The sequence below is a fragment of the Amblyomma maculatum genome, chromosome 7 (assembly GCF_055883805.1).
Source record: "Amblyomma maculatum isolate TAMU_Amacu chromosome 7, ASM5588380v1, whole genome shotgun sequence".
Lineage (NCBI taxonomy): Eukaryota > Metazoa > Arthropoda > Arachnida > Ixodida > Ixodidae > Amblyomma > Amblyomma maculatum.
The window spans coordinates 64,893,061-65,036,948 of record NC_139350.1 but is presented as its reverse complement, the minus strand read 5'-3'; the positions used below and the strand labels follow the sequence as shown (position 1 = coordinate 65,036,948).

Here is a 143,888-nt window from a genome sequence, read left to right as displayed (position 1 = left end):
GGCTTCTGCAGCGCGCGGCTACGGTGGGAGACTAGTGACTAAGTTAAATGAAAACTAGAAAGCGCAATGTATATGAAAAACTAACAGCCAACGTTGTTCAAGTCCCGTGCCTACTGCTAGCGCATGCAAAGACGATGAATGAATGACTAGAGTGTGTTTTTCATATGACAACTCTTAATTGGCTTTCTGATGCTCACCTTCGCTCTAAAGAACAATATATTACCGACAACTATAGTGAACTAGAAATCATATTTCTAGCTCACTGTACCGGCAACCTAAGTCAGGATTTCACAGAATAAGAACTCAATCTTTAAGTTATTTGTAACATATTCGCCTTTAGTGCGCGCTGCCAATGTTTTATCCTGCTCGATAAAAAGACGTTTGACGTCTGTTTCATCGTACATACGTAGCCACGGTCATTCAAAGGTTAATAGATACATGAAGGCCCGTAAGAATGTTCTACTTTTTTTTTTGGAGGGGGGGGGGGGGTCTTTAGGAGAGGTGCACGAACGGAAATGCAACGTTCTCCACGATCGCTTGCAGCGAACTTTGCACGATCTGTTAAGCTTTTTTTTTTTAATATACTTTGAAACTGTTTATTCAAAAGTGCGTCCTCTTATCTGCTTATTTTGCACCCCACATTGCCGATTACTCTTTAGGACATTAAATTGCATGTACCATATATGCCATACTTAAATATATCCTGCTTGATCAGAGCTACGTTGTACGTGGATATTTAATTCGTTCGTCAAAATCTTAATGACCTTAAGAAAGAAAGTTTTGAGAAATGACGCTGCGTGACTTTGCCCGGATCCTAACAATGTTTACTTGCTTTCTATAGGGCCGGTGATGAAGTCACATCGTAGAAACTCGCGAAAGTGATATAAGAGAAAAGCTGCTTCACAAGTTCGGGTCTGTTTTGGCAATATCGCGCTGGAGTGACCGGTCAAACTAACAGCAGTTACCTTCGCAGCAACTTTTGTGTCCTTTTCTGTAGGAATATATGCACGGGCACAAGTGAATGGAATTCCTCGCAGGGCGGGAGGTGTCTTAACTTGATATATTATGTAGAACAAAACGTGCACGAGCTGCAGTCATTTGCTATTGCGCTATTCATCGTGCGGCCGAGAAGCAGTCACGACAATAGAGAGTTGCAAACGAACTGATGGAGTTTCAGTGCAGAATTGTGCAACGCACGTTAGCCGCAAAGGCAATCCGTCTACTTGTCGCTGCCCATCGCTCTCATATTTGTCCGACCGCAAGAAACATGTGAAAACAGGTGCTATTTTCCTTTTTGTACCTCGTGGCGAAACCAACTACACCACAGCTTGCAGGAATATTGGGAATTATGCCCGAAAACACAGCAAGCGCCGCGCATCCAATGCAGACGACCCGAGCTTTTGCCTACACCACGAAAGTCACTGCTGTCGCCAGCGCCGCCGCATCTCCACTGACGTCACGGGCTGATGCTTGTCTATACACTCTTGCCGGGTCCGGCATATATTACCGTCAAACATGTGAAGCCAAGGCTGGATGTGGGCAATATTGATGTTGCAGAGAGTTGTGCTCAGTGCAGATTTTTGCTATTGAGCCTGTGGCACCAAACGATAGCCGACATATTTTATACCGCGTGTCCAAGCTAACTTCAACCAAGGGCTAAAAATAAACCATTTGAGATAGGCCAGAGAAACCACTTGCTGACAGCCACCTGGTGCACCAGGTCTGTCAGACTCCGGGGAAGAAAGCTTTGACTGTTTGCGTGATCTCGAATACTACCACTGGCTCAATAAAGCAGACAGCTGAGATTAAATTAAATTCAATTCTGCGTAGCCATGGTATGTCTTTGGATCTCTAGCTAGCACATTTATTTAATCATTTATTCATCCTTCATATTATACCCTACTGATGCCCTAAGACAACAAATATCGATAAAAAAACGGTGCAGGCAATTTTTCATTTGGCAATTCTAATTTACTAAGTATTGCTTTCAAATAAATGTGATTTGCAAAGTTGGGGAGGACCTTCTGAAACCCCAATTTCATTTATTCTCGATAAAGAAAACATCACGTGCATAGTTTTCCCATCTCTATAGAAAGCCTGCGAAATAAAAAAAAAACATACCACGTGACTGACGCATTCATGTGCTACGATATTGTGGTGCTCTCAACCGTGCATGGTTTCAGTGACAGAAATTAGCTGCGGCCGTGACTCAACAGCCCAGTCTCAGCGCTATACTGGCTATACAGGCCGATAATTTTTGTATTTCGCGGGCTTTCTTTAGTGCTTGGAAAAACGATGAGGCTTTCTTTATCGGAAATAAATGGAGATTTTAGAAGGCGCTCTCAAATTCTGCAAACCCAGTTATTGTCTAAAGGCAATAGTTCTGCAAACCCAGTTATTGTCTAAAGGCAATAGTTAGTAAATTAGAAAAAATAATTACTAATTATTAACTTCAAAATAAAAAATTACCTGGAGTGAACCTGTTGGCTGGCAGCTGTATACAGTTGTGGTCTCTCTATCCTACCTCAAATACTACCTCAAACTAACTGTGAGAAAGCCTTTAATCTTTTTTTTTTGAAAAGAAAAAGATGTCACATGTATTAAACTTGGCTAATTTTACTAATCTTAAGGACAGCAGAGGCCTTTTGTGCCCTTCAAGTGATACCAGTTTGTGGCTGACTTTGAGAATGTGTTTATAACCTGCTCCAGCCTAAATTCAAGCAGACAGCTTGTACTCAGTATGCTACTGGCCAAGCAAACCTGCTAACTTGGGTGCTCTGACCACTGTCAAATTGGTGCAGCTACCCTCATGCACTTTTTCACAAAATGCATTAACCAGCGCAATGTCAAGCTTCAATTAAAGCAGCTAAAGATGAGCAGATGGATGCTCTTAGGACTTTTTGTGTAGTCAATAATTTCACGAAACAATTCATTGTTGATGGCTTTTGTCCCATGCACTCAAATAAAATAAAACAGCAGTGGAGAAGCCTTGCGAAGTACCTAAACAAAACTGCTCTGCCCTCCTCATGCATTTTTGGCATATATGCTATGCATATGAGATGATGAAATTATTTTAGCAACTGGCTTACAGCGATGATTTATAACAGATATTGTTGCTGTGAACAGAGAATAATGGTGACGCCACAGAATATCGCCGGATGATTCGTTTCAAAGCGTAGGATTTTTTTTTTTTTTTTTTCACGACCACTTTGTCAAAAAAAAAATTTAACAGCCTGAAGCTGCTCCTCACTTTACCAGTTGGCAAATTTCCTAACGCTAAGCAGATATCACGCTAAAATGAGCATTCCTGGTTACCAGTGGATACCGATCAGCGCAGTGTAATATAATAAGGAAAGTTACTGCGGCGTGGTTGGAGAGATGCGAGAACCCGTGCGTGCACACGATGCCTGGCCACTCTGCTACCAATCTGCTGCTGACAGTTGAGTTGGCTATGTAATAAAGCTGGCTCTGCAGGGGTCAGAAAAATACCTGTCCCGTACAAATGAATGTGCCGTAATGATTTACAGTGCGCGATAACTCGTTCCGCATGAGCTGTAGCAGACGCCAGCGAAATAAGAGCGCTTTCACCTCAGTGCAACGGCGAAAACCCGAATATGTCGAATGAAACACCTTCTATGATGGGTGGAGGTCCTCATACGTCGGCATGGGGAAAAAATCCCCACTTTTATTGAGTAGGCGCACAAAAGCATCGGTACTATTTCGCACTATTGCAAGAAAGCATTGAAAAGTCCACTAGTAGATGTTGCAGTGGCGCCATCTGGCAGCGTCAATAAAAATCTGCTTGCCCGAGGTATAGTGTTCTAGAATTGGGAAGTGTGCCGTCTTCGGCGCGCGGCAAAGGGAGCGACGTGGTCGCCGGAGCGATGAAAAGCGTAGGTGGCGCTGTCAGCCGTAGGAGCGCATCACAAGCGCGCGCGCCGCAGAGGAAACGCTTGGGGCGTCTGCTTCTGCGGCTCGTTTCCTGCGTGAATTTTGTTGCATCGCGTTGCTTCTCTGGCTGTTGTACTATGGCGCATTGTTGAGCGAAGAGCGATGATTGGTGAAGCAGGAAAACACATGTTTGCAGAGAGCACAGTGACAGTTCCGTCCGTCTCGTATGACTTTCGCCCCCACCCCCCTTCTTTTACTGAATGCTCTTTTCCTTCCTTTCGTTCTTTCTTCTTGCTCATTGCGCGCTCTTTCTGCTGCCTTCCCTACTCGAACCCTTCCCTTCTCGAAATACACTCAAGGCATGGTTGACTCAAAGCATGGTTTCCTAAGCAACAGCACCGCGGAAGGCTTTCGGGTAACTTTGCAGTCCACAGTCGACCTCGTTGACTACTTATCTGCAAAATGCGGTTGTACATACATTATTACATCGAGACTAAGCCAAGACAAACAAGAAAACCTCTTCGGCATCGTGAGGCAATTTAATGGCTGCAACGATCATCCCACGCCGGCTCAATTTTTAGTGACAGTTAATGCCCTGGCATTTTACAACTTAGCGAAACCCCCAAGGACAGGAAATTGTAATGCTGAAATTGTAAATGCCTTACTTGGAATTAGCCGTACAAGCGAGAATCCTACGCAGCTTCTTTCAAATCTTATTGATGAGCTTGACCGTTTGGTTGACGAGGGAAGGCTCGAGGACGTCGAAGCTACTTTGAATTCCCTTCCTTCAGATGACCACAGATACGTCACTAGGCACAGTTCTAGCCGTCTCATAGCTTATATTGCAGGATATGTCGCTAGAAAGTTCATGAAGAAATCAAAATGCAGTACTTGCTCCGCTTATCTCATTTCAAGCAAATCGTGCGCGGCACAAAACGAAGAAAATCAATTTATCTCAAACTTCGACCACGGAGGTCTTCTTTATCCGTCCTCGGAGCTTGCAAAGCTCGGGCACACGCTGGAAGAGTCTTTCACGGTTTTTTTTTTTTTTAGTTCAAGAAAGATTAACGCAAATAGCATGCATGAATTTGCTTTTTTTTTGCAAAGCGCAGAGGTTTCCAAGTTTGGTTGCCCTACTCATGACAAAGAAATGACACTTAACATAGTGAAGTTCTACGTCCTCATGCGATTGCGTTTTTATGCCAAGTCGCTAAACCAAGAGCAGACCTCTAAAGCAGAGCAGGTAAAGCACCTAAAGCTGAGGAGGTGCAAGTAATCGTGTTTGAGGACTTTAATCATTCTGCCTTTCTCTTGTGTGTTTTCAAATTTAGCAGCTTAATTTATTCACGCCCTAGTACAGTTCATTAATATTCTCATATAGTTCTGTACAGTTTTATACGTTTGTACCATATTCTTGCACTAAGGCGCGATTTTTTTTTCACGTCGTCCATTATGTGGTTTCGTTCATTGCTATGTGCTCTCATTTATTCATTTCGTTTTGAGTAGGACTGCCAGTTCATATGTATTCGCCCACATTTAAATAAAGTCATCAGTAAGCGCTGGCATAAATTCTGTCTTCAAGCAATCTTCGCATACCTCTATTTACATGTGGCGCAAAACGTACGCTAGCCTAGACTAAAACACCATTCACTGCGTTTTAAGTACGTGCGAGCGTCGATGGAAGACTTCAGTCTAGCCCGCATAAACCGGTGCATCCAATATTAAAAATTTACACGATCATAGAAATACGTTAGACATTCGTCATTGAACCTCCCGCTAGTGTTCGAGAAATAAAGCACCCAATACGTTCAGGAAATATATCTTGCCGTTGCTTGTCAGTTCGTCGGCAATCTGTATCTTACATTGCCTGTACGTATATTGCCGTTCCCTGACGACGGCCGCTTATTTTATAAGGAACTAGTTGTATTGTTAAAGACATAACCGTATTAATAAATTTGGACAAGCGTGTGGGAGCTAAAGCGCCTTCGGAGTCCGAGTGAACTAGCGGTGACGGTTCACCCAGCTGTCTGCTCCGCGCTCACTGCGCTCCTCCTGCACACAGCGCCCTCTCTCCTGTCATCGCTGAAACGACCAGCTCGCCGGCGGTAGACGGCACACTTCTCAATTCTATACTCCGTTTCATACATCAGGTGCAACGCAGCGAAAGCTACGCAAGTAGTCCACAAGAAAAAAAACAGGAGGCGTATCGCTACGTGCTCGTTCTGTAGGCGAGTGGTTCCTGCCGAAACGGGCTCTATTCCGAGCATACACGTTTGCAATAACATGCTTCGCATGCTTAGACATCTTCACAGAGCGGATCTTATAGAAAAAATGCGTACCAAAGAACCATTTTCTCAAAAAGAGATGCGCAGCGCTATAGTGCCTAGAATATACTGGCTAGTGTGCCGTGCGGAGGGCTCTCTCAATGGGAGGAGGTGTCCGCGCCGGCGATGCCTTCCAACTTTGGCCGCCAGGGGCGCTGCTCATCGTAAAGGTGCCGTCGACGCCGTCGGCCGCCGGCGCGCCCTTGATTTGCCGCAGCTGCGCTGGCCGAGCCATCAGTGGGTTCGAGCGCTTTGGACGCGTCTACGCTGTTCTTTTGTTTTAGTCGTTCTGTTTCTTGCATTCATATGAGATAATTAAATTTGCAACGACTAATGATGCTAAAAATAAAGCATCAGAGCAGGGAAAAGACATGTTTCGTGTCGCTTTGTCGGAGTGGCTACCGCTCGAATCAGGACTAGGTTTCTATGTTCGGTGTGCCATCGGACCCTGCGCAGCTTGCGTAGTGAAAGCGGCTGATTAAAAGACAGGACCGCAAGTTGACTTCAACGTGTGTTGTCTGCGAAAAATATTTTGAGGAGAGCTACATCAAGAGAACGTTCAAAGTGACAGTAAACGGCATCGTCAACGAGCTCGCTATAGAGATAGACCACGAATTAATCCTGAAACCGTGCCAATGCTATTCGACCATTATCCGAACTATCTTCTGCCTAAGAAGACATCTAAAAGAAAGTTGAGGAACCTCTGTGACCAACCGGCCGCTAAACGACAAAAAACGCAGTGCCGTAATGCCAGTGGTGCAGACGACAGCCATGCACGCACCGTCAAGGATGTTTGACAATGCTTCCAAGGAGCTGGCAGCAGCTAGAAGAGCCGAGCGAGAACTCATGCCCGCAGCAGCAGACGTGCAGCTTTGAGCATCGGGATCCGTTTGACTCAGTTTACATACCTGCAACTTGGACCAAATTAACCGAAGCACCTGCTGGATCTGTAGCCTACGCGCGTTATCGAGCCTTAAAAAAAAAAAAAAAAAAAAAAAAAAAAAAAAAAAAGAACTTTGTCACTTTGTACATAGAAAAAGTGATAACTTTTGGAAGCCTGAACGCAGTTCTGTGGACACTACAGTGTATACTCTCGGAAAAGAAAAAAACAAGCGCGTACAATACAACAATATCTAAAGCTGAAGATAGATCTATAGGCAGAGTGCACTGGAGGGTCTTTGTTCCGAATGTGGCCTGCAACCAGCTGATTCAGGAAGCACATATCATTCATGGGAATATATTTTGCAGAAAAAGTGTCGCTTGACCGTCAACTCTGAAGGGGTTAGCTGCGCTTAATGCAAATACCAGCGGAGGCTTACACAAGATGCGCAGAAAGAAGGAAAAAGCATGCAACTAGCCAAATAAATGCTGCAACATTTCTCGCGCTCTGAGAAGAGCTAAGAGAAAACTGGCATGGAGCGCAGAACAAGTGGCTGTATTGAAAGCGCAAAATGAGGAGCTAATAAGTGAGTCTGTGGTTAAAGCTTTTTTTTTTTTTTTTTTTTTTAAATCCCGCGCGTGACCTAGACAATTGTGACCGTACAACAACCGCTCGGCTGCTGAAACCGCGAAGCCGAAACTGGTGAAGAAAGTAAAATTAATTATAAATTACTTAGCGGTGGTAAGCGAGAAACCACGTGGAGAATTACAGGAATATCTAGCGCATCATTAGCAAGTGAAAAAAAAAAAATACCACCAAAAATTGGTATCAGACTACTTTAAAATTATTGCGGTGTCATATGTGCGGCCTTTCTCCAAAACCTTTAGCGGTTCATTTCTATATTTTTACTTGTTTATTGTTGCTGCGACTTTTTGCTCAAATTTTACTATATTGTAGACTTTGTAAAAAAAAAAGAATCAGTGATACAATCACCACTTTTGTTTCTTGTCTTTCCTTCTGTTACAAAAAAAAAGCGCACCGCATAATAATCATTTATGTATGAAGCAACAATTAAGTGACTTCCTAATAAAACAAATGAATAAAGAGTAAGAACAGATTCAGACTGCTTGTGTTTATTGTCGAATGCGATCTTTGAAAACATAAAAAGCGCCCTTCTTTTCTGTAGCATATATGTGACGCTATAAAACGTCACTAACCTATCACCTATATCACCTTAGCAATAAGCATGACTGAATTGCAGAAACGTCGACGTAAACTACCCGAAAGCATGAGGCCCGTATTGACGTTCGTAGCACTTGACTGCGGCATCGCGATATACCATGGACCATAAGAAAAGACCGAAGAGTAAATAAAATTCAAAGTTGGATTAATGAACAGTGTAAAATATTAAGGGCATTTTCTGATACCTGTGTCACACGGACAATAACAGTCGTCGTCGATCCGTTCCGGGTTAGATCGCGATTGAGAATATAGTTGCCATAATTCGGGACAACCACCTGGATATGAGCTGACTGAGCGCTCACTCAGAAGGAAGATAGATACGATACGCAACATCCGCGATCGCGATGCGTGGATCGCAATCGAGTGGCTCTAGATCAAATAAAATCGTCATCGGAATATTTCATAGCAATATATTGAATCCGGCCCGGACTCGATCGTTTAATCAAAGACTAACAAACTATTGCAACCAACGTGTCAACTTTAGGTGGTTTTCTCAAATTTCTTCTCTCGCTGGATATCAGGAAGTCAATATGTGTTCTGCTTAAGACCTTATCCGGTTCAGCTGAATAAATAAAACAGATATATAGCAGACATGGACCAGACAGTATTTGTTAAACGCTTCCTCGAGCGCTATTTGAGCGTATAATTTTCTCCGCACAGTACTAGGACGGTATGAATGTCTTCCACCAAGACTGTTTTTAGACACAAAGTGCGCTTAAACGGTCGAGAGACAGGTTTCATAGTGAAAAGCGCAGCGCGCTATCCGGACCTATATGCCGCCTATGCTGCCGAGGCCGCGAACGCGGAGCGATAGCACCTTAGCTATTGGTAGCGCCGCCCCGCGGTGGTAGCGGGAAGGCATCACCGCGGCGGACACGCCAGCGCGCGCCCTCGGCACACTAACCAGTATATTCTAGGCACTATAGCAGCGCGGAGGGCACAGCCAGCGCCATCTGGTGGCACAGCTGGCAAGGTTGCGGAGCAGCAAAACGCGGCACGAACAAAAACGACATAAAAAAACATACAAATTAGCCGAATCCGACCTTTTCTCCCTAAACAAGGTGCTTTTTATGAAGTTGATGGCAAATGTAAAATGTATTAAGCTTGCAGACAAAGCAACTATTATTTTCTGTCGTCAAGAGCAGGCACTATTTTTTTATCGCGGATGCGGAGAGCGCTGCACTTGATGTATGAAACGGAGTATAGAACACTATACCCGAGGGTCGTCGTTCGCGCCACTCGGGCGCGCCATGTTCGGAGGCGTGCTGGTGCTTCATGCCGCCGCGGGGCGGCGCGCACATCGCTACCGAGATCCCTCGACAGCACCCGCCGACCGCTGTCGCCGCACGTTTCGTCCCCTAGAGACAGGTACTGGCACGTGTTTTCGCAACGTCTGCGGTGTGCTGACTTAAATTTGTTTGGGATCGCTACGTATCGACGAGGCCATGCCACAGTGATGTCTAAACAGCAAAGACACTGTTTTGCACCTGGATGCAAAGCGGAGCGGGCTATGTTTCGGCCCGCAAAACAAGGGAAGAAGGCGTCTCTCTTCGCTGTTCCCGTCGACGATGAACGACGTAGTGCCTGGGAGCGCGCGATTCCTCGTGCTGACAAGCCATTGGAGAAGAACTGCATTGTGTGCGAGGCTCATTTCGACGGGAGATTCATCGTCCGTAGCTACAAGCATGTTATCAACGGCGAGTCTGTGGAAATCCCTCGTGATCGTCCTACACTGACAGATGACGCGATTCCGACGATATTTCCAAATGTGCCTGCTTACCTCTCAAAAAAGCTGCCTCCAAAAATAAAGACGGTTTCGTCCACTGGAGGTGCGACTTCCAAGCGAAGAAAGGTTGACACCGTTAACGAGGAACCGCAGAGTGCTGAAACCGATGTTCCATCAAGTTCGAACTGTAGCGGCGGCTACAATATCTTGGAGGGTATGACTCAAGACGACCTTCCAAGTAAGTACTGGACGAAACACGTAATTCCAAACGACACGGACGTTGTGGCATTCTCAGTGTGTGCTTCAAGTGGTGAAACTCTGTGGGTTGAAAAGTTAATTTTGTGCTCAAGTAATGCATCAACCTTTCATTGCACGGCATATGTACAGGGTGTTCTTGTAAAAACAGTGGTTGCAAACAGAATTACTGATGTTAAGGACCTCGTATTCGAAATGGATGCCATGATTCCTTGCGAGGGGTTTTAAATGGAAACAGGAATGCAAAGTGCGCAAATAAAAACAAAGCACAGACTCCATGGAGGGAAACTGCACAGCCTCACATGTTGTGGGACAGTCCAAAATAGAATCCAATGCTTGCAGTGCAAGTACCTTCGTAAGCTGTTGATAAATCAGGCATACTATAAGCGTACAAGAGCGAAACAGGCACGAGCTAACCTCACACAGAAGTTAACGAGAAAAAATGCGCAACTGCGACTACAAAAGCGCAGCATTGCAAAGTTGAGTGAGACCATAGAAAAGATGAAACAGGGTAACGAAGCTATAAGTAGCTCTTGTTTCGAAGAGAGGTTGCAAAGCCTGCCAAAAAAGCAGCAAGTGCAGGTACGTGAATCTTTGAAGCATCAAAAAGGAGAAAAACAAATGGAATAATATTTCAGCAAGAGTGGATTCTTGAATGCATTGCGATGAATATAAAAAGCCAGCGTCTTTACGAGCACATTCGCAAGCACAAGATTATGGTTGTACCGAGCCCTTCTTGCCTGCGTACTTATGTCCGTAAATATAAAAGTGCTTTTGGCTTTAATGAAGACGTGCTCCAGCTATTGCAGAGAAAGCACGCACTATTGATCCGTATCACAGACACGGCGGCATACTCGTGGATGAAATGAAACTGTCCGAAAATTTGGCTCTAAACAGCAATGGGCAAGTTCAAGGTTTCGTTGACCTCGGCAAGTACAGCTCACAGGGGCAAGAAGGTGCTCAATGTGACCATGGCCTTGTAATTTTGTTTCAGCCATTCACAGGCAGATGGCAACACATTCTCGGTGTGTTTGGTGCGCGAAACAATGTAAAGGCAGATGTTCTGGCCGAAATCATTGTTGATGCTGTGATTTGTGCCGAGAAATCGGGGCTGTTTGTGGATTTGTAACATGCGACGGGGCTGTGTGGAACCGCAGCATGTGGAAAATTTTCGGTGTAAGTGGGAAGCTCGAAAATACAGCGTGCAAAGTAAAGCACGCAGTGGATCCAAGCCGGTATTTGCATTTTTGTCAGATTTCCCCCACTTGGTGAAATGTGTGCGTAACGCTGTAAGCTCCAAAGGGCTCTCAACACCAGATGGTCGAGTTAGCACCGAATATGTAAAGGAGGCCTGCAAATGCGACACTTCAAGTTCAGTGACACTCAGGGCAATGCCGCGCGTCACCATGGCTGTTTGCCAGCCTAATGCCAGATACTCAAAGCGAGGTTTAAGACCAGAGAGTAAAGAAGTAGCAAACATCAAACGCTTTCTGGAGTTTTTAGCGACCTGGGAAAAATCTGTGCCTAAGCAGGGTGGGTTTCTGAGTGAATCAACAGCCGAAGGACTCCGTGTTACTCTTACTAGCACACTTTCTATACTGCTCTATGTCACGAAAACCCTGGGGTTTAAGTACTTAATGGCTTCTCGTTTGTGCCAAGACACGCTTAAAAACCTCTTCGGGATACTGAAGCAAATGTCTGGGTCCAACGATCACCCCACACCGACACAATTTTTGATATTTGTGAATTGCCTCAGTTTTTATAGCTTAGCGCAGTCACCCTGTAGTGGCAACATTTCTTCAACAGTCCTGAGCAGCCTTCTAAATCCAAGCTCTCACACTAATCCCGGGAAACTGCAGAATAAGCTGGATGAGCTCCTAGATGTGAAGCATCTCAATGAAGTGCATGAAATGATTGTGGCACATGAAGCACTCCCTGACCACACTGAAATCGTTGGACGCAAAAGTGACTCCCGGATCACTTATTACGTCAATGGCTATGTGGCCCGGAAGATGCTAAAAAAAACTAAGTGAAACGAATGTAGCAGGCTGTTGCTCCACTCAGAGGACTCGAGCTTGCTTCCAGCAGAGTCATGTCTCACACGTTACACAGATAGAGGTACAAGTCTGAGTCCGTAGCAGACCTGGTCAAAGCTATGGAGGATGCTTTTACCTATTACTTCAGTTTCAATAAGTTGAAAATGGATAGCATCATGGACCTCATCTCTTGCCTGTCTGTGAAGAGATAAAATATGGTCGGCTGTGAGCAACACAAAGTGGAAGTGACAAATCCAATCATTCGCTTCTTCACACTGACACGGATGCATTTTCTTGTTGCTGGAGAAAATGCATCCAATCAAAAAAGAGAGAAAAGATGAAGTTCTTGAATTTGAGACGTACTACTTATTCATAATGTTAACACAGCCAACAAGTTTTTTTTTCATGTTATTGTACATTAACCACATTGTGTCGTCTGTTGTGAATTTTTTGTAATGTCTTCTTCACATTGTTACAAAGGTCCCAATATCTGACTGTTTCGTAAATCGGTTTATAATTGCACCTGTGTTTGCCAGTCAAACCTCAATGCCTTGTGTGTATGCCCATTTTAGCATTGCATATTAACTTCTTTTTACTTGCCTTATTTACTTCCTCGAGCACAGTTTTTGTATAGCTTGCAGTTCTACCCTACATTGATGCATATTTTCTGTTCATTTTCTTTTTATGGTGTTTTTTATGTTCAGTTGTAAAAGTGTGTCAAATAAAAAAATTGTATTTCTTATTAAAGCTTGTACGATATAAACCTAGCTTTCTGATGTGCAAGTCATCAAAACAAAGCATTCAGGTATGGTTGCTGATGCTTCTACCTGAACTAAGACGTCATGAAGAACACTGCGGCATCAAAGCAAAAACTGCATGGGCGTTGTTTTGGCGACAAGCTCACGGCAAGGCATTTCATTCGATTCACCATTTTCCAGCGCTTCGGGGTGCCAGCGGCCCACGCAGCTAATATGCAGGGAAGCAAATTCAAACATAGTTTTCAGTACCAATACATACTTTGCTGCGAGCCGAGAGAAAAGTGTGCCAACTAGCCTTTGTTGTAATCCGCACGGTATCGTGAAATAGCTGCAACGGAAAGCGGCTGTTACGGCTGCTACGCGCGCGCGCGGCTGGCGTCTCGGAGCCGACGGCAGCATCGCCGCATCGGGATGAATTCTCGCTCCCTTTCCTGCGCACCGATGCTGACACCTCTCTTTCTAGCCACCATAACACTGAACTACAATGCGCTGTTGGGATTCAGACTCATTTATCTATAGAGGACACAATGTTAAGGATTAAGCATGAAATGATGAACAGGCTAAGACTCTTGACCTCACAAAAGCATTCGATAATGTGAACCACAAAGCTATCATGAATGCCCTATCCGAGCTGCAGGTAGGTGTCGGAATGTATAACTACATCCAAGGCCTTCTTAACAGACAGGACAGGAAAAATTCAATAAGGATCTATTTATTCTGACAAAATCCCACTAAGGGACAGGGGCACGCTCCAAGGCTCAGTACTATCCCCAATTTCTCTTTTCAAAATTGAATTACTCTTCTAAAAAACCGCAACTTTAAATTAATAAACCAAAAAGATATACAAAGGACATCACAAACATCAATATATACGTGGATGATTTCATGGTCCTGAGAGTAGAAAATTTACGCATACTGGGTATGTACATTCAGTCAAATAGCAAAAACACCGATTTAAATCAAAATCTCCGAACGATGCGTAATTGGATATCTTGCCTTATATGGAGGATATAAAGAAAGGAAGAAGAATGAACAAAAAGGAGACACTGGAAATGGTGCAAGCCTTTTTTCTCAGTCGCATTATATATTCCACACCCGACTTATCCCTACCTTGTATCTTGTCCCTTGTCTTCGTGTTCGCGCTGTTTATATTAATAATGAATAAGTACCGACTTATCCCTACAGGCCATGGAAAGAGAACAGTCAACTCTATCATTTGGCAGTACTTGAAAACGGAACTAGGTCTCCCCATTAGCACGCCTACCAAGAGACTCATGCAACTGGGAATGCAAATACATAATACACTATAACAAATCCCGCCAATATGGTGCAGTGGTTAGGGCAATCAACTACTGTTCCCAAGGATGCAAGATCGAATCCCGGCCTCGATGGCCCAGGTTTTCGATATTTCCAGAGCCCTCCACTATCATCTCTCATAGCCTGAGTTGCTTTGGGACGTTATACACCATGAACCAAACCAAACCAGAGGGCCTGCATATTCCCAATTCAGAACAGTGGGAGGCTGCATTGCTTGGCTCTAATCCAGGCCGGCAACACGCCATCACGGCCTGGGCCAAGGAGGTCGTTGAGCGCCACTGAGCAACAACTACCCCCGGGGCAGCTAAGGAGAAGCAGACGAAGAAAGAATAGCCGATGGATGGATGGATGGATGGAAAAACTTTATTTTCGTCAGAGAGCATGTGTGGACGATTCCGTATTAGATGGCCATCAACCCATGGCTGACAGCGACCTGGGTGGCCCACTCTACGGCCCTGGTCTGGACGACCGGGTCTGAGCTGGCCAACACGGCCTCCCACTGCTCGAGGGAAGGATCACGCATAATATCCGCCGGTGGAGGTGCTAAGCTGCAGCTCCCATAATATGCTCCATAATAAGAATAGCCGAATTTCTGCTCAATAAAGTTTCCTCCTCCTCCACATTGAATGTCACAGAATTAGCTGAGTACATGCTGAAAACCTGTGCTTGTTTCAGGAGCCATATTGTCCTTAGGAGTATCTTTGCGTGGTACTCATTGTGAGAGATGAGGTTGTTTCTTTGCAACCGGAAGTGCTATAGGTGTGAATCTGGACAACATCCTCTCACAAATCGTCAATATGGTAGTATGAAAGCCTAGATAGTGAAAGAGGAAGGCGAAGCTAGTACCGATGAGGCAAGGGTTGTGTAAGCAGGACGTGAATGGAACTGTGTTCGTCCCCCTTCCACGGAAGAAGCCAGCACAAACTCTGGATACAAAAGGTGTGCAGCATATCAAATTGAGTGCAATGCACTCTGCAATATTTACGAGTAATGCCACCTGCAGCAAATTAGGCATTCTGGTCTTGAATTTTCGTGAGCACATCAGCCAGCCAGCAGACCACAGACGCAATTAAATCCCAACTACAACACGACTCCCACATAAAAGGATGAAAACCTCCCGGGCTACGCGCTGTAGATTGTGGGGCCCTGCACCACATATCTGTAGGGCCCGTGGCGCGCCGCGCATTCGAAGGCCGCGCCACTTCCCAATGCTCCCAGCGCGCTGCCTGCTTCCCTACTTTCCCCGCTCGTTCGGGGATAACCGGTCCCGCGCGAGGGGGCTATAAAAGAAGGCACGCGCCGCCGTCTCGCCTCTTCATTCCTGGTTCTTCGCTCCTGGCGCTTCTCCACGGAGACGACCCGCAGCCCCCCGTACGACGACCCCGCACAGCCTTGGACGACCCCCACGCTGACGTGAGATTAAAGATGTTTGTTATACGGCCCGCTGTGTATTTGTTGTGCGCATCCCTCGGGCAGAGGAATCGCCAACTGGCACTCAACTGGGGCTGAATTAGCACCCATGTGGACGATTTCTCTGCCGACGTGGCAGCGCACGGCAATACGACGGGCCGGTCTTTGTATGATGGGCGCGACGCCATTTTGAGTTTAGGGCTAGCGTGTGTGCATATGAGGCGGAGTGTAGCATAGTGGTACTTGTACAGTGTTTTAATTTTGTTTTGGGTTATGTGTGCGTTTTTTAGCGTCGGGCGGTTTGTTTTAATTTTTGTGCATATGTTAGTTTTATGAAGCGTTTAGCCTTTGTGAATAGCCTCCTTACGCGGGCTAAGTTGTAGTCGTGCGCGTGCAGCCGTTCTTCGGCTCCCGGCCGGCCTTAGTTGTTGAGTGCAATGCCTCCGAGAAAAGACGTGCCAGATAGGGCCGCCGCTTCGGACGCCAGTGCGTCCGGAAGTGAGGTGAGAGACGCGGTAGAGTCTGCGCAGGTTACCGATGCGGCCGCCCTGATGAGGCAGATGAACGAAATGTTGTCGGTGTTCACCCGTCAGCTCGGTTCGGTGGCTAGCGCCAACCAAGCCACAGCTGCGGCAACAGTCTCGCGTCCGCGGATAAATGTAGAGGTTCCCTCCTTTTCCGGCTACACGGACGTGAAGTCAGTCCACGAGTTCTTGCAAGAACTCGAGGATTATCAGACGGCACTGGGTTCCGCAGACGACGTGGTGCTAGCGCAGGTAATCCCCGTGGCACTTATTGAGAGCGCGGCGCGATGGAGACACTGTCAGCCGGCCTTCCAGTCGATGGCAGACTTCACAGATCGCTTCCGCACCGAGTTCTTGCCGCCCGATTACGAGCGCCGGATGCTTGAGGAGCTAGCGTTGCGCACACAGCACCCAGAGGAGAGCTTCCTCGAGTATGTACGCGCAATGCAGGAGCTCTACAAAAGGGCAGATCCCATGGCAACCGATCGTGAACAGGTCTCGCACGTGATCAGGCAATGCCATCCGCGCTTCAAGCCGTATTTGCGGGGACGTGGTTTTGCAAACCTTGAGGCCCTAGCACAGGAAGCGAAGGTAGTACAGGCGGATTTACTCGCTGAATTGCGCTACCAGCCACCCCCCAGGCCAGCCGAATCGCTAGAGCCGCGATGCGCCTGGGCCGGAGGCCAAGACTCCGCGCCGCGCGCCAGAGGCGCAGCGGTAATGACGGTAGGTGAGGAAAGGCCAGCGGAAGGCTCCGCGATTCCTCGCGCTCTTGGCCCGTACGCGTTCGAGCAGCGGCATCGAGCTGGGCTCGCCAGCGACGTCCACATAGGCGCGGAGAGAGGGGAAAAACGTCCCCAACCGCTTCGTGGAACGCGGCATCCCCCGACCGGGTGGCAGGTGAATGATCGGCTTTGCTGGAATTGCAACCAGCCGGGCCACGTGGCACGAGAGTGTCAAGCAAGGCGTATGCAGGGAAACGCGGACCGCCGGCGGCCATAATCGGTTACACCAGCCTGTCGCCGTCGGCGGGAGAATTGCGTGGTAGCCACGGTGGAAAATGGGAAATGTACTCCCACTCCGCGTCACCGGGCGACCGCCCCGGGGGCGCACAGGCTTTTGTCCCCCTCGCCTGTAGAGTGCAAGGAATTTTGTCGCGCTCGAGCCCTTTTATGCTAGTGCGGTTAGCTGGTCAAAGCTACTCGGCACTCGTTGACACGGGCTCAACTCTGTCACTGGTCGGTAATGATGTGTTCGAGGCCTGCCGGAGATGTAACATCCGTGTCAGGCCAGCCGAAACCCCTTTGAGCTTAGCAGCAGGGACGACAAAAGCGGAGGGATCGGTACCTCTGGTCCTGCGTTTTGACGGCAGGAAGCGGAGGCATCCCTTCGTCTATCTGCCCCGGCTTAGCCATACCAGTTATTCTGGGAAGAGATTTTCTTTCGAGCGAAGGCATTGTGCTTGACATGGGGGAGAACGGCTATCGCTACAGCCCCTTCACCCCCTCATTCCCTTTGTTAGCACACCCAAACAGGAACTCGTCGCCCAGCGGGCCAGCGTCCACGTTTGTGTGGCAGACGGCTCCCCAGCGACACTGAATGGTAGCCCATTAGAAGCAATTATCGCGTCCTTCTCAGGAACCGGTAGTCAGCGCCGAAGGCTCGTGAAAACTTTACTCCCGTTTTCGGATTGCTTCACAGAGAAACCAGGCAGAACCGACTTGCTTCAGCGCGAGATCGAAACGGGTGATGCGCGCCCTTTCAGATCTAACCCGCGGCCGTTAAGCGAGCATAAGAGACAGCTTCTCGACAGTGCTCTTGACGAGATGATTGATACAGGCGCGGTGAGATCCTCACAAAGTCCCTGGGCATCACCAGTGGTTCTAGCGCCAAAGAAAGATGGTTCGGTCAGGCTGTGTGTTGATTATCGAAAGCTCAACTCACTGACGCCTACAGTTGCGTACCCTTTCCAGTCGATCCAGGCTGTGACGTACGCATTAGGGAACGCAAGGTTCTTCACAGCCCTGGATGCAAGCAGAGGGTGCTTGCAGATTGAGGTGGCGGAAGGTGACAATCAGAAAACCGCATTCACCTGTAACCGCGGGCTCTTCGAATTCACTCGACTCCCGTTTGGTTGATCTAATGCACCGAGCACGTTCATGCGATTGATGGACATTGTGCTGGGCGATGCAAGGTACAACTACGCGATGGCGTACCTCGACGACGTCGTGATATTCTCACAGTCATTCGAAGAGCATCTCATTCACCTGAATTCCGTTCTTGAAAGAATGAGACGTGCGGGTATAACGATCAACCCGATGAAAGTGCAGTTGGCATCAGAGAGTGAACCTCTTGGGATTTGTGGTCGATGATGGCACTTTGAGACCGAACGATGACAAACTGCAGGCAATTCTGAACTACCCCTGCCCGACGGACGTGAAAAGCTTGCAGAGGTTTTTGGGAATGGTTGCCTTCTACAGACAGTTCATCCCTAGTTGTTCAGAGCTCGCTAGGCCGTTGAACCAGCTGTTGCGGAAAGGCTCGAAGTGGGTCTGGTGCAAGAAACAGAACGACGCTTTTGTTGCCTTGGCTCGCGCGATAGCGAACACCGCTAGTTTGCGCCTCCCCAACCTGAACAAGCCGTTTGTCTTGCAGACAGATGCTAGTGATGCCGGTGTAGGAGCTGTTTTGTTGCAGGGTCACGAGGGCAAGCTGCGCCCTGTCGCGTTTGCTAGCCGCACGCTCACATCGGCGGAGCGGAATTACTCCGTGACCGAAAAGGAATGCCTGGCGATAATGTTCGCATTGTCAAAGTTCGACATGTACCTAGACGGAGCGGTTTTCACCATGCAGACAGATCACCAGGCACTTTCATGGTTAAAGAGGCTGAAAAACCCCGCAGGCAGACTCGCGAGATGGGCGCTGAGTTGCAACGTTACGCGTACGCCATTGAGTACCGCCGGGGCAGCATGAATAAGGTGGCCGATGCTTTATCGCGCGCACCGTTGAAGGCTGGCAGAAGCGCAGAAGACCAGCATTGCTGAAAGCGGCGTCGCCGCTAGTGGAGAGGAGGAGGGAGGACGCGAGAGTCGCGCCCTGCGTAGTTAAAGAGATAAAGGAGGCGGACAGAGTTGCCGCGCTGTGCTGCGAGAGAGAGAAGGCGCAGCAGCTGGTGGCGGCGACTACTCGCCTGCCAAGCGAGGCAGAGAGAAATCTGCCTTGGCGAGTAGCGGTCAGTAGGGAAGAGCTTATTGAGGCCCAGAAAGCAGACGGTCTATGCCAGCGGGTGCTGACAGAGCTTGAGAGTAGTGCAGCTTGCACCGGAAATTCTGAGAGCAAGTATGACGCGTATCTGCTGGGCGATGATGGCTTACTGCTCCGCTACATCCCCAACTTCGCGAGGAAGAGGCGATTGCATCCCCTTTCCGAGTCGTGGTCCCGAGGAAGTTGCGGAAACGATTCCTCCAGTACTTCCATAACTCAGCGCTGGCAGGTCATGGCAGCAGCAGTAAGACTTATGACAAGTTATGCCGTGTCGCGACCTGGCCAGGTATGAGAAAGGATGTGCTGGGTTACGCCCGTACATTCCCTGTTTGCCAGGTAGCCAAGCCTCGGGCGAGGAAACCCGCTGGCATGATGAAGCCGGTAGTTAGCAACTATCCGTGGGTCGCGTGCGATATCATGGGACCCCTCCCTCGCTCCGCGCGCGGACATCAATATATCCTGGTAATAACGGACCACTATTCCAAGTCGGTTGATGTTTTCCCTCTTAGGAAGCTTGTGTCGGAACGGATTTGGCAGAAACTGTTGGAGACATTCACTCGTTTCGGTTTCCCTTCCGACCGGATTACAGACAATGCTTCGTATTTCACAAGTAAAGTCTTTGTTGATTCCTGTCGAGCGCTTCAAATCCGCCACAGGAAAACGAGTCCCTACCACGCTCAGAGCAACATAACCGAGAGAGTTAATCGGAATGTTAAAAGTATGCTGGTCACGACGACCGAGCAGCACAGAGATTGGGACGCACAGCTGTCCGAACTGGCGTTCGCCACTAGAACAACCGTGAACAGGTCGGTGGGTATGACACCTGCTTACTTGAATTTTGGGAAAGAGATCGCTTTTCCGCTAGAGAATGCCTTACTTGACGCGGCGGGGTCCGCGCCCCCTCCGCTTACGCAGTACGCGGCAAAGCTCCGCGACCGCTTTGAGGCAGCGCAGCGCGCGGCTCGTAAAAACCTCGATGTCGCGCGCATGGAGCAAGCGGATCAGTACAACAAAGGTTGTCGTCACTTCGTTTTCAACACGGGCGACTTGGTACTGAAAAGAACGCACCCGCTTAGTAACGCAGCGCGTGGTTTCGCCGCGTCGCACAAGTGGGTTGGACCGTTCGAAGTTAAGGCACGGACTACGCCACTCACCTACCAGCTGCGGTTTTTGGCGAGCGGTGAAACCGCTGGCCCGGTGCACGTCGCAGACTTGAAAGCTTACCACCTTCGCAAGGACGATAACTGCGAAGCGAGGGAAGCTCAAAGCGATGCAGCGATCTCCCCCAAAGTAAGGCGTACAGGTAGCAACCCGATTCGCAACCGACGCTATAACCTAAGGCCAAGGTAGTGCACTACTTTGTCTAACGTCTTTGCTTCTTTCAGAAAGCATTCTGATAAGATTTTGCAGCAGCCAGATGAACCACCGTCGCTGGGGCGAGAAACCGCACCCAGCGCATGGTTCAAGGAGGGGCCACTTAAACAGGGGGCACCCCCCTAGTTTGTAGTGGTTTGTGGCCCATCATCGTGACCAGCGCGGCCATGCTGGCCGTCTTCAACGAGTCTAGATTGGAGCCCGCTGCCCAGGCCTGGAGTACAGGCCCCAGGAAGCCAGGTGTGCCCGGGGCGGAAACGCCTGCTGCAAGGGGTCCCAGTGCATCCAGCACGGAGCCACGTGGAAAGGGGTCAGCGATGTAAAGTAGCAGCTCAGGGCCGCTGCCAGGCATATCCGTGGCCGAGCCCAGCTGCGCTGTGACCCCGAGGATGTGGCCGCTGCCGGAGAGGGACCAGCCAGAACAGTCCCGCCATGCCTGCTGCTTCTTCCGTCCCACGGACCAGCTGAGATAGCATCCCGCCAGTGCCAAGCGACAAGCCTTCATATTTTACGCCGACCCGGGCTCGGACACGGACATGTCCCGGCTGTTGGCGGAGCCCGGGTCGGACGCTGAGGGGGGGAAGATGTGGGGCCCTGCACCACATATCTGTAGGGCCCGTGGCGCACCGCGCATTCGAAGGCCGCGCCACTTCCCAATTGCTCCCTGCGCGCTGTCTGTTTCCCCCTCCCCGCTCGTTCGGGGATAACTGGTGCCGCGCGAGGGGGCTATAAAGGAAGGCACGCGCCGCCGTCTCGCCTCTTCATTCCTGCTTCTTCGCTCCTGGCGCTTCTCCACGGAGACGACCCGCAGCCCCTCGGACGACGACCCCGCACAGCCTTGGACGATCCCCGCGCTGACGTGAGATTAAAGATGTTTGTTATACGGCCCGCTGTGTATTTGTCGTGCGCATCCCTCGGGCAGAGGAATCGCCCACAAGATATGAGCAGGTGCAATGAATGGACGAGGGTAAACATATCAGAAGAGGCAGCCTTGTTGTACAGCAAACTCGTCCGGCAAGTTTGCTCACCAGATATCAGTGCAGCAGGTGTGGTTGATTGGTTCAACAACCAATGATTCAATAAACGTTTAAAATCTCTCCTCAACAAAAAAATGCCTTTACTGAGCAGCCAAACTAAGCAATGTCAGCAGTACTCATCATGGGAAAAATATTGTCATTGCCCTGAACTCAACACAGCAGAACTAGCCAATGCCAAACACAAGTTTTGCTCACAAGATTGATTATCATCAATCCCTCAGTCAGACTAAATCAAATTCTACTACACGCTTTCTTCTATGGCACAAAAGAGCCGCTTGGAACTCACGGACACTACAGGTGTGTTCATTAAAAGTGAGGAATGCACAACTGCTCTGCCAGTTTTCTCTGCAGCTAATATTTCAGCCAGCGAACATATTCCTGAGGCTCACATCCCCTAAAATGCCTGAAATCAAAGTGCACCCTGATGGTATTCGTAAGCTGGTTTCATCTCTCAAACTATCAACACCTGCGATCAAATTTATAGCAAATTACTAAAAGATACCACCTCACTGTCTAGCCAGATGCAGCATTTAATCTTTACACAATGTTTAGATACCGGAGTTGTACCTGAAGATTAGAAAACAGCACAAATTACTCCCATATCTAAAGCAGATGATCGTACCAGCCTCTCAAACTATCGATCTATTTCTCTCACCAGCATACCCTCTAAACTGCTTGAGCACATTATTTTCTATTATCTAACGACTCATTTAGAATCCATTATTGTTTGTCCCCCCCCCCCCCGAAAAAAAACAACTTCCAGAAGCAACTATCATGCGAGACCCAGCTCACTGAATTCACCCATGATACTTTGCAGCACTTGGATGACCTTGATCAGACTGACGCTATATTTTTAGATTTTGCTAAAGCATTTGATCGTGTTTTCGAAAACACTAACATCTTAGAATTCCACACTTGCTCACTTGGCTTGATCACTTCCTTAAAGGATACAAGCAGTTTATAGCTTACTCACATCAATAACTACTGCTCAGCTCTTAGTAAAGTAACCTATGGTCTTCCACAAGGAACAGGCTAAATACTGCATAATCCACCATATCCTGCCTGTGTTCTACATAATACACCACAATACACCCTAATTAACCTGGTGTCTGATGTAAGCATTGATGATGATGATACCACCCGCTTTTTTTTGTACTATCTCCACAAGCATAGATCCCGCTGGCTTTCCTTGTAACGGGGCAAGTGAGGCTGTTGCCTGAAAGCAGAAAGAAAAAAGTTTTAAACTACACTGCGAAGCATCATATCTGATTGCTAATGCTGCAGAGAGTTCATTTGGTGCGTTAAAAGTCAGCAAGAGGGCAAAGTATGTCCCTAGGGGCATTCTTGCAGCAAACACCCGATGAAAGTAGCAGTGCCATGATACGGCTCCGTAGTCGCTTCACGCACTGAAGGCGTGGGTCGTGCATCTGTGAAAACGGCTGTACATGCACGGTGCCTTACTTTGCAGAATGTGTACTGTATTCAATGCTACACTTCAGTGAGGCTCGTTTTTGTGATCCAGTTGACAGTCTCCCTGAGGGTGCATGCTTTCAGCTCCTGTTGAGATCAGGCCACCTCCTCACAATACAGGTTGGTTGTACGCCGATTCTCCCTCGTGCTCTTGTTGTTTGGGACTGCAGCAGTTATGGTCATCATGACGTCCCTAAGTACTCCCTTGCTAGCAACCTTTTCAAGTTTCTAGGCACGTTTATCTGCATAGTTTAGGCATGTTGGATCATCACCAGCCAGGCTGTCGAGGTATTCAAATGAGGCCTTTATCATGAAAAACAGATATCCGATTCCTTCCTGAAAACATAATAAAAGCAACATGGTATTTTACAACTTGCAATTCAGTCATTGCTGTGTAGCAAACGGCACGTAATCTGTCTGACCATCAAAAAGTTATATATTGAGAGATCAAGATAATGCCTGTTTTGATGCATCCGATGCATCCGGATGGTTTCTTGGTGTAGTCTTCAACGCGGAAGCGCTGAAACCGCGTTCTCGGGTGGCGGGGAGCACGATTGGGGTGGCCCATCCATTTTCGGGAGCCTAGCCCAAAAACGTCCGGGCCAAAAAGCTTCAAAGAGTCGGAGCGATGTGAACGTGCGTCTGCTCGAGACGGCTGCTTGCAGCGCCCCCCCCCCCCCCCCCCCGATCATTTGCGTATGTTTCCACAATGTTCCAGGGTGTACTGGTAGCAGTTTGCGACGTTATCTAGATTGTTCTGAGCAGCCTTTAAATTGAGCGTTGACGAGTGTGACGGGCATTATTTGTTCGACTATCGATGAGCACGTTTGTTGCTATCGCCGCCGATTTGCTTAGTTCTTTTACGGGCGCAAGTCAGTCCAATAGAGATAATTTCAGTACCATCAAGCCTGTGTCTTCTTTTGGTGTCAACGGCCTTGTCATCACTACGTGACAATATGTGTTACAATCACACACCCGAGTATGTATTTGTCTAAGGGCACCTATGCATGCAAGGAGGGGACCGTTACTTTCCATTTGTCAGAACTGAAATGCATGATCCACATCATTCCTGTAATTCAACTGCCTGCTATTTGAACTGTCCAGCATTCATGCAAGTTTCAAAGAACTGCAATTAGCAAATTAATCCAAGCAGGAAACCATGCAAAGAACTACTTCGGTTTCATCTTTAACAAGTGTTTGAAAACAAAAATTAGGCAAATATTGCACAACATAGATGAGAGGTTACAAAATCTAAAAAACAACACATCCTATCTGTGGCATGTAGGCATGTAGGGTTTCACATCCTAAAGTGACATATGTAGCTATAAAGAATACTGTAGTGGAGAGCTCCAGAATAATTTGACTGCCCGGGCTTTGTATTTTGCGTTGAGATCTTACAGGAAACAGATGCATTTGAATCTCACCTGCACCAAAGTGCGACTGCCATCACTGGCGTTAAACATCACGACCTTGGGGCGAGTAGCCGAACGTGCCGCTGAGATGTCGCAGCGTGTACGTACATGCTATACACGTCAACCTTTCTAGCATTAAAACTGTCACATGCATGGCAGATATTCATGTTCAGCTTTGGACTGACAAGTTTAAAAGTGTACCATTTGTTTGTCTAGCAAGAAAAACAAAGGAAACTAAGGAAAAACGAAAAAAAATGAACATATTATATTGAAAAAGCACTAGTCAACACTTAAAGCATATTCGTTCCTTTATTAATGATAAAGTGGCCTTCAACAATAGTACAAAGCCTGAACATTTAGGAAGGTGCTGTGCCTGGCAGCTATTTTACAGAAACCTGAACCATTTTACCTGTAGTAATGCGCATCTCGGCGGTGTGGGCTGGGCACTTATTTTTCGGTCCACTCCAACATGCGAAAACTGCATCATGTGCGTTCCCATTTTCCAAGTTTTGAGCTTTTCAGTTCAGTCTAACAAATTGTCGATGACTTATTTTCGTTTGACTGCTGCACAGCGCGTGTAAATAAATTACCACTGCACCTAATAAACACTCACATGCACGTGGAACATCGCTGATCATAAACGGACACACTGATGTCCGTCCAGATATCGGCGCACTCATCACAGCACTCTCGTAGTCTCACTAGCACTCTCGCAGGACGTAATTCGTACATCACAGCATCTCACTGTAAGCACAAACCGCACCTCCAGTTGTACATACAACAACCACGAATGACGCGATGCTTGGGCTAGAGACACGCCGGCGGTACCCAGCTTTTTCAGCGCCGCTAGTTATGTAAAACTTGCAGCACCAAACCTCAATGCGAGCAGAAAGCGATGCGTTACGTGACGCATCTCATCACAGATGGAAGTGAGGAAACTTTGAAGAATTAAAACTACATAACTACATAACGACCGTCGTAGACGTTAATCCACATGATAACGAGGGCCAAATGAGCGGGCGTGCGGGCTGGCTAACATCGCGATTACATGCGCTTACGCTCTGGTCGTGCTTGCCACCCTGCCGCGGTCCAACTCATTAAACCTATCATCATACCATCACGTAGTATATCATCCATTCTAGGCACTATTCTTGCCACTGTACTATTCTTTGTAATTTCACATTTCACGCATGCAGTATGTAGTACATACTTCTTGCAGCTCGCACACCTCCTAACAACTTCGATTTGGCTACATATGGCTACCACGTTGTTGCTACAATCACATCTGGGGATCTCGGACATGTCTCGGATCCGTCTGGCTTTCCCGACGGATCCCAAGCCCATATCGGAGAAAAATTACGCATTACGTTTACCGGAGACGTACGGACGTAAAGGTATCAGACACGTACTGCGCATGCGTGCGAACTGATGTAGACGGGATAAAGTTTTTGCAGATCGTCCACGCGCAATCACGTGACACATGGGAGACTTAGCCTACACGTCACGTACGCGTATCTCGCGGAGTCCTTTTTTTTTCTTGTAAGAGGAAGCGCTCGCGGCAGTTAGTTTTGTCCACGCCATGGCTCCTCCTCCACACAGTCTTCTCCCCTCCCCCATGGCTCCAAGCAGTAAACAGAATTTTCCTCCCCCGGGGAAATGAGTGAACGAAGATTTTGTGCGTTCGCAGTCTTTTGCTTTCGTTCTCTTTCTTCCGGTGGTCCGGCGGGGTTAGAGCTGGTATTCGAATTGCGACGCAGGGACTTCGAGTCGCGAGTCTGCTTCTTCGCAGCGCGCTGCAGGGATTGTGAGTTTGCTTCCTTACTACAATGAAAATGTGCAAGAGTACTGACCTTATGCGGGGCCTCAAATATATTGAGTACCTGCGCATCAGTTATTTGCACACACGCGCGCCCACACACATGCAGTTTTTTAGTGGCAAACAGCAAATAACTTTACAGCATCTTGCGCGTAAACGTTGATGTTTGGAATTAATCTGTGAAATTAGACAAGATGTTACTTAGCTTACGGATACGTCATTACACACACACACACACACACACACACACACACACACACACACACACACACACACATATATATATATATATATATATATATATATATATATATATATATATATATAGTTGTATGTACAGAATTGAGGCGTACATTTTAAGGTGTAAAAGCGGCTGAAAAACGACACAGCAAATCTTCATCACTCCCTCCGCTGCCTCTCAAGCCAAACCAGCCCATACCTCACAGCTACCGAAAAAGAAGAAAGGAAGCCAGTGTGCATACTGCTTTACCGAGGGCAGCTCCAAGCCGTTACTCGTTTGAAACCACGCTGTCTACGTTGGCTAGCCTGCCCGCCCCTAAAGCCCCTTTATTGAGGGGCTTTAAACGCCCCTCCTTTCAGCCTCTCCCCACTAATAGGAAAAAAAAATACAGAAGAAAGCGTGCGTGCTGTTTAGTGCGGGCGGCTAGATGTTCTCCCTCCGCCAGCTCGAAGCCCCGCTCCGACGGCCAAGCGCTTTTCTCACTGTCCCAGTAGAATAAAAAAAAAACGTCGACAGGACACGCGGAAGTGACGTAGAAACCCCACGTCACTTTCGTGTCACGTGATTGCGCGTTCACAATCTGCAAAAATACCCTCCCGTGCAAAATAAGCAAATCGTTATGGCGCCGTCTGCTGCGACCCGGTTGCAGCGGGAGGATATTTTTGCAGATCCTGAACGCGCAATCACGTGACACAAAAGTGACGTAAAGTACGTCACTTCTGCGTGTCATGTCAAAGTGTTTTTTATTTATTTTTATTCTACTGGGGTACTGAGAAAAGCACTTGGCCTTTGGAGCGCTGCTTCGAGCGTGAGGAGGGAGAGCATCTAGCCGTGCGCACGCTTTCTTCTGTATTCTTTTCCCTATTAGTGGGGAAAGGTTGAAAGGAGGGGCGGGCAGGCTAGCCAAAGTAGACAGCGTGGTTTCAAACGAGTGATGGCAGCTGCCCTCCGCAAAGCAGTGTGCACGCTTTCTTTCTTCTTATTTTTCCCCCAGCTGTAAGGTATGGGCTGGTTCGGCCTGAGCGGCAGCGGAGGGAGTGGTGAAGATTTGCTGTGCGCGTGTACTTGGCTCAGTCGGCCGCTTTTACACCTTAAACGTTACGCCTCAATTATGTGATGTAGTGACGTAAAATTGTTTGTCCATAAGCTGAGCAACATCTTGTATATTTTCACAGCCATCGCCTCCTGATGTCACAGCTTAATGCCAACATCAATGTTTACGCGCAAGATGCTCCCATGCCGTTAAAGCTATTTGCTTTTTGCAACTACAAAAATGCATGTTTGTGGGCGCGCTTGTGTGCAAATAACTCATGCGCAGGTACTCAATATATCTGCGGCCCCGCATAAGGTCAGTACTCTGGAAGCAAACTGACAATCCCTGCAACGCGCTGCAAAGAAGCAGACTCGCGACTCGAAGTCCCTGCGTCGCAATTCGAATACCAGCTCTAACCCCGCCAGACCACCGGAAGAAAAAGAACAAAAGCAAAAGACTGCGACCACACAGAATCTGCGCTCACTTATTCCACCGGGGGACCAAATTCTATTTTTCTGCAGCCCATAGTCATGTCAGCACTGCTTGGAGCCACGGGGGAGGAGAGAAAACTGTGTTGGAGGAGGAGCCATGGCGTGGACAAACCAAACTGCCGCGAGCAGCGAGCGCTTCCTCTTACAAGGAAAAAAAGGACTCCACGAGATACGCGTACGTGACGTCAAGGCTACGTCACCCATATGTCACGTGATTGCGCATCGACGATCTGCAAAAACATTCTGTAGACGCGGGAATATTTTTGCAGATTTTGAACTCGCAATCACGTGACACAAAAGTGACGTAGAGTTACGTCACTTCTGCGTGTCTGTCGACGTGTTTTTTTTTTATTCTACTGGGAAGCGCTTGGCCGTGGGAGCGCGGCTTCGAGCTGGCGGAGCGAGAGCATCTAGCCGTCCGCACTCAACAGTACGCACGCTTTCTTCTGTATTTTTTTCCTATTAGTGGGGAGAAGTTGAAAGGAGGGGCGGGTAAAGCCCCTCAATACAGGGGCTTTAGGGGAGCCAACGTGTTTTCAAACAGCGTGGTTTCAAACGAGTGACGGCTTGGAGCTGCCTGCTTCCTTTCTTCGTTTTCCCTAGCTGTGAGGTATGGGCTGGTTTGGCTTGAGCGGCAGCGGAGGGAGTGCTGAAGATTTATTGTGCCGTTTACTTGGCTCAATCAGCCGCTTTTGCACCTTAAAGGTTATGCCTCAATTATGTACATACAACAACTATAGGTCTGTTCGATTCAGCTGCACCCTTTGCACCAGTTCCGTAAAGTTCTGCGGCGTTGCCGCAAGCGTGCAGCACCAGTTCCAGCAGTTCAGGTGCAGCATCGGCACCAGCTACTTACAAACGAATGGTAGAGTGCAGGCCGAGCCGTCTGCTAGCCCTGGCGTCGCCAACAAGGCGCGGCCGGCTGTGTGCAACATCGCGTCAGCCGACGCCAACGTTCCGGTTAACTTGATGAATTTTCAAATAGCACATGAAAATGAAGTTTTGACATTATCGCCTGGGCTTTGTAATAAACGGCACTTGTCAACGAGAACGCGATCGAATTTGCCAAGGTATCAGCTACGCATACTCAAGAAGTAGACACAAGCATGCGGTGTGATGCATGCTGATTATATATTTCAATCATGACCATGTGCGCTTCGATCGCCGGCTACCGCAAAAGGTGCACATATATGCATTTGCACAAGACGTGCGATGTGGTATACTTGAAAATTTTCATGTTTCTTTATTCATTCATGAATATGCGATGCAATATGTACAAAAGCGACCGCATATGTGGTCGGCTATTTGTGAATTATATTGCCACTCACATCAACCGGCGCCAAAATGCCGAATAAGATCAGTTTTGAAACAGCACATCGCAATGAAGCGTTGACACGAACCAGCCTCGATCGAGGTATGTGTATGCGCACCATGCGGCAGCTGGCACGAAGCGCAAACTTCGATCATGATTCAAGTCAGCATGAACCATAACGCATGCACGTGCTTACTTGGTAGACATGGTTTGAAGTACGCGTCGTCGTTTCTTTGGCAAGCACAGGCACCGTTCTCGTTGACGAGTGGAATAAGGGTCGCTTCACTGTTTATCACAACACGCAAGCCATCGTCGCGCAAGCTGTCGTCTGCTTTCATGCGGCGGCTGCAGCTGCACCAGTTCGGCACTGACCGCTGAAGAGGTGCACAGTTTTGCTGGACTTTTCGTGAACTCGACCTGCACGACGTCTGCACTTTTTGAAACGAACGGCGTGGTGCAGAGCGCGCCATCTTGCATCGCTGAAAGGAATGGTGAAGTGCAGCACCACGTGAACCAGTCCACGTAGTGCAGGTGAAACGGACGGGCCTTATATATATATACTTAGTGACGTATCCGTATGCTAAGTAACATGTATAATTTCACGGCTAAAAACATCAACGTTTGCGTGCAAGATGCTGTAAAGTTATTTGCTTTTTTGCCTCCCGATGTGGCTTTTTTGTAGGTCGTGAACGCGCAATCACGTGACACAAACGTGACGTGGAGCTATACGTCACTTCTGCGTGTGCTGTCGACGTTGGATTTGTTTTTGTTTGTTTTTTTATTCTACTGGGGCAGTGAGATAAGCGCTTGGCCGTCGGGGCGCGACTTCGAGCTGACGGTGGGAGAGCATTTAGCCGTCCGCACTTACCAGCACGCATGCTTTAATCGGCATTTTATTTTCCTATTAGTGGAAAGAGGTTGAAAGGAGGGGCGGGTAAAGCCCCTCAATAAAGGGGCTTTAGGGGCGGGCAGGCTAGCCAACGTAGACAGCGTGGTTTCAAACGAGTAACGGCTTGGAGCTGCCCTCGGTAAAGCAGTATGCACACTGGCTTCCTTTCTTCTTTTTCGGTAGCTGTGAGGTATGGGCTGGTTTGGCTTGAGAGGCAGCAGAGGGAGTGATGAAGATTTGCTGTGTCGTTTTTCAGCCGCTTTTGCACCTTAAAATGTACGCCTCAATTCTGTACATACAACTATATATATATATATATATGTGTGTGTGTGTGTGTGTGTGTGTGTGTGTGTGTGTGTGTGTGTGTGTGTGTGTGTGTGTGTGTGTGTGTGTGTGTGTGTGTGTGTGTGTGTGTGTGTGTGTGTGTGTGTGTGTGTGTGTGTGTGTGTGTGTGTGTGTGTGTGTGTGTGTGTGTGTGTGTGCGTGTGCGCGCGTGCGTGCGTGCGTGCGTGCGTGTGTAGTGACGTATCCGTAAGCTAAGTAACATCTTGTCTAATTTCACAGATTAATTCCAAACATCAACGTTTACGCGGCGCGAGATGCTGTAAAGTTATTTGCTTTTTGCCACTAAAAAGCTGCGTGTGTGTGGGCGCGCGTGTGTGCAAATAACTGATGCGCAGGTACTCAATATATTTGAGGCCCCGCATAAGGTCAGTACTCTGGAAGCAAACTCACAATCCCTGCAGCGCGCTGCGAAGAAGCAGACTCGCGACTCGAAGTCCCTGCGTCGCAATTCGAATACCAGCTCTAACCCCGCCGGACCACCGGAAGAAAGAGAACGAAAGCAAAAGACTGCGAACGCACAAAATCTTCGTTCACTCATTTCCCCGGGAGAGGAAAATTCTGTTTACTGCTTGGAGCCATGGAGGAGGGGAGAAAACTATTGGAGAAGGAGCGATGGCGTGGACAAAACTGCCGCGAGCGCTTCCTCTTACAAGGAAAAAAAAAAAAAGACTCCGCGAGATAGGCGTACGTGTAGGCTACGTTACCCATCTGTATACTGATTATGCATGAGCGAAATGCAAAAACATTCTCCCATCGGCCTATCGCTAGAAACGGCGACGAGAAGCTGCAGACATTTTACAAACAAAACATAAAACATGGTTCCCAATGCATTGGAGAAAGTGTGGCGGAAGTGACGTCAAAATTTAAGGTTAGCCAAGTCGGGCCATTAGCGACAGCGTCGCCGTTGCTATGAAAACTTGGGCCACTAGCAACAGCGTTGCTAAGGGCCCTAGGTATGTGAGCGTCGCGGAGAAAGAGAATGCGGAGGGTAAAGAAGGAGAGACGTTGCAGCGTCGGCTTCAAAAAAAATGACGTCAGGGCCTCTCCTAAGTTCTTTCCTTCCTCCATGACATAAAACAAGTTTTACGTCATGTCCCGCAAGTTATTCCTCCTCCCTTCTTTCAGCTAGCGCATGCGCAGAAGCGACGAAGCATTCCAATAAAGAAGGTCTCGTTATGCTGGCATGCCTATGGAGCACCGGCACGCGCGCTGATCATTTCTCACTTAAATCAGCATTAAGAGGCCCCACCCCTTATATTTTTTTTTTCGATATTTACACCCCGACGTCTGAGCAGGTAGAAACTTTCGTAATCCTGACTAAACAAATAACTCAATTTCCGAGCAAACATGGACGCGTCGTCTGCTCGAGCAGACGACACGCTGCGTTCGCCGCTCCGGAGCGCGCACCGGGCACGCTTCTAGCGGATTGTTGCCACGTCTGGCCAATTAAAAGAGCAGCTTCATGACATCATGCCGCTGGTGTAATGCCTCTTGGGTAGCTGTTCAACGCATGTGCAATGGAGCAATTCTATCTGCCCCTTGTTCGCACCTCAACCAGACGCCTATAACACGGCGGTGAAGGAAGCAAGATCAAAGCGCTGTCGGGGAGGTTTGAGCGCCCGCTTCACCCTCGCGGGCGCGACAACCGTTGCCACATGAGAAACTGCGCTGCGCCAATGGAATCAAAATGAACGTGGCGTTCCAGTGGCAAAGCGCAGTATCAAACACAAAAAAAGCAGAGCTATCTGTAGTCGGATGCGCGTGTCTATCTCAGACGACGGCATCCACGGTCAGACTGGGTATTTTGCCGCGCGTTCGATCTGCGGTTCACACTTCATGCCGGCACGCATAGCCTGGACGGCATGAAAGAAACATAGAAACTGTGCACAGGAATGAATGTAATATGCGTCGTCGAATTATCTGTGCGATGGCAGTGCACGTTGAAGAACCCCAGGTGGTCGATATTTCCGGAGTCCTCCACTACGGCGTTTCTCATAGTCTGAGTAGCTTTGGGACGTTAAACCCCACAATGATTAAAATAAACTATTGCAGCCAAGAAACATTCCGTTTTCATGAGGCAGTTCTCCGTGAACTTCAAAATTTCTTCATTTCGCTAATAATATTTGGAATACGTTGCTTGCTCATTGAACTTTATCGTATGTTTGTGCAATCCGTGTTTTGGTGAAGGTAAAATTCGAGAAAAAAAAAATCTCTGTCCTGCCCGATGCCACAAGCGCAATCAGGAACACCACGCGTACAAATTTCCGAATTGTTCACTACGGTCTCTGCCAACTAATGTTCAACGTCGAGACATAAATGACTAATACAATATTATGCCACAGTTGAAAAACTGTGTGCGATTCACAAATGTCAAAGACTATTGAAACCTGCATCGTGCGCTGAGACTTGCGCAAGGGCGTTATTGGAGTGTCCGTAATTAATAGCGCAACGAAATCATGCAATATGTTTTCAATGAATGTGAAAGCTGAAGTAAAGGAGAATAGGGGGACAAAGTTTGAGAAATATACAAAAATTTGTTGCCTTCAGAAATTTTCAGTTTTCAGTTTTCTTAAAGGGGCCCAAACAGCCTTAGCGATACAGTTTCCCTATGCCTAGTATGTGAAAGAATGTCGATGTAAAATAACCTTCCCGCAAAAAGTTTTTAAATGCGGCATTTGGAAGCAGAGTTATTTGCAATCAAATTTTGAATATCTGCGCCTTCGCGGCTTTCCTCCTCTTTTCAACTTTTTAGCGCGCGCAAAGGCTGGCCCTCCTCCAAGGCCTCGCCCACTGACACGTCACAACTGACGCATCTGCGCTTTTACTTTTTTTGCTTAGCGCCGCACGCCGCAACTTCCGTTTTGTCGCGCTTGCTTGCCGACGCGCCGCCGGGGGCCTCTTGTCGTCTGCTTCATCGTCATCGCCCTTCGGCACGAACTCGCAAGTTTTGTTGCCACGCTATACATCCCTGGCGTTGACCTCACCTTCGATTTTGTGTTACGTCGTGTGCGCGACGGGAGCAGGACAGTTCTGGGCTAGACTGGTCACTCTCTTGAGTTCGCGAAGGCAGTTATCAAAGCGCTGAATTGTTGTTGTTGACGGGACATGAGCGGGAGGTTGTTACAGTGTGCAGTCCCTGGCTGCGAAAGTATTGCTAGTGACGGCAGGTAAAACATTCTGCATCAAGTGCTTCAAAACGCCAACCTCCGGAAACAGTGGCTACAGATCATCGGATAGCCAGCATCGGTGAAGACAGCGTTTATCTACGTTTGCTTTACCAGGATATGTGGTTCGCGATTTGGGCATCCCAACAAGACTGAGTCTGCGTGAAGGAGCGGTACTAACGCTGTTTCTTCCAACCCTGCCGGTAAGTGTAACATGAAAAGATTCTGATAATATTAGCTTTAGACGCGTTATCACAGTACAGTGTGGATTGTTTTGTTGTTTTTTTTTTAACTCAGGCGATCTTGCTCGGCGTTGTGGCATGCATATAGCAAGATTTGTCATGATCTGTGAACTACACTGCTCAAAATAAACCAGTGGCGAGCTTACGATGGGATTTTATTATTTTTTAATGTTATGCTAGTCGACCCCACGCACCAATGCACCCATATAAGCCGTATACTATCATTGTCGGGGTTCATCAGCGGATTCTTCAACGGCGTGTACTTATGGGGGTCGAGTCCCATCCCGGTACTCATTCGCCAAAGTCGCTTTTCGAGCTCGGGGTCCATAATATCCGTACCGCAGCAAGGGCATGAGATGTTAGTGAAAGACTAGAAATTCAGAATCGAGATCGCAGAGAGCGGTCTTCTGGGCGTTGCGGAGTGAAACTCTCTCGTGTACCTTGTCCGAACCTTGAAACCTTCGTGTTTAGGCTCCTCTTGCTTTTGACTATACGATGCCCCTTCGTGAAAGATAACGATCGATTGTAAAGAAAAAAAAAGGAAGGGGATGAGAAGGAGGGGACTGCGTAGTTGTGCGTACTTTGCTTATCCATGAGAGTTTTTTGTGAATAAAACTGCAATTGTTCCTTCTGTACTTAAATATCGTTTCACATCGCGTGTTGCACGTTCTGGCAATCATCTGGATAAAAATTGCACTTTCCCACTTTAGACGCACCGGAAATTTGCAGACAACAAAGAATACAAATTAGCCTGGTGCCTGCGTACTGTGCGACGTAACCGCACGTTAAATAATCGGATGTCATCTGCATTCTCTGTAATCATCGACTGCAACGCCCCTCAGCCCGAGTCGCTTTGGCTTTTTAAAACTCACAATACCAAACCAAAATAATTAGCTTTATAACTGCGAACACTGTGCACATCGGGAAAGGGTATGTAATGCATCTTCAGACCAAAACTTCGTCATTTAAGCAGCATTTAGTAGCGCGACAAGCAAAACAACCGGCACAACTGCATCGCCCGCTTTCACGGTGCCAAAACACATATTAGCAGTCGACGTCACTCCTGACTTGCCTATTTTGCTTACCTGGTTAAAATATTTAAAGTGGTAACAATAATTTTAACATTTTGTTTGTATGACTGCATTGCAACCGCAGCAACGTTTACCCCAGCGCGAGCCGAACACGCATCGAAGTGCTGAGAGCAGCGCCACCTACGCGAGGCATGAAACGTAGGAGCGCCGCTCTCGGCCCGCTCGCGTCACCTCACCATACCCATAAGGGAGGCGCGGGCGCTCGTCACACTAGCCAGTATATTCTAGGCACTGTAGTTGTTCCAAAGTAAAAAAAAAACTGATTTATTTATAGGAAGGGAAAGGCGCGGTAACTGTCTCACTTGTTTTCTGTGGACACCGCAACAGCGCCGTAAGGGAAGGGAGGAAGGTGGGAGTGAAAGTGGAAAGAGAGAAAGAGGAGCCGTAGTGGAGGGCTACGGAGTAATTTCGACCACCTGGGGATCTTTAACGTGCGCTGACATCGCACAGCACACGGACGCCTCTTCGTTCGTTGAGTTGTTCTACAGTGTTCTGGAAGGTTTTGTAGTGGCACGGCCGCTCGATGGAAGCGCACTGGGTGCGGCCTGCTGCGTCGCGCCGCCGTCAATGGGCAAGCGCGTCTTTTGGAAGTTTACAGTTGCGCCCGCTATTTCTGCTGAGGGCGCCACTGTTCAGGGACACGTCGCCGCCGGGGTCGCCGGCTCTGAGCGCGCGGTTTGCTTCCGTTCTGAGCGCGTTCGCCCCGCGTCTGCGTGGTACACGCAAACGTTTTTGCGTGCGCGTGTGCAAGCATGTTAATGTTGAGACTGGATGCGTTTGTTTTTTAAGGCGAAAGCCGTTCTAGGCTCATGGAGCGAAAATCTATGCGCAGAAGCTGTGCCTGCTATCTGAGCGTCGCATCTGTGGACTGCTGTGCCAGTCGCAAAAGCGGACGTGCAAGGAGGGAGATTAAGAATGAAAATGATTGATGGTGATAGGCAATTTAATAAAAGTTATAGACATTGATAGAGGTAATGACTAATGCTAATGACTAATAATGGTTAATAATGACTAAAATGATTTGTAATGACCAGTATATCAAATTACGACATGTAATGACCGCAATTTATTAGAAATGAGTAAAAGTGCTTAGCGATGTGTGGTAATGACTATAATAGCTAGGCATGACTCATCATTACTGTTAATGACTACAAAATGACCAATATGTGAAAGGACATGTAATGACCACTGCTGATTCTAAATGAGTAACCTGCTTAGTTATGAGTGATAAGGGCTACAATTGTTGTTGTTGTTGAAAACTTTTATTGTCCAACAGAGAAGGACCACACCGCCTGGACCGCTCTGTCTCACCCCCCTTTAAGGGGGAGGGGACTTAGCGGCCCAGCCGCACGGGATGGTCGCATTAGATGCTGGCCGGTTTGGTTTCGCCGGCGGCCTCTGCTGCCAGTTGGACGGCGGTGAGTTGGAGCTCAGGGTCCGAGCTTCGCAATAAGGTTTCCCAGGCTTCCCTACTGCTAACGTTTTGCGCCCTGCCTGGGGAGTAAGCGCACTCCCAAATTATATGGTCGAGGGTTCCTCTCGCCCCACACTTTTTACATTTATCGTCCTCGCAGTCCGATCGGATATGTTTATTTAGTACTGGGTTTGGGTATACTCCAGTCTGCAGGCGTCTCAACGCCATTGCCTGACCTCTATTTAACGCCGTGTTTGGTGAGGGAAAACGCCTCCGGCATTGCCTGTAGTGTTCTGTAATATCTTGATACGAGATTAATCGCCCTTCTCTATTATGTTCTGCCTGAGCCGAGCCATCCTGTACAGCTCGGAGGTAGAAATCTCGAGCTGCACTGTGGGCCGCCTCGTTACCGCTGACAGATTCGTGCGCCGGGGTACAGATGATGTTGATGGTCCTATCAATCACTCCTTGTGTTAAAATTTTGATGGTGAGGGGGTTTACCCTCCCCCTACTGAAATTTTGGATTGCAGTTTTACTGTCGCTAATAATATATCTAGCTTTGGTGCCAACTCAAGCGATCGCTATCGCAGCTTCCTCCGCTATCTCGGTTTCTTTCCCTAGTATGGTAGCCACCGTGATGAGGGTGCCTCCCCCATCTACCGCCGCTATGGTCATGTATCGACTGTGTCTGTTTCCTGCCGCATCTACGTAGGCAACTTCATTTGGGGGTTTGCTCCGATATATTTTGTATCGCTTCCGCCCTTTTCTGTCGCCTTTCCCTATTAAACCCAGGGTGCATGTTTTGGGTAGGGAAGGGATTCTGAGGTGCGCCCTGATTTTCCTGTCAATGTCAACCCTTTCCTTTTGCCCCCTGTCTGTGGCTATTCCAAGGTTACTTAGCGTAGCTCTTCCCACTCGCGTCGTGCAATGACTACGCAGGCAGACTCATCATGACTGAGAAACGACCAATATATCAAACTACGACTTGAGATGACGAACTGGGGCAAACGATGAGAGGCAAATGATAGGAGAAGGGTAGGCTTTCGCCGTCGTGCGCTTAAGAGACATCTAAGAGACCCTCTAATTTTATCTGCTGAGCTCGCTCCAGGCAAAGACAGCAGCGAGGAGTAGAAATGCACTCGCTTCCTCTGAAATGAAAGCGGCGCTGAGGTTAAAAAGTGCAGATGCTGAAGCATAATGCCCTATCAGCTGCCATTGAATTTGCTACAAGGGAGAGCAGATTGGACTTGTTGGTGATTAATTATAGGTTAACCGTGCAAACGACGTGACGGGAACACAGGAGAAGAAGACGGCCCAACCGCGCTAGTTGTGTCGTCCTCTTTTCCTGTGTTCCTGCCACGTTGTTTACCCTATTTAGTTACCAGGGAGCTGGCCAGTGAACTAGGATTTTTAACGATGTGTTGTGAAGCAAATGAACACGTTGAGGTAGCACCAGAAGCTTTTCTCGCAGGTTATGTTGCGAGGACATATCAGAAAAAGCTACGAAGGGTTTTTTTTATATAAGCATGCAATTTGTTCTAAATTTTGCCGCGCTAGTCTGAGTGGCCTTGCAAGTAAAGGAGCCTGTGCATAAAACATTTGTTTATACTGCTGAGACTGAGCCGATGCGATAAAATGAAAAGCCACGTTCCACAGAAAATCCGGCGCCTGATCTGTCGGCGGACAGTCGGAAAAAAACCTCTCTGGTAAGAGGCACTTTAGTTGGTGATATGGCCAGACGCCTTTGTTACAATGAGAACACGTGACATGTTTAATGTAGCAGGAGCTGCCAAACCAGAGAGAGTCAATAAGGTGTAAGGGTGAAAGGGGAATTATTGAAAGCAGGACCCTTAGATCCCAAGTAAGGCACACTATACTCCTATAGGGCACGTTCGTACGGCTTCGGCAAAGAGGGGCTTTATATAGCTATGTGTAGGGTGCTATTTCATATAATGCAGTGGCTTAAGGCTGCATTCTAACGATATGCGACAGAGGCAGCAATTACGGGATACGTTGAATAAGCACGTAGCAAAGTGCAGGCACTCTAACAAGGCTCCTCAAGGAGACTTAAAGGTCCACGGAAACGGCCCCCAAGAAACCACTGATAAACGTGTTCAGTGTGTAGAACACATCCTTTTGAGCATTAACGCAAAGTATAACTCCTTGGCACAAAGCCAGCGATTTATTATTAATTTTTAAAAACAGCGTTTTTTTGAAATTCGCGGGCAGAGAGAATGTCGCTTGGCGGTGTCGCATGGAATTATTTCCAAGTCCCGTGACGTCACGGGTCGGTTGACTGGCAAGGCTTGCTAGAAGCTGCCATTCGCTGCGGTCACTGCAACCATGACGTCACGGACACACTTCCGGTAGCTGCGAAAGTCATCTGCTCGTGCGCTGCTCGAACTCTATGCGGGCTGTTACACAGCTCGCCGCCCTTATCGGTTAGGTGGCCATTGCCCATTAAGTGCAACAACCGAAGCGACGCAGGGATCGGCAGAACGAAGCTGCATTTACAAATATCTTATTTATATAACGTGGTTTCAGGAGTATCGGAGTGTCGTCCGACGAGGCGTCAACAGCACGGTCAAGCACCGCACGATGGCAGCACCTCCTCGACCGCCGTAAACACCGCCGCTCTGGCCCCTCCTCCCGCATACCGTTCGCGAACGACACGGCGGATCGTTAGCACCGATGTCCGAAATAAAGCGTGCTAAACTTTGTTGGCGTCTGGAATACTGAGCCGAATATCAAGTATGAAGCCCTCGTGAGGATCGCTGACCAGCAGCAAATTGCTGGTAAGAGCGATAGCCGTGATACAAGCTAGTTTCTGCTCAAGCCAGCTGCCGCTGGTGCATTTCGGCTGATCCGATCTGCTCGTACTATATAGCTCTGCGATTATTGCGTCGGCAGAGTTAATCCTATAATTATTTTACTATGGCAGGATAGGAATCACTATAAGGCAGTTTCATAAGTAGACGATTTACGACAGCGTTGATCATGTTCCAAAGCGTCGACCACCGCGGCTTCGAAGCGAAACAATGTAGGCCTAGCGACGACTAGGGACGGTCACGCACGGCGCCGTCGTTCGCCGCGCTCGCACGTTCCACCCCCGCAGTAATTGTGTAACGTACCTCAGCCTGCTCGCGGCATCCCGTGCTGCAAGCGTTGCAAACTCGTGTACTTTCATAGCTAAGGCCGCGTATTTTTTGACGTTCTGCTCAGCAACAAGCCGTTCAAACGATACTGTAGGCAAGACAAGGCTTCAGTACGCAGTCGCTGCGCTGTCGGCCGTAATCGAAGACGTCGGGCGGCACCATAATCTATACAACGATCTTTAAACGTGATACAGTGGGCAAATGAATAACTTTGTGAAGCAGACCCGCTCGTACGTTTCGCGCACTCGGGCGCCGGCGAGTAGCTTCCGTCAACAGACGCCGTCATAACCTCGGTTAACGCCGCAAACCGAGGTCGTCAAGCTCGGTTTGCGGTAACCGCGGTTAGTGGTGCAACCATGGTTTGGTCCGCCGTGTAACATAGGATAACCAAGGGTTCGCGGTTACACTAACCGTCGCTGCGCGAACTGGCGAACTCATCAGGCGTGTGCGAGCGAGAACGGGTTGGCGCGAGTACGCCAGCGAGCGAGCGCGCGGCAACCGGAAGTTCGTCGAAGTGACGTATGTCTGGGCGGAGCTTTGAATTTGCTTGTATTCTTTGTTTTTTTATGGCTCCTTTCGGCGTACGAGTTGAGAGGGAAAATTGGAAGGGTCATTTTTAATCGCCGATATCTCTGGTGTTGCAAAAGCTAGATCGAAAATTTTTGCGGGAGAATGATGGGTGGCCCAATAACTATCAGTGTTATGGCGTTGTTTACCCTTCTTTGTGACCCCTTTCAGGGGACCTTTAAGAACCCCAAGTTTTGTTTATCACTACCAGGTTGTTGCTTAATTTATGCCATATTTGGTAATGGTTTTGAGGCGACATGTCAGTCGGGCAAGAGTCTGTTGCAGGAAATATCGTCAACTGGACCAGTTACAGGTTAATGAAAACCAAGGACAATGGAAGCTTGATATACCCCGCAAAGGAAGTAATCAAGCTTTGTCAGCATACGAGCTCCTTCATTAACAGGATGATGAAGTCTGAAGAGGTCCGGTGAAGTAGCAAGCTGTGTAAACTTTTGATTTCATCATTGTTTTCTCACTGTACACAGTACCTGCAGCTAACCTATAAGAACAATGATCGTGCCCATGCTAAGGCGCTATGCAAGATATCGTTAAGTTGCTGCACCCACTGATAGCGAGCTGGGCTGGAAATAACTCAACAGTGGAGCGATCTGTATGGCTATGGCATAAACCTCTCTCAAGAAAAGTTTTCCGTCTGCGATTGGTAATTTTCTTCCTTTTTTTGTATGGCCATTAAATAAGCGTACTTGGCTGCTCACTGAATCTCGGCTGCAGTTGCGCTCTGACGCGTGAACATTCTTGTGATCACAGCTAAGAGTTTCACAACAGCAACACTCGATGCGCGTTCTTCCACTGAAGATTACGAACCAGCAAAATTGTATGGGTTTGCGAGCAGCCAATAAAAATTGTAATAAAAACTTTCGGCGCATATACGTAGCACCTTGAGGCAGACCAGCTCTATCAAGCCCGCTTACTTTGTCCGGTCATGCAAAATGCGGGAAGCCATGACGGAAAGCGTTCTGGTGTACAAAGTCTCCAACTGAGTAAAAGATCCAAGGTTATCCTATAGATTTAACCTAACAAACATCTTGATATTTCCACCGTAAAATTTGTCACAATGAGATTTAGAAAGGTATGGTTACATGTCGCATTTTCACAGAGGTTGCTCATAGTAGGACATTTTTTTATTGGATAGCGCTGGCAGCTTAGAACAGGTCGACATCAATTTGTGTATAAAAGCTGTATGCAGGAATGAGTAAATGGTATGAAAATGACACATGGAATTCGCGACATAGTTAAGTGGTTATGCATTAGGCTATCATGGCAGCTGAATAGCTTCGAATTGTTCACAGCCGGGTCACTTTTTAATGTGACGAACAACTGGATCCGATGCAACATCACGGTAATGCAAGCTCTCCAATCGAGTGGCCTTGAACCACCATGACTATATGTTTTTCGGGGTACACTCCTGTATACATTCTTGCCGAGCAAGCGCTAAGTGCTGACATGGTCACACTAGACATGACAGTATATACTAATTCTTGTTGCCAAATTGTATGAAGCGGAGCTCTCATATCCTTAAAATAAAATGCTTCTACCACGCCGATGCCTCCCTCAAAGCGCAGCCAGGCGCAGCTCTCCGCGCGCGGCTGTCCCCGAACGGTGGCGCCGCGGCGGTGGCGGCTGGAAGTAGGCGCCTCCCGCCGGTTTCGGGCGACGTAGCAGGCCGCACCTAGTGCGCTTCCATCGAGCGGCCGTGGTAGTGGCAAGAGCGGGGCGCGTTTCGCTGGGAGGCGCTGAGGCAAAAAAAGCGGTTGGCCGCGCATGGCGCTGCCATCGAATACTGGAGGAGAAAAATTGGCCGTCTGCTTCACTGAGTGGCGTAGGAGTGAGGCGCATCGCAGTGAGTTCGAGCGCTGCCGTTGGAAAAAAACGACGAATTCGGCTGGTAGCCGTGTTGAGGTGCAAAAAAAAAAAATAGGAATATGCATGGGGGCGAGAACACGGGACAATTTCCTCGCACATGTGGCACCACTCAATAGAAGGGAAGCCGCAAACACGCAGCCTGAACTGCACACCGCGCGGAAGCTTTTCTATCGCCGAAGCTTAGGGTGCGTCACTGAAACGTATGAAAAGTGAAAAACACCTGAATCAGTGACACTATGCAACAGAGCGTTTGGTTTTGCTTTTTTTATGCCCGCTTTCATTTCTTATTTTGCCTAAATTGGTTGGTTCCTACGGTAGAATGAAGTTCAAGAACGAACTATATATATACATGACCCCCAAAGGAGGCCTCTCAGGATAGCTTTTCCCATTTCTCGTACTCCGCTACTGGAAAATAAGAGTTGAAAATCAGAGCTCGTACGTGCGATCGACGGCCTTGTTTCGGCTCATCCTGCGCCATTTTCCCATTGCTGAAACTGGCTATAGATTGCTTTACATTGTGTATTTCTGTAAAATACTGGGCTCATAAGTGCGTTTCCTTTTTTTTTTATTTGTTCACATTAGCGCTTCCTGTGATAGAAAACAAGAAAAGAGCATAAGGAGAGTATTGGCTATGATCACTCTAAATCCTGAGTACTGAGAGGATGAAATTTAATGTCATGCCATTGTACATTTAAGCTTAGTCGTTAAAGGGGCCCACAAACACCTCCCGAGCACTCCTCACAAACTATCTCAGTCGCTAGATTATGCTGCGATACACATTTGAACGCAATAATACACGTCTACGCGCAGTGCAGGTCCCACAATCCCATTCGAAAGTTGGCGCATTCTTTCCTCCGACTTTTGCCAGTCCTCCTCCTCCTCTGTGCAACGCTGCTACGTGCATGCGTTTTCGAATGACTATTGGTCTGCTTCTTTGCGACGTCACACAGCCATTAAACTATCGCTTATGCCAGAAAAATTGAAATACGCTTAACTTTTAATTATCAGAAAAGAAAATTAGGATGTTTTGTAGACAGAAACATTTTTTCAAAGCTTTTTTTTTCCTGCACTTCCGGTCTCGCGCGCGCACGCGCGCATCTTTGCCCTTCGCGCAGGCACCACGGCAATCGCGGCGCGGTCGCAAGCGGCGATCTCGTTTCAGTTCCTTGCAGTGTACTTGCGGGGCACTTTCCGCCTGTGAATGTTCTCGTTTCTTGTGTCGCCCATGCGAAATGAACTTCGCAGTCGGCTTACAGGTTTACAGCATTAAGTCGGTGCTTTAAATGTCGGGCCCCAATCCACTGCGCCTTACGTAGTGCAGCAAAATTTCGGAGGCAACCGCTGCTCCGTTCCTGTGTCCACCAAACCAAAATACGCACCTCGGATCAAGTCAAGGCGACAACATACGCTGGTAAGTAATGTGTTTACTAGCTTGAACATAGCGCACAGATAAGCGACGGTTTCACAGGTGCAATGAGTTAGTCATTGTTGTGATGCATCATTACTGTGGCGGCTATTAAAATCCTACCGTCTTAACCGTTGACTTGATTGCGTGAAACTACTCACGGAGGTTGCATTTTGTCTCGTAGTAAGTTTGTAGGTTATAAACTTTTGCCTTATAGTAAATTACCTAAGACAACTGCGCCTACCTGGCTCGGCCGTGCGCGAACCCGCGGAATCGTGCGCCGACGTTGGCGGCTTTCGGCCCCGATCCCGGTAGAGACTGCGGGTTTGCATTGTACGCAGCAGCAACGAATTAAGCACCCTTACCTAACTTCCTACGAGCAAATAAAGTTTACCGTAATATCAAAGCTCCGTGCGCAGTTTCACCACAAACGACTGAGCGGTAGAGCCGGAGAGGTACAAGCCGCCGCGGTAAACATGTAGTATTAGGATACGCATGCTGTATCTGGCCCTTGCAAGGTTTCACATGACGTGCAGTGATGAGGACGCACCGAAGAAACAAAGAAAACGACTTTATTTCGAGATTATTCCTAGAGAATTGCTCTCCTCGGCGAAAAACTGTGCTTTCTTAGTTTTATAACCTTGTTGTTTCTTATGCTTGAGCCGGTGTACATTCGAATGTATGTGACACTTTAATATTTTTTTTGTCACCATGTCTTTCTTTTATGTTCTGCGCGTTAACGATACTTAAAGTGTGTACAAGAGTCAGTGGCAAGTGAATGTAAATACATGTACATTTCTCACACTTTGTTTCCGACACAGTCCATATTGCACATTTCTTTTACTTGCTGATATTTTTTTTTCGCTAGCAGATCACTGTAAAAATATGACTGTCTGTCGTCCATGTCAAACAGGGCTAAAAACCTCGTCAAGCTACTGTATTAGTAGCCTTTTGTTCCTACCTTAGCATTTGTTTTTCTGTCGACAGGAGGAAAAAAATCTGAATGAAGTTGATTGAGTCGCTCAGCAGTTTAAATTGCCGCTAAGAACACTATTATTTCGCGCACATAATAATAATCAGCATAATTACACTGTTGTCTTGTAAACTGTGTAGCTTAACGGATGGGGAACAGCAAGCCCATGAAAAGAGAGATGTTACATGGTCACTTGTGAAGCCGGCTCACTTGAAATTTCCATTTACTTCTAGTTTGGCCTCAAAAACTCTGACTGGCATAATTATTCGCAATCTAGCCTTACACACCTTGAACCCACAGTTGCTCTGCCTTTTTTACTTTTGTTTCAAGCGGCAGCTTTGATATAATACTTGAAAGGCCTGCGAGCGGTCGCACACCATGTGTAGTTGCCGCGATAAGCAAACAGCAACATGTTTTGTGTGCACTTTTGCTTAGCCGCAGCCACAAGGAAAACGCGGAGATATGGGTACAAGATTGCACTCACTCAGACAACAAACGTCATATGAAACTGCGCTCCAGCTATTGTCAGCCGCAGCAAACATATTGAAACAATTTTCTTGGCTCCAGTGGCCAATTCTTTGCGGCGCTGATGCCAGTCTCAAAAGAACTGTGAGTTGAGCTAGTTGGTGCTGTGTATAACTCCTGTCTATGCTCCTGTCAAAACCAACTCTTACACTTCCGATCGGCAGCTGATCGCTTAGGGATTAAGAGGCACAACTTTGAGCGACTAAGCCAGTTCACGCGAGTGATAACGTTTATTTTGCGATCCCCCCCTCCCCCCTTTTTGCTGAAGGGTAAAGCCTCTTGGCACTTTTTTTTCTGTTTCCATCTCTTCATTCCTGACAGTGTCCCTCCTTTCTTCTCTTTCTTCTTATCAACGCCCATCTCGGTTTCACGTGTTTCTTTCCTGGCTGCCTCGGTTGGTGAACTTGGACGCGGCTCCATTCGCGCGACATTTCAGAGTGCGCTCTGTACAAACACCACATGGCGTAAAAAAAAAAAAAAAAATGCTACAGGGCGGGGGTCATGCTGCGATAATAATCGGGCACCGAACAGAGTTTGTTTACTTCCTGTCGGCGCGCGCGTTCTCCGTTGCAGTCAGCTGACGCCGAACCGCGACTGACAAACTACACCACAGCGCACAACTACGCAGTCCCCTTCTCCTCATCCCCTTCCTTTGTTTTTTTTTTTTCTTTACAATCGATCGTTATCTTTCACGAAGGGGCATCGTATAGTCAAACGCGAGAGGTGCCTAAACACGAAGGTTTCAAGGTTCGGGCGGCTCGGGCAAGGTGCACGAGAGAGTTCCCCCGCAACGCCCGGAAGACCGTTCTCTGCGATCTCGATTCTGAACTTCTAGTCTTTCGCTAACAGCTCATGCCCTTGCTGCGGTACGGATATTATGGACCCCGAGCTCGAAAAGCGACTTCAGCGAATGAGTACCGAGAAGGGATTCGACCCCCATAAGTACACGCCGTTGAAGAATCCGCTGCTGAACCCCGACGATGATAGTATACGGCTTATATGGGTGCATTGGTGCGTGGGGTCGACTAGCGTAACATTAAAAAATAAAATCCCATCGTAAGCTCGCCACTGGTTTATTTTGAGCAGTGTAGTTCATAGTGATCATGACAAATCTTGCTATATGCATGCCACAACGCCGAGCAAGATCGCCTGAGTTAAAAAAAAAATCCACACTACTGTGATATCGCGTCTAAAGCTAATATTATCACCATCTTTTCATTTTACACTTACCGGCAGGGTTGGAAGAAACAGCGTTGGTACCGCTCCTTCACGCAGACTCAGTCTTGTTGGGATCCCCCAATCGCGAACCACATATCCTGGTAAAGCAAACGTAGATAAACGCTTTGTTCACCGATGCTGGCTATCCGATGAGCTGTAGCCACTGTTTCCGGAGGTTGGCGTTTTGAAGCACTTGGTGCAGAATGTTTTTCCTGCCGTCACTAGCAATACCTTCGCAGCCAGGGACTGCACACTGTAACAACCTCCCGCTCATGTCCCGTCAACAACAACAATTCAGCGCTTCGATAACTGCCTTCGCGAACTCAAGAGAGCGACCAGTCTAGCCCAGAACTGTCCTGCACCCGTCGCGCACACGACGTAACACAAAATCGAAGGTGAGGTCAACGCCAGGGATGTATAGCGTGGCAACAAAACTTGCGAGTTCGTGCCGAAGGGCGATGACGATGAAGCAGACGACAAGAGGCCCCCGGCGGCGCGTCGGCAAGCAAGCGCGACAAAACGGAAGTTGCGGCGTGCGGCGCTAAGCAAAAAAAGTAAAAGCGCAGATGCGTCAGTTGTGACGTGTCAGTGGGCGAGGCATTGGAGGAGGGCCAGCCTTTGCGCGCGCTAAAAAGTTGAAAAGAGGAGGAGAGCCGCGAAGGCGCAGATATTCAAAATTTGATTGCAAATAACTCTGCTTCCAAATGCCGCATTTAAAAAATTTTTGCGCTAAGGTTATCTTACATCGACATTCTTTTATGTACTAGGCATAGGGAAACTGTATTGCTATGGCTGTTTTGGGCCCCTTTAATAAGTGATATGGTAGCCAGGATGTTGTCGGGTGTATGCGACAGCGAGGCCGCGGGAGTCATTGCCTCAAGCTCTTGGTGGACAATGCGTGTCAAAGTGCTGTCGTTCGCAGGCGGTCGAGGAGTCGGGATATCGATACAGGAGGAGCTAGCAGCCGTGTTCAGCAGCCGGTCCAAACGGTGATATATGCGCCTCTGTTTCGCCTGCTCGAAACGTCGGCACACCTGTAGCACAGAGTCCACGGTGGAGCAATCCCTGCATGACAGGAGGTTGAAGGCATCGTCGGCAATGCCTTTTACTATATGGCCGACTTTATCCTCCTCCGGCATGCCTTGGTCGACTTTGCGGCATAGAGACAGGACATCTTGGATGTAAGTGAGATAAGACTCCGTAGACGTTTGGGCCCGAGAGGCGAGCGCTTTTTTGGCGGCAATGTGGCGGCCAATAGGCTTTCCGAATAGGTCGTGCAGCTTCTCTTTGCAAATATCCCAAGATGTTAGCTCGTCTTCGTGGGTTTCAAACCACACCCGCGCGGTCCCAACCAAGTAAAATATTACATTTGCGAGCATGAGTGTGCCATTCCACCTGTTGTGCTTGCTCACGCGCTCGTATAGGGCTAGCCAGTCGTCTACGTCGACGTCGTCAGTGCCGCAGAAGGTTCCAGGGTCACGGGGGTGGGCCATTACAACAGCAGGGGCGGCGGCTGTAGAGGTAGAGGCGTCTGTAGTCATCGTGGTGGTTCCGATGTGGCGGCCGCTGCGGAGATCCAGCTTGTGACAGGGGATCGAATAGATTCACCTCTACCAAGAGATGTTACGTGGAAGATTTACAGTCCCAAAGCTGTCCGCACAACTAACGTTGATGAGGGCACCGATTTTCACACAACACTCAGCGTCGTCGTCTTCTCGGAGTCTGTTGCACTTCTTCATCCTCACCAGCGAATACAGCTAAGTAACAATATGCAGCCGAGATGAAAAGAGATGTTCAACCACCTGGGCTCTTTGTTGACCTTGAGTATGGATTCGTGGCAGCTTCTCCTGATGGTGTAGTTGGCGACGAACAAATCGTGGTGGCTAAATTTTCGTTCGTTCACTGCAAAGGATGGCCACCAACCCCTGGAAGCAGCACGAAAGTTCTCAGACAAGAAGCAAAAAGACGGTGATCCAGTGCTACCAAGTGCAAGGCCCGCTTCATGTCACGATGTCTGTGACTTTGTGGTTTACACAATGAAATTAATACATGTACAAAAAGTACACAGAGACGACACTTTCCGGACAAAGAAAATGGAGCCATTTCTGGTAAGTTTCTATAAGGACTGCATTCTTTCAGAAATTGTAGGCTCCTGCCTCACTCGCTCCAAGGACGTGTGCCGCTGGAATGGAGCAGGAATGCCATTGAGGCCAGGGAAAAAGCGAGCAAGAGAGGAAGAAGTGCGATGTCGCATGAAGAGCCCAAAGCGGATGACAAGGCCTGAACATTATGCATTGGCGTGTCGACTACCGTGTTCATGGGAAGCCGAAACATAGAGTCCGCGGGCAACATATATACTTGAAGAATAAGGACTCTCTATGTTTCCATCATTTTAGAGCGCAGCTCTTTGGCGCCCATTCCTGCGTTCGCGTCACCTTTGGCGTCCTTTAGGAGCACATTTCCTGGATAAAATCGCGACACATGCTAACTGTTGCAAGCATATGCTTTAGCGAACTTGGCAGAGTGCCCGGGATGGCTTGATTGTGCAAGCTGTTTGAAGCGAAAAATGCTAAAAGCCAATGTTATGATCGCAGCTTACCGCGTGCTTTCGTTGATTCATACATGCAAGGATGGACAACTCCCGCAAAAAAAAAAACCTGCCACTTCTTAACGTCGGCCTGCAGCTGCCATATCTATGCTACGCCGCGCATACAGCACAAGGATAAGAATAAACGGCTCTCAAAAAAAAGAAAGAGAGAGAGAGAGATCTGCCGCTTCTTAAAGTCCGCAGGCGCCACATCCACGTCAGCAGAGGGTTCGCAACACATGCTGGAGAAAGCATCCGACGTTCTGTCTGAAAACGGGCTGAGCTTGCTTGGCGCATGCGTAGCGCGTGCTACTGCGAACGAAGGCCGGGAGAGAGCGAGAGATAGCTAGGCAAAAGAATGGGCACACCCTTGCACTTCGCTCTATTGCGTTTTTCCCCTCTCGTTCCCACCGGTTCACTCTGGTTCATCCACGCACATGGCTTGCAAACGTCACATGCTGGCGCATGGGAAAAGATAACCGCAGATGCACGTGCCTTTGAGGAATACGCGCGGCGCTGCCCTAGACCAACCGTCGCCGAACTGTCCCCTCTCATTCCTTCCATGCGTGGCTTGAAAACATCACGTGGCAAACAGCCAAGGGTGATGCGATCGTCTTTGGGGAAAGCGCAATATATCGAACGACCGGCGAAATTGAGTTCAATATACGACGCAGCTTTCCTATACTTTTACATGGGATTTTCAAGGGGGTATTCCGTGAGCTCGATATAACCAAAATTCGATATATCTGGGTTCGATATATCCGGGTTCGACTGTACATATCAGCGCAACAAACCTTGAGCTTTATCAGACTCAACAGCACCCTTTTGTTATTGCAAAATCTTAACTGCCTGTCATTATGGCATAAGCAAGGAATACTGGTGCATACATTATATAGCCTTTGAGTGTTCTCTTGAAAAATACTTGTATTCTGTCCTCTTCATAGTAAATGACAGAGGCACTATGCAAAAACTGTTGGACGGATGGTGTGTGGTAGAGAAATTCGCAACAGCTGTGCACTGGTCATTTTCTCACCACGAGATTTTTTTATTAGTACGCACATAAACAAGTGATCAGAATCAATATACATTACATGAAACACATCTTAGCACATGCTTGTTGAAAATATGCATAAATTAAGCAAGATTATTAAACCGTACACAAATTAAAAAGGAAAGAACGAATGAATGAAAATTTTACAATAAAAAATATAAATTCCCGAGATTAGTCAGCTTGGAAAATACTAGACACTGTGCTGCAGCCACATGCTGAAGTGCTATAGTTCTCCCTTCTTCAGCAACCACCTTTGTTCAATAGACAGCTGCTGCCTGCTAACCTTAGTCATCTCAATACGGCTGACAAAATGCTCAGGCACAGCATAGAAAATGAGTCGTGCGCCTCTTCCTGGTTGGAGCTTGCTGCTGTGGCAGGGTGCTGTTGTGGGAATGGGCCAGAGGGCTGTAGGCCCCTGCAGTGGTGCGTGCCCCTGCGTATGCTTGGCCGCAAGCTGCCAGGAAGCAGCTCATCACAGCTTCTCTTGCCCTGCAGAAGGTAGGTTGAGGCCTAGCCTCAGATTCAGCCCGCTGCTAGTGGCGAAATAATTCAATGCATTACAGCACTAAATAGAAATTGTAGTGCATGTGTAATCCCTACAGAAGGCACTGTCATCTGTTTAGACATTTATTTATAAAATCATCAAAGGCCCCACGCTCTAGAAAACCTGACATCAGCATTGCCAGCATTGATGTTGTGAGCAAAAACTCCCGGGCATAGCTCCGGCAGCTGGTAGCAGGCAGCAGACACGTGCGGGCACTGACTGGTCATAGGCTGGTTTGTTTGGTTTAACGTCCCAAACCAACGCAGCAGCAGAGGACTCTGGAAATTTCGACCACCTGGGGTTCTTTAACACGGGCGCCTTGCTTTTCGCCACAATCGAAAAGTGGCCACCGCAGTCAGGATTGGACCCCGCATCCTTGGGCACAGTCGTCGAGCGCCCTAAACCACCACAGCTGGTAATTTGATTGGTCAAAGGGATGCACAGCATGACGCAACCATGTGAGATGCCCAATTTGGCAGGAGTCGCCATTTTGGGCTTCTCAATTGAGAAGGAAAGTTGAAAGCTGCCAAACATTCCTGAACCCTTGCATTCCGAGTGAGACATGTGCTTCTCCTATGCCATGCAGGCATGTTTGGAAGTCTTCGTTAAGCGGGGCTTTATAGCTATGCTGGGTGCTTTCACAAAATAAGGTAAATAAAAACTGTGCGAGATAGCAGGCAGAAATTGAGAGATTAGCGACTGAGCAGCAAATTGCACGCATGCTAACGATCTGTAATGGGAGCCATGAATGGGTCCATTATTAAGCCTGTCGCATCACAGCTTAAAGGGACACTGAAGACACCGAAAGATGCTATGAAAATCTAATAAACTATATTTGGTGACACTATCGCCGCATACCCGGCCGCAAAAAATCGAATAATTGCTGAGATATTCCGATAAGAAGTTGAGGTTTTTTCTTGTTCCTGCCAGTCGAATTCAAACTGTTCCCTCCGACTACGTAGTCGGAGTAGAGTGACGCACACTATGACGTAAGCGGAGACTCCGTGATTGCTAGCGAGCCGGCGCGGCCCGCGGCATCGAGCATTTTTCAGGGGGCCAACATGGCAACAGTATACTTGCAATGACGGCCACAGCCGGAATAAATAAAACGATGAAGAGAGTAATTTAACAAGCTATGGGCCATAAAGGAAGAAAAAAAAAAAAACAGAGCGCTTGTAATGCACAATACTTTACATGTTTCTCAAGCTTTTGCCCTCCTTCTTGTACTGCGTATAAACAAACCGAGCCCTCGGTCATCGCAACGCTTCCCGAAATGTTTACATACAAATAAGATTTAGTTACCAGCAAAATAGTGTCCTCGTTACTGCGCTTGCCAGTTTTAAAGCTTTGTCGAACTTTTTTCCTTAAAGGTTCGTGCTACAGCTCCGTGTTCAGCGAAAATTATGTCTACGCAGAGCACGACCGAAGAGCCGGCGCCACTAAATTTACCAGCGCTGTGAAATTCCACATGTTAAAATGGATCCAGTGCACAATATAGTGTGCATAGGCATCCAGAACATTAGTTACAAGTCGTGAGAGCAGGCAGCATGCTTCGATGGTCAAGAAGTTGTAATTTTTAGACCGGTGGCAGAAACATATTCTATTGTAAATGCGGCCATGATCTAAAATGCAGCAATATTTCTGGGGTTCCAGTCGCGCTGTAGCCGAGCGGTTAACGCAGAACGTTACGAAGCAAGCAGTGGCAAGTTCAAATCCTACCTCTACCGGCGTTTTTTTTCTCTACAATTCAATTTTTTTTTTACCTTTTATAATGTATTTGTGGTGCTTCATTATTTAAAATTTTTACTTTTTACCCGAGGCCCTTTTTTTTCGCAAGGCGACCTGAGCAATATATCAATGCTCTCCTTGGTAGAGCGGCAAGTATGCCCCTTTTGTTTACGATGCCTGCAAATAGCACGTTGAAGGTTTTGTTGCCGCAGTATGTTGGTCAGATGTGCCCTGATTTAGTGAACAATAGAATGATAATGCATTTTTCCTTCGGTACTTAGCATATGTATGCTTTTCATGAGTACGTAGCTGCAGTCGAGCGGTACGGTCAGGGTTAACGGGAGCTCGCAGTCGAAGCGGCGACGGCAGCGATATGTTGGCGCAGAAGTGTGAACGAAGAAGCCTGTCGGCGGCAGCGGATTTCACTCGCTTGCACCTCCGAATGCTCAAATGGGAATGAGCCAGGCACATCTGCTGCTCCAAGCTCATAATTCAGGCACTGCAAGTCCAAGCAAACTATCCGAGTGCGCATGAAATGCCTGAGCCGAAACATAACCGAAACTGAAGTGGGCGCCTGTGGCGCCTCCAAGTATATTTTTGTATTTGTCTCGCAACGTTTATGTGGTCTTTTCGCCGTCGTTTACGTATGATAAAAGCGTATTATTATATTCGAGACAAAACCTGCGACCGCATTCAAACGGGCAACGTAATTCGCATTTGTCAGCCTCCGGGATCCCTAGCGCGTCACGTGATTTGTAGTTGAGAGTTTCGGCTGTGGCGGCGATACATGTATTTCTGTTCTCCCTCTTTACTACCTTATAACCGCTCTGTTTTCAGTAAGAGTGGATTTTTTGTAATCAGGAATTTGCATTCAATCGATGCAAGCCCACTTCAGTTTTCTCTTTAGTGTCCCTTTAAAAGGCAGGGGTAAATGGCAACTCATTTTTTTTCGGCCTCAGTTTTCACCACAGCATTCACTGTAGTTTTCCTTAGTTTGCTGGTTGTTTGTGACAAACTTCACAGCAGTCCGATGTATTGCTGGAGCATCAAAGAATTTTAATTATTACGATTTCATGGCCTTAACCGAGAAGGATTTTAAGGGCAACCTTGGGTGCGTGATGTCACTGGATGCACGACAGTCTATGCTTGCTCTGTATATACTTGTTACAGGATAAAAGTTTGAGCTTCCTTTTTGATATTTCAGAAAAAAGTGACACCAGCATTAACTCCCAACGTTTAGCTAATCAATGCACACACGATAGGATTTGTGACTAATATGCGGGATGTCACACAATGATCAGCATTGACATCACAGGCTGGTCAAAACCTACCAGAAAAACCTGCACGTGATGCAAGGTTGTTTGTAACACAAGCCAGAATGCGGATGCTGCATTTCCAAGGAGCTTGGCAGTTGTACTTTTAAGAAACTGAACGTGTTTAGAGGTTCTGAAAAGGAGTTTCTGCCAATGAAACGATATTGCATGGGAATCTCAGCAAACATTTACGGACAACAATCCCTAAAGCCCTGAATCTGAGAACAGTCACTTGGTGCATATACTGTCCACCGGCATGTGCTGCTAGGTAAGCGCAGGCGCATGCTAGCTGGCAACTCATGTGCTGCCATTACATTATAACGAAATTGTAAAATGTATGCAATTTTTTGTTACATCTCATTATATGCAGTTTTTGCATGAAGGCTCAAAAGGACAATACAGAACAAAAGCCAGATTAAGAATTGATTGTAATGAAAACCACCTTAAAAGTGTTTACAGTAAATCCTAATTATTAGAGGTTATAGAAGTGGCGAAATATTTCGTGATCGTGCCAAGGATGCAGCACGACTGCAGCAACCTCCGCCACAGCTTGTGCGCACTGTCTACAAGGGAGTGCAGAAGGGGGTGAAGGAGGAATCCGACTGGGGGACAGTGTGTACATCTGCGCAGCCGCCAAACAAGAAGGAGATGCCAGTGTCTTCAAGCATGTTCCTGCTCGCCCACTATCATTGCCCCAGGAAACCGACTGCATCGCATCGCTGGCAGGCTCCACTGTTACCGCTTCCAATGCGCGGGAGCTTGCCAGCAACCATGTGGCAGTGATGGATGCACACAACTCGCCCCACGTCTTTTGTCTGCTACTTTTCGTTGCTTTTAAGCATGAATTATTCTGTGAATGCTGTAAAGAAAGGGGGAAGCCTTAAAGCGGTAAATAACAAATTGGGCATAGGCAAAAACCAGATGTATGCGATAAGGGACAAGGCGGGCAACGTCATCACTAATATGGAAAAGATAGGCAAAGTAGCCGAGGAGTTCTATACAGATCTATACAGTAGCCAAAGTAGTCAGGACCGTAATGAGATTGGCGATAGGGAAAAAGTCAGGCGTTCCACCAGTGACGAAGGACGAGGTCAAGAAAGCACTAGAAACTATGAAAAGGGGGAAATCAGCTGGAGAGGATCAGATAACTACAGATTTGCTGAAGGACGGGGGGGATATCGTGCTAGAAAAACTGGCCACCCTGTATACGCAGTGCCTGGTGTCATCGACGGTACCGGAGGCATGGAAGAATGCAAACATTATGCTCATTCACAAGAAAGGGGACTCTAAGGACCTTAAAAATTACAGACCGATCAGCTTACTGTCTGTTACGTATAAGGTATTTACTAAGGTAATCACTAATAGAATCAGGACAACCTTAGACTGCAATCAAGCAAAGGATCAAGCAGGGTTTCGGAAATGGTACTCTACTATCGATCATATCCATACCATCAATCAGGTGATAGAAAAATACTCGGAATATAACCAGCCCTTATACATAGCATTCATTGATTACGAAAAAGCATTTGACTCAGTTGAAACCTCGGCGGTGATGCAGGCATTGCGAAATCAGGGGGTAGACGAGCAGTACGTGAAAGTGCTGGAAGATATATATAGTGGCTGCACAGCAACCATAGTTCTGCATAAAGAAAGTAACAAAATTCCCATAAAGAAAGGTGTTAGGCAAGGAAACACAATCTCCCTAGTACTATTCACAGCTTGTTTAGAGGAAGTATTCAGAGACTTGGAATGGGAGCAGTTAGGGATAAGGGTAGATGGAGAATACCTCAGTAATCTGCGATTTGCTGATGACATTGCCTTGCTAAGCAACTCGGGGGATGAACTGCAAATAATGATTGATGACCTAGACAGAAAAAGTAGAAAGGTAGGCTTGAAAATCAATATGCAGAAGACTAAGGTAATGTTCAACAGCCTCGGGAAGGAACAGCAGTTTACATTAGGTAGCGAAATACTGGAGGTAGTAGGCGAATATGTCTACTTAGGACAGATAGTAACCGCAGATCCGGACCATGAAAAGGAAATAAGAAGAATAAGATTGGGATGGAGCGCATTTGGCAAGCACTCGCAGATTATGACTAGCAGCTTACCGGTATCGCTCAAGAGGAAAGTATACAACAGTTGCATATTGCCTGTACTCACCTATGGGGCTGAAACGTGGAGGCTAACCAAGAGAGTTCTACTTAAGTTGAGGACAACCCAGAGGGCTATGGAACGAAAAATGGTAGGGGTAACATTAAGAGATAGAAAGCATGCAGAGTGGGTCAGAGAAATAACTCAAGTTACCGACATTCTAGTGGAAATTAAGAAGAAGAAATGGACATGGGCAGGACATGTAGTGCGAAGAGGATAACCGATGGTTGCAGAGGGTAACAAACTGGATTCCAAGGGAAGGAAAGCGTAGCAGGGGGCGGCAGAAAGTTAGGTGGGCGGATGAGATTAAGAAGTTCGCAGGGGTCAAGTGGATGCAGCTAGCACAGAACCGGGTTAAGTGGAGAAATATGGGAGAGGCCTTCGCCCTGCAGTGGGTATAATCAGGCTGATGATGATGATGATGATGATTTTCAAGCCATGCGCGGAAGGAGAGAGGGCACAGTTCAGTTACAGCTGGTCTCGGGTAAAGCCCCTCGATAAATTTTTCCAGGGCAGTGCCACGCTCTTTCTCCAAAAGCGCGCTAGCACGTGACGTTTGCAAGCCATGTGCGTGAAGGAACGAGAGGGAATCAATGCCGCCGTGGTGTTTGGGAGAGGAGAAAAATGCGATAGAGCGAAGTGCAAGGGTGTGCCCACTCTTCTGCAGAGCTTTATCTCTCCCATTCCTCTCTTTTTCCAAGTCTTCGTTCGCAGCAGCATGCACTACACATGTGCGGACAAGCCAGCTCAGCCCGTGGTAGGCGCTTTCTCCAGTGTGTGTTGTGAACGCTCTGCGCGCGGCAGCTGACTGACGTGCGATGCGCGTCTCGTGTCGTCGTGCTGCGGCTGCGAATGCTAAGCACTGGCAGTTTTTTTTTTTTTTTTCGGGAGTCGTTCATTCTTGCCATCAAGCTGAACGTGCGGCGTAGCATATGTTATGGCAGCTGCAGACGTTAAGAAGCAGCAGTTCTTTCTTTTTTTTTTTGTTGGGAGAGTTGTTCTTGTGCTGAACGTGAGGCGCAGCATAAGCTATGGCGGCTGCGGACGTTAATGGGAGGTAGTGGTTTTTGTTTTTTTTTGCAAGAGCCGTCCATTCTTCTATAAATTAATGGAAAAATGGACGATCATGACACCGTCTTTTGGCACTGTTCGTTTCAAACGGCATTTGCAGCTATCACGCTTTTCAATGATTTTGTGGCAGTGGACTCCACGCAGCGTGATAAATCGAACCAGGCTTGTGCAATCAAGCTATCACGGGCACCCTGCCAAGTTCGCTCCCTAGCACCGCATGATCTAAATAGTCAAAAGATAAACACGCCGAGACACTATCCCTGCGTAGCATCTTGGCGCGCTGCCAGTAAATGAACTGTGGATGTGATGGTCAGAATGGAGGGACGCGCCTTCAAACGCTTTTTTTTTTTTTCTTTTTAAATTCTCGGCGGTAAAAGTGGGGAGTGGGTTCACCATGCGAGTATGTTGATTACACGGCAAATGCAGCATTTTTCATGATCACAGGCAGCGTCTCAAGCCGATTTCTGTATATCAAATTATCTACCGTATACACGCGTGTAATGGCCGCACGCATGTAATGGCCGCACCCTGAACTTTAGAAAGAAAATTGGGAAAAAGAATTTTAAAAAATTTCCCGAGTAAAAGCCGCACCATGAGTTTCAGGAAGTTGGGCAGTGCCGTCTACTGTGCAGTGCAAGAAATACGGAACGTTTTGTGGTTACTGCCACCAGGTGGGGCCCAAAAATCAAGTGAAAGCCAAAATGAAGCGTAAGGTTAGAAGTAGAATTGCCAATAAGAATTAAGAACAAAATATTTGAGGAAAAAAAAAAAGTCGAGCATGGGGGCAGCGGCCACCACCTCCCTTACAAAGGGGGCGCTCCTAGCCGCAGCGATGCCCGCCCATTACAAAGGGTGAGACCAGCAAATCCAATCCAATCCAATCCAAGTCTGCTCGCTCTTCCGTTTTACAGCCATTTCCTCGATCGCCCGAAGCATATCATGTGCGATCTCGCAATCGGAACGCATCGCTGCCCTGATTTGTTCTGCGCTCGTGGACTGAAGATTTTCTTTTTCCTCGATGGGAAAATATGTTAGTTATACCACTCATTTTAAGCTGAAAGTGATTCACTACGCGAAAGAAGAAGGAAACAGAGCGGCTGGACGAAAGTTTGGCGTTGACGAAAAATGTATACGGCGATGGTGCTCCCAAGAAGATGCCCTCAGGAAAACAAATGTTCAGAGGCGCTCTTTCCGAGGGAAGTAGAGCATGTTTCCGGAAGTTGAAGACATTTCTCGAGTACGTGACGGAGACGCGGCGCAACGGCTTTGCTGTTTCGACTGAGATGTTGCACATGAAAGCGCTAGACATTGCACGCAGCAAGGGGATTGCGGCTACCATGTTTAAAGCCAGCAATGGATGGATTTCGCGCTTCATGAAGCGAAAAAACCTGCCCATTCGCCGTCGCACGACGATGTGTCAACGTCCACCCGAGGAGAATGGTGAAAAGCTTCTGCAGTTCCACAAGTTTGTTATCAACAAGCGCAGAGAACATGAGCACCTTCTCTCTCAGATTGGTAACACCGATCAAACCCCGGTTTGGTTTGACGCACCCCAGAATGTGACAGTCGAGGCGAAGGGGAAGAAGAGCGTGCGTGTGCTTACATCGGGGAGCGAAAGGCAGCGATGCACGATCATGCTTTGCATCACAGCGGATGGACGAAAACTACCGCCTTACGTAGTTTTTAAGCGAAAACGTCTACCTGCGGAGAAATTCCCTGATGGCATCTTTGTTCGTGCGCAGGACAAAAGATGGATGACGGATGAGCTGGTGACAGACTGGTTGAAGTGTGTTTGGGAGAAGCGACCAGGGGCGAATCTTGCAAAGCGTTCTCTACTCGCCCTAGACAGCTTCAGGGGGCACCTGACAGAGAGCGTGCGGCAACAGCTCCGCGCATCTAACACGGACTTGGCCGTCATACCTGGAGGCATGACCGGCATGCTTCAGCTGCTGGACGTCTCCGTAAACCGCCCTTTTAAGTGTGGATTTCGCCGCGCATACAGTGAGTGGATGGCAACGGCCCTCCACCAGAAGACTCCAACCGGCCGACTGAAACGGGCATCGCTTGTGGCCGTTTACCACTGAATACTCGAAGCGTGGGCCACGGTTTCGTTCGAGACTGTGGAAAAAAGTTTCAAGGTGACAGGGATATCAAACAAGCTGGACGATACGGAGGATGACCTCATCTGGGACAAGGACAAGCCTGAAGTCCCGATGAGTTCGGAGGAGGACGACGACGAGGAGTGATGTTTTGGACACGGGACGAGCCTGAAATCCTGACGAGTTCAGCAGAGGAGGACGAGGAGTTTTTTGACAATAATAAAGGCAGGTACCACTGCAAATAATTTTTTTCGCTGTCTTTTTTCTCATGCAATCGCCACACCCCCTGATTTTCACCCCAATCTCGGAAAAAAAGTGCGGCCATTACACGCGTGTATACAATATATATCGAACTATTTTGCAATCCCCTTCGAGTTTGATATATCCGGGTTCGACTGTATTAATGTCAACTGCTATGACATGCTCATTACATGGAGTTTTCAAATATGTGCACTTCAATGGGGTGGCATTGAGGAATTGAATAGCTTTGTAATATAAAAGTATTCACTACATGGAGGTTTTTTACATAGAGGTTTAACTCAAATCAGGACTTTTGGTATACAGTCGACCCCGGATATATAGAACTCGAAGGGAATCTCAAAATAGTTCCGATATATCGATAATTCGATATATACAAATCGGCTTGAGACGCCACTTGCCCCGCAGCCGTGACCCAATGGTTTGATCGCCCGTCTCGGCTACTGGAGGTGCGAGGTTTGATCCGCACCGCCGGCCACACAACCGGTAAAAAATGGGTACAGGCTTCCCCTGACCTGGCAACTGGTTTTCTAAGGGGCAAAGCCTGGGAGGAGGCTCGTAGGCGCCACTTGCGATTGTGAAAAATGATACGGTATTTGTCGCATTCAGTTCAGTTCAGTTCAGTCGTTCAGTCGTAGACCATGTCATGCCACTCTTTCCGGTCTCTCACTATCTTCCTAACATCAAATAACTTCATCTGCAGTGTCTCGAGGATGCCATCTAACCATCGCGTTCGCTGCCTAACCCTTCTCCGACGAACCTTGACCTTTCCCAACATCAAGTTAACCCATTCCCCATTTTTGCCCTTGAGAATTTGAAAAAAAAAAAAAAAGCGTTCACTGGTGCGTTCCTCCATTTCGACCGCCGCATCCACAGCTCATTCCCTGACAGCGTGCCAAGATGCTGTGCAGCGATAACGCCACAATGTGTTTGTCTTTTAACTACACTTTTCATAGATCCTGCAGTGGCAGGGAGCGAACTTGGCAGAGTGCCCGCGTGATGGCTTGATTGCACAAGCCTGGTTCGATTTATCGCGCCGCGCTTGGGGTGGGGCGGGCGTAGTTCACTGCTACAAAATCATTGGCAAACGTGATAGCTGCAAATGCCATTTTGGAGCGAACAATGCTAAAAGCCGGTGGCAGGACCACAGCTGACCGTGTGCTTTCATTGGTTCATAGATGCAAGAATGACCGACTCTCACAAAAAAAAAAAAAAAACTGCCGCTTTTTAACGCCCGCAGGCCGCTATAGCTTACGCTGCGCCACACGTTCAGCCCGACCCCCCCCCCCCCCCAAGAACAACTCTCGCAAAAGAAAAAACAATTGCCGCTTCTTAACCTTCGCAGCCGGCCTAGCATACATTCAGCGCGACGGCAAGAATAAACGACTCTCGCAAAAATATATATATATCTCTGCCGTTTTTTAGCGTTCGCTGCCGCCATAGTTTTGATGACACGAGACGCTCATCGCATGCCAGCCGCCGCGCGCAGAGCATTCGCAACACTCACTGGAGAAGTGTCTGCCATGGACTGAGCTGGCTTGTCCGTGCATGCGTAGTACGTGCTGCTGCGAACGAGACCGGGAAAGAGAGAGGAAGGGGAGAGATAAAGCTCAGCAGAAGAGTGGGCACACCCTTGCACTTCACTCTATCGTGTTTTTCCCCTTTCCCGAACACCACGGCTGCATTGGTTCCCTCTCGTTCTTTTACACACGACTTGCAAACGTCACGTGCTAGTGCGGCAGCGATCACCGCAGATGCGCGCGCCTTTGAAGGAGGGGTGTGGCGCTGCCCTAGACCAGCCGTTGCCGATCTGTGTCCTCTCATTCCCTCCGCGCGTGGCTTGAAAACGACATGTGGCAAACAGCTGAGGTGATGCGATCGTCTTTGAGGGAGGCGCACCGTCCAATGCGTGGTGCAGAGTTCAATATATCGAACGACCGGTGAAATTGAGTTTGATATACGACGCAGCTTTCTATACTTTTACATGGGATTTTCAAGGGGATATTCCGCGAGTTCGATATAACCAAAATTCGAAATATCCGGATTCGATATATCTGGGTTCGACTGTATATAATGTGGAACGGGGCTAACAGATATGATATCATTTATACATATAAGTAAATAGGAGGGGACCAAGAATGCTTCCTTGAGGTATGCCGGTGGTTACAGGTCTGTATGATGACATGTTGTTATCTATTATGTTATGTGATTAAGACGATCAAAAGCATAGGAAAAATCTATGTAGATACCAACTACTGCTTCCTTTTCTTCAAATGCTTTTAGTATTATTTCTTTTTGTGTGAGCAATGCTAGCTCTGTGGATTTGCCTTTGCGAAAGCCAAATTCTATCGGTGTTAACAAATTGTGTTTTTCAAAAAAGTTGGTGATGCGGATATGGATTACTTTTTCAAGTCCTTTTGAAAAGATAGGTAGCAAGGATATTGGGCGATAGTTTGATAAATCGTTGAAATCGCCGCGTTTGAAAATTGTTATTACTTTAGATATTTGCATCTTTGCTGGGAAAACGCCTGTAGAGATAGCTGAATTGTAGATATGAGTGAGGTGTGGTGTTAGCAACTCAAGTGCGCCTTTGATAGGCCTTAGTTGAAGATCGTTTATGTCCCACACCGAACTGTTACGAAGAGAACTAAATACATCTTGGACTTCACTTTCACTTGTGGGAACAAAAAAAGATACTGTCTAAATTTCTAGCAATATTTGCCGTTCCTTCTACACAGAGAGCACTAGTCATCTGGTTGGCTAGATGGTTGTTAAATTCTTCAGCAAGCTGTTGTCCACAAATAACTTTGTCATTTATAATTATTTCATGTGTATCCTGAGTATGAGAATTTCGATTAAGTCACTCATTTAACTTCTTCCACATAACGTCAGATTTTATGCTATGACCTGTTTCAAAGAATACGCAAAGATACCGCTGTTTCTTTTTCTGCAGTACGACATTTGTTTTGTTTCTATATTTTTTTAAGGCTTTCCAATCTTCTGTACCGCGCGTGCTTAGAAATCTATTTAGGAGTTTGTCGTTCTTTTTTATCATTTTTAGGGTCTCCTTGGTAATCCAAGGTTTACGTGATTTCTTGAATATTTTTGCAGTAATGAAGGGGAATGACTGCGAATATGCATCTATTAATTTATTTAAAAAGCTATTATATGCATCATAAGCTGACGTTGTGCTATACATCGCTCCAATTTGTCTGTATAAGTTTACTATGAAAAGTGGCTAATGTAGACTCAATGAAAATTTTTCTGCTTGGAAGTGATACAGTATTCATACGTTTAGGTGTTGTTTTACAGAGTAAAACTACTGCCAAGTGGTCGCTGATATTTCATGAAAGTGTACCTGCTGTTGTTCCGTGCTTAGGCAGGTTTGTTATGAATACAGTGAAATCCCGTTACTACGAACACCACATTAACGAACTTTTCAAATTAACGAATTTTTTAAGAATCCAAGGCAGATTTGCCATGTTTTCAATGTAAAACTATTTCAGTATTACGAATTTCAAATTAGCGTATATTTCAGAATAACGAACGTGTTTTATTTCTTGTTCTATAATTTTGGAACATCAGTATTACGAATTTGGCTAAAATTAACAGCACCGCAGCTTGCAACACTCGCGTGAAACGAAACAGAAACCGCCGTTTCTGTGTGTATGGTCCGTAGGCTGTAGCTATCATAATCAGGACATCTAGGACCAGCTCCTAGCGCCACCATGAAGCTATGGTTTATTACGCAGTAGCCAGCAGGCCTAGCTGCCTGCGTTTTTTTTCTTCCTGTGTTGTGTGCCGTACACGACTCGGTCGTTCGTGCGTTCGCACGTGTGGGACAGTATTTTTTTTTTTTGCCGCTGATTATCTTATTGCGAAGTTTGTGCGAGATTGACGATGATATTAGCCAGCGAAGTGCCAAGAAGATATGAACGCAGCTGCTTTCACTGCAAGAAATCGACGCAGGGAAAAAGCGATTCGGCCTCTACAGACAGCTAGCATTGCCCCATCGACTGCCGCGATCATTATGAAAGACCGAGACAAGATTTTCAAAGCTCAGGGAGCATTGAAGATGGGGTCATAAAAAACTCCGGGTTTTCTTTTTTTTTTGCACATGGACAAAGTCCGTACTTTTATCTCTCGGTGCAATCACGCACGCGATGAGGTGTTCCGGAAAGCGAAAGGTGTATGTGCTGTAGTGGTGTAATGTAGTGCGCGGTCGTGTTTGCTGCACGCGGCAGAAGAAAATAATGAATTTCTTCAAATAAATCAGCTTTGGAGTCAGTGCAACCTTTTCACTTGAGGTTTTGATAGTCTACACACGTGCCTACTGCCAAGGTACGTCATTTTCATACCTAGGTTTGACCACTGGCTTATAATCGCAGATTTTTCATTACAACGATATTTCAAAATAACGAATGATTTTTCGCGGTCCCGCGGGATTCGTTATATCGAGATTTGACTGTAGATCTATCAGTGTGGATGGTTTGGTGGTTATCCTTGAGGGAGTCTGAATCCTATTGCTGTAGCCTTGCGAGAAGAGTGTTGTCTGTAAGAACTGTTCAGAGGTGGACGAGGTAAGCAGGTCTATGTTAAAAACACCTCCCAGAATTGTTGTGTAGTCATTCTTATTTGAAAAATCAAGTAAGGTTTCAAGAAACTCAAAGAAACTGTTCATGCATTTATCTGGCGGCCTGAACATCACAGCAAAAATGTAGGGTTCACTAACTACGGTAAGACATTCAATGCAGTCATTGACTGCAGCGAAGTGGTCAAGTAAGTCACACTGAAAGCACTTTCTAATATTCAATTGAACTCCGCAACCCCGCTTTTTCGGTCGGTTCAAAGAGAAGGTTTAATAATTTGCATCAGTTATGGCATCACATTCTGCTGTAGACCACGTTTCAGTTAACATGACTACATCAAAAGGGAAGGTAAAGTTTTCAAAAAAAAGTTATGTCTTCTTTATTATGACTTGTTCTTATGTTTAGATGGAAGCAGTTAAGACCTCTCATGCTTCCAGATGTGATAAGATTGTTAACTTCAGCAGGCTGTAATGCCATTCTGAATAACAAGATGGGATACTAAATAAGTTGCGCTCACTGACTCTTTCCAATGTCTTTTTCACATTGTATACGAAGAACTTTTGACGTTTCATGTTTGCGAGCAAAGATTTTTCTGCCATGAACTCACACGAACTTCCAGTTTTGTTGTTTTTTCTATTGTTTGGTTAAGCTCGGAAGATTCTTCAGGAAGGGGCAAAGGTATTCATTTATGTATATGGGATCGGAGCTATCAAATCCTATATCTCAGTTTGCAAGGAGAGTCTTTTTGGCCTTTTCAAGAGCGCTGTCGAGTGTTGCGTGGGACTTGAATTGAATAACAATATTCTTTGCTTAGCTGTCATTACGGGTGGTAACATGGTGAAATTTCTTGATATCACTGTCTGTGATTGGTTCTTGGATAGCATTTCCAATTTTGATAAGGATTTCTCGTATGTTTTCCTCTTCTTCCTCCACAACTCCCTGAATTTCCAACTACTTGCTTTTCAAACTCCTCATTCTGTTGTTCTAGAGTTGCACATTTCGCTTCAGCATTGTCTTTTTCAGTGCTTAGCTTTGTGTTTTTTTCAACCTCACTAGTAAGTTGCTTTTTCAGTGTTTCAATTTCCAGCATGAGCAAATTCAAGACTTTTGGTCAAACTCTTTTGCTCGTTGCGTAGTTCGCAAATTTCACTTCATGCATCCCTTTCCATAGATGCCTGAGCAGTTTTGATTGCCAGCTGAAGCTCTGCCTTTAACTGGGTCAACTCTTGTCTCATCTCTTCATTTAACTTTGCTAGTTCTTTCGCCATCAGCGCAGGAAGCCCTCCGGCAGGCAAGCGTACACACAACTGTAAACAACTTGGCAATGGCGACGACCGAAGCAACAATATTAGGTTTAAAAAATATTTCCAAGCACTAACCTGCAGAAAAGCAAGCTGTGCTCAGGCGATGCTCGTTCCGTGTCGTCGCCAATGCCAAGTGAGGCACCCGGCAGTCGCAGGTGGCTTTTGTAGGTTCTGTTGCAGTGATGTCAGAACCAATGTCCAATGCTGCAGATTACGGTTTTCAGCGATTTGACGCACCCCCGGATCTTTGATGTTCTTTATCCGTCACTGGTGCAGACCCGTTCGGGACGTTCATACAGCGGAAGGCGCTTGAGGCTGGTATCCAGGGCTCGACCTGCAGAATACCAAGCTGTGCTCAGGCGATGCTCGTTCCACGTCGTCGCCAATGCCAATGCCAAGACATGCTACTGCTAAGCTACGCAGGCATGTCCATGTGACTTGGTTACAGCCACCTATGCTGGAAGGTCTTTCACATAACTGGGTAGCTTGCAACTGCATGCAAAGAATATGACCAAGCTAATAAAAGCCCAAACTAAGCAGTTAATGACTGAGTGAGCAGCACAGTAAAGTGGATGTATGCAAACCATTATTTGCAAGAGGACCCACAGATGGCAGCCATGAAAGGCAGAGTTTAAGTGCCTGCCTTAAATTTAACTACCGCCGCAATACCTTTGCTTCACATCAAAACAAAATTTATTTAGCAATTTAGGGTCAGGGATCAAAGCCAGGGAAAAAGTTACTGCCATTCAGTTTTCATAGCAAACTATGTCTATCTGTTAAAGGTGAGCAACTCATGTAGTTCATGTAGTTTTGTACTGTACAAGTACAATGCACTGCATACTAAAAGTATGTCTCTTTCTTTGTACCGACGATGTTTTTTTTTTTTCCTCACATCTTCTTTGATGTATTGTACTCCGCCGCCGTCAATGCTGCTCTGTAAGAGGAAGCCAGGACCTCTCAAGCTGTCTATACAGCTTTTTCCCTGGCTGTCCTCGCAACACCAGTTGCGGAAATAAACCTTCAACTTTCAACTTTCAACTGGCACATGAGAAAATAAAACAGCTCTTGATAATAATTGCGTAAATTTATAAGCAAACTTTTCCACAAGGCTTATTTTCTAACTGGAACAAAAGGCCTCCTCCGCAGACCATACTCAATTTTTTGCAGAAAAGAAAAGTGGCATGTGCCCTCTTCAACATAAAGCCCGAATGGTCGCCACTTACTTCAGAATGGCTCCGCGACAGTTTCTGCACGGCCATAATGTTTAATACCAGCACTACCTATCCTCAAAAAAGAAGAAAAAACAACCTACAGATGAAGAGGAAGGTTTTGTTCGGTGCCTTTCTCTATGTACGCTGTTGAAGGCAGGTGACCATCCCGGGACGGGACCTCGGACCTTTAGGCTGATTTCAAATAAAAAGTCTGGTGAAAAACTGATGCATGAAATTTGCACAGGCTTCTGGAACAAGGGCTGGAATTTGGAGGCCTGCGGGGTGCAAGCCATGCTTCACATGCCATGTATCTCAGGACCCTGCACAAGAATCTTGGTTTTAATAACATTAGTAAAGTCGTTTGTACTTACTTATTGCAATACTCGCAGCATTATATGGTGGAGAAAAAGTCATTTAAGTGAAAACAGGCAGCAAACTACTAACTACTAGGGGGGAGGGGCCTAGGCACACTAAATATTCCAACTTACTGGGCAGGGGGGGGGGGGGGGGGGGCTTTCAGGCAATGTTCAATTAGTCCAACTCTAAACAAACTAAGCATACACACAAGCAGCTACACTGCAAACATGACATGTGCGAGTCCTAGAGACATCTGCACACCGCTGCCAAGTGTTCTTGCTATGTCTCCCTTCTCTGTCGGTGCCATCAGCACACCATTTTAGTTGCTTATATGTGAAACCGTTACTATTACCTTTACATGCAACTCTGTCCATGACCACTGTTGCCCACAATGGTTCCAAAAGATGACCTACAACATAAGGCATGCAGCCGGTCGCAATACAAGAGGATCAGATGGCGTGACGTTTGGGCAAAGCGACGGCAATGACCCTTTAATGATACCAAGCGCGATGAGAGGTTGCCCTTTTACAAAGATTGAAAGCGAAACTTATAACGTCATGGCATATTTTTTATGTGGTCAGCCACAGTTACTTTGGCTTGGCTTAAATTTCCCTTGCTGCTCAGCTGATAATGCCAATCATGTTAGTGCGACCTGTGATGGTGACGCTGGTAATTAAGATGCGGCTACAAATTCCTCAGTGCCAATTTCTTAAAAATGTTCTTAAGTGGGCAGAGGAAACTTACCAATATATTTTGGAATCAGCAGGACCCAGGAAATGGTCCAAACAATCGGACAGTCCGAACAATTCGGAACAATAAAAACAATTTATTTTCTGCGAAAAATCAGCTTCAAGGAAAGAGACTGCTTCTGGGAGCGAAAAATATTTTTCGAAACTACAATTTTTGAAATCTGCAGCTCTTTTTCTACTTCTACTATTTTCAGAAATCTAGAGCCAATATTTCAGCAAGAAGATTAAAAAATATAGACCGATGCACATTCAGGGCAGATTCTGATATAAAAACCGTGCTCTTTTCGCAACACGTAGTCGTCGTTCTCCAGTAGTGATCTTCATTTTGGTCTCATTCGAAAGAGCAGCTTTAAAAACAGTCTCGACACACGCTGCAATTCGCTAGTCTGTGCACGTGACTAAACCTTTCGCCCGATTGGCTGCGCGATTGTTGCGGGCCACAAGCATGAGCGGGCACCATCTTGTTGGAGTGTCGTCACTTGCGCGTCTCGCAATGTCAGCACAAAAGTTCCGAATGATGCACAAGTTCGGAAAAGAGAAGAAAAAAACCCTCATTAACAACTTGCAGAAGAACACCGCAGAAACAGCAAGCATCACAGACACCACCACCTGCGTCTACTTGCGATGTGCTGACCGGGTTAGGCCTGACAGCAACAACGGCTGCGAATGGGCAAACTTCGAACACAGACGCATTTGGCAAGACAACCCGATGCTACAACCTTCCGCGATCGAAGAAATTGGAAGCAAAGCGCATGCAAAACTTCGACAAGTGGCACCGAGCCCTGCAACAGAGTGCAAGGCAGTATTCTTCAGTGGAACCGAAGACGCCACAGCTACCACTGCCAAACCACTCGACAACACGACCTACACTGTTAACAATTTGAAGTAGGTGAATGAGCTTCTAGCGTATGTGAAGTTCAAAGTGTGCAGTGGTAATGTCAACATCGGTAAACCTGGCAGTGAGAACGACCTTGCTGTGAAATTGACTATTTCTTTCGTGAATTCCGGCAACATTTCTTCGGGATGGAGTTCGCCGCGTGGGATTGGCAGACAAAAAAAAATATGTTCATTGTGAGCATTTTCGTTGCTTGCGCAATCCACACAACTGGAAATCAGCGTGATACACAGTATGATATATTACTAGAAATGAACATTTCACATTAAGATTTGCACACCGAAACTTGGCAAAAATATTGTTACGGAGCACAGTATATCGAGACGACAACGACGTGCTGATGTGAAGTAGTGAAGAAGACGACGCTCAAGCCTAGCTAACTTCGTTCTGTGGTGTGCGGTGTGTGCTGTGCGTCTAAGAGTGAACTAGCGTTTACCACTGTGTTCTTTTCTTAACATTTGGTGGAGGATTGCTGGAAGTACGTAAGTCGCCAAACCTGGATCTCCGTAGTGGCCGCCAGATTGGTACAATCACTATGCAATCCGACGCGACACCTTCTTCAGCGGCACCATCAGCTCCCACCGTCGTCATGACGCAGCCTCGCGATCCAGGCGCCTTTTGCGGCACCGACCACATCGACGTAGAAGACTGGCTCGCCATGTACGAGCGGGTCAGCAAGCACAGCCGTTGGGACGCGACCCTCATGCTCGCCAACGTAATCTTCTATCTGGCAGGTACGGCGCGCGTCTGGTTCGAGACGCATGAAGACGATATCACATCGTGGGAGATGTGCAAGGAGAAGCTTCGAGACCTATTTGGCAAGCCGATCGGACGCAAGCTTGGCGCACAAAAAGACCTCGCATCCCGTGCCCAGTCTTCGACGGAATCGTACTTGTCTTATATCCAAGACATTCTAGCACTATGCCGAAAGGTGGACAGCGCCATGTCCGAAATAGACAAGGTGGGCCACATATTAAAGGGAATTGCAGACAATGTTTATAATTTGCTGCTTTGCAAAGATTGTCCGACGGTCGAATCAGTTATCCAAGTTTGCCGCCAGTTTGAACAAGCAAAACACCGCCGTATTACTCACCGCTTCGAACGCTTGCCAAACACAGCTGCTACGTCCTCGTGCGAAGATAGTCCAACCTTGCAGCAGCCATCTCATCCCTCCAACTTGACCAGGATTGTTCGTCGAGAGATAGAGGCTATGACACCCGTTGCATTCGCTCCTCAACCAGCGGATGCTACTATAGCCTTAATCCAATCTGTCATTCGCCAGGAGTTCGCAAATGTGGGCCTCAACGCGAACGTGGGCTTCAACTTCGGCCAACCTTCCGCACAGCCCTCGCTCCAACCTAATGTTCCTGTCGTAGCTGCTGCGGCTCCTACCAATCCCTTTCAGACTCGGTACCGCTACCGCTACCGCAACACGGAAGAATGGCGAACCTCGGATGACCGACCAATCTGCTTCACCTGCTCACGTGTCGGCCACATTTCCCGCCATTGCCGCAGCCGTTGGGTTCCGCCACCTCGACCTCGCTACTATTCTGATCGCAGCGCCGAATATGTTCCACACCCAACCTATGTCCGTGATACGCGCACTCGTGACTTTAACTCGCCAGCCCCGTGCATGCCCAGCCGCTCACCGTCTCCTCAGACCCGGAGGTCCCGCTCGCCCAATTCTCGTCGTTCCACATCTCCCCACTTCTCCGGCTCTCATCCGGAAAACTAACCAATGCAGCTCCCGGAGGTGACGCTGCATTGACGACCCGGCCCGAAAATCCTCTGCTGACCCTCGCTCATCGCCGCAACCTTCTAGACATCTATGTGGACGGTGCCCCTGTTACTGCCCTCATTGACACTGGTGCCCAAATTTCAGTCCTCAGCTCATCCTTTCGCGGCCGTCTCAAAAAGGTTGTCACACCCGCCGCTTCATCCGCCGTTCGTGTTGCCGATGGAAGCGTCGCTGCCGTCGTGGGACTGTGCACTGCACGCGTGAGTATTTCCGGTCGCACTACCCCCGTCCTCTTCACTGTTATCGACCGCTGCCCTCACGATGTGATCCTCGGCATCGACTTTTTAACGGCCCATTCTGCCCTGATCGATTGTTCAACTGGTCTTCTTCGCTTAGACCTGCCCTACTGCTCCGAAAACACCGATGTCAAGCCCCGCCTCCGATCCGCCGAATTTGTTCGCCTACCACCCGAAGCTGCTATTTATGTCCCGCTGGCCCCGATCCCCGCAGTTCCTGATGGCACATACGTCACTTGCCCAATTACCGATGTTGTTCTCCGTCACAACGTCATACTTCCCCATACCGTCGTGACTGTCACTGCTAACCGCACCTATCTTCCCGTACTGAACTTCAGCCGTTCGACTCAAGTTTTACCCCATGGTATCGCACTCGCTGATCTGTTTCCTTTGGCGGACTGCGAAGTTGCGGCTCTAACCCCTCAGTATATGTCGGAGCAGCATATATCGCCTTCTTCTCATTCGAACCTCTTTTCAGGCATGATAGCCGCGGATCTGCCAAATGACCAAGCCAAAGCTCTCTCCGACCTTTTGCTGTCGTACAGCAATATATTTGATTTCGGTGACCGACCATTGGGCCAAACATCCGCTGTGACCCATCGAATCAATACGGGTGACGCCAACCCCATCCACAGACGGCCTTATCGTGTTTCCCTTACTGAGCGGCATGTTACACAGAAAGAAGTGGACAAGATGCTGGCGCAAAATATTATTGAGCCTTCCTGCAGTCCCTGGGCGTCTCCTGTTGTATTGGTCAAAAAGAAAGACCAAAGTTGGAGATTTTGTGTCGACTATCACCACCTTAATCAAATAACAAAGAAGGATGTTTACCCTCTTCCGCGAATTGATGACGCGCTTGACTGCTTGCATGGTGCCAGCTATTTTTCTTCTATCGACATGCGTTCAGGCTACTGGCAAATTGCTGTCGACGAACGGGATCGCGAGAAAACCGCATTTGTCACCCCCAACGGACTCTATCAATTCAAGGTGATGCCATTTGGACTCTGTAACACTCCTGCGACATTCGAGCGCATGATGGACTCACTCCTCCGTGGCTTTAAATGGACAACATGTTTATGCTACCTGGATGACGTCGTCGTTTTCTCTTCCACGTTCGCAACCCACCTTGACCGCCTTTCTACGGTCCCGGACGTTTTCCGCCGCGCCGGTCTTCAATTGAACGCCAAAAAATGCAGCTTCGGCCGGCGCCAAATCAAAGTCTTGGGTCATTTGGTTGACGCAAATGGTGTGCAGCCCGACCCTGACAAAGTTCGAGCTGTGCGCGACTTCCCTACCCCACGTAGCTCAAGTGACGTGCGAAGCTTCCTTGGCCTTTGTTCTTACTTCCGCCGCTTCATTCGGAACTTCGCAGACATCGCTCGCCCACTTACCTCTCTTCTGCAAAAAAACGTACCTTTCACATGGGGTTCTGACCAAGCCTATGCCTTCACGACACTTATTTCCGCCCTCACCACCCCACCTGTTCTGGCGCACTTTGATCCTTCTGCACCTACCGAACTGCGCACCGACGCTAGCGGACATGGTATTGGTGCTATCCTTGCCCAGTCCCAGCATGGTTCCTCCCGCGTCATTGCTTATGCTAGCCGCCTGCTTTCGTCCTCTGAGCGCAATTATTCAATCACAGAGCGGGAGTGCCTTGCACTTGTTTGGGCGCTGACCAAATTCCGCCCTTATTTGTTTGGGCGGTCCTTCTGTGTAGTGACTGATCATCATGCTTTGTGTTGGCTGTCCTCACTTAAGGACCCCACTGGCCGCTTAGGTCGCTGGGCCTTACGAATACAAGAGTATGAATTTACTGTGGTGTACAAGTCCGGCCACTTACACCAAGACGCTGACTGCTTGTCCCGCCATCCCGTAGATCCTCCCGATTTGTCCGACCATACTGCTGACGACTATGTTTTGTCCATCTCGGACTTTATCAATATCGGCTCCGAACAGCGTCGTGATCCTGCCCTGCAACCAATTATTGACCAGCTGCGCAACATCCCCGATTCTTCCGCCAGCATGTTTGTACTCCATAACGAGATATTATACAGACGCAATATGCGTCCAGATGGCGCGGACCTTTTACTGGTCGTTCCGGCTCATCTGCGCTCTAGTGTCCTCGCCCAACTTCACGACGTTCCTACAGCAGGACACTTGGGAGTCACACGCACTTATGACAGTGTGCGACGCAGATTTTTCTGGCCTGGTCTCTACCGTTCTGTCCGTCGCTACGTCGCCGCTTGTGAGCTGTGTCAGCGCCGTAAGATACCCTCGCTTCAACCTAGTGGGCCCTTGCAACCAATTCCAGTGCCGACAGAGCCGTTTTCTCGTGTGGGCCTCGATCTTCTTGGGCCTTTTCTGACATCGACTTTTGGAAACAAGTGGATTGCTGTGGCGACTGATTATACCACCCGATATGCTGTAACCAGGGCTATCCCTACCAGCTGCGCCTCCGACGTTGCCGACTTTCTTCTGCATGATGTCATCTTGATTCATGGCGCTCCACGTCAACTGCTCACAGATCGTGGCCGCTGTTTCCTCTCTCAAGTGTTTCATGACCTTCTCCGCTCATGCGCTACTCGTCACCAGTTCACCACGGCCTACCATCCGCAAACGAATGGTCTTACTGAGCGCCTCAATCGCACTCTGACCAACATGCTGTCTATGTATGTTTCCGATCACCATCGTGACTGGGATGTCTCCTTACCTTTCGTCACGTTCGCCTATAACTCCTCACGCCATGACACCGCCGGCTACTCTCCCTTTTACCTACTCTTCGGCCGTGACCCTTTACTCCCATTCGACACCTTGCTGCCTCTTGACGACTCTTCCTGCAGCTACGCTTCGGATGCCATCGCCCGCGCTGATGCTGCCCGCCACATAGCTCGAGAGCGTCTTGGAGCGTCTCAGCGCTCTCAAAAACGTCGTTACGACCTTCATCACCGAGACGTTCACTACACTCCTGGTTCCCTCGTACTTCTTTGGCACCCGGCTCGCCGTGTCGGTATGTGTGAAAAACTTTTGCCTCGTTACGTGGGCCCCTACTCCGTCTTGCGGCAAGTCACCGATGTGACCTATGAGATCGCCCCTTTACAGCCCAAGAATCCTTCCACAGCCCCTCATCCAGAACTCGTGCATGTCGCCCGTCTAAAACCATATCATTCGAGTTCTCCTGTGTAGGATGCACCGGGACGGTGCTTCTTCGGCGCGGGGAAAACTGTTACGGAGCACAGTATATCGAGACGACGACGACGTGCTGATGTGAAGTAGTGAAGAAGACGACGCTCAAGCCTAGCTAACTTTGTTCTGTGGTGTGCGGTGTGTGCTGTGCGTCTAAGAGTGAACTAGCGTTTACCACTGTGTTCTTTTCTTAACAATATGTTAAGGGGGGGCACGGCTTTTTGCGTCTGAAAATCAGTCTAAATATTGGATTTTCAACTTCTTCATTTTTGCTGTCCCGAGACATTTCCGCAGCTATATGCAAATTGTGGTTAAAAAATACCACCCATTTCGCATGTTACAGCATTCCGAAGTTGTGACTCTGAACGCTTGGCCCTTTAAATTGAGGTCAAATCGCACCGAGTTTTGATTGGCCGCAGATCGAGAAATACGCGCTCCGCCGTCATCATTTTGAGTCTCGTTCGAAAGATTGAGATTCAGGCTATTCCCATGTCACGACTGGCGTCTGTGAGTGAACACCCGAAGCAGAAAACAAAGGGACAAAATTAAAATGCCGGCATCGACTGCTTGCGGCCTGGTGCCATTTTGAAAAGGTCACATAGTCAGACCTAGCTCGTTTAGCGACGCTTTTTCGACACGACCATGGCGTAAAACAGAGAAAATTTAGGCTCGATCCCCATAGGCCTAAAAAGCGCAGAAAGGTTGAGATAAGAGGCGCACCAGTGACGCGACAATGCGGCATCGAGTTATCCGCATTCAGTGACAAAGCAACGACACATAGGAGAGCGAATGATTTACTTGAAGCGATTTCTGTCGTGTATGAGCATCGTAATCTTGATTATGCAGATGAAAAAGTAATACCTAAGCAGTTTTCATGGGCGCGACAGATCGGGCACTCAGAAAAGTGGTGCGGCGATCGTGAAACGGCATCACGCGCGGCATGTGAAATCGCAAACCTTGTCAAAATAAATTGACTTCTGAGTTGCAGAAGCAATTATCTCGGAGGGAAACGGTGATTTCACACCAAAAACCAGTCATAACTCATTTTATTGACTTGCTGTTAGTCTTGGTAATTCAAAAATGTGCCAAAAACATATTTTCACCGGTTTCACAAAACTGAATTTTGTATACAGTCACCATTTTGGAGCAGCAATATCTCAGCTTCTTTCTTCCAAATCACCCTAGAAGGCTCATTTATGCATTACTGCCATCCGTTGATGATTCTAGACCATTTAAGGATCGAAATCTTCTCCTCAAGATCGATTGTTTACTAACTATGCTTCCTCCAAACAAAAGACCAGTTTGCCTTATTATACATAAAACTACCTGCATTAAGTAAAAACAGTTTGCAGTTCTGGAATGAGCACGATAAAACGCACAAATGGTGCAAATCTGGTGCAAATCCGCCCATAAATAAAGAAAAAATTCTTTTTTCTCGTTTTCTCAAAACACCCATTCTTGACTTCTTGCTCATTTGTGGAAGTGATATCTCTGCCTTCAATGGAGGCAGAACCATAATTTTTGTGGTGGCATATAGCAAAATATGCAAAGCACACAATGTAAGGAACAGAGTTTGCAATTTATGTTTCAAAAGATTTTCAGTTTTGTTTTGCTCTACATCAGACAGTAAGGCACCTACATTTGGAACAGTGAACTTTGAACCGCTATAACATCACTAAGATTTGTTATATCAGAAGAGTGCTCCAAATATTGTATTTCTTATGCTTTCTAGTACCTAGCAAAGTGTCCATGTGAATTTTCTGTAGTGTGGGTATTTTTGCATTGTTTCCGCAAATTATGCACAAATAATTTTATTTATCTTTTGATAACTGATCAATTGGAAAAATAGTTACATATTTGAAATCAATGCTAGAAGTTGAATCATAATACAAAGTTTTAATAAGTTTAGTAAGGTAAGAAAAATGGCTTTAAGAGCCGTGTCTTCAATAAGGAAAAGTTGATGCCAACGGTGGACCGTGCAGGCCAGGTGACAGCTGACTATGTGCGATACATTTGGCAGGTGTACACACAGAGATGAACCTTGGGAAACCCTGAAATATTGCAGTCTCATTTAACGGCTCGTGCTTGGCACGAGGACATTCTTCACACAATGGAATTGGCTCATTTATTGAACTTTTGCTCGATTATGTTGTGCTCAGCATTTTTTAATCAGGCCCCCTGTGGCGTGAGGGGCGGGGGGCTGTGATGAAGTTTAGTGCATGAATTGAAAGAACTGCTACATGCACTCTGAAAAAGCTGAACCTGACCTCCAGCCCCCAGACAACTAAATGCATTCAGGAGAAGAACAAGCAGAGGAAAGGTGCATGTGCCAAGAAGCACAAAACTGCAGGAAATGTGCAGTGCACCACCACTTAAATGCTAGTATGCAATCGGACAAAATTTCAGGAGGCTATTAGCAACTTCCCAAGGCCACTGGATGGATCATTTTTGTTTTTTTTTTATTGCGAAAGCAATACTACTTGCACTTTCAAGCCTTTGCCGTACCGTGGCGGTGCCACCATTGACCTTTCGCGTGACCTCTGTGTGACGCCACGCCGAAGAGCTGGACGACCATCTCGCGCCATCTGCAAGCAGTGGCGGTGCCACCCTCGGCGACCTAACTCCCGCGCTGTCCGCCAGGAGCGCAACAGGTGTTATGACGTCACGCCGAAGAGCTGGGCGACCATCTTGCGCTGTCTGCGAGTAGTGGTGGTGCCTCCGCCGGCGGTTTAACACCTGCTTCGACGATGCCACCTACCGCTAGGGAAGCTCATCACAATGAGCGTAAGAGACAGCAGCGAGCTACAGAGACGGAGGAACCGCGTATCCATGTCGTATTCAGAGTGAATCATTGTATAACCACCACAGTCTAATCATAACAACATATCCATAAGCACCACCACCAGCCGAACATTAGCTGAACCTGGGCGTAGCCATGGGTATTGTTTTCACAATCTACCGGGCTTAACCAAGCTAAGCCTCTGCCAATTTTTTTAATAAACATCACAGCTTGTTTTTCTCATTTTTCCAGAATGCAAATTTTGGAGTCTGAGCAAATTCTAAAGTGGCCTATCTAAGCATCTACACCTGAGAAAACCACCATTCTCTTTTTTTTAGCATGTAGCTAGCTGATACAAGCATGCAACATTGGCAGCAGATTTTTAATTAAGGCTCGAATATTTTTTGATGTTCTACTTGCTGAGTGCACGTTACTCAGTTTTCTGCGCAAATTTTATTGTGCTGTAAGACAGTAATGATGGCAAAACTAAAAAGATGTTCCCAACATTGCATACCATATTCTTTCTAGAGTCTAACCATGTGCTATTTATGAGCTTTTATTTTTTACTTTTCTCATTGTTCTTAACAATAAGGTGTTAATTGTACTTCAGCAGAGTTAGTTGTTGGGCTAGTTGGTATTCTAGATTTAAGGACAGAGTTTTCAGCGCAAAGGCACGCGGCCAAAGGAAAGAAGAAGGAAGACTATAGGGACGAACAAGGAAGGCTATAGGGACGAACAAGCGCTGTGTTCGTCCCTATAGTCTTCCTTCTTTTTTTTTTTTGGCCGCGTGCCTTTGCGCTGAAAACTATGTCCTTAAATGTTAATTGTACCTTGAGAACTAACTGTCCTACCAACAAAGCAAAGTAATCCCATTTTTTGAAACCAGCACAAGACATTAGTTAAGGAAACCATATTTTCCGGTGTATAAGAGGAGACTTTTTTACTAAAATTTCTGTAGTGCGTCCTATACAACGGTGCGTCTTATGTGCATTTTTGTTTGTTTGTTTGTTTGTTTATTTGCTTTGCGCAATATTCACTGGCCAACTATCGTAACACGGTAACAGTAGCAATGGCTGCGATTACAACATTTACAGTCGTTATAGTGTTCTAGAATAGCACAGCCGTCTCACTAGCAGAATGCCAAAAGGTGGCGACATCCATGCTGCTCGCCCTTTTCACACTGCCAATACAAGCCAGATCGAGCCCACTCTCTTTTCAAGTTATGATTTACAACATTGTTTGGTTGCTATTGCATGTGTATTTTCTTTTTCCTGCACGTGCTTTGCCATATGCGTCAGAGCTCCCGCGCGCGAGAACGGTAAGCGCAGTGATTATGAGCGCAAAGAGGATGCCTAAGCACTGCCCTGAGAAGTCGGCAACTGCGTACCAAGATAAAGCCTTTCAAGGCTTTGAGTAGTACCGTAAAAATAAGTTTTTTTCCAAATTCTGCAGTGTCAAATTTTTAATTCGTATTATATATGGATCCAAACAATTTCTGGCTCAAATTCACAGTTGCAGTTTCGTTATTGCTCAGCGCTCAGTTTCGTTATTGCTCAGCGCTATCACCACCAATACTCTTTTTGGTGGTTGCGTCACCTAGTGGTGGCATCGGTAGCCTTCATTTTTTGTTTGTTGTTGCTCCACCATTTTGATCATGTTGACTTATGGAAGCACACGCATAGAAATGGAAGAATTTCCCACAATGTCAGGAGCACGAAGACAGCGTTCGACTGCCTTTAATGGGGGAGGCTACACTTGAACACCAACTTTTTTATTTCTTGAAATATTTAAATAAATATTACCATATATTATAAACATATATAAACATAATATAAACATATGAAGAACTAACAAGTTTCATAGAGCTGGGCTCATTGGTTATCAAGTTAGAGTATATCAAGATGGTTTATATAGGTCCCTTGAGGCAGGCCTGGATAAACGTGCTGGCACTGTGTAATTTGTTATGGTCATTCCTGGATAGTCACCCCAGGGCAAGACAATTCCCTTTTTCTAAATTTCTTTGGTGAAAGATTTTAGCACAGCCACAAAATCAGTGTTATTAATCCGACCTGCATTAGCCAAATTTTAATTGTCATTTATTCTAGACACAATATCGTGATAAAATGAAATTATCTTGCCCTCAGAAATTTATTGAGGTATGGAATAAAAGAAACCTCATAAAAAGCTGATAAGCGGTTCCCGAGATACGGCTGTCCTAAGCAGCCACGCTAGGCAAAAACGTGATTCTGAGAAAATGACCCTAGAAGGTTGAGAGAGCACTACCTTTTATTTGTCAAAATATTTCAATGAAATTCTTAGGGCAGGCTTACAGCATGGACATTTGAATAACTATTAATAAAGTTTCATAAAGCTGTGCAAGCTGGTTCTCAAGTTACAGGAGTATATCATATGGGTCACATGGGGCAGGCCTGTAGAATTTGCGGAGTGTGTTGGTATGTGAAATTCATTGTGAAATTCATTGTGGTAATTTCTGGATAGGTATCGCTGGGCAAGAGAAGGGGCTTTTATAATTGCCTTGTTTTCTAAGTTGCACTGTAACAGATGTTAGGATGCTGCAGGCATTGATGCAGTCGTCAGAGGCATGCCTCGCCATGAGGACGGCCTTGCTTCCATGCACTGAACATGTGTCGCATCTTGAGGCATTGTGAGCGACCACACATTTCATGTTGCACGAAACCATTCAGAGGGCACGTCGAGAGAACGTAAATATATCTACCGCAAAAATGGCGAGAGGCAAACAGAACGCACAAGTACAAAGACAGCCAACAACAAGAGCAAACAACCGAATCAGACGACGAGGGAGGCAGACGGCTGAGATCAACGCGCCAGCGGATGCAGCAGCTAATACAGTCGCCCGATCCCCAGCGTTCTCGCGGAGCACACGCTTTGCCCAATCGTAGCCTTAACTCGAGATCAGGAAACTCGAAAGGCGCTGCGAGGTTCCCAATCGGAAGCAAGCCACACCTCGACCACACCGCCGTCACCGAGGGTTGTAAAAGAAAGCGCAAAAATTCACAAACAAAACAAGACCAAGATGGTGGCACTCCGTTTAGCAGGAGAGGAATGGCGCGCGCAAAGTTTGGGGGAATTTTCGGCACATGCTTGCTGCTTTGCGGCTGGCACCGCTTGTTATAGACCCTTTACAGCACGAGCGCATGGGCGCTGCCATATTTGATCATGTGACCCTTCTGCCATAGCCGGCCTTCTGGTTTGACGGCTTCCAGCGCCCGTACTCGGCTGCATGGTGCGGCGTACCCGCTGTCACTGGGAACAACGAGCTTGTAGACAGCCAAAAATGTGAATGCCCATAGTATGTGTAGGTGATAAATAATACTTACCTTAACCACGCACTTCATTTATTGCATCCTCCTAACTGTCTGTATTGGCTAGAACGTTTCTGCAAACCCATCAGCCATCGACTCATTTTTTTTTCTTTTATAAATTTCCTCTCTAGCGCTCTTTGTGGAAAACATGGTTTTCTGCAAAACTGAATAGATTACAAACTAATTATTCCCTCAAACTTTTAATTTTTTTTATTCCTTATTATTCCCTCAAACTTTTTATTTTTTTTATTCCTTGTGCAAAGGGCGAACGCATGGTCAGACCGTGCTGGCTGAGGCGCATTATGAATGTTCACCATTTAACATTGTGCACAATATTTACTGCTCAATATGGATGCGTGTAATCCCCAACAATTGATAAGATATAATTTAACCTACCTCCAGTAATCGTCCTGGCTTCAAAAGACTATTATACTGCTTGAAGGCCGCATCAGGCACTCAGCGGCGTTCACCTACGATCTGGGGGAAAGTTACTGGAAACTGCATCGGAATTCAGAACCCACAGTAGGCAGCCCAAGCAAGCGGAGATAAAGAAAATCTTGCCATGGTAAATTTCATCATTGGCTCGTGCATTAGTTTTATAAAAGCGGCAGTTATTACATGTATTGCAGCAGTGCTTGTCTAATTAAAGCTTGGTTTGGTTTGTGGGGTTTAACATCCCAAAGCGACTCAGGCTATGAGTGGAGGACTACGAAAATTCCCACCCCCTGGGGTTCTTCAACGTGCACTGATATCGCACAGCACATGGGCGCCTGGGTTTACGGCTCCATGGAAAAGCAGCCACCGAGGCCGGGATTCGATCCCGCATATCTTTGGGAACAGGACCTAATTGAAGTAAGTAGATTCACTGACATGCCCACACTGAGTTTCCTTCTCTGCACAATCAATTCTTATAAATGCAAATACATTATTAGCCACATTGAGGTAGTTCTTAATGCCCTGTGAAAGTAACGCGGCAGCAGTGCGAAGATGCATTATACAACTACTCAGTAAACGTCAGTGTAATTCTCGCATTCCCGTGGGTACTGTTGGTACTAAAATGAGCTGGTGCGTGAGGTATAGCCTTTCCCTACAATTCACAGGCACTTTCTTGTCCCAGAAAGGAACATGAACTCGTGATACAACTCCGAGAAAAATGCTGGCCTAGGCCATGATGTGCACCTTATGTAGAAAGCATCGTCTGTTCTTCCGCCAATAAAAAACAGGGTCATTAGCTCTACTTCCTCGCAAAATATTTCGGCAATACAGATGACACCTGCATCAAAGCAGCGGTGTTTAAAAGTCAGCCAGCATTCTTACACAAGATGCACAACAGCAGTCCGCACTGCACGCAGATGCGTTCCGAAGGCCAGCAATGATGCCCGTCCCAGTAGCGCCACCTTTTAGGGAAAGTGGAACTACTCTCTGTAAACGGTCTATATAATTAATTTCCAGTATTTCTATGACATATTTAACAGCCCCGGAAAGGAACAGCAGTTTACATTAGGTAGCGAAGTACTGGAAGTAGTAGGCGAATATGTCTACTTAGGACAGGTAGTAAATGCAGATCCGGACCATGAAAAGGAAATAACAAGAATAAGATTGGGATGGAGCGCATTTGGTAAGCACTCGCAGATTATGACTAGCAGCTTACCGGTATCGCTCAAGAGGAAAGAATACAACAGTTGCATCGTACTTTTACTCACCTATGGGGCTGAAATGTGGAGGCTAACCAAGAGAGTTCTACTTAAGTCGAGGACAACACAGAAGGTTTTGGAAAGAAAAATGGCAGCAGTAACATTAACAGATAGGAAGCGTGCAGAGTGGGTCAGAGAAATAACTCAAGTTACCGATATTCTAGTGGAAATTAAGAACCCAGAACCCGAGGAGAGGTTAAACACCTACCACGAGATCTGTGAATACTACAAACTCAACAGAAAAACATTCTCCACTCTACATAAAGCGCTAAACAACGAAGAGGCCAAAAGTCTTTGCAGACTACAGGCCGGAAATTACCCCGAACCGGTATGGCTGCACCATTTAAAAGTAGATGAAAGACAACACGAAAACTGTAAACACTGTGGACAGGGAGGTACACTAGATCACATAATCTGGCAATGCCCCTTTTCGCCTGGGGCAGTGGCCAACATTCACAACAAGGAAGCTTGGGAATCCCTTCTCCAAAGCGAAACCCTTGAGACCAAAAAAAGAAGTCATCCGCCTGGCGGCTGAGGCCGCCAAGAATCAATGTATCCTTGCGCGCTTCTAGTCGCGGAGTCCCAGCCCCCTATTCGGGTCTGCGTACCTGGGTGGGGGAGTAGGGAAACCTCCTGTATCGGCGGCAATAAAGTTTTAAATAATAATAATAAGAAGAAATGGGCATGGGCAGGACATGTAGTGCGAAGAGAGGATAACCGATGGTCACTTAGGGTAACAAACTGGATTCCAAGAGAAGGAAAGCGTAGCAGGGGGTGGCAGAAAGTTAGGTGGGCGGATGAGGTTAAGAAGTTTGCAGGGGTCAAGTGGATGCAGCTAGCACAGAACCGGGGTTAAGTGGAGAAATATCGGAGAGGCCATCGCCCTGCAGTGGGTATAGTCAGGCTGATGATGATGATGATTTCTACGACGAGTTGGGCATTAATAATTACGGAAAGGGTAGTTTATAAGACATCCTACTGGAATATATAATCTTCTGAATATCGACTGTTTCGCAATTTTTCGGTTTTCAAAGGTCGCATCCCCCCTTAAAAGGAAGGTTATCCTCGCTGCCGCGACCATCGGGAATTGTGCAACTGGGTGGCAATTTGGAGTCACTGAGGGCAGCGTGCGGGGCTGGAGAAAACAAAAGGAAGTCCTATTTGCATGCAGCGGCAAGAGGAAGAGTTTTCGGGAATGAAAAAGTGGAGTGTTCCTTAAAGTTGAGCAGGATCTCGCAGCCTTCGTCCAAGAACAGCGTGCAGCACACCTAGCAGCAAGCATCGAGCTGCTCCAAGTTAAAGCGAGGGGAGATTGCCAAGGATAAAGGCATTCCGCGGAGTGACCTTAAAGCGAGCACAAAATTGGGTGTGCCGTTTTATCCGCTGAGCAGGGTTTTTGTTGTGTTGGCAAATGTCCATCCCTCAGAAACTCCTCACAAGTTACGAGGAATAGCTTGTGGCCTTCCAGCGACAGGTAACATCGCTACAGAAGTCATGATTTCCAGGTGGGCCAAATCAGGAATGCTGACCAAACTCCCATGTAACTTAACATGCCGTCGGCGCTCACAGTGCACAAAAGAGGCGGCAAGCAGGTTTGTGTCTGATCGACAGCAAATGAGAAGACGCAGCTTACTGTAATGCTGGCCTGCACTGCAGATGGCCGCGCAAGCTTCCACCTTATGTTTTATTTAAACGGAAGATGCTGGCTGAAGGCGTGAAACTCCAAACAAATGTTATCGTCCAGTGTTAGAACAAGGGGTGGATGGACGAGACTAGTTCTTGACCGAGTCAAGTCTGTGTGGTGCCAGCAGCCCGGAGCACTGCTGGGGTTCAGATCATTGCTTGTGTTGGATGCGTTCTGCCGCCACCTACCGACTCAGTAAAGAGGCTACTGCATGAATAGTGCACCAAACTCGTGATTCCGGGAATGATGACGTCCCAGTTACAGCTGCTAGATGTTTGTATTAACAAGCCATTTAAGAATGCTGACAAGTGGTGTTACCAGGAGTGGATGAGGTCGGGAGACCCCGAAATAACTGCTTCCAGGCGACTGAAGCGGGCCTATCGAGCGATCATTTGCAGCTGGATCGTGGATGCTTGGGCCAGCATTTCTGAGGAGCTTGTATGCCGCTCTTTTAAGAAATGCAGCATTCTCAATGCACTCGACGGGACAGAAAACAACCTCTTATGAGAGGATATGTCTGACAAAAGAATTTCTGAAGAAAGTCCGACAGACGACGGCTGACAATGAAATGAAGAGAGCGAAAGGCTCTGAAAATAAAGGCTTTCAAAAAATTTTCCTCGCTTGCATTATACGCGGCTGAAACCTTTTTTTTTCCCGTTTTGCCACCCCCAAATTGCGTCTCGTATTAAACGTGGGTCTATATTATATTCGGGTTTTTACGGTAATAAAATGTTTCTGCTCTCATTGAGGGAAAGATTTTCATGCATAAGTGTTTCCTCAGTTTTTGTCTATCACATGTAACAAATTTTCTTACAGGAACATAGCAATGGTCGAGCAAGCCTATACTGTCAAGTCTGTATTGCCCTAACCTGAATAAATTTGGGTGCGTCTTAGACAAGGGTGCATCTTATATACCAATATTTTTGTTGAAAGACTCTAAATATGAGGGGTGCGCCTTATTAAGTGGAAAATACGGTATGCATATTCATTGAGTATAAAAATTTTTTCTTCTGAAGCAGTCCCCCACTTAAAAGCTGATTATAGATTAGCATGAGGCGAATCATGCTAAGCTGTAACTAAATAACTCTCCAGTCGGACTATATCAGGCAGTCATGCTTTCATGTCCGTGCCACTTCACGATGTACTGCGACACAACCGTAGGTCATGCTCATGCCATGAACAAATAGACGTGTCAAGTGATGCAATAACACTGTTTTCATAGGTATTGAAATAGTGAAGACCGCGATATGGAACTCACAGGAAAAAAAGAATTTTAAATGCCAACTCCTATTCTCAAAGTCACCAATGTTTACTCGCAGGCTCCGCAACTCGGTTTGTTGCAACCGATTAGTTTCATGATATTCGGCAACAGTGCTCCTCAGCTCGCACAACTGGGCCTGCAGAGAAACCTTGCTGCCCAGCTGCAACCTGGAAACTCGCCTCGAGGCCAAGGCCAGAGCCCAAGGTGCAGCCATCAGCATTGACTGATGGCCATATAGCAAGGTCTACAAGGTCCCTATTAACTAAACGCCAATAAAGTTTTCCCAATCCAATCATCAGCTCATCAACAAGGCCAATCTGCTCTTCCAGATATTTTTTTTTAGTCAAGAAATTTGCCACAAGGCATAAGTTGAGAAAGGGGGAACGAAATGCAGGAGATAGAAAGTTAAAAGAAAGAGTGAAGTCGTTTCACTAAGGTAGTCGCTGAGGTTGACGGTGTAGTGATTGTCTATTTTCCACTTCTCATAATCACAATCAGGGTTCCACCCCATTCCAGATTTCCAGATTTTCCACCCACATTCGAAGTGCCCTCACAGCAGTCTTGTTTTGAGCCTGGTATTCCTCAACCGATCTCAAGTTTTGCTTAATTTACATCTGGTCATCCAGCAGCTACTGTAGAACACTTATCAAGCCCGAGTTTTAGTTCGACACCTCCGCAATAGAAGAGTAGCTGTATGAAAAATGCAGCCTTGCTCATTAACCCTTTCGCTGTCGGGCGTTTCTGGCCGTGACGCACCCCCAGTGTTGGCTTGGTTTCAGGGAAGGAGCATAGCGACTTATTTTTGATTATGATTGCTATACAAATAACATAGATAACATAGTCACTGAAATATGCACATTTCAGTGTTAAAATTGATCTTGTTTAGTGCAAAAGCACAGGACACACAGTAAGAAGACACATACACCACAAGCGCTACTCACAACTGATTTATTGAAGCCTAAAATGCGCATATATATACTCACAGGCCTGCACGCACACAGCTTAGCAAGTAATCTGAGTAAAGCATGCAGAAAGTCGTCCCACATGGCGTGAAAGAAATTCCATCTCTGCATTGTACAGAGCAACTGAGGTGTCGCTAACATGCCTCACTTGCTAGGCTGTGCGCATCAGGCCTGAGAGTTTAGGCTTCAATAAATCAGTTGCGAGTAGTGTTTGTGGTGTACATGTCTTCTTACTCTGTGTCCTGTCCTTTTGCGCTAAACAAGATGGATTTTAAGACTGGTCACCAACTAGCCCAACTAGCCCAACTAGCCCAACTAGCCCAACTAGCCCAAAAGTGCGCCCTCCGTTTCGGTGCCACACAATGGAGATAAATGGCACGTTGTGAAATCGAGAAGACAAAGGGAGATAGAAAGAGGCTAAAACAGCCTCCTTTGCTGCTGCTAGCCGCAAGCAAGCGCGCGGCAAGAGAGAGCGAAAGCAGCGATCGAGTCATGTGTCGACGTATTGGAGAGGTAACGGCATGAGCCCCTGAACGTGATGCGTCGCAGCAGACACGCCAACAGAAAAAAATAAAAACCTGCAAACCTTCGGCAGATGGCAGAACAACCCTTGAACCCGTAACCGCATGCACGCGCCGCGAAACGCGCTTAGGGCGATAGAGTAGCGTGCGCGGAGCGACCACTCCCCCCCTCCCCCCCCCCGCAAAAAAGGTGGCAGGGGTGGGTGTGGTTACTCCATAATCTCAGTATATACGTACCAACACAATGCGAGGCAAAAATACGAACTTGCTGAAAGATTTGACAGATGGCACAGCCTGTCCAAGCGCACCAGCTTCGCGCTCAAGCGCAAAGTTTGGAATGCACGATAGAGAACATACCGGTTTGTTTGTGATAGCGAAATGGTTAAAGGGGTCATGCCATGGTCGTCCATTATATTGCAGTTTTGTAGTCTGGTGGATAATCATCATCATCAGCCTGACTATACCCACTGCAGGGCGGAGGCCTCTCCCATATTTTTCCACTTAACCCGGTTCTGCGCTAGCTGCATCCACTTGACCCCTGCGAACTTCTAACCTCATCCACCCACCTAACTTTCTGGCGCCCCCTGCTACGCTTTCCTTCTCTTGGAATCCAGTTTGTTGCCCTAAGCGACCATCGGTTATCCTCTCTTCACACTACATGCCCTGCCCATGCCCATTCCTTCTTCTTAATTTCCACTAGAATGTCGGTAACTTGAGTTATTTCTCTGACCAACTCTGCACGCTTCCTATCTCTTAATGTTACTCCTACCATTTTTCGTTCCATAGCCCTCTGGGTTGTCCTCAACTTAAGTAGAACACTGACGGCTGTCGTGGGCGTCAGTGTTTTGTACAGTGTGCCAGTGCGTGCGTTGTGAACAGTTGCCTGGATGCAGAGCTATTGCGGAGGCCCGCCCGATGTGCCGAGTGCTCAGTGACCTAAGACATTTGCGGGTGGGCCTCAAGCAAACTACTGTATACTGTACCATACTGTATATATTTTTTTTATTTTTACCCACCCTTTTCTTTCTCCCTATCCCTCACCTCTTTGAATTCCTCTACCTTTTCCTCGCTATCCCTTTATTTCCGCCGCCCCAGTTCAGGTGCTTCAGATATCAGCTGAAACTTTAGGTTTTAGTTGCTTGGCATATCAGGAAGAAGATGCAGTTTACGTTACAAAATTGGTATCATGACATTTTAATGAAAAATGCATTGGCTTACGGCATCTTCCTACAAAAGAGAGAGCACGCAGACACGAAAGTCACACAAGGCAAAACTGGCAATGCATACAAAGCATTGGCAAAATAATAGCATACTCCACCAACCTGCATAAACAGCTATAAGGTGAGTGCCGCTGCCATGGTCGTGCCAGTTACACGCCCCAGAGGAAGACTGACGCAATTACCTGTTTGTAGCTCGTAGTGCTGCTCGACGACGGTCAAACATTGCGTACTGGCTGTCACACAGTTTCGTGACGAGGCAGTTGTCGGTGACCAAAGGGTTCAACGAAATCACTTGAAACGGGGGCCAACACTGATGATTCCTTGGTGGTGACCAGAAGGCTGTCACGATCGGATCACGAGAAAGCCATTTCGCAGACCTGCATGAACAGCCAAGCAGTGCTGTCATGGTCTTGCTAGCTGAATGCTTCCAGTGACAGCTGCCCATAACAGCATTCTTTCTTTTTAATATTAGAATCTTATTTCTAAGAAAACTTAAGAGCTGCTCATAACAGCATTGTCCATTTTCCATTTTAGGAGCATCTCATTTCAACGGACAAAGCAGCTGCCATGTGACCCTGCTACTAAAGGAACAGAATTGCGGCAGTGCAGTTTCAAGGAAGCGTGTTTTCTTTAATAGTGGCAAAACAGATGCTGCCAACATATGGCATAAATTTGTGCTGTGAAAGTGCTAGTACCTTCATGCATGGTCAAAGGTGGTGTGCAAGGAAATATCGGGAATTAAGTCACATCAACACACCCTTCTAGCACAACTGCTGTTCTTGCTGTTCTCATAGTAAAAAGAAATCATTTTCATAAATGCAGCAGAATAGGTAAGAAAGCACTAAATGAATGTAGCAAGTGCTTATCTCTTGAGAGAGCTTGAACATGGCACTATGAAGTTTCACTTACTCTCCCCTAACCCCCCAGTGTTAAAGAGAACTGACAGAAAGCCATGAGGCAAGAAAAAGCCAGACAAAGATAGGCCCCATTATCGAAATGTTGGCTGGCCTTGTGAACTAAGGCTAATCCTCAACCCTTGTTCACTTGTCTTTCATGCTGAGCAGCCATCTTTCCCTCATTTTACTGTTCTTCCCCCCACCCCCTCTCAACATCTCATACCAGGCACAATGCTGTATATTGATGTAGTGTGAAGATGGAACCAACAACGACCTCTGCAAAAACTTAGGCTCCTTCAGTAGAGTTTGACATTAACTAAAAGGGACTTCTGCATGTACTGTTAAACCTGGACGCAACGAGCCTCCATGAAGGGAATTTCTGAATACAGTAAAACCTCATTGATACCTTCTTTAAAAAATGCTGGCAAAAAATGTATGCAGAAAAACGTATGACTCTATTGCCTAATATTTAAAAAATTAACTGCCGAGTGAGACACAAAAGCATTTAAAATTGAGACTTTCACTGCATAAAGTGTAGATGAGCATTTATCTCTTTTTTTATCTATAGCTGAATTCAGTTCGTATTTGCGTTATCCTAAGGGCAGAGATTTGGCAACAGATCTGGTTCGCAGAAGGAATGACGAGCCGGGATTACTTGCTTAACTGTTTCAAGATGCTTTGCCCCCTAACACCAGTGACATGTGAAGAAGCCATTGCGATGGCTTACAGTCACTATGCTTTTGCTCATGCTGCTTTCCCAGACCTGGCCAGCTATTAAGCAAGCGAACAGAGCGAAAGTTTGTTATTTTGAGCATCATGGGACCAGAAAAAAAGTTTGAATTACTGAATGGCCTCGAAAAAACTGAAAAGAGCGATTTGCATTATAGTAAAGTTACTGTCTTTACTCACGTAATGACCCCTTCCAATAATGAACCCACCCTCCACTTTTGTCACTGAGAATTTGAAAAAAAAAAAAAAGAAAATGTGTTCATTAGTGCATCCCTCCATTTCACGCCGTCACTCAATTCCACCACACATTTCTTGGCAGTGCACCAACACACTGCGCCGTGATAATATCACGGTGTTTAAACCTTTTCAAGCTCTATCGGAAAAAAGAAAGTGGAGCCGAGGGGGGAAGGGAGGGCAACTTGGCAGCGTGCCAGCGCTCGTCCTGTTGTGCAAGCCTCGTTTTCACTTTGCGTCGCATTAGGGGCAGGTGTCATCCACTGCCGCACAATCACTGAAACGCACAATAGTGCGTCTTTTGAAGCAAACAATGCTTAAAGCCGGCGTTACGATCGCGACAGACCGCATGCTTTCGTTGATGACTTATGGGTGGAACAATGAATGACTGTAGAAAAAAAAGAAAAGTGTTTTTCCCGCGTAAAGATTTGGTTTTTTATATTCGGAAACCTGTAGCGCCCCATCCGACATCACAGCCTTTCATGAGCGTTAGCTGGGACCACGCCGACAGAAATACTTATCGGTATTACCAAATTAACGGAGGTTGAATTAATGGGTATTTAGTTGCAATCTTTGGAGGTTGCACGGAAGGGCAGGTTGCCGCAGCCGCCAACCCTGCCCTCTGGCGCCGCCAGCCGCCGCATCAGCCATGGCGCCATTTCAAATTAACCAGCTTTCACTATAGTTGTAGTTATCAAGTGGTTCATCCCTATGTCCCTAAGGCACAGCAAAAGAAGCCACCATGTTTCTCCTCATGAAGTCATGTTTCTACGGGAACAGATGCCTCTATATATGCATCTATTAATAATATTAATATGCCTCTCTCTCTACAAGGGACAGAAAATATAGAGAGGCCTATCTAATCCATAAATTTAGAAAATTGAAACCAGCAGAAATAAATACCTCTCAATGAACGTTAGAATCCCTTAAATATATTCCCTCTGTACCAAAACTATTCGGAGAAACAATCCCACATAGCATTAAATGTACAGTTTATTCACAGTATGTACACTCTATTCTCCCTCCACAATAGCATAAACTGCACCTATTCCTCCAAACACATTTCCTTGTTATCACTGCCTACTTTCCTACTTGAGCTGGCCCTTTAACCTTTTTCTTTTTTTGAGTGTGCCAGCTGTGGTTCACAGTGCTGTTATTATTGTTTCTTTGTCCTCCCCCCCTCCTTTGAAGAAAATTTTAAGAATTGTTCCCCTGCAGATAATTCCTTATCAGGACCCTCTGCAAAGCCTGTCCCTTTTTAAGAAAGGTGTGTCTGCAGGTAACCTGCTTAAGTGGTGACTAATCCACCCGCATTGTAGTTTTTCCTGGTACTGCTACTTTTATTTCTTTTTCAGGCCACAGGATAATTGGTTCCAGGCTGAGAAATACATACTGAAGAAACATTTTTTTATATTTATTTATCTTTTTTCCCTTGACCTATTTTCTTACCCACCCTCCCCCTCTACAGTCCTTGACATACATTCTTCTCACTCATTCTCCTCCTCCTTAGCTTTTCTTCTTCAGAAGCAAAAGCATATTTAAACCCCTGCCAGTGATGATCGCTCGGCCCAGACGAGACAAGTCCACTTGTCAAAACGTTGGCTCGACCTGCGAACTGAGGCTTCCCCACCTCTATCCTTGTTCAGTGCTCTTTCATACCGCGTAAGCCATCTTCTTCCTCTCATTCTACCTTTAATTTTTCTAGTGTTACCGGAAACATAGCTTAGTTGCGAATTGCTAGTTGCAGTGCCACTCGTTAATATAAAAAATCATGTCTACACCAGGACTCAAAACACCATGCATTCGTGTCCCCACCGAGCACTAAGCCCCAGTCTGCACAGACTGTTTTCCATATTACCCGCTTTAGCTTAAATACCTACAACCAACAGAGATCACGAGCCAAACACACCCGTAGTGGCTCAGTGGTGACGACGCTAGGCCACTGAAACGACCAAGGTTCGAACCTGAGCGTGGGCGGCCGCGTTTCAATGGAGATGAAACGGAAATGCGCCATTATGTTGCGTGACGTCAACGCATAGTCGAAACTAATTCCCCAGCCCTCCAACGCGGCACTCTTTTTTTCCCTTCTTTGATTCCCACCTTCCTCCCTAGCTTTATGGTGCAGCTTAGGAGTCGACAGAGAAATGTGACAGATACTGCCCCAACTTTCCTATAAACCAGTTTAAATTTTTTACGTCCCAAACATGCGGTGCAGGTTGCACTGAAGTCTCTATACTTTTTTCATTGCAAGCTGTAGAGAAAAAGAACAAAGGGGAGGCGCATGGAAGTCGATTAGATAATGTGTAATTATCGTTATTTTCATATGTTATGTTTCCATTTCTTCTCGCCCTCCCCCGTGTGGGCCAGTTGGGCCTGCAGTCTTGTGAAATAAATACTCGGTGGCTGTACGCTACCCGTGGGGAGGGGTAACAATTAAACGAGCGAAAAAGAAACGCCCTCTAATTCATTCAAGAGGAACGTACACACGCTCCTTGGCATTTTGTGGTCGGTATGAACACAATGTGCACAGTGTACGCAAAGATAACTTGATACTCGCTGTGAAAAAAAAAATGGTAATATAATGGCGTGCACTATAATCCTTAAACAAAAAATGCCAAATAAACAGAATTACAGGGGTACACTTTAAGTCTTCTTACGTACGGAAATGCGAAAGCATTGCGAGTCCCGTACCTAGTCCCGTTATCAGCTTGTTCTGCATTTCGTTACTTTTCCGATGCATCATTTTTTTTAAATTTCATTTCATTCTATTTTTGTTTTTGGCAGTTTTCTTAGCAGTTATCTTCCATCTTTCCCTTTTTTTCTTTTGATCTTCTAGTTGTTTTTGTTGAGATTATTTTTATTTTATGTTTTGCTTGGATGCAGTGTTGGCCTGAATGCCGCACACAACAAGGCCAGCTAGGCTCAATACCGCTACAAAGATGGCACTTGCTACTACTAGCAGACGACTCTCGCGGTGGTAATATTGGTGGTGCGATGATTATGCGAGGAAAAACAAATTCAGATTTTTGACGCCCAATGTGGCGGGTGCGAGCATTATGCAAGAAAATACGGTATCACTTTGGTTCTGTCATTCAGCGTGGTGTGAAGGAAATCATGCAATTGTATCATGTATTCGACACCAGTGTTAGGACGCCTGTACTCCCGACCTATCAGAAGTGACGTGCTGTACGAGTTCAGGGTGCACCATACACTTTCATGCCCAACTATGCCATTGCGTTTTTGAAATGAAATACTGTTTTTGATTACTAAAGCTACGCCCACACTGCGACCATCACGATAAGTATGCTATAAGACACAAACTACACAAACTACTTAGGAGTCATGACTACCAAGAGTTGCAACCAGGTCTCTGCAGCGATCATGATGCGTCCTTAAACATGCTCTCTGTGAAATGTTTTTCCAAGGATGTATATCTTCTTCGTCTTCCTTTAAGGTAAGGATAACAAGCTTATTGTGGCGGCTCCTATTTTTAGATAATCTATTTTTCTGGCTATATGTGGAGTTTCTTTCTGTGCGGCAGCAGTGGTTACCTCGCACTTTTCCACATTCCTTAGTAAACTAAGTGATGTGAGCCCTCCTTCCATAACTGTCAGCCTCACTTGCTCATCCTGTAATCCATTTTGAAGAAGTCTGAGTGACCTGAATTTCAGTAACCACCCTGAGAGCATCGTCAATCTTAGGCCAAGAATTTCCTTCCATATCGCAACTGCTCAGTTGTAGTAGCAAACACATAGCATAAAATGATTCCCAGCAGCAACAATAAAAAACAGGGGCTTGGCAGCACCGCTAATCCAACACAACTGATTCTCAGGCATTTAGAAAAAACCCTCTGTCACCAACCTGCATGAAGACAAGCATAGGGCTGCGCATTGCATTTCGGAAGGTGCTATTGAAACCCCTGAAGTTGCTGCGTGGTTGACTGTCCCTTTTATACAGTCTGGAGGTTGTCGCTACTGTTGGCAGTGAACAAAATGGACGCTCCGCCTCCCATGATGTCCCGTGCGATGAATCAGCCAGCTTGACTACCTGTGGAATCAGCACAGCCCACTTTAGTTTTCATACTTATGACTGCCTCTACCTGCTTATAATCCCACTTTGCCATGGGACATTTCTCTATCGCTTCCTTTATAACTGGTGCTAGTATTAGCTTTATTAATTCCTTGTTTAACTGTGCATTTCCTTTTTGTCCCTCCCACACTTTCCTTTTGAAGAGGACCTCCAACTGCAGGTTAATATGTTTATGATCACTTCTCAGACTGTACTCAGCCTCTAGCGCCAGATACTAGTGCCACCACAAAGCTGCACAGTAATATGCAGTAGCCAGCAGGCCTAGCCGCTTGCCTTTTTTTCCCTCTCAGTGTTGTTTGTTGTTTCCCAGTCAGTTGTTCCTGCCATACGTGCGTGCAGGAAAGTATTGTTTTGGTCTGGATTATCTTATTTCGAAGTTGTACGCGCGATTCAGCGATGATTGCAGCCAGTGACGGCCCCAAAAAGATACGAAAGCAGTTTTCGCAGAAAGAAACTGATGCAAGGAAAAGACAAATCGGCCTCTGCGAACAGCTGAGCATTGCCCCATCGACCGTCGCCCGAAATCACTACTACTGGTCACAGAACTTAAGAACCCTACAAACAGGGCTCAACAATGAACCACTCATACATGCAAGAAATAAAGTAAACAAGGCAGCTGTAAACATGATAATGGGTATGTTAATGAGTGAGTTCCACCCAAAAGAAGCACCTTGAACATTTTCAGGTCACTGAAGAGAAATATCGCAGCATGACAGGTCAACATTCTTGCAAAACATACTTCATGCAACTAGTATCCATTCCGAATACTATTTATATTTACAGACAAATGTGGAGACCCTCCTTGCAACCCGCCTTCGTACCACAGACATTGCACTGATAAATTCCTAGTTCACCACAGATAATGCTGCATAACCTACCATCTCTGCCATGCAGTCGTGCAGAATAAGACCACTGTAGTAATCCCGATCGCCATCAGCTCGCGCGCCAACCCGAAGAGGTAGACAAAGTGGAGCCGGAGCCTTGTTGGCACTGCACTGTTGGCAAGCTGTTGGTTCGAACGCTACCCCCGTCGCTTTGGTTTGCGGACGTTGCATACGGTCTTGGTGCTCCAATAAACACCTTACACTTGGTGGAGGTGTCTCGGTCGTCGCCCCAGACCTCCTCGAAAATTTCACCCTAGAACTTTGGAACCGCACGCTATACCGCCTTTGGTCACAACCATGCAGGACGCTCCCAGCAAACCATCGGCGCCCATCCCTGCCACTCCTGCCACCATCTTCTGTCCCGGGGCACAACGCCCCCGTGACCGACCTTTCTTCAGTGGTACCAACGACCATGACGTTGACGACTGGCTGGCCTCTTTCGAGCGCGTCAGCACTTACAACCGCTGGGACGATTCCATAAAACTGAGCAATGTCCTCTTCTACCTCACGGACGTGGCAAATCTGTGGTTTCGAAACCACGAAGCCGATCTTTCGACGTGGTCTGTCTTCAAGAAGAACTTCGCGGATGTCTTCGGCCGTCCTGCGGTACGCAAACTCCGCGCCGAACAACGCCTCAATGCACGGCTTCAACTTCCCGAGGAAACGTTTACGAGCTACATTGAGGACGTGGTTGACCTCTGCAAGCGGGTCAATCCGTCCATGCCCGAGCCCGAATGAGTCACACATGTTCTAAAAGGTCTCACTGATGATGCGTACTATATGATGTCGGCCAGGGACCCTATTTCCGTATCCGACATTATAACCCCGTGCCAGAGGTTTGACGAGCTACAAAAGCAACGCGCTTCTACGCGGCGGGCTGCTGCACCTGCCGGCATTGCTGGCTTGGCACTGGCTACGTCGGCGGCGGAACAGTCTCAATTTATGCAGAATATCCAAGACTTCATCCGCAAAGAAGATGCACGCCAGCTGTCCCTCCTCCATCCAGTTCAGCCGACCCTCTGCACTTCGTAATTAGTGCCGGCCAACGCCCCATCCATATCACCGGCTATCCGCCAAGTTATCGAGGAGAAAGTCGCCGAAGCGCTGCTTTCTAGTGTTCCCATCGCTCCTGTGCAAGCCCCACTCACTTACGCGCAAGTAACCGCAGGAACGCGCGGTCCGCTTCCTACATCGTCTTACCAGAACGGCCCTACATTTTATGCTCCACCTCGTTTCATGGCCCCTCAGTCTCCGATCCCTCGACCGCGACGCCGCATTATGAACCCATGGCGAACCGCTGACAATCGCCCAATTTGCTATGCTTGCGGGCTCCTGGGTCACGTCGCTCGCCTTTGCCGTCAGCGCCCGCTTCATCCTGAGAACACAGTCCGTCAGTACTACTACGATCCCGAGCCGCCCTTGAGCAACGTCTCTTCTGGATCGTCTCCACCTCGGGCTCAGTACTCGACACGCCGTTCGCCTTCGCCTCGCCGACGTTCCATTTCGCCAATGCTCCGGCGACAGGGCCCTACACAAGGGGAAAACTGAATGCCGCAGTTCCGGAGGCAAGAACTGCGCGTTTGACGAACTCGTTAAGTCCTCCGCCTTCTCCCGCCAACGTCATTGAAGTGTTCGTAGAAGGTTTTCCCGTTCTTGCGCTGGTGGATACAGGTGCTGCCGTTTCCATAATTAGTGATGCCCTTCGCCGCAAAATTTGCAAGGTCACGACGCCGCTTTCTGCCTTTTCGCTTCGTACAGCCAGTTCAGAGTGCATCACCTCTGTGGCAGCGTGCACGGTACGAGTTTGCATCAAAGACATTATGTATCTCGTCGAGATGGTGGTGCTTTACGCCTGCTCCCACAATATCATCCTCGGCTACGACTTTCTGTCAACTCACAGTGCTGTGATTGATTGTGCCCGTGCTGAAGTTGAGCTTTCCCCTGTGTGTAATGTTTCCCTGTGTGACCCGCCTGTGCGCCCTGCTAAACTCCTTGTAGCTGCAGACACCGACATTCCTCCATTTTCTTCTGTTCTCGTTCCCCTTATTTCGACATCTGCCCTCCCTAGTCCTGTTCTCTTCACGCCCAAACTCGCCTCCGCCCACCATAACCGCCTCCTTCTTCCTTTCGCCATTCTAACGATTTCTGATGGCAGCTGTGTCATCTATGCTTCCAACCCTTTTCCCTGCCAGACGGTTGTTCTTCGCGGGGAGTGCCTCGGCTACACTGAAGAGCTGGACCCTGATCGCACTTACATGTTCTCCGAACCTGAAGTTTTTCCTCACGTCGCTGCCCTGACGTCTTGTGCTGCTACAAGTGAAGAGCTTCCTGTCGACGCCCTTCATCGAGCTATCGCGACCGACCTTCCGTCCACCCAACGGGACCAAATAGTCGCCCTCCTTCAGCGCCTCAGTGCTTCTTTTGACGTGTCCCAGCCTTCCTTCGGCCGCGCCTTGACCATTTCTCATGCAATCGACACTGGTTCTCATGCTCCCCTGCGGCAGAGACCATATCGCGTGTCGCCCACTGAGCGCCGCGTCATTCGTGACAATGTCGCCGATATGCTTCAGCGGGGCATCATACGACCATCGCATAGCCCTTGGGCCTCCCCCGTAGTGTTGGTGACGAAGAAAGATGGCACGATCCGCTTCTGTGTGGACTACCGGCGTCTGAATAAGATAACCCGCAAAGATGTTTACCCACTACCACGAATTGACGACGCGCTAGATTGTTTGCAAGGAGCGGAGTTCTTTTCGTCGCTAGATTTGCGCTCTGGCTATTGGCAAGTACTGATGGCTTCCGCTGACCGCCCGAAAACAGCCTTCATCACTCCCGATGGCTTGTATGAATTCAATGTGATGCCATTCGGACTGTGCAACGCCCCCGCCACCTTCGAGAGAATGATGGATAACATTCTCAGTGGGCTCAAATGGGAAACGTGTCTTTGTTATCTAGATGACATTGTCGTTTTCTCGAAAGATTTCCCTTCCCACCTTCTGCACCTTCAGCGTGTCCTTACGTGCCTTACTGAAGCCGGCCTACAGCTTAACTTGAAGAAATGTCACTTTGCCGCTACCAAGCTCACAATACTTGGTCATGTCATATCCAAGGATGGCGTACTACCGGATCCTACCAAACTTCGTGCCGTCGCAGACTTCCCCAAGCCCACAACCTTGAAAGAACTTCGCAGTTTTGTCGGTCTATGTTCGTATTATCCGCAACTTCGCCAGTATCATTGCCCCATTAACGCAACTTCTTGCCGGAGGCCCAAACCTCTCCTCTTGGTCACCAGCCTGTGATGCTGCGTTCAGTACACTACGCCGTCTACTGGTTTCTCCCCCTATACTCCGCCATTTTGACCCTGCCTGCTCGACCGAAATACACACTGATGCAAGCGGCGTAGGTCTGGGCGCTGTTCTTGCTCAACGGAAACCTGGATATTCCGAGTATGTCGTCGCGTACGCTAGTCGTACCCTCACGAAAGCGGAATCGAACTATTCTGTGACCGAAAAGGAGTGTCTGGCCATCATATGGGCCATTACCAAGTTTCGTCCTTATATTTACGGTCGCCCATTCTACGTTGTTACCGACCACCACGCGCTCTGTTGGCTATCCTCCCTCAAAGACCCCTCCGGCCGCCTCGCCCGCTTGGCGTTACGTCTTCAGGAGTATGATATCCACGTCATATATCGATCTGGACGCAAGCACACCGACACTGATGCCCTTTCCCGTTCACCGCTTCCTAACGACTCAACGGCTGGCTTCGTTTGTGCCTACGATATATCACCGCTCAACATTACCAACATGAAATCTGAGCAGCAGAAGGATCCATGGATATCCTCCCTCTTAACATTCCTGTTTATGCCCGCAGAGCTGTCTCCGTCACGTGCACTTCGTCGTCAGGCCCACCACTTCGCCACTCGTGATGGACTTTTATACCGCCGCAATTACCATCCTACAGGGCGAAAGTGGCTTCTCGTGATTCCACATCTCCGTGCTGAAATCTGCGCCTCTTTCCACGTCGATCCCCAATGCGGCCATGCAGGTGTTATGAAAACCTATTCTCGACTGCGTATGAGATATTACTGGCGCGGTATGTACCGGTTTATTCATCAATACATCCGATCCTGTACCGCCTGCCAACGTCGCAAGAGTCCACCCCCTCAGCCAGCCACTCCGTTGCAGCCATTGCCTTGCCCCAGCCGCCCTTTTGACCGTGTCAGTATCGATCTGTATGGCCCGCTTCCGACCACTTCGGCTAACAACTGCTGGGTCATCGTAGCCGTTGACCTCCTAACCCGTTACGTGGAAACATCGGCCTTGCAGTCTGCCACCGCAAGGGATGTTGCTTCGTTCATTCTGTATCGCCTCGTTCTTCGTCACGGCGCACCGAAAGAATTGATCAGTGACCGCGGACGTGCGTTTCTTTCCGACACTGTCGAAGCCCTCCTCAAACAGTGCCAGATCATTCACAGGAGCACCACAGCGTATCACCCCCAAACGAACGGCATGACTGAGCGATTTAATCGCACTCTTAGAGATATGCTAGCCATGTACGTTGATAGCGCTCACTCTAATTGAGACCAAGTGCTGCCTTTCGTAACGTACGCCTACAATACGGCTACGCAGACTACGACTGGGTTCTCCCCCTTCTTTCTTTTATATGGTCATGAGCCCACGTCCACCATGGATACTATCCTGCCCTACCACCCCGATGCTTCAGAGACCACTCTACTGTCTGAAGCGCACACATTTGCTGAAGAATGCCGACAATTGGCGCGCTCCTTCACAACGGAGAACCAGGCTCAACAAAAGCATAACCGGGACCCTACAAATCCAGCGCCTTCATATCCCTCAGGTGCCCTCGTTTGGCTCTGGGTGCCTTCCTCAGCACCCGGCCTCTCATCCAAACTCCTATCGCACTATCATGGACCTTACCGTATTCTCGAACAATCTTCTCCCGTCAATTACGTAGTAGAGCCCTTGAACCCATCTCCAGATCATCGCCGCCGCGGCCGAGAAACTGTACATGTCGACCGCCTCAAGCCGTATTATGATCCCCCTACCCTTTCCTCACCATGAGTCACCAGGATGGCTCCTTTTCAGCCGGGGGGTATTGCAGTAATCCCGATTGCCATCAGCTCGCGCGCCAACCCGAAGAGGTAGACGAAGTGGAGCCGGAGCCTTGTTGGCACTGCACTGTTGGCAAGCTGTTGGTTCGAACGCTACCCCCGTCGCTTTGGTTTGCGGACATTGCATACGGTCTTGGTGCTCCAATAAACACCTTACACCACTCAGGTTTATCTCAAACCTTCCAAACAAGATGCAGCCCACCGCCCCTTCTGCCAAAGCTTACCACAAGGAAGCCGCACACAGACATGTTCCCTAGACAGGAAATGGCCATTTGCGACAAATGTGGCATGTCAACAAAATGTGAGCTTACAAATCTCTGCAATTATATGCACACACGACACACCACACTGTACCCTGGTTCACAATCGAAGACATGCAGTGTCAAAGTGTGCCACAGCCGCAGCGAACAAGCATGAAGCGAGTTTTTTAAGTTTTTTCTTTCTCAGCACACTTCCCCCAAGCTTTGATGCGCAGCTTTGTTGCAGCTATGGAGGCACAGCTCGGTGCGTTGTCTGCTGCCCACCGCACTTGTGCGAAATTTGCGGGTGGCAGTATGGCCACAGTGACTACAGCATTGCACTGCGCTTCGCCATGGCAGGCGTCCTGCCAATGGCATCTAAAGAGGTAGCCCTCAGGAAATATTTGTTGGATTTAAAGAAGCAAGAAAACATATGGGCAGGATATGCAACGTACAACGAGGCAGTAGTAGATCTTCTATAAGACCTCACCTCAATCAATGTATCTTTCGAAACTGACCCCTTCAACAATCAAAATGGCACATGCATGTGAGTTATGGCTGCAAGTCTCACTGCCATCTTCAAAACATTTGTGTTTTCAGCTAGTCCAGCCAAACAGGCCATCTACAAACCAGCTTGACTAAGCTGTCAGATATTATTAGACTTATTCAAGCTAAGATAATGTTAACGCTCCCCTACAATCTGGTCTTGGAAACACCATGATAAGCTTACTCGCCGGCCTATCCTATGCGGAGTGCCAGCTCCGCGACATCGACAATATGAGCTTCTCCAGCAGGCCGAGTGGCGCCGCTGTCGTCAGCTTCAATGGAACATGAAAGCAGTTTTTTTTCAGCGTTTTTGTCGCACACGGCATGCAAGAGATAAGTGTGCTTTGGAGTGACTGAGCCATGAGCAATGCCGATATAAAAAAACTGATACATGTGGCGAGGGGGGGGGGGGGGGGGGGCACATTAATGCAAGTGGCAAGTTATCTGCTACTGGGGATGGAATTTCTCAGGCTGCGCAAGTTGTTTCAGGCAGCACTCTAGCAGCCCATGGAGGTTGAAACCAGTAGTCAAGACCTGCAGCTTTCAGTCCACATCACAGTCCTTCATCACATATGTTAAATATGCATTTGCCCTACGATTTAAGTTGGAGTTAGCTGGTGCTCACAACCAAAGGTAAACTGCAGTAATTCAATAACGGTATGTTGCTGTCTACTCAAGCAGAACAGCTGTTACCATAACTGCAAGGGTAAGTTGCCTATTCGCCGCGAGATCGACCTAGAGGTGGCGCCACCGTCACTCCGGTAGTGTGGATCGGCAGCCGGCGGCGCTCGCAGAAACGCACACTGCGTAGGTGTGCTTCCGAATTTACGGCGGGTTTGTTGGTGATGAAAACGTGTCTTCTGCAGTATTTCTGCAATAATGCAGAAAAAAAATCCAAGGATTTTGCCAATGCAGCAGAAGAAGAGCTAATTTTAGGAAAACAACGCATGCAACTACCAGTCTTCTAGATTTACTTTGCACGTTTCTTGCGCTGTACCGCGCTCACGCGCCTAATGCTTGGGCCTGCCAAATGACAGCTTTGTTTTTCTTATCGACGTATAAACAGTTTGCGCGTGTCTCATGCGAGTGAGACCGGCGAATTTAGTGTCAAGCCCACGTAGATACAAGGTTCGTGCTCTGACCTGCAGTACTTTAGATTAAATCGAGAAAGCCTGGTTCATTATATCGTACTTGACTCAAGGATTAAGCAGGTTAAGTGTAGCATTGGCAGCGCACTGCATGGTGAGTTGCTTTAGACTGAGTGCACATCAACTCTGGCCCAGACAACCACGCACAAGTATTCCCCAAAAATGAGATCACGCCGACACTATACAGGAAACCTCGCCGCACAGGAAAGTTTATTGTTCACGTGTACAGCGCTGAGTGGATTGAATTTGCCGAGATGCTTTTTGCAGCCACTGTCATAGAACGTGATTGTGTATTATTGCATACGCCACTAACTGTAAATTATTTCCTGAAACCAAGGAAAGTATAAGGGATTTCTGATGTGAGTGATGTTAATATATACCAGTAAATTAGTAGTGTAATTATTTGTTTTGCAATGCGAATAAATTTCACCATGTGAGAGAACTTTTACATACTTGACAGAATTTACAATAATCAGCGATTAATTTTCAGTAACGTTAAAGTGCAAGCTACGAATTACTCACTGCGAAGACATCGTTAGAAACTGCGCATGGGCACTGTCATGTTCTGGAAAGCAATTTTACAGGTTGGAAATTTCTTTATCACTAATTATTTAGCAGTGGCTAAATCTTATGCGAAGTAAAATATTAGGGTTGCTTCCAAAACAGATGACAGATATAAAACTATTCCGAAAGAAATGGAGGTCATCTTATCATGTGACTATAAAAATGTATGTATTCCCGAACTAAACAATGATATTTAAGCCTGCATGAAGCTGTTTTACTCCCCTTGTCAGAAATGATGAGTTTGCTCGGAAGACAGCACTTGGACGAAAAGGGATTATAATGATTATAATAGGCTACCAGTAAAGTACATTGATCTAGGTGTAGTATGTAATATTTAGGGTAACAATTAGGTGCAGGGAATATGTTTCCCAAACATTCAAGCATTTCTCTAAAGCAAAATGTGCTCACTAAAACTTTTACGAATGCACAGAAGCCTTCAACAACAAAAAGAAATGCATACTGGCCCGGGTTTAACGCATGACAGCGGCATCGGCTATGACGGATGATTGCAGAGGCTGGTTTTGGTGTCGTTTTTTTTTATTATTAACACCCCATTTACCACATGGGATTGTTTATTGTGCAGTCAAATCCCACAGCAGAGGAACGCCTTTCGAAACAGTTGTGACTGAATCCCCCATTCTTGAAATCAGCAGTCGAGCGCCCTTACCATTGAGACAATGCGACAGAGGTTTAAAAGCAAAAAAAAAACGTACTCACACAACTCTATCGTGCATACAGATGGCATAGTAGGCATAGAGTGGTCTGTTCAAACTGCATTCTGCTATATGAAGCAGTCTGCGGTGGCATATGTTTTAGTAGCTGCGGTATTCCCAACAAAAATGGGAATATGCGATTTCTGAGCATTTGCATTAACTTTTATTCATGGCAACGACCTGTTTTGCTTTGACACGGCGGTAACAACAGTACCACTTCGTTTGAGACATTGCATGTCAAAGGATCTCAAGCGCCGAAGACCACGATGGATAGCTATTTTACTGAACTTAAGCATAACACAATAAAATCTAAGATGGAAGTACAGTCGTGCCTCGTTAATATGTACACTTTGGCTTCCGACCAAAACTGTCCATAAAGCGAGTCATCCATAATAACGAGTCATGAAAAAAACAAAAAGGATTTTATTGAGAAAAGAGAATTGTAATTAACGACTGTTTTTGTACATAACGGTGTGCACTGGACTTAGTTTCACAGAACACCGGCAATTTTCAGTGCATTATCCTTGTCATTGTTGTCTTCAAAAAATTGTAGTGCAGTCTGAAGCGACTCGCTTACCATGACAGCCGTGATGTTGGGTTTTGTGTTGGTCGAACTTTCGAGGACGAACTCCTCACTGGCCGATGAATCAGCGTCTGATTCTCTTCTCACCGTCACTTCCAAAATGGCCTCTTCACTGAGCAAAGTAGCCGCTAAGTAGCTGCTTGAGATTCTCCTGAGGCGAGGAAACAGCTGAGCTGTCGATACTAGTCCCTCGCAGCTTGGATTGACTGAGATGGTTTTTGCCGCTTGTATTCACAGATTTCTTCGCGTCTGCGTTCAACTCTATTCTTTTGCATTTAACTCCCGCCATGCCAAAAGCCAGACTCAAGTTGAGGGTTACAGCTCCTGATGCTGTGCACTTTTCTGCCTAATTAACCTTTCTGCCTTTCCGTTCTTCTGATTCTTTTCTTTTTTGCCTTGTACTGTTTCTGTAAGGAAGCAAGGGAGTCAAGTTGGCAAGCTGCTATGCAGAGGGCTATCGAACATCCCATCTTCTTGGCGCAGTTTTTATGTGTTCCCATAAAACAAACACTGCAAGCTGAAGTACAGTTTAGAACGACGGCTAGCCGACAACGAAGAGCTCAGACCTTGTCAAGGCCGCATCGTTGACTCAAAGCGAAGCCGACATACGGACCGCCTAGTGTGCAAAGTTTGGCAGTTCGGCAGCGCAACACGGATAAAAACCAGGAGCATATGAGAGAGAAGCGCGTCCAAGACGGGACGCCCGGTCCCGGCTGCGCGTTCGTACGTCGCCTTTCTTTTGTCACTCTACTCTGTGAGTGTGCCTTAACTCTCACCGAAAAGCGTTAACGCCTTCATAGAACACACATTGCGCTTTGGGAAAGAAAATTTCAGTTCCCACCATCACTGTAGGCACTTGTCTTTCTTCCTGTCATTTCTTTCTTACGCTTTTACCGGCCTCTCTGTTCACGTTCAGCAGAATTTATTGCAACCACATGTTGCTGTTTTCCCGGCTGAGGGGGCACTTCCGCTGCACCCAGAAATCTCCTGGTTCCCCCCTTTCAGGGACTCTCTTACGCTGACCCTTGGTTTGCTGTGTACGTTCTTCTCCGCTCTTTCGCTCCCCCCCCCCCCCCACCCACCCACTTTCCTTAGAACGGCGACACGCCCGCTTTGGTTCTTTGCAACCCCACAAGACTCGTTCAGGCATCCCACCGTATTGGCTGTCGCGTAGGTTCGCGGGTGGCACGCCGTTCTTTAACTTGCGTTTGGACTCCTCTGCTTCTTTTCAAGCACTGTCCATATTAACGAGACAAAAATACATGGGCCCAAGTGGGGCGCATGCATTCTTCCCCTGTCCATTGTCCGGACAACGAGTTTCCATATTAACAAGGCATAAATGCATTGAAAAGGTTTCGTACCCAGAAAAACTGTCCATAATTCGGGTCGTCCATATTAACGGGGGTCATATTAATGGGGCACGACTGTATATAAATAAATTGTCCTGGGCCAGTCTGAATTGTATTAACACTAATAACAAATAGCATACAGGCTTTACTTTGGACAATATTTAGACTCTACACATGTAATGTGTACCATCAAAGTGTTCTGCGACTTGAGAAGATTAGTGAAAAGCCTGTGATAGTCCAAGAAAAAGAATGTTTATGTAGTGACAATGTGTCAATTTTGAAAAACACTAATTATCCCTCTCGGATAAAGTGAAATGTAAACTTGTATTTACATATCTCCGCAAAAATGCTGCAGGCTCGAAAAAAAAAAAAGCTGGTTCTGCATGGTGATGCAAAGCAAGCCAAAGAAAAAAAGTGTAGAAGCATGAGGAGAAGTGAGTGCTATATCTGCTGGAACAAATGCCATCTGACTGGCTAGTGAGACAATACTGAAATAAAATATCGTAAAAACCCGCATATAATATGAGGTTATTTCCCCCAATTTTATCATGTCAGATTTCTGCCTTCCATTATATGCAGATCCAAACCCTAAATTCACAGTTCTGGCCTCATTATCACTCAACGCCATCAGCATCAGGCTTTCAGCGAGAGAAGGCACTATCTAGAGGTGGTATTACCTGACTGTTTCGGTGGCTTCGGTTTCATCACGATTCTCGCAACTACGGTGCCCGCGACGCACACACGGCCGGAAGGTCAACCAAACCTCGCACGATGTAGGGATGAAGAATAAAGAAAGGTTTGGTTCAGTTTTGAGGGTTTAGCTTCTCAAAGAGGCTCAGGCTATGAATTATGCGGATAGAGAAAGGATCACCCGGCACATTGCACAGGTCGCTCACGGGCCTCTCCAGTCGTGCTTGCCATGCCCTACAGCTGAGCCACAGACGTTTCACCAGTATTCCCAAGGAGCACATTGGTCGTGCTTTCAAGAAATGCAGGATACTGAACGCATATAGAAGTACCGAAGAGGACCTCAACTGATAGACAGCTCCAGCAAAGGACTCTCGGCAGACAATACACGTACCGGACGATAAACGATCATGAAAACCCTGGACCTGAGAACACTTCCTGGATGCACACACCACGCACCTGCATGCGATGCTGACGATGCTGAGGACCAGCTCTAGTAAGCATGTACGGCTAAAAGATGTGTCAAAGCTCTCATGGCAGCAAAGGAACATGAACTTTAACCTACAGTGCCACGGCAAATTAAGTTTTGCAGCCAGCCACATACCAGTTCATGGCTTTTCAATGAACCATCTGCAGCCAAAACAGCACTAGGTGGGCAGTGCCACCTCCATTGGCGATACTGAAGCCTTACTGGCACTAGTATTGCCTTCAGTGAACCGTATTTTTCATACCTGCGTCATACCGCAGAAGGGAAGACAGCTTTTTCCCTGTCTTCCCCACCCCTTTTCCCCCAGTGCTCCTGACCACTCCTTGCTATTCTAGTGAGTCAGGCACAATGCACGGGTCTTTTAAACCTATTTCAGAGCATTATATTTCCTTATCCTAGCTTGTTTTTAAGTTTCACACCATCAGCGTAGCCATCATCCGCAGCCCAGATCTTGGCATCGTGCCATGATGCACGTCAAAGCAGGTAGCCAAACTCAAGAAAACAAAAATGCTTACAAAATAAATAGAAAAAAAAAGAAAACCAGGCGTTCATATGCCAGCAACATTAAAAAAATGCTTACAAAATAAATAGAAAGAAAAGAAAACCAGGAGTCCATATACAAGCAACATTAAAAAAATGCTTACAAAATAAATAGAAAAAAGAAAACCAGGAGTTCATATGCAAGCAACATTGCCTTTTTGTGACAGTGTGTGGAAAAAGTCAAGAGAATAAAGAGAGGAAAAAAAGGGAGGGGGGCAGATACGGGCGAATTAGAAGCTAAAAATGGGGAAGAGATAAATACATTTCTTTTAATTTTTTGGCTAGGCGGCGCAAGCTGCCGCCCGATTCAAAGGGCAGAGCCACTATCATCCATCCATCCATCATCCATCATCCATCCGTGAGTGGTACCGTGGAAAATACCAAAGGCTGTTGAGCAAAAGAACTTGAGAACCCTGCTCTAACGAAATAAGACTGGCTTCAACAATGGCAGTTTTATAACTGTCACCTGTGGCACATGGCACTGCATTCAGTGCATGATAAAGATGAATGCAGGGGTGTGAAGACAGTTATCACAAAATGCACCGCTTGCCATTGTGGTTTTTCCTTTTGCCTATAACCAAATTTGTAGGCACAGCTGAACTGCGAAAGTTGCGGCTCTCATAAAAGAAAACAGGAAGTATTCACCTAATTGCTCATCTCATGAAGCTCTGTGCAAGCCTTCGTTATTTGTCTTCTACTGCAATCTGCATCAAGGCCCAAAAATAAAAAATGACTATTTTCTGTAGTATTTTCTATATGCTGCGGTGTACAGTTCTGTATTTATGCAAACTAACCTACACTTTTTGTCCACAACCAGAAGATGAAAAACAGCTGCTAACTTACGCATGCCAATGCACAAAATCATATAAACCTCTTTTTGTGCCACCAGCATTGAGGACTTGTCTTAAATGAATCGGATCAAACTGCAACAACTGCAAACAGCCATACATTTTTGTAGTGCATTATTTATTATCTCAATGAAAGGGCCCATTTCATAATTAAAAAGGCATCTCTGTTGTTCTGGGTTAATAAACAAGGGGCTTCTTCAAAATAAACCTGTTCTGTTTTGCAATTATGTATACGTAACAGTCCTTTTGTTCCCTGCACTGGACGCTTTATTGGCAAAGCATGAGCATAAACAATAAGAGCTAATCAACAGACCCCTGAACAAACTTCTATGGTGATAAAGGACGTGCTAAACAGTTCCCTACACTTAGAAATAAGAAAACGTACCACCGTACAAAAAGCGTTCAAAGCACACAAGCAGAATATATCAGAGCTAATGCAGCATTTTAAGGCCTCAAATTAAGCCCAGACTTGTCCTTTCTATGCCACCTGCCTAAACTTAGCTCAAGTCAAATTTCACGGGAACAGGAAGTAGCATATGGCAAAGCTAGGCTCACTGTGCTGGTCCTTATGATCATCAGGCAAGCATTCTATCGCAAAGCCACAAATATGGTCAATGTAAGCACTTACTTCGTGCAACTACAGCAGAAAACTGTGCTAATTATGACATAAGCAAACAATTTTTTACCACTCAATTACAGTAAAATCGTGTTACAAGAGACACTCAGTTATAAAAGGCACTTGAAAATGGTTTGGTTGGTTACTAAGTTACACTGGTTGGGTACACTTTGTTACTAAGGGCAACATTTCCGGGTCCTAAGTAACTTCATCACTATTTAGAAGAGATACAATTAACCCAGGTACGCTCATGTAACGCAGCTGACTCATCAATTCGTATCTGTGGCAGTTTAGATTTCCATACCAAAATTCTGTTCCTTATTAGTGTCCTTTTATGTTGCAATATGTCAGGAACAAAGAAGGAGTGACTCCTCTTGACTGAAAAATCAAAATGTCCCCGCAGTTTCAACCATTGATGTCACATTCCTGTGTGGCTGATACAACGGGGACATTTTGACTTTCCAGTCAAGGGGTGGCACTCCTCAGTTGGTGACATATTGCAACGTAAAAGGACGCTAATGAGGAACAGAATTTTGCTATGGAAATCTAAAGTGCTGCACATACTAGTTGGTACGAATTTTTGTTTACGAGAGACCTTGGTTAAAAGAGACAGTGTTTTCGGGTCCCTTGAGTGTCTCTTGTAAAGAGGTTTTACTAGCAATTTTCCTCTCACTGCCTAGCAGGGCCCTCTAGGAGGCACTCCACTACTGCTGATGCCGCTGCCTGCATTCTTCCAAAACAAGATGACAAATAGCTCATTAAAACCCGACAAGGACGATATGACCCATGCCCGTTCCTGGTCCTGTTTGTACATTCAGGGGTGGAAGCAGGCTCAAGCATTTTGGAGCAGCTTTGGCAGCAGTAGTAAAGCCATTTTGGAGCAGCTTTGGAGCAACGAAACAAGAGTTTTGGAGCATTTGAATTATATTTTGGAGCACGTTTCTAAGGTCAAACACCTTTGAAAATTGCAGTTTTGATGACTGCAGCACAACCTCGATCGTCTTGTCCATTTGTAGATATGATGGGGGTCTACAGGGGTGAAAGCAGGATCGGGCATTTTGGAGCAGCTTTGGGATATAGAGAGATGGCGTTGAGGGGTAGCCTTTCCATCCTACATCTTACTTCACTGCCTGCTGCCAATAGTTCATCATTCTTTGCTTCAGCAATGCTGGAGCTCATTTTTAATATTTTGGCGATAAACCCCATATGCCTTTCCAACAATCTTGAGAAGCTTCCTAGTGATTCACAGCTTTGCCGTACCAACCCATAACGCTTCAAGTATGGTTTTGTCTGCCGTAGGCCTGGCAAGCTTGCCACTGACAAAGAGGCTCGATGGTGAAGTACCTGCTTGTTTTCACAGCAGAACCATTAGATAACTCTTGCAGACTTTGCAGCGGGACAAGTGTTCTTCCTAATGGCCCACAGTGGTTGGTGCTACCTGCTTCGTTTGCTGATCTCGCTTCTCTCCACTGGTGATTCAAAAGGCTAAGAGCGGGTGCTACGTCATCATCATCATCATCAGCCTGATTATACCCACTGCAGGGCGAAGGCCTCTCCCATATTTCTCCACTTAACCCGGTTCTGTGCTAGCTGCATCCACTTGACCCCTGCGAACTTCTTAATCTCATCCGCCCACCTAACTTTCTGCCGCCCCCTGCTACGCTTTCCTTCCCTTGGAATCCAGTTTGTTACCCTCAGCGACCATCTGACACTCTGAAATTTACTTGCAAACAAATATTTATTACGCTCTAAGCTTCCTTCCCTTGCAAAAATTTCATTTGTATTAAGCCCAGTGCAAGATGCGTTATATCTTTGCCTCCGGTGCTGTGACATTGTTCCTATGTTCAGCTAAATTTGGTGGCAGAACATCAAAACAGCCAGTTTGAAGCAGTTTTGGAGCAATATTGCATTTTGGAGCAGGATGGAGCAGGTATAGTGGTTTGGAGCAGAATGGAGCAATTGGAGCAGCACTTCCACCCCTGTACATTGCGATTAATATGAGTATTTTGTGACCCACCGAAGGTATTGAATGTCCTGAAATTGAGATGCATGTGTCTATTTTGACACTACACAACCAATATGCAGTCCGCAATAAATGTTCTGTCTCACGCTGGCAAGCAGACTGCTTAAATCTTTGAAAATGCAACACATCATCAGCATGATTGTGCGAAACAATATGAAGGGATATCAGTTCATATCTTTTCAGCTTTCACAGCTGGCCTGTTTCCCCTAAAGCTGAGGAAATAATTACTTAGCAAACTTTGTTTTCGGTGCATGCTGACCTAGTCACAAGGGCAATGACTGAACAAAGATGGAATCACGAACGCAGCACTGAGTGTTTATTGTTTTGACACTAGTCTACATGCTTGTCTACAATGATAAGCACAACAAGGCAAGTAGAAATAGCATCGATCGAATAGGACGCCGTGAGATGTTTTCTGAAAAAAAAAAAAAAAATCTACAGGAATTCGACACAACAACTGTCTGCAGCTAGAGCAGCTGGAAGAAAAATACTATGCAAAAATACCAGGAATTTCACAGCTTGCGCTTTGAGCCTTGAACTTTAGGAGCAAAAATAGAGGCAGGACTGCGTCGGGAGATGTGGAGAGCATTTTTTTTTGCGCGGGCGTTCTACCTCCTGGCACTCCTAAGTACAGAAGTTTACTTGAAAATATACCTGGGTTCCACGGTTGCATGACTAATCCAGTAGGCCGGCAGCGAGTCGCTTGAGAGCTGTGATGAATAGCTGGCCTTGCCGGTTGAGGTTCTATTTCCCGGTTAGTCCCGGGCTGGCTACCGCACCGGAGCTTCATAATAGATTAGCAGTGCCAAGCTGCCTGCATCAATTGGACACCGAATTCATGTTTGTACATCCGATAAAGGCAACGAAAATGGCAAAACAATTGCCCTCCGGATACACTAACCGACCTCTTGAAATCCAGGATAGAGAGGCAATTTCGTACAAACTACAGGCTCCAACCGGCCTTTTTATACTGGTATTTCCAGCTGGTTAAAGTTTACCACTGCTACTAAATAGTGGTGTCGAAGTCGAGAACAACGATAAAAATGACAGCGAGATTCCATTCAACTATGCACTCGATCGGAGAAGAGTTTTTCTCATCCCATGTGTTGCATTTGCGCTGTACATCCCAGTCCGATTGTATACATACTTTCGGATGATCCAAAGGCAGTGACTCGTATAAATTTCGGGAAATGCAAGTAAGTAACATCACCGATCACTCCATCGTATGGTTCCCGCACACATGGGCAGCTTAGGGGGCGGCCTGCGGAATCTTAATGAGATCACACACGAGGCGGCGCGAGGACTCATCGACCGCGTCCCTCCGGTTTCCCCTCCTACTCCACATATCGAGTACAGAGATCAATTATTCACGTACAACGAGCTCACTAAGCACTTTTATCTAGGCAGACGAGCATTTCCCCTCCCGGATAAGAAATTAACCCGCAGCCAATCAGTCACGTTACGCTTGCTCCAAACGAAATCATACCCCAACCCCTGGCGCATGAAGCACATCGACCCAGACTACGACGGACAACATGTGTGTGAACGGTGCAGTGATCGTGTAGACTTAAACCATATGCTGTGTGGTTGTGCATCGAGCGACGCCTACGCCAAGAACAAGGAACGTTGGGACAAATTTTTAAAAAGTGCTTCCCTACATGATCAACTTCGGGCTGTCCAGGAGGCCCGCGCGGCAGCGGAGAGCTTCGGGCTCTCTGTGCCGACGTGGGAGCTGCCCTCTACACCTGGCGCCTAGCCAAGTGTCCTCCAGGACCCCTACTGTGGGAAATAAAGTTTTACCAAACCAAACCAAGTAAGTACATGGAATGCTGACCACACCAGTTGCAACATACTGCAGGCATGTTCCATCGACAAGGGCGGGCTGGCACGCATTGCAGAACTAGCATCGCAGAGTCCACAGGTCGGAGACGGTGCTATCTGTAACCAAGAGAAAGCATGGGAATATCACAGCATGCCGCTTGACGAACAGCAGTACGCAAGGCTGAAGCTCAAGGAGTATTATAAGAAGTGGAAAGGAACAAGGCCACACACGCCTACTCGGCTACGATATTCAAACTACGATGCAAAGAAATCCGTCTGCCACCCTCGCGCCACAACCAAGTCCGGCTTGCGAGCGATCACGGAACCGGCGACACTGGCGACCAGCTACCGGCATATCGCTAGAAATGGTGACGAGTATACATTTTACAAACAAAGCATAAAACAAGTTTTACCTCACGTCCGGCAAGTTATTCCTCCTCGCTTCTTTAAGCTAACGCATGCGCAGAAACGACGGAGCATTCCAATAAAGAAGGCTGGGTGCACTACGCTGTTGTATTGAAGACTGCTCGCTTTAGTGCAGCTCATTGCTTCTCTGTTGTGCGCTGGTATCACCGCACCCGCCCCCGATAGCAACACCGGCGAAACGGCCGAAGAGCTACGAGGCCAAGGACTTGGCTACCAAAGTGGAAATTTTGCAAGCCCTTAAGAACAGGCTCTCCCGACAAGAAGCAATGAAAAAATATGACGTTAAAAGGAGTACTTTAATCATGTAATGCCATTAAGGCTATGCGCAAAAAAGACGACACAAAAAACAGAGGCAACGACAGGACGAGCGCAATCCTGCTGTAGTAGAAATGAACCTCAACAAGAGTTGTTGTCGGGCTAGTTGGCTTGAATCATGTATTGCGCTCATTGCGCTCGTCCTGTCGTTGCCTCTGTTTTTTGTGTCGTCTTTTTTGCGCATAGCCTTAATGGCATTACATGATTCAAGCCAACTAGCCAGACAACAACTCTTGTGGAGTACTTTAAGCACATATGTAAAAAATTAAGAACAGATTCTTCAGGCGTTCGAAAGCGAGAAGTTCCAAGCGTCAAGAAAGTGTCTGCGAACAGCAGCTCATCCGGAGTTGGAAGAAGCCTTGCTTCGGTGGGTGGTCAACTCGCGTGATGCAAACCTCCCATTGAGTGGACCCCTCATCATGGCGCAGGCCGAGAGGTTTGCACTGATGATGCATATTGATGGATTCGAAGCGTCAGAAGGGTGGTGTTCACGCTTTAGAGACAGACATGGTCTCGTTTTCAAGACTGTGTGCGGCGAAAGAGATGCCGTCAACGAAGATGTTGCCAACAACTGGAAGAACGCTCAGCTGCTGGAGCATATCGCAGCATATGATCCAAATGACATTTTTAATGCTGATGAAACAGCACTTTTCTTTAAGGCATTGCCTGACAAGACTGTGACAATGAAAGGAGATTCCTGCATCGGAGGAAAAAGAAGTAAAGAACGAGTCACCGTTCTTTTAGCCGCAAACATGACAGGGACAGAACACTTGCCGCTTGTCGTCATTGGAAAGGCACAAAAGCCACGGTGCTTTAAGAATGTGCCTGCTCTTCCGGTGGAGTACCGGGCTAATAAAAAGGCCTGGATGACATCGGAAATTTTTCGCGGCTGGATACAAAAGTTAGACCGACAGTTTTCCGCGAAGAACCGCACGGTGTTAATTGTCCTTGACAACTGTAGTGCACATAACAGTGCCACCGGACTGAACAACATGGAAGTTGTTTTTTTGCCGCCCAACGCTACATCGGCCTACATGGACCAAGGTATAATTCAGTATGTGAAGACTAAATACCGCAGGCGCGTGCTGGAAAGCATGCTACTGTGCAATGAAGTCGGTAAGCAGTACGACGTGGATCTTCTGAGCGCGGTCAACATTCTTGCCTACGTTTGGAAGAACACGCCTGCACACGTCATCGCTAACTGTTTTCGACACAGTGGCTTCGTTTTGCCTGAGCCTTGCAATGACACAATGGCAGAAGTGTCGCCAGACGACAATGCAGATGACTGCCCGGATTTTGGAGGTGTGCTGCCGGATGCTGTGACACTCGCCGATTACATCAGCATTGATGACGGCGTTGCTACAGCCGGCTCTCTAACTGAGGAAGAAATTGTCCGGGATGTACTGCACGGCGAAGATTCGGAGGAGGAAGAGGGGCTACGAGAGGAGCAGCCTCGGTCCCCTCGCACTGTGAAGGAAGCAGCAGAGGCCCTCGTTGTGTTAGAGGAATTTTGTTGGGGTACTGCAGATGGCAAGCGCGCTGCTGACCACCTGGAAGGAATGAGGAAAATAGTATCCGCGCGGGTTTCTGCGGGAAAGCAGACAAGCATCCGTGATTACTTTAAGTAATAAAGGTATGTTGAGATAAAATCGTGCATGGTTTTTTTTTTTTTGTTCTCTCGATAATTCGGACATTCGGTTAATTCGGACATATCTTACGGTCCCTAGAAGTCCGAATTAACGAGCTTTTACTGTATTATAAATAAATCTAAGGGCTTTCTTTTGCATGTTTTCAATGTTATTGATGGCAGTTTTTGTATGGGGATCCCACACAACATCGGCATAATCCAGCAATGGTCTAATGAGTGTCGTGTAGGCAGAGAGTATAGTCCTACTAGTGCAATGCTTCAGCCGATGTTTAAGTAGCCACAGCCTCCTTAGCGACGCCAAAACGACATATTGAACATGAGCGCTCCAGGTTAGCTTCGAGTCAATTACTACACCCAGGCATTTAAATTTGTCAACCGGCTTAATTGCTACATTGTTGATTTTATATGTACAAATTAATGATGTTTTCTTCCTTGTAATGACCATGTGTGTGCACTTTGAGGCGTTTAAGTTCATGCGCCAGGACTGACACCAATTATTGATTGCAGTTGGGTAATCATGTATGGCAGTCTGATTGTGCAATGATTGAATGTTATGATACACAACGCAATCATTTGCGAAGAACCGGCATCGTACCGGGGAATCAAAGGTCAAATCATTTAGATAAATTAAAAAGAGAAGGGGTCCAAGTACTGAACCTTGCGGTACACCGGAAAGTATGGGAGCAGGTAGAGAAGTTGAGTTTCCTATACGGATGTATTGTGTTTGGTTAGATAAATAGGAGTCAAGCCAGCGGAGAATTTGTTCATTCTTTAGCACAGATTGTAGCTTCAGTTTTAGTCTATTGTGACAAATACGATCGAACGCTTTCTGAAAATCGAGAAAAAGCACGTCTATTTGCCCGCCCCGGTCCAGCACTGCCATGACGTCATTGGTAATGTGTGGAAGCTGTGTAACTGTGGATAGGCCACGCCGAAATCCATGTTGTTTTCGGAAAAGTAACTATTATTTTCTAAAAAGCTAATCACGTGCTTAGAAATAAAGTGCTCCATCACCTTACTAGCGGTGCACAGAAGAGAGCCGGGTCTGTAATTTGTAATACTGAGTTTATCTCAGGACTTATAAATGGGGATTACCTTTGCTGCTTTCCAATCATTAGGAAGGACACCTTGCCTTAAACTTTCATAAATATTATAAACAGATATTTTGCACACCACTCTGCGTACCTAAAAAGAAAATTATTTGGTATGCCATCGGGACCAGCAGATTTCTTTATATCTATGCTTAGTAGGAACGGAAGAATACCTTCTTCAGAAACAAAAAGGTGCGGAAGTTCACAGCTAGAACCTGAAAATTCTGGATTATTGTCATCACTACCGTGCAGAAATACCGAGGCAAAGTACTCGTTGAGCGCTTCGGCAATATTCTGGTTATCGCTTGACTCGGTATCATTCACTCTAACTTTGGTGACCGGATCCTTTTTTTCCGTTATGTGCATCCAAAACTTCCTTGGAGCGTTAGTAAAAAAATGGTGCAGCTTAACATTGAAGAAATGATACTTTGAGTTTTTTATTTTGTTCCTAAGTTCTGTGCGCATTGACTGTAGCAGAGAACGGTCGACAGATGAATTGGAGCGTGACAAGCGTTTTAAGCGGCGCTTTAGTTGCAATATGTCTCGAGTGATCCAAGGGTTATTGCGAGCCATTCTCTTGCGCTTTGTTGGAATGTACCTGTGCATACATTCTTGGCCTGCGTGTTTAAAATGCAACCATAAATCATTAACACTGAATTCACCCTGGATAAATTTTTGAGAAAATGTCGAAATCTTGTTCTAAGTAGTCTAGTACACTTTCATCTGCCGCATTCCTAAAATCCATGAATTTTTTGTCTGGACAACATATCGTTTTTTGCGGTAGATTGCTTCTAAAGAGGACCACACCATGATCTGATATGCCAGGTAAAACTTCTACAGTAAATCCTGTTTCACTGACAGCTTCAGAGATAAGAACAAGATCGAGGATAGTTCGAGAGTTTGAAGTAACACGTGTAGGTGTTCCTACTACCTGTCTAAGATTAAAAGAAAATGCCAAATCGAGCAACAAATCTGCGTGCTGACAAGAAGGTCGAGCACAGAGATCGTCCCAGTTGATCATGGGCAGATTAAAGTCACCGCACAAGATAATATGAGTGTAGCGTTTACTATGAGTGTAAAGAAAATCGTGCAGCGATTCCAAAATTGAGGTGTCTGCATTCGGAGGCCTGTATACTACACCAATAAGAATGTTGCACCTGAACGACGGCACAAGGATCCAAGCCATCTCAGCACAAGTATTATGAGCAATGAATGTGAATGGAATGCCCTTTTTTATTATGGCCGTGACACCACCCCCTCTCGAGCCACGGTCCTGGCGAAGTATGTTGTACAAGCTGGGTATTATGTCGGAATCAGAAATAGCATCATGAAGCCATGTTTCTGTTAGCAGCGTGACGTCCGGGTTGTAACTAAGAAATAGGCTTTCAAGGTCGGCAGACTTATTCACGACGCTCCGGGCGTTGACAGTTAATACAGATAGTGAGCTGAACGCATGGGGTGATTCCAACGATTGAGATTTACTTTTACTTTTGCGCTGTTTTTGACTGGAAATAGACCGGGTTTGTCAATTCGTTGCAGATGGAACTGCCTTATCCAGTGCTTCGTCCCATCTAAAAGTCCTGCCATTGATTCTAACTTTGTCAAAGGTTAGAAACACCTTGCCTCCTCTGTCTGTTTTCTTTCGTCCAAGTCCAAAGGTTTTTCCTTATTGCTTGGACCCTAGAAGAGAAGTCCTCAGAAATGCTATAGTCAGTGTTTTTGAAGGCGCTGCATGCTTTCAGTATTTTTAATTTGTCTCGGTAGTCCAAAAGCTTGAGTATTACGGGGTAACATTTGCCGTCCCTAGGGCGTATATCCGATCCCAACAAACGGATGCGGCGCGAGGGGGAAAACGAAGATGGAGAGGGAGAAGAGGCCGTCGGCTGGCTGTTACGAGCTGCGGCCGACACCCCCATTCCACGCTAGCGACCCGTGGGACTCGGCCATCACCTTCTCGGCGCCCGTGTTGTGGTGGCAGCAGTGGCAGTGCACGATGCGCGTTGTTGCGTGGATGTGTGTGCGCGCTCTTGTGCTATACTTGTGCCGCGAGTTTTCTCCCCGGAGTCTTGCCCCGGATGAACTAAATGCGATTTGTGCATTGATTCAATCGCTGGCGCAAGGCCGCTCCACGAAGCCCTTCGTGGCTCAGACGCAGGTTTGTTACATACCGCTTACATGCAAATCGGCCCCGAAATGCGATCTATTTTGTGAGGTAACCCAAGCCTTGTATTTCGGCAAGATCCCCACTAAGGTACGACTGTATTACTTACGCCCTCCGGTGAAGAAAAGACCTGCATTTAAAAAAAAGCAAACCGTCCGCAGCTGTGCTTTCTGACCGCCTCTACTGCGTGCAGACACGTTCCGCCGTGCATGCAGTGAGAGTGATTTGTGCATTTCGCAAGGCGACAATGAAATGAAAGTGCGGAGACCAAAAGCACTTGGCTGCTTTCGGGATGACGTGTTTTGTTCTACTGACAGTAATGTGCGGCTTCTGCAAGCTCTAAATGAAACAGCTGTGATTGAAGTTTGGTTATGTGTAAAGCACGAAGTTCGTTACTCGTCCGCTTTCATGAATGACATGCACGCCCTTTTTTATTCGATCTTGTAAACCAATTCCAAAATTTGGAGATCGCCCGCATTATCATCAGAGGAAATGACCTTTACAGTATGAAACATTGTTTTTGTATGCTACTTTTTCGATAAATGACAGCCATGTGGCACATTTCAGAACAATCTTGTTTGTGTTATGCCCCGTCGCCATCTGCTGCCTCTGACTGCACTCGCGAGTTTTGTTTCGTTAATTTGCATGGTTACTAAACAGCTTTTTGTTGCTCTTTTGGTGTGGTATAAGGGGTTCAACTTCTACAAGCAAGTTTCTTTTTTTTTGCAAAGTAAGTGATGACAATTTGTTGCTACAATATATTAATCCATTTCTCTCTGCCACCAGCCCAAAGTGCCATGTCCGGTGAAGGTATATGTCTATACTGATCAGTTAAGCGAGACAGAATGCATGAAACAAAGTCAGTGACTGTTTTCACATAGAGGAATAGAGAAGACGTAATTCATTTGTAGCCAATGTGCATGAAGCAAAAAAGGTACTATCATTGGCATGTTTTAACCTTTGCAGCATATCTGCGCTCTTGCTGCCCATGCAGCCACTAGTTGCTACTGTTACGATATGGACAAACTGTCCCGATGAACTAGAATTCTGGCAGGATTATCCACAATCACTATAATATTTGGCTTCTGCTGTGCCTTGGTTGTATAGTCCTTCCCCCTAGCAATAGCAACACACTTTTACCACTAGTACATCAAGTGAAAGTTGCTGGTTTGCATCATGCACCTTGCAGCAGCAACCTTGTGCCACTCTTAGGATAAATTAAATTTGAAGGGAATAAACACTGCATGTGATGAATAAGACACCAATGGAGTGCACATCAATAGAGTGCCCAGATGTACAGGCGCCCAAATCTTTAACTGGTGTGCGCGAGCGGCGACTTTTCTGTGCGTCAGCGCCCTATGACAGAGCGAAGTTGGAAACAGGATGAGGCTAAGCGCATGCTCACAAAGCACGCTCAGCTGGATGCGTCGTCTGCCAGGCTGTTCCGTCCAGCTGAGCGTGCTTTGTGAGCATGCGCTTAGCCTCATCCTGTTTCCAACTTCGCTCCGTCATATGGCGCTGACGCACAGAAAAGTCGCCGCTCGCACACGCCAGTTAAAGATTTGGGTGCCTGTACCATTCACAGTAGCATACTGCACCAGTGAAAACTGTCAAAAAGTGTGAGAAGCTCATAGCCAACTTTATTATAAGCGGAACATATTTCAGCTCCATCATGTAATGAGTTGCAAGACGAGAAGCGAAACTTTTCCGTAGACATATCAATAGTGGTATTTAGTTAGAAATGTTGCAGTAAGGTGTTCACTTGGCACAAATGGTCTGAGGCTAAGGTTGATGGAAACTGCCTAGCCGGTGTCATCGTCCAGAAGAGCCAGACTTTTTCCATGGCCACAGTGGAAAATGTGAAGTGCTTCCGAGCTTCTCCTTTCCTACTTTTTTTACCCTCCGTCTTTGTTTATACATAACTTATTTTTCATTTTCAATTCAGTTTCATTGCTTCATTAACATAAACTTGTATTTTTCACATTGAGAAAAACATCCATGAGCAATTTCATTGCTTTAAAATATGGACCTCTGTTAAGAACTTATTCCTGCTTCATTTCTTCACATGCACCAAGCAAAAACCATTAAGCTCTGGTGTCGTAATTTCTGGATGCATAAACAATACTGCCCTACACTGTCACTATCTGCAAAAAAATCTGTTATTGTGTCCTGTAAAGCTGGAAAAAAGGTACAAAATTCTTGTGATGCTCAAGTTGGCAGACAATCCCTGCATATTGTCGATTTCAGTCGTACTCCATGTCTGTCATCTTAAAGTAGAAGGGTATGAAAAGTGAACCAGATGTGATTAACGCAGCCTTTTTGATATATTTTGTTCTCAGTGACTTATGAATACACAGCTTTCTAAATATATTTTCTGTCACATATGGCCCCTATAGCCAACATGATTAAATGGTTTAGAAGAATGTCAGTTTGGGCTAAATAGTGCATACTGTTCGAGACTGAAAATAATAGTGCTAAGAAGTGACCCAAGAAAGAATGACGCAGGACGAGCGCTAAATTCATCTGGCCTTTATTCACTGCCAAGGCAGCAAATATATAGAAATTTTAAGGCATGCGCATGAACAACAACACGACGCATTAAACAAACCGTTCAAGATATGTCATCTCGGTCTTGAAAAGGTGAACCGATGTACCACTCACACGCTTTCCCTCTCTTTCTTATGTGAAACGCCTCCAAGACCTCGCGTGCCTTCAGATCTCTACTTCTGCTCAGAATCTTTATCTCATGAAGCCGTGGTTCACATATCTTTCAGTGCACGCATATTTTTTCCCCCGATGCATGTTTTGCCGCTCGGTTGCACACGAAGCAATTTGCACAATGCTGTGAAAGATGTGCACCTCCTGGTTCTTTTTGTGATAGTGCATGCTCAGCTGCACGGTCATTCACACGGCGCCTCGATTGGCCCACATAGGCTTTTGCGCAGGCCAGTGGTATCTCGTATACTACTCCTATGCAGCACTTCACGTACTGCTTGCCATGTTTTTTGCTGCAAGCGCCCTCCTTTTCATTGCTCGCAATGCGCGCACATAATTGTGCAAGCTTTCGTGGAACCTTTTTCACATTGTGCGGAACCCTGTGAACATAGGGTACCACTTCTGGTTTCACGCTTGACTTTCTTGTCTCGCACGACTTTTTGAACATTACACGTTTGGTTTTCCTTAGGAAGGCTTCAGCATCACCAGTAATTACCGAGCTTGGGAACCCCGCCATAGCAAATCAATCCACTTGCTTTTCAAAGCTCGCCTGCATAGTATGTTCACACGACTTCACAAGAGCAGACCCAAGGCAGAGGTTAGCAATAGCGCGTTTCACAGTCTTTGAATGAGCCGAGGAATAAGGCAGCAGCTCCTTCTGTGCTCGAGGCGAGTATTGCCAACACATATGATGCTCGCCCAAGGTAATACTTAAATCTATACTTAAACTGAAAATATCCTCGCAAAGGGAGTTCACGGGTAAAACACAATCCCTGCCCCTCTTCTTGAAAGTTGGCTAAAACTGGGCTTACAGCATCTGTGTAGGTCAAATCTTTCTGTTCTTTAATAACTATTAGAAAATCATCAACATACCTGAAAACGTTTAGTACTTCCTTCTCAGTCAAACTGAGTTCTAGGGTGCGGTCATTAAAGGCTAAAAAAATGTTAGCACAGGGGCTACGCAGGATCTCATGCAAATCCTTCGTCTTTGTCGGTAAAAGCTGTTATCAAAAGATGCAAACGTCACACTGAGATGAAATTATACCAGCTTCATAAAATTACTAATTGACACACCTGAGGAGTTCTGAAATCAACTGTGCCGCTACTCTCTATGGCATCCCTTACAGAAGTGAACAAGGAAGGCATCGTGGGGCTGTCACATGAATATGCATTCATGCACTTTGAACTCGGGTGACTACAGTTTCTGGACCAAAAAAATACATTTAACCTAGCAGCAATGAACATTTGTCAGTATCCTTCCTTTAACTGTGCTTTGTAGGCCATATCTGTTAGCAGCTTCCTAGCACCCTCTACAGACAAAAGCTTGTGGATGTGTGTTATCAAACAGCCTGGTAGGTACCATAGGTTTTGATGGAACCAATAAGCTTGAAATGGTTGTGAAAATGTTATGAACTCTGGGGACTATGGTTTCTGGGCCAAAAAGGTACATTTAACCTAGCAGCAACAAACAATTGTCAGCATCCTTCCTTGAACTGTGCTTTGTAGGCCATATCCTACCTGCAACTCGTCTGAAGAGGTCTGTGCCCACATTATGGCAGTTGTCCAGCTGTCCCCTTTCTTAGCAACCGAACTCTCGTCTTCATTCATGGTGCATATACATTTAGTATGTTTCCTTTTTGTTGTGGCATGAAAGGATTGGATAACCACAATATTTAAGATGACTACTGGCAGAGCACTCCAGTATTAAATTTAACAAGGACTTTATGACGTCTTAAATTACACAGCAGAAGTCAAACTGATTGAAGCACTATTGATTTTCTAATGTACCGGTGAAAAACACAAGAACACAGAATTTCAACAAAGACAGGCAATTTCCTTCAATTTGTTTACTGCACGGCAATGACATCTGAACAGCACGCACGAGCTGTTATAATTTGGTTTAAAAAAAAGTTGCATGCATCTGCTCTGGTGTATGTATGTAGGGTATGCTGTATTGCTATTTCTAAAGAAAAAAAAAAAACACTTTGACCAAAATGTGGCTTCCCTGGCTTAGGGAGAGCGAACCACTTTGCGGCTCTTCATCTGTTTACAAACAAACACTCTATTACCATCAAGCAAAAAGCCAGGCTTGCTAACCAAGTGTACATATGTTTTACAAAGCTAGAATTTGCATGTTTCGATTGTAGTTTGTACTGCCTTGCAGTGGATATCTAATGGGGGAGGCAGTAAGTTACAACTGGTCGGCCCCACAGCTACAAATAAATATAGCAACGACATACCAAACCCCCACAAAAATACTTATCATCGATGTGTGACCGCTTACAAAGTAAAGGATAAAAAATAATGATTTAGGCAACCAGCGCCAAGGCAACGACGAAATTGAGTCGTGTGTGTTGTCCATTTTGGCCTTGAAGTCGAACCAACTTGCCCAACAGCACAAGCCTCAATCGAAAAGTTTGAAGCATGAGCGCTCAAATCTCGAAGCAGTAGTACAAGTATAACAGTAGAAACTTCAATTAATGACGCACATTTAGTGGCACCACCAAAGAACTATATGGATCTAGCGCCAGTGCAGTCAAACTAGCCAGAGCCAAGTACTTGCGGGCAACACATGCGGCAACAGCCGTAGACACCCTATGGTAACAGCGGACCGCGTCCGTGAAAACCGCATACATTCAGAACATAAATATCTGTAGTGCATTTCCGTATGCACAAGACAATTCACGAAAGCCAATAGTTTAAAATCCGGCTTAATGTGGAAGCAGACGGTGCCTGAAGTGGTCATCAGAAAACCAACATCGCTTCAGCACTATTGCTGGGAAAAAATGTGAACTTGCAGCGCAACTGTTTCCACACTCGTTTAAGGTTAATTTCAAAAGAAATGCTTTGCAAACCGGGAGGAGCAAAACAAACCTCTGAGATATTCTGAGGAGATAGCGAGCTCGCTATACTGGGCGCAGCCATCTTGCAAAATAACATCAATGACACTAAGAGAAAAAACAAAATGTGCCAAATATAGCCACATTTAACTGTTCCAAAACATGCACGCAAAGTAGTGAATTCTATTGTATTTTGTGTTATGACGAGTAAACAAAATAATTTGTAATGTGTCTAAAGGCACATGATTGTATGTACACAGAAGCAGTATTTCAAGCAGTCAATAGGTAGCAGCGTAGCAACACAACGCAACTGACGCAACCACAACGACATTAGCAGCATGGCGCATTGTGGCGCAGCACCATGCGCAGCACGGGAAGGAACTTGTACACGGTGGTTTTGAATTCGGACATCATCAAAGTGGAGCCGTAGAGCTTTCATCATCAGGAACGTTGTAAACTTCGGCAGTGGATCATGGTTCGGACCAGCGGACGGAGACCCGAGGACGACGAGCAGCGTAGGCGCAGTGTGTTCCATGCAGTGATAACTAAAAGATGACCCTTCGTTTAGGACTCCATACGGGTGTTGTAGCTAGAACGCAGCTCAGGGCTTATTCCGAAGCACACGTCTCTGGCAAGGCTGTAAACAACCTAATATTTGAGATGGGGCCTGCTGTCCTAAAACGACTAGCGTACTGCAGCTTTTTTCAGATGCCTGCGGCTGTTTCGTTGGTGATACTCTGACGATGCGCGAGTGCTGCCATGGCTTTGTGAAAACTTTCAAAAGCTGCATTTCAAAATGCGCAAAATAAGAGAGCTAGATAATGCAACCATAGTACATGCTCTCTAGGTAAGTATGAACTTCATGCTGCAAACTGAATTATAGCTCAATTATTAAGCAGTCTTGATTCAAAGGTAATTGCATGAAATGTAGGGACAAGGAAGAAATAATTAAGCCACCATCTTCCACAACTGCACAAATGCAACGGGCGCTCATATTTTGCACAGTTTTGCATAAAGTTCTCACAAGCAAGCTTCTTTCACCTCCCAGTTATGAGCATGCATTGTGTGCCCGTTATTGCTTCCAAAGCATTTTATAACACCAGTACAATTAGTCATACCTTGCTAACAGGTACACATTGATTCTAGACTCAAACTGCCTCATAAAAAGTTTCCTGTTATCAGAAATCTTGATGAAACAAAGATTAAATGCAGTGTCAAGCCAAGTTTGTAGCAGTCAATTGTTCAGTTCTTTCATGTGCAATATCGTGGTTGACATTTCATGCAAATGATTTAACACCTTGACGTGCCTAGTGAGTTATGACAAAACATGGTATAGGCTACATTCATATCTTTACAGTGGAACTGTGTTTGTTAAATAAGTGTCTCGTCTCGCACATAATTGCTGTAGAATTGTTACTGAAAGGGCCCACGAAAAGCCATTTATTAAAACTAGAAAACGCGTGCAAGCAATCAGTACCTCTGCAATGCAAACATTTTCAAGCTACCTGCATTAGCACTGATTGTATCGGTGCAAAAAATTACTCTTGTCCCCATCAACTCAGCGCATGCCACCATGCCCTGTCCCGCCTGCCTGCATCACCTGGGAGTGTCCAGTTATTTTGTGCACCCAGCAGACCCCAATAACATCATTGAAGAGTGAGCGCACGAGAGGCGTCACCTTATTTGACTGCGAGCAGTTGCCAGGAGCACTTTTTAAACATTATCTGAAAAGCTTTGAAATTTGACTTGAGTGCTCAGAAAGACCACCTCCGTGAACTTCTTGCATTAGAATATTACCATTGAAGCACTCATCAGCTCAGCATGTTTATCAGCTTCAAGCAGGTAGGACAACTTTATAGACTGTGACTGTACTAGCTTAATCAAGCAATTCTTGAAGCTTTGTGAGGGGTGTGACGATACCTCTGAGCATGTCCATCTGCTTCATTCTTTTGCTTGCCTGTGCCCGCAATGAACATGAATTCTTTCCTGCTGAATGATAGTCATAAAGGACCTATGAAAATGCCTTTCTGGGCTGTGTTAAATGCTTCACAAATTTTCCTGATTGTTGTTGCGTTTGCCACATGTCAAAACCTACTTTCTCAAGCACTGACGTACATTTACCCCCATTTTTCAATGATATGCTAGGTCTCCTAGGGCATCACTCACATCACACTTGTGTTCAACTGCACCACTTCCACACAGTATTAACATTACAGCGGGCCTGACATAACGGAGACAATGTTTAGTTCGGGGTCATTTCCTTCTTGCATTAACTGGAATAGTCCTTTCCGCTTGCAAAGGTAACAATTTTTTTTTCCAACGGATGCCAAGCGTTGCCCTTAAGTGGACTGATGAAGCTAAGACATTTGCAGGGGTCAAGTGGATTCAACTAGTGCAGGACCTGGTTAATTCGAGAAATATGGGAGAGACCTTTGTCCTACCTGGGCCTAGAAGCAGTGTGTCCTACTCAAGATCCAAGGGTCTTGGAGGGCTGGATTCCGATCTCACCCTCTTATCTCAAAGGCAAAGTCTGAGTTTGCAGCACTTGCCAAAGTGGCCATGCCGTATAGTCTTCTGCCATAAAGACAACCTGATACCCAGTAAGCGCCCGGCCATGACAGCTGCCAACTACTTTCTGACAAAGTTAAAGTGGAAAGACGGGTTAGTTGGTATTGGTATGATGACTGCGGGTACAAAAACACAGGATGAAGGAAGGAGACAGGCGCAGGATGAACGCTTCGTCCTGCATCTTTTGAAGCATTTGCCCTGCGTCTGTCTCCTTTCTTCTTCCTGTGTTTTTTGCACTGAGATGCATATTTTTTTCTGGCAATGGCATGTGATTTTTCGCTCATGATGCTGACACATTCCATAACGCTGACAGCAAATTTTCTGCAAAACACTGCAAAAATTTTGTTTTTAAAATTAAATTTTAAATTTTAAAAGTTTTACAGGCTTCCCACGCGAATTCAGTTGAGTGGTACCTTCTCGTGAGTGCAGAATAAAGCTCGCTCGATGGCCGATTGGCTGCTGTTGCCTTTTTGTCCTACCAAAATGTTTGCTCACCTATGCCAATGTCAAAATGACATTGCGGCAAAGCGAGCCAGTTCCAAATCAAACAGTTTCATGGTGTAGCGCCTTCCCCTGGCTGCCGCAAAGACTGCGGCCAAAGCATGGCCGCTGGAAAAATGAAAAAGGACGCCAGCTGGCAGTGGCACTTGAAACCACAGTTGGCTGGTCTGTTCTAGTCTAGATCCTTATCAGCTGTCTCGTCCTTCGCTCCTGAGGTCTTCAGCCTGCAATGTATTCGGCCCCTCTGCCTTTTTGCATAATGCCAGCCTTGCCTCGAGCCCAAGTAGCATTTAGCTTCTGCGGCATTGTTTTGATATGATAGCTTAAAGACTCCGTTTTCCAGAAAATCCAGCAACAGCAGCAATATTGATGTGAGCGAAAAATCATGGGCATGCCTCTGGCAGGTAGCAGTTGGCAGGTGAGAAGCCGTGCACTGACTGGTCAGCAGGTTGTCTGTCGCCACGAAGCCACAAGACATGGCCGACTTGGAACTCCTAACTCAAGCAGCTTCTTTGAGATGGAGGGGGAAATGAGAATCGGACCCACCGGAAGCCTTCTATACTGTAACAAGAATCTCCCATTGATAGCGAAAGCTACAACACCGATGCATCGTATCCTCATTGATCGGAGCAGCCAGAGCCCCAACCGAGTGCCGTGCGCCGAGTGGAGTGGTTGGCAGCCATTGTCTCCCTCCTCACACAGAGCAGACAACTGACGTTACATGGCATCTCTTCTCTAGCTGCAACACAGCAGGCCCACACCTGTGTAGCCTAGATTAGTTGAACCTGTTATGCCCATTTAAAAACTGCTCGAGTAATTCATCCGTACTAAACAGGCATGAAACAGATAACGAGTCAAGCACATTACTCCTATGCCATGCAAGCACGTTCTTGGTTGAAGCAGGTCTTTTTAGCTATGGCTGTTGGTGTTTCACGTAATGTGGTAGCTCACGAGTATAAGCTAATGAGTAGGTGTGGGATGATAGTGTCACAAATTCAGGAATTGGTGATTCAGCGAGTTGTAAAGTAATGAGGATCTGCAGGGGAAGCCATTAAAACTATCGCATTAGGGCTGATGTCTTCCAGTTTTTTTCTCTTTTCTTGCGTTTTTTTAAGGTTTGATTTTTTTTTTATTTTTGAGGAAATATGCTAAAAGGAACCTATAAAGGTAATTATTGTCATTGTAATGCAGTACACTTCTAGGATTTTTTTTGTTGGTATTCAAGTCAAATTTTAAATGTCTCTGCATACCCCCTTTAATTTACAAATTTCTCAAAATTGCTTTTCGCAGTCTGTTTGGACATCATCTCACGGCCTACTCTTAGCTGCCCCCTACTGACATAAACTTGGCCATCTGGGACCAAATGATGCAGGCGAAATGGGCCACAGTGGGGAATGGTTGTGACATTTTCTTTACTTTTCTCATCGGCATGTGTCGAGTTGAAGGGAAAGGAGGGGCATTATTTTTTACCTCCATCTGTGTTAGTAAAACCAGCTTAAAAATTTGTGTCGTGGAAATGAGTGATGAAATACTAATCGTTAATGCACCTTTTCTAGCCACAGCAAATACCTTTTCATTGTTCCTTTAATCGAGCTGAACTAGTTCGTTCATTATCACAAAAATGTATGCAGCTTTGCTTTCATCTATTTGTTCCTTCTTTGTTGTGGTTTCCATGCAGCAGTTTTATAACAACTTCATTCCTTTCGTGCACAGACAAGGGTAGGAAAATGAATGGCTCGTGACGACATGCATATGAAAAAAGCCAAAAGTGATTGAAATCAAGTAAAGCATATGGAAATTTTTATTATTGTTGTTTCACAGGATATTCAATGGAAAATTATTACTTTAATCTTTTTTACCTGAAAGATTACGGTGGAAGTAGGAGAGACGGCAACTATATGTAAATAGATCCAAAGCTACAGCAGTGGCTGTTAAACCTTGTTCGTCCGAGTATACTAATTCGGTTGTGCATAGCCGAATATTGAGATTTGCTCACAAGGGTCACCCCCAACCAATGCGGCAATAGGTCTAATACCACAAGTGCCACTTGGAATGCGATTGAGTGGTGAGAGTAGCAGCTGTACCAAAACCCTTTAGTCCTCCTCTAGGAGCACCAAAGGGTTCTAGCCAGAGCCACTGTTAAAGGTATACTGCAGGGAATTTGCAACTTTCTCTGAAATCGCTGAAATTGCAATCGGGAGATGCAGTTATCAAAAGCTGTTTTGTGCACTGCTTTGAGATTATTGTACTGGCAAGTTATATTTTGTAGAAGATGGCTGTAAAAGTGTGAACTTTCCTTAGAACTAGTGCTAGGTAGATTTTAATGAGGAATTATATACAACTCTGAAAAGTTTTGTTAAGCAAAAGCTGTAAAGAACTGTATTAACACGATAAGTACAAACCATCTTCTCTTGGTCACGTGTCAGTGTATGTTGTGCCTCGAGGCTCCTGTATTGTGCTCTTTCTGTGATGGGTTCCTTGCGACATAGGCAAGTGGCTTTGCCTTATGAGTGACCTTAAAGCAACTCGCACTTCCTTTAGTTTTGCACTTGTACAATCAAGCACAAGAGACGAATTATAGGGTCATTCAGCACTACAAATCTTGCATCTACAGTACACCTAATGTGGAAAGCCTGGGAGTGTTGCCAGCAATCTCTCTGTTATGCTTTTCTCACTCCGAATTTTTTTTTTATACTGTCCTCAACAGTTGAAAACGCAGCTGAGTTGATGCAGATAATTTTCGGATAATGATTGGGTTTGTCCGCACATTCACGAAGCATGCTTGGGTAGAAATACAGAAAAATACTGAGTTCTCACTATACACTAACTATCTTAAACGCAGTGGCGAACTGATTGTAATCTTCATTTATCGGAATTTGTTTTTGGTAGAATCACAAAGTGGCGGAAATATGTGTAGGTGGTTTCTTCATATTTACATTCAAGAGACTAACAGACTAAAATGTGTCATAAATTATGATGGAAATGGCAAGCTCTTGCCTTGCAATTGAGGACAGCAGTAGAGGAACCAAAAGGATTTATTTATCACTGAAAATCTTATCAAATGAGCTAGAGCGTTACATTGCTGTGAAACCTTGCCGTTACCGGTGCATCCCACCATATGGCCACATCTCGGTGAAGTATTAGAGTGCACATGATTTTTTCTTTTTCTTTCACGAGTGTTCATGTTCTATTTTAGTTTATGCACTCTCTGGCCATCACTCTGCTGATTATAAATGCTCCCTTCACTTCGCCAGTGAAGTGCGTCTAGCTTCTGTCACTCAGTGGAACCACAATGTTTTGCATTTCTTGGCTGCAATGGCGACCACGGTCATTTAATGCTTGCATAGACTTAGGCGTTTGTCAAAGTGCCATAACGGCTGGGTGCGGGAACTCATATATATATTATTCTCTTCTGTAAAAAAAAAAATGAATGTCTGGCAGCAGAGCTTTCTTTTTATATTAGCTTTCAATACATCCTTTTTGCCCGCCTGTGATTGACATTTTGCTCATTTATCATGGTTTCTAGCTTCTTCATACAAACAAAAGACATCAGTAACATCAACTGATGAAAATATTCTTGGTAAAAACTTTTCTACAGCATTTCTAACAAAAATTTCATGGAATGATTACCTTAGAAGTATGTTTTTCATTGTGCCGAAAAGATTAGGTGTTTAAACTTTTGTAAGGTGTGAGAAATGTACTCATTTTGCAAAGCCATTGTTGTTGCACGTTGCAGCCATAAAAAGTTTGCAATCTGCAGTTCTCGTAGGACGTAAATTCACTAAGGTGTAAACAAAAAAAATGAGAGATATAATTAGCTGAGGAGGAAAAACTCGAAAGCCCATCATATTCTCCACTGTAGTCATAGAAAAAAGTCTAGCTCTTCCGCACGATGACACAGCTAGGCAGCTCCGAATGGCTTTATTAACCACTGGCTGTTTGTGTCACAGGAACACTTTTGTTCCTAATACAGTGTGCATTAAAAAAACGTTTTGCTTTTTGTCCTGTAACTCATTACATGATGGAACTGAAAGAATTTACATTTAAAATAACGCTTAGAAATGAGCTCAGTCCTACTTCACACATTTTGATTCAGTTTTCACTGGTGGCAGCACGCTAACTGTGACTGGTGCATCTGTTGACTAAACTATCAGTGAACAGCAGTTGATGATTTTTTTATTCTAGGAAGCATCTAGAAGTTCAATGGCACAAGGTTGGTACTGTGGGGGGTACGAGGTAAACCAGCAACTTTTGATGTACAGACTGATGTACAGACGTCAGCAAGTCTGCCCGGAATGCTCGAACACCAACCTGTCGCACAAAGAAAATGAAATTTTTGAGCAGGGGCCCAATTCTAGGAACAATGATGGCGCTATACTGAAGATGCATAGGCATACTACTTGCACTGACAGCTACACTTTACCACTAATAGAGCAGCCCAGACAAAATTTCACTTTGTTCGCTCCGCAGCACACCTCTCCAGCATTGTAGACGTGCTGACGACTGCACTAGTGGTGAAAGTGTGTTGCTATTGCTAGGGGGAAGGACTATACAACCAAGGCACAGCAAAAGCCAAATATTATAGTGATTGTGTTCAGCCATTTTGCTGCTAATATGTTATTATTATGCTATTATGAATCAAATCGTATAAGAATACCCAAGTACAGATGCAGATCTGCTAAGCGAACTCCGAAGCAGATATCTCAATACCGGTAGCAACCCCAATGCTACCTATGAGTACAAAGGGGTTCCTAATGAAGACTTCGACAGAGAGATCGCGGAAGTGGAAATTTGGGCCGCAATTCGCCATTTACATACTACCTCTCAGCAATTAACGACTTAATGAATGAATATTGGAACAAAGGTGAACTTTCGCAGATGTGGAAACACGTGAAGGTTGTCTTTATTCCTAAACACAAAAAGAAACTAAGCATAGAGAACTTAAGGCCCATCTCTCTTACGTCGTGCTTAGGTAAACTTATGGAACATGTTATTCTAAATAGGCTTTAGAACTACACAGAAGAGAATGACCTTCTGCCCAGCTCAATGATTGGCTTCAAAACTCAACTCTCTACTCAAGACGTAATGCTTCAGTTGCATGAAGAAGTGATAGATCCCCCTAACAAAACCGGAACCAAAGCGATTTTTGCCTTGGATCTGGAAAAAGCCTCTCATGAAGCCATTCTCCAAACCCTCGCCAACATAAACGCAGGGAACAAAACCTTTAATTACATTCCTTCCTTTCTCTCGGGAAGGACTGCGGGCAGAGCTAAGTATCGCAGGACTTGCATCGGACAAAATAGCAATAGGAGACAGAGGAACCCCGCAAGGATCAGTCCTCTCTCCCTTCTTGTTCAACCTAGCAATGATAGGTCTGCCTCCCAAACTTGAAGAAATCCAAGATCTTCAACACTCCCTATATGCTGACGATGTCACCTTGTGGGTAGCAAAAGGTTCGGACGCTCATATAGAGGAAACGCTTCAAGAAGCAGTGAATGTAGTCCAGTCATACACTAACCAGATTGGGCTGAAATGCTCACAACATAAGTCTGAACTACTAGCAGTGAGAAGGAAAACGCAAGACAAAGTAGAGATAAAAGTCTGCCTGCACGGACTACCCATACCCACAGTCGATACTATTAGAGTGCTCGGGCTCTACATCCAGAGCAATAGGAAGAGCAATGTTACTATCAACAGGCTGGAAATGACTGTGCGATAAATCACTAGACTGATACACAGAGTAACGGCAAGAAAGAGGCTGACATTTGTCGTCTTATCCATGCCTTTGTACTAAGTCGATTCACATACTCCGTCCCTTATCTCCGCCTCATTCAATCTGACAAGGAGAAATTAGACACTCATTAGAAGCACCTACAAGGCTGGGCTAGGTCTACCCAGAAACACTGCAACCGAAAAACTTCTCTCACTTGGGATACACAACAATGTAGAGGAGCTGATTGCAGCTACAAAGACTAACAAACTCTAAAGCAGGCAGACAAATTCTCAACCGCATGAGAATTAATGCCGAACCACTAGCCAACCACTAGGACCACTACCAAGAGGAGCAGGCGACAAAATTATCTCCAAACCTGTGCCCAAAAACATGCATCCCTCCTTCCATGAAGGCAGGAGGAAAGCTAGAGCTAGGGCCCTAAACAGAAAATACCGAAATCACGATGGGGTGGTGTATACCGACGCCTTGGATTACTATATGGCTGACGGTGCCGTTGCTATCTTTGTAATTAAGCAGTACAGTAAGTAAATGCGTATCAGCTGCTTCGGTCAAAGTCCGCTACTCGGACCAGGAGGAAGAAGCCGCAATCGCTTTAGCCATCGCTACAGCAGATGCGGACATAATTGTCACTGATTCAAAAACTGCCATACGTAACTTCTCGCGTAGCAGAATATCAAGTACTGCCAGAAACAACCTCGCGGATATCAGACTCGACAGAGAGATAGAACTCGTATGGACACCTGCCCACTCAGGGTACCGAGGCAATGAGGCTGCTCATCAACACGCTCGAGGTTTTGTCGGCCGAGCGGTGAGACCTAATGCCGAGGAACTTGAAATGGAAGAATTGCTCACATACAGCGACCTACAGCGACATACCCCTGCCAGCATTTTAGTTCATCGGGACAGTTTGCCCATATGATAACAGTAGCAACTAGTGCAGCTCCCTCATGACTGCATGGGCAGCAAGAGCGCAAGTATGCTGCAAGGGAATACACTGTCAAGGTTAAAACATGCCAAAGTTAATACCTTTCTTGCTTCGTGCACACTGGCTACAAATGAATTACTTCTCCTCTATGTGAAAACAGTAATAGACTTTGTTTCATGCATTTTGCCTCGCTTAACTGATCAGTATTAGACACATACCTTCACCAGACATTGCACTTCGGGCTGGTAGCAGAAATAAATGGATTAATATATTGTACCAATAAATTATTATTAAACATTTACCACTTTGTTCGCAAAAAAAAAAACATTTTTGCAAATGTGTGTAACATGCAAGGCTGATTTTGTTAATGCCCACATCACATTGACACAGATAAAGTAACATAGTGTGTACCAGTGAAAAAAGTGATTTCTAGTCTGTGTTTGTGCTAGGCTTTGTTTCTGCTGCTGTCTGCAATCAACAAACTACATTTCTAAGGATTGCATTTGCAAAAGAAAATAGTACTCATATTAAGACATGCTAGGCCGATGACCTGGGTTCAGTTCCAGCCATAGTGGTCGTTACATATCAATGAAGGTGAAATGCAAGACACACTTGCAATGTCAGTGCACACGAAGAACCTCAAATCAATGGCATTAATGCAGAGCTGTCCACAATGACGTCTCTTATAGGCAGTTTTTCTATATCACTTATGGAAGTTAAACACCATATCCCACACCGAAGGAGGAACAACACTTTCTTTACTGACCAAATAGGTGAAAAAGAAACGAAACTTGCGATTGCCCTGGCCTTTAACCCTGATGTTGAAGGAAAGAAAGTGTATTCAGAGGCAGCAGCTGGTGGTGGCAATTTCCACCTGAGCATGGATATTCAATGAATGCTTGTTTTAATCTGAAAGTAAATCTCTAGAAGGAAAATTGTTGAAGGGCGACATCTGCAGGTTTTGTTGATGCTATATTGCCATTTATGACACTGTGAGCACCCTTTCACTCTTATCTACTACCCTGCGAAACTAAGAAGCAAACAAGATAGCTTTGAACAGTGCCACATTGCTGCAATACCTAAGCAACAGCTGCACGAGCTGTTTAAAGCCACTTGCAAAATACACAAATCATTTTCACTACATGCACGGCGGAAGGTGTTTGCACGCAGTAGAGGCACTCAGAAAAGTAATGTATCAGCTTTTGGGGTTGAAGCACAGCTACGGACGGTCGCTTTTTTTTTTTTTTTTTTTTTTTTCTTTTTTTTTTTTTTTTTTTTTTTTTTTTTTTTTTTTTTTTTTTTAAGCAGGCCTTTGCTTCACCGGACGGTTTAGGTGGGGTTCTCACCGAAATACAAAGCGTGCGATAGCATTTCGGAGCCGATTTGCATGTTAACGATATGTAACACAAACCTGCACTGAGAGCCACGACGGGTTTCATGACGCGGCCGTGCACCAGCGATCGAAAATGTGCACAAATAAACCGCATTTAATTGATTCGTGGCAAGACTAGCCACTAGAGCACTAGCCTCATGCAGTCTTTGGGGTAGTCTCGCGGCACATCACGCACGCACATCCAACGGCTAGCAGCAACGTTACTAGAACAAACTCTAGCAGTCAGCACAAGGGATCTTGCGGAAATACAAGGCTTGCGTTCCCTCATAAAATAGATCGCATTTCGGGGCCGATTTGCATGTAAGCGGTATGTAACAAACCTGCGTCTGAGCCACGATCGGGCTTCGTGGAGCGGCCGAGCGCCAGCGATTGAATCAATGCACAAATCGCATTTAGTTCATCCGGGCAAGACAAGACGACTAGCCTCATGCGGTCTTTGGAGAAGACTCGCGGCACAAGAGCGCGCACACACATCCACGCGACAACGCGCATCGCGCGCTGCCACAACAACACGGGCGCCGAGGCCCATGCCTTGAGTCGCTAGCGTGGAATGGGGGTGCCGGCAGCAGCTCGTAACAGCCAGCCGAAGGCCTCTTCTCCCTCTCCATCTTCGTTTTCCCCCTCGCGCCGCATCCGTTTGTTGGGATCGGATATACGCGTCCCTAGGCTTCCCTATTCTGTAGACGCGCTCCATTGACAGTTTGAAACTTTTAGTATGTCCTGGAAGATCTTTTTCGAAACCTCTTGTTTCCAAAGATTGGGACGGTTCTTCCGTTGGTTCCGGTAAACCATAAAGTTTTAAATTGTTCCTCCTGCTTCGATTTTCGAGATCATCTACTTTTGACAGTAGGCTGTCAACAGTTTTCCGAAGATCGTCCACCTTGACTGTGTAGGTCTTAACAGTGGTCAAAATATCCTCCACTTTTCGGTCAATTGAACCCAACTTAACAATGCTTTCATCTAAGCGTCGGTTTGTTGTCGCCACGCTTTCTTTAAGCTCTCGCAAGTCATCCATAATTGTTTGCAGCATTATTTCGGTATGGGGGCCTGGATATAATTCAACGTCCCCGCAGGAAGCCAGTAAGTTAACAAAACAATTGTATACATTTTTTAGCACATCAATAAATGGCCGTGGGCACAGCAAGAGCAAAAGGCATACATCGTCACTACGATAGCCAGAAGCCTGGCGGTAGTCTCTCACCTGTATCAAGAACAAGAAGGGATTCTTTAGATGCATAGTTCCAAAGCTCTCGCCGCGCCCACTCGTCTGCCACGCTTGAGTCCCTTTTATACGCGCTGACAGTGGTGAAGTAGCGGATGGTGGCGCTCGATGTCGGTCCAAGTGCGTCGTCCAGCTGCGCAGACTCTGTGTGTCGTCAGCAGGAAAGCCTGTCGATGCATTGCGCTGGTGTCCGTGCAATTCCGACAGCTTCACCGTAGTTGGGTCGCACTCAGTAGCTGAAGCCGCATCGCTGTGGCTGATACAAATCACGGCCTGTATCAAGAACAAGAAGGGAATTTTTAGATGCATGGTTCCAAAGCTCTCGCCGCACCCTAATTTAAAATTTAAAAATAGCTATTAGTTAAATAAGGCTGGTGATATCTATCACAGCTAAGAAAAATATTTTGCCCATGGCAATGCCACCACCGTCCCCAGCTTAGAGAAAGTATAAATTCCTGCAAAACAGATATTCTGCTACTATTGTCATCACAGGGAAAGATTACAGAAATATGCCAGTATTTTGACTCTTCTCCAGCAGCAAACTGCCCCTTATTGTATAGCTAAGTACTATTAGAAACTTCATATGTTTTGGTAAGAAAGCAGACAGAATTAAACACACCCACAGTTGCATTTCTTGAGAAATTGTAATGAAAGGAATGCCTTCACTCAGTGCCTTGGCTGGGCTGTACACAGCTGAGAGATTTTGATGGGCAGTATGTAATAAAAAAAAAAAAGAGGAAAGTAGTAAGCGTCAGAGGTTCACTGAAGTACAGATGCTTGTGGGACTAATGTGCAGCAACTCAATTTTTTTGTCTAAGTTATCGATTAGATATAGAATAGCTTCTCAGCTTTTACATACTTCCAGTTATTTAAGTTTTGCACTGCTGCTTCCCTAAAGGGACACTGCAGACAGTTTCATCCTACTCATCTAAAAAAAATCATTATACGAGTTCTTCCAGGTAGGTTGATATTTTTTTGGCAGCAAGAGGTGCATTTATTACTCCGAAAACAATCAAAATGCAACATTTGATTTGCACCTGTGGTGTCATGACCAAAAGAACTACTTGTAGAGTAAAACCCATTCGCAGCACGAATAAAACAACAATAGGCAGTAAGCTTTGCTCTCACAGAAATGCCGTAGAACAGTCTGAAAAATTTTTGTGGCCTGTAGCACAGCATGGCTGCCCAAGAAGATAGAGTTACGGACTCGGCTGATGGAAGCCCCCAGCGTCACCAACTACCCCCTTCCCCTCTGACCTACAAGACTAGTGAAATAAGGGAGTAATTACTCATAAGCATCCACCAAAGCACAGCGACAAGGCTGCAAAGGAAAGCTATGCAGCTTTATCAAAAGCTCTTTGGTTGAAAAAGCTGCATATCTTTTCTTGTAGCAATAGGGCTGCCATCGGTTGGATGGCAATGAGTAATCACTTTTTATTGCAAGTCTGCTTAACCTTGGAGGGTTTCCCTAAGGCATATGAAATGAGCATTAGACGATTTTTTGTTTTCAGTGACCACGTGTTCAAATGTTTTGTGTCTGCATGGTCTTGCTTTGTGACTAAACTGTGCACAAGTGGAAGTTGATGAAGACAGTGATGCACAGCATGAGAAAGTGGCTGTATAATGCATGCGATGTCAAGGTGAAGCTATAGCTTAGTTGTTTAATGCAGCGCCCAAAGAACCTGAACTGTGTAGCTTGCCATGGGTTCAAATCACATTCGTAGCAGTGTGCCATTTCAGTTCAGTTCAGTCGTGTCAGACTGTTCGTGACCCTATGGACCATATCACGCCACGCTTTCCGGTGTGCCATTTATATGCTTTTTATTATGCACCCATCACATGGTGCGTGGCGTCTCACTCCGACGAGAAGAGTGTGGCTTTAGTGCCTCAGGACTTCAGACCAGAAATTTGCTTGCAGGCAATTTTTATTTCTGCACATGCACCATATTGTTGTACATGCACAGACCACAAGGTCACAATTCAGAAAATGTCATGTAGGCATCACAAATTTCTCCAGGAGAGCCCCCTTAATCCTTACGAGATGCAGCTCATGCTGCAAAACACTTATCATCAATTAGTAGTGAACAGCTGTATAGTGCATTGGAGATCTGCCGGAGTAAACATTAACGTCACCGCGGTTTACTTACAAAAGTGGCCATTGGTGGCTTAGCTGTATTTTAGTTTCCATACGTTTGTAATCTATAAAACTTCTACCATAGAAAAAGCTTGTGTTTCATTATAAGAACACAGTAATTTATTGGTATAGACCAAGTTCATTTTGCCCTCACTATTCCCTTAAGTTATTCTCATTTGGATGTGGATACGTCAAGAAAGCTGTGCATACAGTACAGGCAGATGATAAGGGGGGAGGGGAAGAAACCGTAATGACATTCATGGTGAGCTTTATCATATTGATCGTATTTATATGCTGTGAGCAAGAACGTTCTGATGCATTCTAGCAATGCGAGGAGGAGAAAGCTGTCTTATTGAAAGGTGAGGACACTGGTTGTGGGAAAGTGCTGCTGAGAGGTTTGTGATGAGCAGAGCCTGTTTAATTCATCAGCAAGCCTCACTGCACCATAATTACAATATGAACGGCCAACACTGTTAAGCTGCGTTGACATATTCATGCGTTGTATGCATGCACAGTGTAAGTCATTTTTGGTTGCTGAGTGGGCTTACACATAATTTTGATGTGACACCCAAAATGTGAGCTCTTTTTTTTTTTTTCCTTCTTTCATACAGATGTCCGTGCTTAGGCTACACATGACCAACTCTCTTGCATATGTTCTGGTCGACGGCTGGCAGAGATGCCCGTTTAGGTAACTTTTGGGTCGTCGAACATCGGACCTTCACATTTGGATGAATCCACCATCAACTGGCTACAGGAGAATGATTCTCTCCTTGCTCCTCCAGGAGAGAAACCTAGCACATCTAATCTGACACCTTTCCTGGCACTTACAAGCCCTTTTTTTTGTTGACCAAAGGTGTGGCCGTATATATGAAATAAATAATTGAAGCAACAAATAAATATCTGCAATCTGCAAAGTATGCTTGCACATTTAATGCCATTACATTTAACATAGTGACCACATTTCGTGACATTGTGAATTGCAATGCATGTCTAATTATTGCTATTGCTGTATGTGCTGTACCAGTGTACCTGGGCAGCTGTTTTCCCTCTTTGTGGTAAAGTTGCCAGTCTTCTGTTGGAGCAAAGATTGTGTTTCCTCAGAATATTTTCTCACATGCAACAATGCATACTTTGCTTGAATGCTTCAGCGCACCCTTTTAAAGGGACACTGAGGACAACTCCATTGAGTCATTGGTCTCAGTAAATATTTTATTATTTCTCTCATTATGGCTGTGTTGTCTGGAAGCAATTGTGGCATTGGTGAGAAAATTTAAATTGGAAGCCTTCCCATGAGTAGATTCATGATGACCTTGCTGAAAAGGACGTGTCACTGCCACATTAGAGTGGCTCATGACACAATATATCTTGCAGTATTCTGAACCAAAACTTCTGTGTGGAAGCATGCATTTTACTTGCAAAATTGGATGGTAATGGCAGCATCTTTTGTTCTGTTTCTTGGTCTTTCCATCCTTCTAAAACCTCTGCTTTCATTTTAAGTGGTCTCTTTAATGGTTTGTGGGGTTTAATGTCCCAAAGCAACTCGTGTGGTCTCTTTAAGATTAGAACACTGTATCTTAGCGATACACTGCTTTCCATCCTCCTTAGTGTCCCTTCAAAGGAATCCGACAATAAAACACAATTCATAAGTATTTCAACATGTATTGCCATTTGCCTACTTTTTGTCTGTGGCTACTTGGAGCTTGTTTTACTTCACAAAAGGAGCTTTGTTTAACAAAATAGTGTAAATTTCACTGGATGGCTAATTAACCATATTAATTAACAACTCCCTCTTGTGTAAACTCACTGAACATCTCAAATGTGTTTCGTCAGCACTTCATTACTTCTGGGCTGCCATGAATGGCAGATATGGGATGTGGTTTTTATAGTAGGCAACCACCTTGGCAGGAATGTTGCTTTGTGAGCTGCGTCGATTAGTGTCTGCCCAAGACTTGGACATCACTTAGGAATATACACGGTCAGCAGTGGGACGGTGTACATCAGACCTGTGTTGGCAGTCACTTTTTCAGAATTGCAGCGTTGGAACCAAGGACCATATGGCATTACCTTGGCCTGCATGTATGATAACACAACAAAAACAGGACATAACTCCGCCTGACAGGATTAAAATCTCCATGTAGGCCTTGTGCTAGACACATCACTAAAGGCAACAAGCACTGTTTGCCATGTCAGTCCCAGCAATGGTTCTAGCAAAACTACTTTCACTGTGTAGTGTTTACCATTTTTAACAGTGCAAATGTACGCAGTTTTGTTACTCTAGCAATGATTTTTTTTATCCCATAGCTGCAGTTGGCTATCATGACATATGGAGTATTTTGTGACCACCCGAGGGTATTGAATGACCTGAAATCGAGATGCATGTGTGTATTTTGACACTACACAACCAATATGCAGTCCGCAATAAATGTTCTGTCTTGCACTGGCAAGCAGACTGCTTAAATCTTTGAAGATGCAACACATCATTAGCATGATTGTGTGAAACAATATGAAGGGATATCAGTCCATATCATTGCAGCTTTCACAGCTGGCCTGTTTTCCCTAAGGCAAAGGAAATAATTACTTGGCAAACTTTGTTTTTGGTGCATGCTGCAACTAGTCGCAGGGCAATGACTGGACAAAGATGGAATCACGAACGCAGCACTGTGTGTTTATTGTTTTGACACTAGTCTACATGCTTGTCTACAATAATAAGCACAACAAGGCAAGTAGAAATAACATCGATCGAATAGGACGCCGTGAGATGTTTTCTGAAGAAAAAAAAAAAAAAACTACAGGAATTCGACACAACTGTCTGCAGCTAGAGCAGCTGGAAGAAAAATACTATGCAAAAATACCAGGAATTTCACAGCTTGCGCTTCGAGCCTTGAACTTTAGGAGCAAAAATAGAGGCAGGACTGCGTCGGGAGATGTGGAGAGCATTTTTTTTTTTTTTTTTTTTTTTTTTTTGCGCGGGCGTTCTACCTCCCGGCACTCCTAAGTACAGAAGTTTACTTGAAAATATACCTGGGTTCCACGGTTGCATGACTAATCCAGTAGGCCGGCAGCGAGTCGCTTGAGAGCTGTGATGAATAGCTGGCCTTGCCGGTTGAGGTTCTATTTCCCGGTTAGTCCCGGGCTGGCTATCGAACCGGAGCTTCATAATAGATTAGCTGTGCCAAGCTGCCTGCATAAATTGGACACTCAATTCCTGTTTGTACATCCGATGAAGGCAGCGAAAATGGCAAAACAATTGCCCTGCGGATACACTAACCGACCTCTTGAAATCCAGGATAGAGAAGCTATTTCGTACAAATTACAGGCTCCAACCGGCCTTTTTATACTGGTATTTCGAGGTAATTAAAGTTTACCACTACTACTAAATAGTGGTGTCGAAGTCGAGGACAACGATAAAAAAGACAGCGAGATTCCATTCAACTACGCACTCGATCGGAGACGAGTTTTTCGCATCCCATGTGTTGCGTTACTTGCGCTGTAAGTACACGTCAGTCCGTACATACTTCCGGATGATCCAAAGGCAGTGACTCGTATAAATTTCGGGAAATGCAAGTACATGGAATACTGACCACACCAGTTACTTGCATCATACTGCAGGCATGTTCCATCGACAAGGGCAGGCTGACACGCATTGCAGAACTAGCGTCGCAGAGTCTAGGTCGGAGACGGTGCTATCACAGGCCGAAGCTCAAGGAGTATTACAACACGTGGAAAGGAACACGGCCACACACGGCCACTCAGCTATGATATTATATATATATACACCTGGGAACACGGCCACACACGGCCACTCAGCTATGATATTCAAACTACGATGCCAAGAAACCCGTCCGCCACCATCGCCACAGTCAAGTCCGGCTTGCGAGCGATCACGGAGCCGGCGATCACGGACACTGGCGACCAGCTACCGGCCTATCGCTAGAAACGGCGACGAGAAGCGGCAGACATTTTACCATTTTACAAACAAAACATAAAACCAGTTTTACGTCACGTCCGGCAAGTTATTCCTCCTCACTTCTTTCAGCTGGCGCATGCGCAGAAGCGACGGAGCATTCCAATAAAGATGGTGTAAACATGGTGGCTGAAGTGCAGCGCCCTCAGCTTTCCCTCTAGCACCTCTAGTAGAAGCGTTTGCGGGTAGATCGGCTGGAAACGCTGATTGGTGGACACGCAGCGGCCTGGCGTGACGTTTTTCACGTCACACTCGATGCTTAACCGGATGTGACGTCAATGAAAACTGGGTTTGCTTGTTTTTTTCGTCCCTAACCCATCTAGGGAATCCCTAGGTACCGGCCGCTCCGGCGGCGCACGCGATATGCCGGCATTCGGTTCGTGGTTCTCGCTGCGGCGCGTATTCGGCTCGTGGGTCTCGTTGCGGCGCGTAATTCCTATGATGGCGGTCCTGTGTGGTGTCATAATCGGCGATAGCCAAATGAAATTCTTGTGCAGGTCTCGCCTGCGGCTTTCGCCGCATGTTGAGACGTGCACTTTCAGTTTTGGCGGTTATGATGCCACCTCACTGTCATTTAAGGTCGCGCAGATGCGTTTGCACGCCGATTTTGTTATTTTGTATGTAGGGGGCAATGACCTCGCTAATGGTCATGGCCCGCGGGAAATCGCCGCCAACATCAAGGTACGTATAAATTACGTAAAATCGTCTCACAATTTGCTTTAAAAGTGCTGTGCCGTTCATCTTGCCCCACGTGTTTCCAGGACCTCGTGCGGCAGCTGCAGCAGCACGTCGCACGGATGGTGTTGGTTTTTAAAATACTGCCGCGGTATTTCAAAAACGAGAGCGAAGCGCTGCATGAAAACGCCCGTCGTCGGCAGCTGAACCGGCGCCTGACTGCTGCGCTGCGGCGCATGCCTGACGTACGCATTCTGAACCCTGAGGTAAGAATGCTTTGTTTTCTCGTTTGTTACTCATTTATCAAATTGTTGAGTTCATAACGCAACTTTTTCGACACTCTTGCAGCACCGTTTCCTGGATGCTGCGAAGCGGCCGAGGCGTTGTCTGTACGCGGCCGACAGTTACCACGTGGCAAGGGGTCGCGGCATCGATCAGCTCTCGAAGATCATCGTCGCGGCCCTGGTCAAAGTGTACGGCTCCGACATCGCTGCAGCGTCAAGGGCAGAACCAGGAGCGGTGTACGTTGTCCACCACTGTCGGCGATGCAGGGCGAAGGGCCACGAGACGGGAGAGTGCAGCTCGTTTTGCTGACCACGCTGCCATGCCACTGCAAGCCACCGATGGAACGCTGCGCATACAAACGGCCCTTTTCAGGGCCACCCCATTGTTTCCTGGCAGACCGCAGGCTTGCAGTCCCGTGATCCAGTTCCCTCTCTTTAGATATGTTGCACGTAGTATATCGTTGTACTTAAAGCGTAGCTGCCGCAGCGAAATTATATATTTCGTATAGCATGCGCATAATACTGCTGTACCGCTGCTTCCCTCGTGCATTATTTAAGACCCTAGGACAGGAATCACAAAACACGTGTTAAGAGTAGCTGCCGGAGCGAACACTAGGCCTGTGCTCGGCCACAAAGCGTCGCGCTAGGCCTCTTTTTTTTTTTCTTTCCCTTAGAGGAATTCGTCGAGTGACAGTAAGTAAAGTTATACATTTCATATGACATGCGCATAATACTGCTGTACTGCTTATAGCTGCTTCCCTCGTGCATTATTTTAAGTCCCTGGGGACAGGAATCGCAAAACACGTGTAAGCGTAGCTGCCGCAGCGAACGCTAGGCCTTATTGCAACAGGGCTGCGCTCATTACGGCTTTGTTACGTCGTTTTTTTTTTTTTTTAATGTGAGCACCATTTACTATAACAACGGCACAATCGTCTGAAATATGGATTCTGTACAGCCTAAATAATTGCCGCTTACCTCGTGGGACATCTTCTGCAGCATCATGCCGCCCGCGTCTTTCATTTCAACGCTGCTCCGACGATCACATGTATAGGCCTCGCGACAGGAGTATTGTGCACACAGTGCGGTTTTCTGCCGTGTTTTTTTTTTTTTCTCTCATAAATCCCATGCATATTTCGAAGCATCTCGTCGCGGTGCTGTGTACAGCACCGCGACATGTGCATAATACAGCAGTATTATGCACATGTTGTATGAAATATATAACTTTACTTACCGTCACTCGACGAATTCCTCTTAAAGGGAGAGATTAAAAAAAAAAAAGAGGCCTAGCGTTCGCTCCGGCATGTACTCTTACACGTGTTTTGCGATTTCTGCCCTGGGATCTTAAAATAATGCACGAGGGAAGCAGCTATAAGTGGTACAGCAGTATTATGCAAATAAAATGTTTCTACCTGCATTTTTGAAGACAAAGTATCAACAATGTTGTACATGTGTTCATGCACAGTGACACACGCACAATTAATACACTATTACTCTGACAACAGTGAAGTCAGACAAATACCGCTAGTTTTAGTTAATAGTTACCGATATTTTTATCAATCTGAATGACTGTAACCTTTCTTGGAGCACTGACTTTACTAAGCTTTTCAAGCTTGCTCTGCAGCTAAGTTTCCTACCTCTAAAACTTATTTCAGCATCTCTGCGGCAATAAAATTTGCCTAAAATTTTCTAGCGCCACAAATTTTCCCCTCTTTAGCTGCTATTTTGAACAGTGTAACATTGCTATTGTATATCCCCATGATGCAAAATATAAAGTACACATGTTCATCATGCATGCATCTTTGAAGGCTTTACAATTGTTATTTCAGCCGCTGATCAGCATGCATTCTTTACTCGTGATATATCCACTGCATATTCTTCATTTATCAC

At 46.3% G+C, this 143,888-nt stretch overlaps 2 protein-coding genes across 3 annotated transcripts; one reads left to right on the top strand and one right to left on the bottom strand.

Moving 5' to 3' along the window:
- Window positions 1-50,297: 50,297 nt before the first annotated feature.
- Window positions 50,298-141,002, bottom strand: LOC146183573 (uncharacterized). 2 transcript variants are annotated; one of them, XM_084609155.1, is made up of 6 exons: window positions 140,660-141,002; window positions 134,924-135,217; window positions 87,460-87,654; window positions 66,693-66,911; window positions 65,456-65,714; window positions 50,298-50,812 (listed from the first exon to the last, which is right to left on the bottom strand). In XM_084609155.1, exons 1-3 carry the CDS (start codon window positions 140,720-140,722, stop codon window positions 87,631-87,633), a joined length of 381 nt encoding a protein of 126 aa, XP_084465281.1. In that variant the 5' UTR covers window positions 140,723-141,002; the 3' UTR covers window positions 50,298-50,812; window positions 65,456-65,714; window positions 66,693-66,911; window positions 87,460-87,630. The 2 variants fall into 2 exon arrangements, with proteins under 2 accessions (XP_084465281.1, XP_084465280.1); XM_084609154.1 differs by lacking the exon at window positions 66,693-66,911.
- Window positions 141,003-141,506: 504 nt separating this feature from the next.
- LOC146183572 (uncharacterized) lies at window positions 141,507-142,750 on the top strand. The gene is made up of 3 exons (XM_084608720.1): window positions 141,507-141,723; window positions 141,804-141,983; window positions 142,066-142,750. Exons 1-3 carry the CDS (start codon window positions 141,523-141,525, stop codon window positions 142,309-142,311), a joined length of 627 nt encoding a protein of 208 aa, XP_084464846.1. The 5' UTR covers window positions 141,507-141,522; the 3' UTR covers window positions 142,312-142,750.
- Window positions 142,751-143,888: the final 1,138 nt, after the last annotated feature.

Bases quoted from the DNA above. Each gene is read 5' to 3' on its own strand.
- LOC146183573 (XM_084609155.1), bottom strand. From the start codon at position 140,722: ATGCGTGTCAGCCTGCCCTTGTCGATGGAACATGCCTGCAGTATGATG. The intron at 135,218-140,659 runs GTCAGTATTCCA...TTCTTGATACAG, and splicing joins TGATGCAAGTAACTGGTGTG to GCCGTGATTTGTATCAGCCA. The intron at 87,655-134,923 runs GTGAGAGACTAC...CTGTTCATGCAG, and splicing joins CCTTCTTGTTCTTGATACAG to GTCTGCGAAATGGCTTTCTC.
- LOC146183572 (XM_084608720.1), top strand. From the start codon at position 141,523: ATGAAATTCTTGTGCAGGTCTCGCCTGCGGCTTTCGCCGCATGTTGAG. The intron at 141,724-141,803 runs GTACGTATAAAT...ACGTGTTTCCAG, and splicing joins AAATCGCCGCCAACATCAAG to GACCTCGTGCGGCAGCTGCA. The intron at 141,984-142,065 runs GTAAGAATGCTT...ACACTCTTGCAG, and splicing joins TACGCATTCTGAACCCTGAG to CACCGTTTCCTGGATGCTGC.